A 130000-nucleotide genomic window follows, 5' to 3' on the forward strand; every position below is an offset into this window, starting at 1 on the left:
GTTACTCATGCTCTTTTTTCAACATGAGGTTTTTATCAGAGGTGGGAGGATTACTCAGATTACTTAAGAGAGAAGTAGCAATGCTGAATTGTAAAAAGACTCTGCACTCAAAATCTTACTTGAGGGAAAGTACAAAAGAATTGCCATAAAGTAAAACTACTGGTTTGTGTAAAGCGCTGAAATGTGAACATTGATGCATCCATTTATTCATTAAAGCTGGTAAAGGTGACGCTAATTTAATAACTTATTGCTGCTGGTTATCTTAACTTCTGATTATATATCAGTGTTTATTTATTATATGATTTATATTTTGTGTTAGCGGATGAATCATGAAGCTGTGAATGTAGTTCAGTAGCATAAAAACCAAAGAGGCTTTCCTTTAGGGTGTTTTGTGTGCATGTAAATGGTCTTCAAAGGCTACAATTCCTGTGTTTCTCCTGAACATAGGGACATCAATATGTAACACTCATACATACTTCCATAGCTTAAACTGACTGGCTTAGGGGCGGGACATCTCTAAGCGGTTGACCAATCACAACAGAGCCAGCCGGCTGACTGTATTTTATGACATTCCACAATGTTTTTGTGATCATATGTGAACTTTTAGTTGTTATGAAATATGCCACAGTTTGTTTTCCTTAAGTCGCTCTCTCTTGTCCTCCCCTTCCCCTCTCTTCATCTGGTCCAGCTCAAGTGGTTAGTTGACGGTCTGGTTGACCTTTGACCCCTTAGCTGAAATTTTGGATATTTCCCATCCATCCCGGAGTGGGAGAGAGTGGGAAATGTATTGATTTTTCCACCCACCCACCCACCCACGCATGCTTGCTCAATGTTTTCACTCCACGTACATGTGAGGACCAGCTGGTGAAAGTGTAGGACAACACGCAGACACATTCCTCTCATAGCGACACATAGAGGACGTAAATCACACGTCCGACAGAAAAGGGGATTTTCCTGTTTGTCAGTGGATTCCGGCCATTCCTGAGCCCCGGTTACATTTTGAAGTTTCTGGATATAAGAGGTGTCTTTGTGTTAGTGTCACCTGGGGAAACATCATCGTCATTTATCCCTGGAGCTCAGAGCAGCATCATCTGTTTCTTATTCCTGCATCACTGCTTAAGGGTAGAAGGGAAGACATAACATACGTGTTGAATCGGAGACTAAACATAAAGAGGTTAAGGGTGAAATAACCTTTACTATTCCTCTGAGTGAGTGCTTCTCTACTCTCTTTTTCCTGTCATGAACTCGCATTACCCTCTAGCAATATCAACGGTCATGTTTTCCATGTATCCATTCCTTAAGCTAACAATTTATAGCATTTGTTTATTACTTTAAGGTAATGCTAAGATGTATCCATTCCTTTAGCTAGCCTTTTAGCTAACTATGTATTACCTTTAGCTAACCATTTTAAACACGTGTCCATTACTTTTCAAGCTAGCTATATAAACCCTACATATGTTAGCCTATCTTGTCCATCTATCCAATCATTTTAGCTAAACAATTATTCACTTCTTTAGCCTACAACCCTTTGTGTTTTACTTTAGGCTAACTGCTAGCTCCTTTAATATAGCTAACCATTTCCACAGCTGTGTCCACTACCTTTATCTAACTATTTCAACCATGTATTCATTACTTTAGCTAACTATTTTAACCATTTATGAACAAAGTAAGCTAACAATTTCAACCATGTGTCTATTACTTTTTAAGCTAGCTATTTAAACCCTGCATCTGTTAGCCTATCTTGTCCATCTATCCAATCATTCCAATACAATTTCAACGATTAATTAGGGTAACTGCTAACATTAATCCATAGCTAAACATTTCCATAACTGTGTCCAATACTTTTAGCTAACTATTTCAACCACATTTCCATTCATTTAAGCCAACAATTATGCATTACCTGTAGCTAACTGTTTACACCTTTCTTGTTGCTTGCTAACGTTAATTCCCTTGCATTCTTGAACGCAACTCATGGTGTACAAGTTTAAAATCGAACTCAATATGGGGTAGGTGTTCTTTAATCAAATCTTAATTTGTTTGGACTCGTCAACAATCCTTCCAGCTACCGCCCGCCGACAGCTTTGACAACCCCTTTTGTGTACTGTACATATACCCATGGTTGCGCTTAATCCACTTTCCATGTGGTGCTAATCAACACCCATTATTATTTTCCATTAGGCCTTCCTTCTGGTTCTGGCCCTGAGCCTTCAGTTCCACTCTGCAAGCTGGGCTCAGATGATCCAGTCTGAATCCCAGCTGATTTATTCGAAGCAAACAGGTTCACATTGTACTTTTCCATTTTTCTGAGTTTGGCAGCAGCGCCGCAGAACTGTCACCTCAACATCTATCATTTCAACTCATCCCTTTTTTTATGCTTCTCCATCTGCGCATTTGTTTTCATTCTTTACTTTCTTCATCCAACTTTTTTCCCCCAGATATCTGTTGCTTCATCTCTGACAAATAAACAAGTCTCTCTCAGTATCGCTCCATCGCTCCAGCTTGTTGTATACAGTTCTCAAGAACAAGTCGGGCCTTCTCAAACAGCCAATAAAAACAAATGTCAGGAGTGAAGTGAGGCTGAATAAGTGTTTCCCTCCCTCACATCAGCTAGATCTACACCTGAAGCGGTTCCCATGCAGTGTCAACAGGTCTCGTCTTGAATCTTGGCTTACCAGTTTGAGTGATCTGAACCTGTGTGTGAAAAACCTTGTACTGACGTGATCTCCTGAGGTAATCTGACAGGTGCACAGGTGGATTGTAGGAGCATGCCAAAGATTAGCGCAATAGTTTGAGCACAGGTGCAATGCTTAAGCACAAGTTTTTAGAGTGAAATTGTAATAAAATGGTTTGTTTGCTGCTAGACTTTTCGGTTTATAGAGCAATACTTTCTATTTTCATACCTGATCTATAGTGTAATTTATATACTGCTGTTTATAATATGTATTCCACTCCACTATAAGTGTAAATACTTCAGTTTGTATCTGCCAGATGCATAAATGTATACTATACCATGAATAACTCTGCACTTTCTGCTTGTTTTGCACTTCTGGTTAGATGCCTACTGCATCTCCTTGCCTTAGTATTTACTCTGTGCAATGACAATAAAGTGGAATCTAATCTAATCTTTCTGAGTACAGGAGAAAGACTATGCCACATGTTTGTTGAATTACACAGCCTGTGGTGGGCAGTGCTCTGATCTGGGGTTGCTGCAGTTGGTCTGGTCTAGGTTCAGCAATGTGCCCAAAGAATGAGGTCAGCTGACTCCCTGAATATACTGAAGGACCAGGTTATTCCATCCATGGATTTCTTCTTCCCTGATGGCACGGGCATGTTCCAAGAGGACAATGCCAGGATCCATCGGGCTCAGATTGTGAAAGAGTGGTTCGGGGAGCACGAGACATCATTTTCACACATGGATCGACCCCCACAGAGTCCAGACCTGAACCCGATGGAGAATCTTTGGGATGTGCTGGAGGAGACTTTGCGCAGTGGTCTGAATCTCCCGTCATCAGTACGAGATCTTGGTGAAAAATGAATGCAAGACAGAAATAAATGCTGTGACGTTGCAGAAGCTCGTGGAAACGATGCCACAGCGAATGCGTGCCGTAATCAAAGCTAAAGGCGGTCTAACGAGTATTAGAGTGTGTGACCTTTTTTTTGGCCAGGTGGTGTATAATTACAACTGATTGTGTGTTTCGGTAAACAGAAACTGGAGGTTCTTCCACAAGAGTTTCGCAAAACTATTTTTCCAGAATGTAGAACTCCAACACGCATGAATTGTTTACATGAAGCAGTCAGACAAAATACTTAAATTCCCTTGGTGAAAACAGCGAGCCAGCAGGGTGACATTATTTATGTTTAACAGTGACACGAGCTCTTGAGATGTTCATCAGCATAAAGTTCAAGGCCCTGTAGGCTGATATCCACCCTGGATAGTTGTCCTTGTGCCAAAAAATACAAAACTCTTCACTACTTCTTACTGTACTGATAAGTTGCTGAATCATATCCTAACAAACCTCCCTGATCTGCTGCTGGCCTCGTTTTTGCGAGCGTTAAACTAAATCCAACACGGATAAATACCTATGATTTGATCACATTTCCAATATCAGATAAAGGGTACAGGTACAGTTCATTAAAAATACTGCCAGGAATTTCTTACAGTTGAAACAAAACTGTGGATTGATGCAACAACAACAAAAAAACACACAGTACTGATATGAGCCCAGACATGTCAGTATGTGAGGGGGTTTTCTGATATTTGGCGGCCTTACAGCAGAAACAGTACTCCCCTTATTTATTTAGCCTTCTGTCTTTAGTATATTGTACGTTTCACTGTTGTAGGAGCTCGGGGCTCTTTTTGTCAACAACTACTGTAGCTATATGTGCATATGACAAGAATCCTGACTTGTTTTTAAAGCAGACTTGTGGTCAGACTAGACCTTGTTGACACGCTAGGGAGGCCCTGAGTGATGCAGTCCACCCTGAGAGTCACTGGTACTTATATGGTCATAAAAATCCTTAGTATGCACATACCTCTCTCATTAAACACACTCCTTTATCTGTGCCCCTCTCTGCCCTCCCTCCTCTCTTCCACACTCTCTCAAGTTCAGCGTGAAGCCCCGCCCAGTTGCTATCACTCTGCCACGTCTGCGATTGGTCCAAAGTGTGTTGGATTATCACGGTGTGGTCAGCTATTGGTTAAAACGGGGCGGGTCATGCGCACTATGTCCCGCCTCCTCCTGGACCGCACCCATGGCTACTCAAATCCCAAGGAAGATCGCCACACTTTGAAGCAAATGTTCGTAGTGGCCAAACAGCCGTACTACAATTTTGGTGGCAGACCATGACGTCATTGGGCCCAACATACTTTTTCCCCTATTGACTTACATTGGGATAGAGACCTCTGTAAATCAGTGGATGATTTTTCTTTTAGCTAAATAAACCTCCCGGTGTGATCACTTGTATAGCCCTTATTTAGCTCATTAGGGACTTAAAGTTGAAAAATAAGCTAAAAGCTGAATCCAGATGTATTATCCCTCTCCATTCATTTGACTGACAGACGGCAGGAGCTGGGTTTAAGGGAAAACTCAACTGCGCATGCTCCATGGGCCCACATACAGAATTAGTTTTAATTCATGATGTTTTTATTAGAGCTCCTACATTGTTTTATTTCTTGGCAAAACAATGTAAGATTAGGTTTGTAGTAAGCCAATTTAATTTTATGAATATCTTTATTTCTTTATTTTGTTCAACTTTATTGAACAATTATTCCACTACATCAGAAAAAGACACACAAACATCAGTGTTCATTACATTATTTTAAAATTGAGGGAATTATGAACAGAAACCAAGTGGTGACTCTGGAATTAAAATGTGCAAAATGTTGCTCAATTTAATTTCTATAATTTCATGTTATTAAGGAAAGCAATACATACTTGGGACATTTTGAGAACGCGACATTTGTGTATGAAATATTTTGCTAATAGACTCTAATTATTAATTGCAAATTCTGTTTTCAAATAAAGCCCATTTTCTTTTTATGAATATATGTTCCTAAAAATCTGAATCAGCATGGGTTTTATTACCAAGTAGGTTTACACATACGAGGAACGTGCTTGTGGTGCATTCAAAGACCCAGAAAAAGAATACGTATCAAAAACCAAAAATACCAAACATTATAAAATCAATGAAAAAATCTATTATAACAAATTAAAAATAAATACATAAATAAAATATAATTATGTGAGGAACTGAAGACAGGAAAATATAATCAAATATGACAAAAACTATATTATATTTGATATAAATAAAATGAACAGTACAAAAAAATGTCTACAGGTACCAAGTTGATTTTGGGCTTCAGGCGTCACTGAGCACCTCTCATAGAAATGAACGGAGTCCCGCCTCCGAAGCCCGATCCAGTTCTCTTCAGACATCCATGCTGCTGCCTACGTACCGAGAGAAACGAACCAGTGAGCAGCCAGTAGAGGAGGGAGGGCAGAGGAAGAGGAAAAAAAAAAAGAGTGGAGTAGAGAAAGAGAGGAAGAAGAAGCAGCGTAGTTTAGCCTGAACCCGTCGACAGGAACAGAAGTTTTGACTCACGGCGACGCTGACTGAGCCTGTTGTTAGAAGCCCTCTGAAAGCAGGTACGGTTTTGCACACTTTTTAACCGCCATGTTGGCACTCTTTCCATAACTCATTCAATGGAAATGCCGTGAAGTAGGAAGCATGGGGCGGCTAGTTCACTGCTTCTTAATGACTGTTTTCAAATGCCATTTTAAACTGTGATTCCGTTGCACTATTTCTTAATTTTCTAGATTTTTCTAAAGCACTTGTAATTGCCTTGTGTTGGAAGGTGCTATACACACAAACTTGCCTTGCTTCAGATGGGTGGAAACCTCCTGAACAGATTTTTTAACCGAGGTTTAGTAAAGTTTTAAAGCACTTAATCAACATTATGTAGTTTATTGAACTTCAACAGACGGTACATTTGAGTAACGTCTGTAACGGTCGTTTTCTAATTCGAATTATAGCCGATAAGCTAAAAAGCCATAACGGTTGGTGGTGGCAGGAAGTGATTTGCGTGAATGAGTTGCAAAAAAAAAAAAGAAGATGGGTCGATTAAAGAGTTAAAGCTGCATGGAAATGAGAGTAAAGTGATTGCAAAATAAGTATAAACCGTATGAATGAATGTGTATTATTAATTTGTGGTTAAACTTTTTCGGTTGGTGGGAAACGGACGCTGTGTGTGGCCGGTAATATGTCTGGCTCGCGGGCATGACGTCACTAGTTTACCGGTGGACTTCAGAAAAAAAAAGAAAAAAAGGCGCTGTGCTTCTCCTCTTGTCATCTGCATGTCTGACTGCTTTCTGTACAAACCTGGTCCCCTATACGGGGGCCCTTGAGGGGTTTTCAATGGCCCCTCAAGCAAATACAGATGACAGTGTCACAGATTTAGTGTGACACAGCTTTGGGTTTCTTCAACATAGTCCATGGTTGAAAGTATGGGAAGCAACTTAGTACATTTACTCAAGTACTGTACTTGACTTGAGTATTTTCATTGTATGCTACTTTATACTTCTAGACTTTACTCCTACAGTTATATATTTACTTAATGAGTTACTCTGCATGTTCATATTATTAATTTTAAAAAGTAGAGCAACGAATGAATTATGATGTTCTTTAGTATGGATATACCTGGCAATAGAAAGAGTAATTCCACCTTTATTCGCTGCAAAACTAAAATGATTAACCCATTACGGGAGCAACAAGTATAACCCATTCATTAAATTTAATAAATATTGTGAAAATATAGCTTAGGTATAATACCTATTTGTTAAATATTACTTTAAGTACATTTAGATTCTAATACTTGTGTAATTTTGCATCTTTTGAGTACTTATTCCATCTATGATCATAGGGTTTGACCTTTTGTGCCCTCTTATTGGAGCAAAATTACAAGAGTTGGAGGATGTTTTTAAACATGCATTATTTATTTATTGAGCCAGGAAGACTTTGAGAAACATTATCTCTTAAGGAGCGATGTTGTCAAAGTGACTGATAAATAATACAGAGTCAAAATGTAAAACATTTGCATACAGCTCAATGTTTGACCTCAGAAATGACAAAGGGAAGAGCGTGACTCTTAAATACCCTTCATAAAACACGTTTTGGCCTTTGAATGCCTGACATTACGAAATGTTTACAAAAATAGTTTGGCATGAATTCTGCTCCTTGCCTAGGGTGCATCATGCATGGGCGCTGGTTGTGATATCAGCCAGATTTAAGAATGCCAGGCTGAAAATGACCAAGTTTGTCTTGTAATTACAGTGCGGCCAACTGTGATGAACAGCCAGCATGCATGCTTTTCCATTGAAGTTTTTATGGAATATATCAATATCAAGCCCAGTTGAGACATTTAGAAGTGGCCTTTAAAGGCTGTAAAGACTTTGAAACACAGGACACCATTGAATCCGAGACCCCTGATTCAGAAAAAGGATGGAGAACAAAGGTATCATTAAGAAACAACACAGATTAATACGTTTTAGACAAGCGTTAAAGTATTTTAAGTGAATAGTGTATATCAGGACAGCCTTCAAGCAGGTAGAAAAAACATCTTCTGTTTATTGCAATAGAACCCAGTTAGCAGCCAACACAACAACAGGAACCTTTAATTGACCCCAGCACAAATGCATCCAACCCACTTAATGTTTTCATTCCATATGCCAGACTTTCTCCCGTTCTATTAAGTGTCACATTTCTCATCGTGCTTTCTCATGTTGTGTCATTGTCCACACATGTTTGCTCTGTTTGATGGCACATCATTGTGTTTGCACTCTGGGAACAGTCTCTGGTATGCTAGCACGCCCTGCTGACATTGAGGCTAGCAAACGCTCCGACTGAGATTCAGCACAAAGAAAACATGCATTAACTCTACCTGAACTCCGACTGGGCACCCAAACCTGCTTTCATTGTGTGAAGTGTTAGTGGGAGTGTGTGAGCAGCAGCTATTTTTTGTAGTAATCATAACCATACAGTTACAATCAGCTGGTGCCAAGAAGCTATTAAAAACACAGTATGCGCTCACCACAATTAATAACGTTTTGTTTCTCAAGCGATTGTGCAGACGACTATTGATGCTGAAAGAATGATTGGAATAACTGAGGAGTCCGAAGCGCTCTGTTTGTGTTTAGAGTCTTGTGTTCCTTGTTGTGTGTATCAGTAAAGACGTAGCCTTAAAAGGACCCCATTGGGTGACATGTGTCATATCCTGTTGTTGTACCTTGAGTCATAAATCAACTTCTAGTAATGAATTGTGCAATGGCTTTCTCTGGAGGCCAGTTCTTCTCGCGCAGTGCCAGTTTCAGCGGCGTTTATAAAGCCCCCTGCGGAGATCGTTACATTCCTTCATCCGTGTGTCAGCAATGTCCAAACTCTGGGCCCCCCGGGAGAGATGTGTACTGTAGGCTAGACCAAATTAAACACAGACATCTTACAATGTGAACAAGGGGCCCGGGCTGCTCAATCTGCTCAATATGACAAAGTCTCGAGAGAACATGCCTGTGGATAGGTTTTATTGAAGGTAGAGAGTAAGATTATGTGTGTTTCAGGAAAGAGTGCATCACAGGGAGGGCAGTGACACACACACACACACACACACACACACACACACACACACACACACACACACACACACGGATGTTTATTGGTATGAACTCTCAAGGATGTGAAGAATTTCTAATCTTTGATCTGATGGGTTTGTGCCCTTCTTACTGCTGCATTTATAGGTCGAATCATGCGTTGAGTTCAGATAGTCAGGATAAGAGGAGAAAAACTCGTAGCTTTAAAAAACCTGCTTTACTTGAGCTAGAACTGAAACGATTTGTGGAAAGATAATTGGTTAATTGTTGGTCATTTTGTAACGCAAATATGCAGAAATTTCACTGGCTCCAGCTTTTCAATGTGAAGCTTTTCTGCTTAACTCAGTTGGTTGTTGATTGTAAAAAGAATATTGATGGCTTTGGTTCTATAATTGAAGTTATTTGAACAGTTCAGCAATGCGTTTTGTGGGCATATGCTTCTCCTTTCCGACAGTTAATGGACTTAAGATTTCAATTGAAGAAAATATTTGAAAAAACCAAAAACGAAAGCTGGTTGCAGCCCTGATCTGCCCCAACTACTTCTACAAGCAAACACAATGTCAGTAGCACCATACCAAGTTTCTTTTCTGAGTAAATAACTAAGACGTTTTCTTGTGGTACTTGGAGATACTTTCCAAATGTGAGTCTGTTTTGTCAAGCGGCCTAAAAGGGATTTCTCCTCAGGGTGGCTGGCAGTGAGGATGCCACCTGGGCGCCTCCCTAGGGAGGTGTTCCAGGCACGTCCAGCTGGGAAGAGACCGAGGGGTAGACCTAGACCAGGTGGAGGGATTATATCTCTCTGCTGGCCTGGGAGCGTCTTGGAATCCCCCAGTCAGAGCTGGTTGATGTGGCCAGGGAAAGAGAAGTTTGGGGCTCTCTGCTGGAGCTGTTACCTCCGCGACCCTGACGGAAAAGTGGGAGAAGATGGAGGGATGAATCTGTTTTGGTTTCTATAGTCTTTAAATGGAATATATTTGGGTTTTTCCACTACTGTTTGGACTAAAAGATCTACTTGCGATGTTAAGATATCAATGTAGAAAGTGTTTACACACAAATAAAAAATCAGTGTTGGTTGCGACCCTAGTCTCTGCCCACTTCTTCAGTGCACACATTATGTTGGACTTTCCCAGTTTCTTTTCTGAGGATATTACTGTGACCTCTTCTAGGCATACTTAACTCTTGTAATAAATGTGGTCGATGATTGCTGGGCAGTCAGGCGTCACGCTTATTCCGGTTTCCTACAGTCAGCTGAGATTCATTCATGCAGGGAAACATTCCAGTCAGAGCGGAGACTGCAAGGATTCTCCATTAACCATAGCAGAGCCGATCAGGACTTTTCTCGGTAAGTCTGGATCATGGTCCTGGTGCTGGGTCAAAATGCACTCGGGTATGCAGAGTAAATACTTCATATCATAATGTCGTTTTTTGTTATAAGTTTGTGATGCGAACAACAAAGGACTTCTAAGAAGTATAATTACAACAGTGTAGAAATACACATCCTGTGTTAAAGTAAAAGTAGTAGCCTCAAAATAAACTTGGAGTACTTATTATGCAGTTTGGGCCTTTTCAGAATCTTGTATATTAAATGATTGTATTATATTTTGGATTAATAATCTAAATCTGATAATGTAGTCAACTAAAAAGTACAATATTGTGAAGTGAAAATACTCAAATGAAGTACAAGTACCTCTCCCAGTTTTTGAATACCACACATTACAAGTAAAAACTCCAACAAAAAACCCAAATGAATAACAATAACTAGCAAATCAGTTTTATATCAACCTGCTTTCACCATAAATCACTAATGGTGGCGTTTAATTGATTTTATTTCAAATGCATTTCTCAGTTAAAGGTCTCGTTTATATCTCATTCTGCTCTTCTTGTGGTTGACATGAACAGCAGGATGAAGTGTCCTCAGTCAGAACGGTTGCGCTGACGTTGCCTGAGGATATATCTGCAGCAGTGTGTGTGTTTTGGGTTTCCCATTTCCTTTCACTGCTGTTTTATTTCTTACATTTCCTCGTTGTGTCTTGGCCTCCTCTTCTGTGCCCTTTACTCCCGTCTGTGTTCCTTCATTTCCTCGACTCAACCCCCCCTCCCTCCTCCCTCTTTCCCCTGTTTGTGTTTTTTTTGCTTTCCTCCATCCTCCTCCCCCCCCCCCCCCCCCCCCCCCCACAGCACCTGTAAGGTTACAATAGGGCCAAACAATACCAGGAAATGGTTGCACTCTGACTCGGATGAAAGCTAAACGTGGTTCTGATCTCTGATCTCGATTCACAGACTTTGACCGTACCTCTTGTGGCTCACCAGATAATTCTGCTTCCTCTTTTGTGGCATTTAAGAATGAGGTAATCCTCGATCAGTGATTTTTAACCTCTATGAGGTTAAATGAACCAACTTCCTGTTTGTTTAAGAAGAAGTCATAGTCAGCACCAAGCGGTGAATTTCCCCCACATTACTTCCTTGTAGAAACTAGCTTGTGGGTTGAGACTGGCAGTGTTTTCATACGGCTGCACAAGAAGATATGAGAAAAATATGCAACCAGGTAGAATATTACAAACACACTGACGATAAACAGATATTAAATGACTTCTGCACATTTTTTGTATATCCTTCTAAAATACACAATATTGCTTCTTGAATTAAAAACACTAAGGGAGATTATTTCCAATGTTCCTAATATTTTAATAGTTAAACCTAAAGAAATGACCTGATAACAGTTATTAAAAGGTATATTATTATTATCCTGCTAGAGTTTGAGTTGGTTACACTTCATAATGCATTGAATTCATTCATGTTCCAGTTGTGCAACTTAAAGTAAAGTCATGCATTTATTCAGAAGCTTGAGTTGTGTTACTGTACGGAAGTAGACTTTGTCTGTGGGGGTGTGTGTGTGAGCTGCACACCTGCCCTGTCATACCATAGAAAAGCAGTTGCACAACTCTTATTCTACACACTCATTTTTGCACTTTGAACTTTGAAACATGTAATGAGTCTTCAGTCTACCATTGGACGGGTTTCTCCCATGTCAGTCCAGAATTGCGTTGCTCACCAGATGTCCAGTATTGTGAGACTAGCATGTGGCTATCGTTAGTGAGTGTTTGATGAGAGAGGAGTGTCCTATAGGTAGAGATAACAAGTGATATAAAGTTCAAAAAAGGTCGCAGTATAATCCAAAAAGGCTGAAGTAGCATTGTCTGGTGATGGGATAAATAGTTTATGCACTTAGGAGCAGATGGGAAGACTTGACTTCAGATTTATTTCACAGCTTCTGTCAGAAATAAAAGACCTAGCCACGCCAGTTTAGCATTCCTCAGAAAAGAAGCGTCAAATTGAAATGTGTATCTTAACTCTCCTCTGCATTCTTTCACCGTCTGGCGGGAGAAAAAACCCGCTTACGTAACCACCTATCTATTTATCTCATAGTCAATACTGCAGAGTGTTCCAGTAAAAGGGCATTCTGGTGCAGTGCGGTATCTGCTCTGTTTTGGCAAATAACCAGTCAATTGTGCGTTTGATGGTGCAATTGAATCGCTGTTTGAATGATGGATGTGGAATTTGTTCTATGACCCTGGCCATAACGTGCTTATCAGACCAACACCCAAGTTCTTATTGGCCTCAATGACATTTACCTTGGAATAGGGAAACCAGGAAGTATGTAACTTATTCCCTTTGATAAAACTCTTGACAATTTAAGCTCGAAGGAATGGACAAAGGGTTCAAAAAAAGCCGTGCAGGAAAAAGTCCAAACATCTTGATGGCATACATCAAAGTGAAACTTGATCCCGGTTGGGGCAGGAATGTGAAATGTAATGTTTAAAGTGATGTAGATCATGCAGTGCAGTTATTTTCCAGCAAGGGCCTAATTTGCTTCTCCCAGCATGTGCTCCAGAGAGACGCCACCTTCCCTCCTCCTCCTCCTCCTCCTCCTCCTCCTCCTCCTCCTCCTCCTCCTCGAAAGACTCGACAAGTTCCACAAATGGCAAAATAGTTTTCTTACTTTGTCATTTCCTCTTCCCTCCCCTCTTGCCCCACCTTTCCCACTTTCAGAGGAGGAGGGCGAAGGGGAGAGAAAGGGAAAGTACTGACGTGTGAGACCTTAATGAATTTTGACTGACTCGGTACCTTGCCAGTCCGTGGCTGGCACCCACTCTCGCTTTCATGAGACTCGCAGTCCGTAAATCAGTGGACTGTGAGGAGGATAGCAGGGGTCAGGCCAAAAAACAAGAGGCCTGACACTTAAACTACAGATTGTTCATTACAAGTGTGAGGTATCTGCTGCAGGCATGCGAGTTGGACTGCAGAATGTCCAAATTGGAGCTGAAATTCATGGTTTGTTGTCAGAAAATGAACGGGCAAATACTGTGTGTTGATTATCCTTTCAGCTTTGGGTTTTGGTCCAAAAATAGCTGAAAGGTTAAGTTGATAGTCAAAAATGGCATGGGCAAATACTCTACATTAATAATCCTGTAAAAGCACCAAACATTACCTAGTTTCAAAAAAAGTTTACCGAATATCTTCCAGTTTTTTGGCGCGTTGGTCGGGACAAAAACACAATTTGAAGACGTCATCTCGAGGTTGACTTCACAAACATTTTTCTTGGTTTTGTAAAATGATTCATCCAGAAACTAGTTGGCAGATTCATTGAAAATGGGTTGCACTACATGACTACAGCTATAAATGGTGTCTGTATTTGTATTATCGATAATCCTGTAAAAAGTACCAAACATCCGCTAGCGTCAAATTGAATTGTTTAGCATTCTCAGTTTTCTAACTTTATGCACGATTAGTTCAGAAAATAATTAGCAGATTAATTGATAAACATAGAAAACCTTTAGTTGCAATACATGCTGAAACCGTTTCACTGCAGCAACAGATAGTTTCAGTTACCCTTTTAATGGCGACCGTCACCTGCACCTTCAGCATTATGGAAAAACAAAGCAAGCTAAAACAACCCCCAAGCTTTAGGCGTTTTTATCCCTGTTCATTTTCACTTCTTGTTTTCGCCAAACAACAAAGCGACTCTCACTCTCATGTGAAAGTAGACCAGCAGTCAGTAAATCATTGACCTGTGGGGAGTGGGGGGGTTATAGTGGTCAAGCCAAGACCCTGGAGTCCTGACACTGGAGCTAGACATTGGGAGTATTTGTTGGAAAGAGTAGGATAAACATTGGAAGCCAACAAGGGTGCAAAAAAAGCTCGAGGAGGATGGCGGACTAAGCCAGCTGCAATGTTGTGATGGGAGGCAGTCGGTGGGAATTATTGACTTTTAAGGCATTCTATTAATATTCCTGTCAATGGGGCCATCACCGCTGCACAGCTGCTTTATAGGTTCCCTTCGGAGGGTTTGACTTTACATGGTCATGCTGTGGTAGAGGTTGCCTCGACTCCTGGTTTTTACAGGAAGAGTCATTGAGGTGGAAAGGAATGAGAGCGAGAGTCGGACTGAAGGAAGCATGGCCTCAATTTTTATAAAGACCTAGGTCGACGCGCCTTCTCAACGGGACATCCAGGACTGAAAAGGACATCCAATTCTCGCTCTTTCCCTCCTTTCCCCCCTTCCTAGCCGGGTTCCTCCTACGCTTCTTTCTCAAAGTCCAGGCCACTGCATCACTTCCTCTGTTCAACCACATTCTGGCCTCTGGTGTGGTTTCTAAAACGGGCCTCAGTCCTCTTCCTTGTGATATTTATTTTATGGTTCTTCTTCGTCTTAAAAGAATGCTGTTGCTGCTTTTCCCCGAACACTGCTAACTCTGTATGAATACTCACAGTGTGGCAGCAATAAACGTCTGGAGAAAATACACTGCAGGACAAAAGTGGATAAAGTTCCTTTCTTAGTCCTACGGCGGAGAAATGTACAGTGTTAAAAAAGGAAAGCAATGGATCACAAAAATAAATATGAAAGGGTACTCAACCTCTAGTTAAGCTACAAGCCATCTAAACCTAAAAATAGGACACACGGCTACATCAAGGGGGTTGAAGTCATTGTTTTCCTCAATCACAATATACCAAATACAAGGAAACGTACCCCTCTTGTGAGGGATATGTTTCCCATTTGGACATTTTTGGAACCAAGCCTAATCATTTACTGGTGCCTTCGTCAGGTTTCATAAGCTCAAGCAGTTTTGCCAAAGGCGGTTGGTTTCGAGGTGACTCTCTTTACTCCCAATTAATGAGTAATCCTTGTTCTGATTATCTCGCCCAGCTAATCTCATTGTGAATGGGTCTCGACAGAATAGATAGTGGATGCCTTCACAGCCGAGCGTCTCGCACAGTGACAGAAACCTTGATTCCCTACAGGATTATGGAGAACTGGGCTGGAATCAGAGCCAAGAAAGCAGACTACACACTGTTTTATCTCAAAGTCAACATCCATGTCTTACTATAACCCTCCGCCTACACAAGGGAAGGCCTACGTCTAAAATTGCCTGATAGGAGTTCTTTATCCCTCCTTTTTTTCGATATAGAACAGCGCTAACGAGAATAGCTTCTGGTGTAATTTTAGTCCTCGTGCTACTCTCTGGAGAGGTGGTTAGAAGTGTGTCACTGAGTTATCTGTGGCAAGCATGTGAGCCGGACTGAGGCGGATATCAACAGACTTTACTACACATATTGCACCTGAAACTCTAATTGATTGGTAGAAAAGTATTGGGCAAACATTGAATATTGATCGTGTAAAAGTGACAAACATTTCCAAATCGAGTATACTGAATATCTTTTTGTTGTTCTGCGTTAAATGACGTTTTCTGGATTCATCACACTTGTAGCTTTTCCATTATTCACCTTTTTACTTGCTAAGTCAATAAATCCACATTACTGACCATTTATCAAAATTCTCATTGTGTAAATATTTTGAAAAGGGGAAATCCTACAATTTCAGCTATTTGGTCAAAAATATAGTTTAATCTCCATATTGTCCAGCCCTCGAAACATGACCCAATTAATGTGGTAAATAATTGGCTGGTTAGTCGATAATGAAAACAACCTTTAGCTGCAAAACACGCTTCATCCATTCGACTGCAGCAACAGATGGTGTCTGTTAAAGTGTTTCGTTTCTTTTATCCCCGATGTTTCCCTGCAGCCTGAATATAAAGACAAAATCAAACCAGCTTTAGCAGCACTCGTCTTTAGGCGTGTTCACCCTGTTTTTTGTTCCTGTTTTCGCCGAACAACAAAGCTTCAGGGATTATAAGCACGGCTCGGATTCAACCCTGCATGGGGCCAACTTATCCCGATGTACTAGAGCGAGTAATGCAGCGAATTTTAAAGGAGCATGGGAACGTACACAAAGGAAATGAGAGCACTTAGGTCTGTTCGATGTATGCAGCTCCACTGCCGGCTCCAGATGATGCTGATCTCCCATGAGTGAGGAAACTCTTAAGGCACACACACGACTGCCGATGTGAGGGGAGGGGGAAACGGGAAGGAAAGTCATAAAATAAGTCTGAGAGAGAGAGAGATGTAAAGGGGGGGGCAGGCATTGAGAAATGTGAGGAATGCTGCTGCTCCCTGATAAAGGGTGAGCATGGGAGGAATGCGACCCTGAAAAGACTGGATCAACAGAAAGGAGGGGGGGGGGGCGGTTGTGCCAGCTGAGAGGTAAAGCAGGACTAATTTGCCCCACGTTCTGTTCGGGATGGGGTCCACATTAGAGATGAGTTTGGAGGCGGGTGGACGGGTGATGGACGTCAGCTGTAGCGCGGGTTGAGGGAGGATGGAGGGAGGCATGAGGGAGGCAGGGGTCATGAGAAGAATGGCGCTCCCTCTGCTTTCTTTCTCACAGTTCGGGGTTAATCTGCCGGAACAGACGGGGCCGACATAACCCCGTTAAACGCAGCAACCTCTTCCTTTTGCTCTCAAGGGTCGGACGCTCTCAGTTCAGAGGAGGAATGCTGCGTTAGTTGGACTGCATTCTGTCAGGAGCATAGATGAAGACATTTTATCTTCTTGCATTGAATTAAAGTCTGCAAGGTTGTGTACAGGCAGGGTTTTGGATGTTGAGCAAGAGAATCTGGCATCAGAACTTCGCCCCACTGCCAAAAACGCGACGCAAAAACTCTCTCAGGGAGGTATGAAACACTGCCAGCTGATGTTTTATTCCAGAAGTGATGATAAATGTTACGCTGGGTTGAACCTGATCTCTGCGGTTTACACAAAAAAGCCCCTCAGCGATCACTCTCACTGGAGGTGAGAGAACTCCAAAGAGGCCTAGTGGTGCTGGGAAAACGTAGGAATGATTATTGGGATGGTCTCCTGTGTGTCAGTTAAAGCACGAAATGATCAGTTAATTGTCCGATATGTCTCTGTAGTTGGGCGTCAGCTCAGATCCTTTTCTTCCCCTTCCTCCAAACTGGTAGCACTGGTCTGAGCACTTTCTATTTTTGTTAACCCGCAGCAGCACTCCCTGTCAACAACATGTTTTGTGTTGGAGCTTTCAGAAGGTTATCATAGCAAGAGTGTTGTCTATACATGATGCAGTTGTATAAGAAATCAGCATTGTAGTTTTGCTTGATTATGCATTTAACATCAACCATTTGTTGTTGTTTACTTTAACTAGTTTGACAAGTAACCTCCCAATCAATCTGCTCCTCACTTATTGCAACACAAGGGGAAATTGTTTATGCTGAACAATTACTCTGTTTGTTGAAATTGCTGCGATTTGCAAGTTGAGGAGGGGAAATGATATGTCAACGACTAAGTATTTGTCCAAATCCGGCTTTAAATAAAGTATTTGAAGGTGCACGGATGTTCTGGCCTTCGAATAGTAATCTACAGACATAGGTGACAGACAATTCATCACAAATCACACCACAAAAACTTCATTCCCTCCAATAACCATTGACTTCTTCTTTTTTAAAACATTTTTTGGGGGCTTTTTGCCTTTAATCGGATAGGACAGTGGAGAGTGACAGGAAAGTGGGAGAGAGTGTCGGGGCGGGATCCGGAAAGGACCACGGGTCGGGAATCGAACCTGGGTTGCCGGCGTACGGTGCAGCTGCGCCACGGCCGGGGCGAACCATTGACTTCTGAACGGTTTTAGAGGCCTGTGGTAAAGTTTGCTACCTAGTGAATACACTACCTGTTGATTGTGGTCATCTAAATTTCTTTATTTTAACAACCAAAATCTTTCTTAAATAAGAGAAACGCAAGGAGGTAGACTACCACCAGAGAGAGAGATAACCAAGGAAAACAAATCTGGATCTCAATTAATATTTGAGTAAAGATTGTGAAGACAGCCGTGTTGTATACTTCACTTGTTCTCAATACAAATCTGCTTTTTACTGCTTTGATCCTTTATCTTTATGGCTTCTTTGAGGAAGAAATAAATGCAAACAGGGGTGAACAATAGGGACTCTTGTTGCCTTATTATCCTCCTGGGTTTAGTCCCTTTTAGTTAAGGGCCGTGCAGAGGTTTTCCTTATCTCTCCAAAATCACCCACAGCCCACTCCCTGCCTCGAAGCTCTTCTGAGCAGAAACCCAACCAACCGTAGCAATGACAACACAGACATGCTCCCTCTCTGGCTTTCCCACTGGCAGACAGTTATTGGATCACTCCGACAAACTGCTGCGAGATGATCCTAAATCTCTGCTCCGGCTCGGCTCCAGCCACTGGAATTTATATTTATTGCTCACAGCAGTTTGCAAAGAAGTAACGCGGAGCCCGGCTCGACATGGTTGTGTTTTATGTCGACCTGACCTAACTCCAGCAGCCTCTTCCTGCCGTACATCCCTTCACTGAAGCATTCCTCAGAGATTGCATGAGAAGATAAAAGGGTATCAAAGGTCTGGCCCTGCACACATCCCTTTGCCTTTTCTGCTGCCAGATTTGATTGAAGACGTGTCGCAATGCCAAGGCTTCCCACAGGGTGCTGGAGGAGCAAGCCAGTGGAAAAAAAGAAGCCACACATTTGGGATATTAAAACCCAAATTTGGTGGCCTCTGGCACGCTCCAAACCACTGTTGCACGCATTATAGGACTTTTCAAACGTCTCAAATATAATGTGAAGAAGAGGCACATTTCTTTTGCCTTTTACTTTCACATCAGTGTGTGTGTGTGTGTGTGTGTGTGTGTGTGTGTGTCTTTGAGATGAGTCTTTATGGTTCTGCTGTTTGAATCATGATCATTTGTTCTTTCACTCAGCCCATAAACGCCTGTGTGGCGTCTATTGGAAATGCGTTGAGTTCTCATACTGCTGGCTCCAGTGTTTCCCAAAGTATCTCCTGTCCGTGCAATCAGTGCAGTTCTTAATGTGTTTCCTCATCAATTATTTTGTTATGTATAAAGCACACTCTCTTTCTCATGCTGGGCAGTACACAACCATCTGACCCATACATTTCAAAATAAGGGTGTGATATCATGTCCGATACATATGGCACGTTACTGGTGTTACTCGCATTGTTTTGAAGCGGGTTGCATTGTCATTTGGATATTGAATTAGTCGAAGTTGTGCAGCCCTAATTTTATCTGCATTTCTAACCACGTGACTTAACAAGAAACTCTCTCTCTCTTCCTCTCTCTGTAAACAGCTACCATGTCGGCCGCAGACAAGTTCCTGTACGTGGACCGCAACCCGGTCAACAACCCGCTGGCACAGGCCGACTGGGCCACCAAGAAGCTGGTATGGGTTCCCTCGGAGCGCCTGGGCTTCGAGTGCGGCTCCGTGAAGGAGGAGCGCGGCGACGAGTGCGTGGTGGAGCTGGCCGACTCTGGGAAGAAGATCCGCGTCAACAAGGACGACATCCAGAAGATGAACCCGCCCAAGTTCAGCAAGGTGGAGGACATGGCCGAGCTCACCTGCCTGAACGAGGCGTCGGTGCTGCACAACCTGAAGGAGAGATACTACTCGGGTCTCATATACGTGAGTATGAAGCCCATCAAGGGTGCAAAATGCAAAGACGCGCATCGATTAAGGGGTTAATATCGAGGGATTGCTCAGAAGTATTGTGGTATTTGATATTCCCCGAAAAGCCCAGCCCTCGTCCCCACTGGTTAAAGAAAACAATGTGTCAGGGCCCGTCTCCAAACAAATTCATCTCCCTGCACAACCTCCTAATTATCTCATTAAGCCCCATTGTTTAAGACGAACCATTGTCACTGCGAAGGAACTCTGCCATCTGTAAAATATGCAAGCGTTTTCCCCCCTGCACCCCGTCTTGTTTGCTCTGTTTGTGTTTGGAGTTATTGTGTAAACAGGAAGCTGCAGGGAACAGTGCAACATGAGAGAGATGTGAGAAAAGGAATTGAAGAAGAGGAAGGGATAGGCGTCCATTTTTTTTTTTTGCAGTGATGGACATGGAATGTAAATCGTGTTGTAACTCCCCCCATATTTAATGTGTTTCATCCCCATGTGGTGGGGCTGGGAGTGATTTGGTCACTTTGACTGTGGTGTGTGACCCGGTCATATCAACACAGGCCTGTTGTCCCCCCCAGAGACCCAGGCTGCGCTTGGTTAGAGGGCCTCCGGGCTCTGGAGTCTTTTAGACTGAGCTTTCCTCTCAAGGGAGAGCGGGTGTACAACAGAGGGAGAGACGCCTGGTACAGAAATGTTGGGAGGGCAGCACAGGAATGCAGCAGAAAAAAAGTGATGGTAGGAGGAGACCAGATACACAAAAGCAAAGGAAAGGAGTTTATGGAAAGGAGGTTTTTTTGGAAAGGTTAATTTGTCTACCTGAGATACTAAGCTGTAGCTCGCTCGGTCCATCCTCAGTTCAAAGTTGCAGCAGGGTGGGGTTGAGATTACATAATAATATAGGAGGGCAGCAAATCATGAGAAGGAGTCTTGGTGGGGGGATGGGAGGCTTGTTATTGAATCAGTGCGGAGTACATGAGCACTTCCTATTTTTATAGAGAAGTACATGCACTGCATCTCAGAGCATGATTCAGACAAAGAGTAAATGAGGACAAATGTTCTTCATGGTGTTTTCACATGTCGACCCTCTTCCACTGGTTCCTTCACTTTTTATTCAGTGTTCTAAAGAGAGGTGCAGGAATGAGTTCTCAAACCAGTAAATTAGTTAGCAATTACAGCTTCCCATCTGAAAGTCGAGTTGTATTGAATGTGTTTTTGGTTGTAGGCCTGAACTAAGGTCCGTGGTTAAGACCTAAAATACGTCACTGGAGAATTTAGTGTCTAAATGAGACGACTAAACATCATCACGCCCAACGTTAGCTGCCTTTAGCTTAGCGGTGGTGCCGTGAAATCATGTGACCGTGCTGTAGTTCCTTTATAGCCCAACATTAGCCACCTTTAGCTTAGCGGTGGTGACGTGAAGTCATGTGACCGTGCTGTAGTTCCTTTATAGCCCAACATTAGCCACCTTTAGCTTAGTGGTGGTGCCGTGAAGTCATGTGACCGTGCTGTAGTTCCTTTATAGCCCAACATTAGCCGCCTTTAGCTTAGCGGTGGTGTCGTGAAGTCATGTGACCGTGCTGTAGTTCCTTTATAGCCCAACATTAGCCGCCTTTAGCTTAGCGGTGGTGTCGTGAAGTCATGTGACCGTGCTGTAGTTCCTTTATAGCCCAACATTAGCCAGCTTTAGCTTAGCGGTTGTGTAGTGAAGTCATGTGACCGTGCTGTAGTTCCTTTATAGCCCAACATTAGCCACCTTTAGCTTAGCGGTGGTGACGTGAAGTCATGTGACCGTGCTGTAGTTCCTTTATAGCCCAACATTAGCCACCTTTAGCTTAGCGGTGGTGACGTGAAGTCATGTGACCGTGCTGTAGTTCCTTTATAGCCCAACATTAGCCACCTTTAGCTTAGCGGTTGTGTAGTGAAGTCATGTGACCGTGCTGTAGTTCCTTTATAGCTTAACGTTAGCTCTTTACTTCATGCTTTAACAAATCTAAAGTGGTTTTAATATGTGGAGATTGTCCTCAAAAGTACTTCTTTACAGCACCACTCTATTGCATGTGTCTCTAACCTCCTCCTCTCTCCGTCCTACAGACATACTCCGGCCTCTTCTGTGTCGTGATTAACCCGTACAAGAACCTGCCCATCTACTCGGAGGAGATCGTCGACATGTACAAGGGCAAGAAGAGGCACGAAATGCCGCCTCACATCTATGCCATCACTGACACGTCTTACAGAAGCATGATGCAGGGTAAGGCACCACGAGAATATATGACGGACATAATGAAGTAGAATTTAAAGCCTACATGAAGACTTTCCCAGGTATTTAAGCAGCCCCTCGCTTGTAATACTGGTCCCTTTAAGACCTCATTGTCAATGAAGCTACTGTTCTGAGAGGAACTGCTAGGAGCTATAAACTATACGACCCCTGTGAGACTCATAAGTTCCTATACATACTGTGATATAGGCAGTGTATCTGCATCAGTACCTGCTCTAATAAATAAATGAGGTACACGGGAGTAGCTTGTATATTGGGTTCCAGCCTTTTAAAAGGGAGACAATGGGGCCGATGGCTCCAGAACATTGGATTTTAAAGGTAGCAGAGATCTTAATGTAATTTACTATGCCACGGTGCTCATTCAAAATCAGGTGCATCTGTCTCCTTATTCAGCTCTTTTGTTATATTTATTATAAACAGGGTGTAACCCAAAAAATATTGCATCTAAGAAACTGCATTTTGAGAACGATCTACAGTGATTTTGTTGGAAGTGTGTTTTGTGACGTGTTGCTTGGTTTCCTGCGTCTGCCTTATGTTATCTTGGGGTTGAAGCTTTCATCTGTGGCTTTAATCCACATTTACAACAAACCCTGCCCATTAAGAGCACCTAATTGGCATTTCCAATTAGGTAACGTGTTTCCTAAGCCCTGTATGCTTCCTTATTGGCGATTCAGTCCGATTTTATTTCTGATGTGTTGTCATGCACACACCCATAAAAAACCACTCCCCGTCTGTTCCATTGGAGCTCTTTCTCTCCATGTTTGGAGATTTCAGACCACATTTTGGGAGGCGGAGGGTAATTGGCTGGTTAGTTTGAAACCCGGTAGCGCCCTTTTACAGTCACAGGAAGCCGGATGTGGATTTCCTGTCTGTGGCCAATAGACTTCCTGTTGTACCGAGTCCAGAGCTGTTTGCATTGTGGTGATAACGTATGCTCACGTGGCTCATTTTTTCTGCAGAGGGTGACATGTTTAACATTTGCATCTTTTTCTGCAGATCGTGAGGACCAGTCCATTCTTTGCACGTGAGTAACTAATGTCCACATCACAAAATGCCTATTATAATTATTAAACCGCGTATTAAAGTCCTTATTTTTAAACCTTTTCATTTGTGATCATTTGTAGTAGTTACTTCTCAGAAAATAAATGAAACAGAACTGTTCAACTACTTTATAATGGCTGAAATAAGAAAGATAATAATATATATAATAATATAATAACAGTAGTTGGTTTTGAAGAAATGTAATTCATTCATGCTAATTAATTAAATAAATATAAACCAAGAGGAGTTCAACATAACTGGAAAAAAAATACATAATTGGGATTTTTGTCCCAAACGTATTTTAAAACATAGTCACTGTCCTGCGTTTTTAGATCCCCCTCTTCTTCCCGTAATTATCCTGACTCCCTTTGTCTCACAGAGGAGAATCCGGTGCCGGTAAGACGGAGAACACCAAGAAGGTGATCCAGTATCTGGCTCACGTTGCCTCCTCTCACAAGACCAAGAAAGATCAGGTCAGTCCTGCCTCTCTTCACACGCCTTTACCTCCAGTCACTCTCTATCATTCATTTACTCCCTCCGTCTCTCACTGATTTTCATTTTCAGGTGAGGAACGACATTTCCCCTCCCCTGTTGTTAGACATCCTCTTTCATTGTGACTGTGAAGTGTGTGATATCAATGTGTGTGTGTATGCGCACTAGATTGTGTGTACATGAGTTGTAATCCAGTAGGTAGACTCCTCTGTGGTCGAGCTGCCATCAAAGGAAAATGATTTAACAGCCAGATGAACAGTAGTGCAGCTTCTTACAGCTTTTGTTGATTTATTTCCATTTTAGGAAGTAATATCTTTACAGGGCATGCACAACATAATGAAATCCAGTTTAAACATAGAATACAATTCAACATTATCATTATTATTATTATTATTATTATTATTATTATTATTATTATTATTATTATTATTATTATTATTATTATCATTATTATTATTGATGTATTTAATTATTTCATCATATTCTGGATCTCATTTATTTATTTTTCCCCATTGCATATATTTCCATCCCACAACAACAATAGCTATTAAATCCTGAGTATTTAAATTATATATTTTTTTATATTATAATTTGTTTTTTAATTCATTTTTAATTTAATTATTTTTGCCCATTTTTCTCATCGTTCTTCCAAACATGACCTTTTGTTATTTGTATTTAATTATTATTAAATAGCCCGTTGTCCATCTCAAACATGACATATATAATTATTTGTATTATTTTTTTGTTTATATATATTATTATTTTTGCCCATTTTTCTCATCTTTCATCAAAAACATGAACTTTATTATTTTTAAATATTATTTTTATTTATCTTTTGCCCGTTTTTTCCATCGTTCATCAAAGACATGACTTTTATTATTATTTCTAAATATTATTTCATTTCCAAACTTCACAGTTTATCAAATTATAATCTCAGTACAGCTTTTAAAGTCTCCTGGCTCTCTCATATCTAATATTTACCACAGGCCTTACTTACCTCATGTGAGATGAGGTAAGGTGGATTTTACTGTCTTTTCATCAGGAGTCAAACTCAGCCTAACAGCCTGACATTACCTCAGAGTCTGGAAAGCTGCTCTACTGTTATCTGGCTCTGTGATAGATGAATCTCCAGAGTGGGGTTTGATGAAAACCACATCTATCATCCCTTTTTTTTGAGGTTGTATTTCTCTCTTCCCATCAACAGAACAGCTCGATCCTGTCACATGTGAGTTAACTCTCTCCCTCCATTCGCTCTCCCCCCCCACCCCCCCACCTGCTTCTGTCATCACCTTCCTCCTCCCCCGCCCTCACCCTCCTCCCTCTCCTTCCCCTTCGCTGGGAGTCACTTTGTATGAAGGGGCAGAGGTGAGATGTCTCGGCAGCCAATAGGAAGCAGGGAGGAAGTTTGTTTGCAGATCAGTGGCAGCCAAACGTGTTCCTGTGAAAAATTCAGCCAGACAATGGAAGGATAAGGGGGGGGGGGCTATGCTGAGAAAATACACAGCATTTTTGGTCTCAAAGATATTTATTTGTATATTTGTCTGGTTGAATTTTTCATCATTTTGTATCGCTACTCTGTGCGTCCAAAGTTTCATCGTGCTTTTTTCAGTGTGTTCAACATGCACCAGGATCAGATTAGATCAAACTAATTAAAACCACAATACAATAAATGTAACGTGCTTTAATGGCGTCAGATTAGAGATCATAATTATTGCATTTTTTGTAAATGAAAGAACATTTTCATCCATTTCTTTCTTTTACACATCTGGACCCTACCAACGACCCTACACAGGAATCTAAATCTACACATAAAATACTCCTTTTGTTCGCATTCAAAGGTTGATTTTACATTTAAAGTCCCTTAAGAATGACGCTGGTCATCCCTAAAATATATATATAATCCAGGGCCTTCAGTTGGTCAACTTGTACTAGAAAATTCTGAAAAGCTTAATGAAAGACACAGATATGACAGACTTTTGTGCCTAACATGTGAATCAGAGCAGCACTCCCTTTAGGATTTCTTGCTGATGTCATCCATGTTTTGCCAGATATGTTTGAGTGATCTGCAAACCTTTATTGTTGAGTAAAAAACAAAACCAGTATAGCCAGAAAGAAGAGGTTGAAGGTTATATTTCGGCAGGAAGGAGCGTGGGTTTGTGTGGCGTTCACTCCTCTGGGTCTCAGGTGATGGGTCTCTGGGTGTTTGCAGGTTTGCACTAACATGACGTTTTGTGTGTGGGGGATGAAATGCTTGGGTGTGTGTCTGTGTGTTGCTCGGGTGTGTTTATGGTTCCTTTTATCACTTTATGTTGACATGTTTTGTCCGCATTCTCCCTTCTCCTCAGACGTAAGTACATCGTGGGTAATTCCTACAGCATGTTAAATAATCTGTTAATTAAATGAAAAACAGATGTGAAGGAGATTCTCACAGTAAATCTGTCGCGAAGATCTGATGATCCATTGTTGAGAATAATACTGGTTTAGCAGAAGAGCATTAGGGCCAGGCATAAGGGGGAAATGAAGTGGATAGAGTTTGGATTTTGAGAATATAATCAAGATTTTAAGTATATTTGAAGTTGCAAAAATGGGGAAAGTAAATTGGAAAAAAGTCGAGAATAAATTGGAAAATTTACTTTCATTTGTATTTAATTTTTAACTATTTAATATTTGATATGTTATACATTTGAAAGGTGTAGAATAAAGAGTTAATGTTGAGAATAAAATCGTCATGTAAAGAATAAAGTCCAAATGTCCCACTAAAAATACATTTAGAGAATAAAGTCAGATTGTTTATTTTTTAAAGTGAGAAATGTCAAGAAAAAATAAATTAAATGAATGAAAAAAGAAAGTGTTGGGGAAGTCAAAACGTCTGAAATAAATTTGAAATGTCAAGAAAAAAATTGAACTATCGAAAAAAGAAATAAAAAATGGAGACTAAATTTTAACCCATTTTAAGAATAAAGTTTGTCTTTTCTCTTGACATTTCAACTTTATCCTCAAAATGCTAAATAATACTCAATAATACCATCTTAAAAACCTTCCTCCTCATTCTGTACTCCCTTATGCTTGGCCCTAATACTCTTCCCTATGATTCACTAAACAAATGGAACGTGTACTTTATATATTTTTTGCCTTGCTGTTCTGTTCCTCTCCACCAGGGGGAGCTGGAGAAGCAGCTGCTGCAGGCTAACCCCATCCTGGAAGCCTTCGGAAACGCCAAGACCGTCAAAAACGACAACTCTTCCCGATTCGTGAGTACTACGTCTTCTGATCCAGACTTTTTCTTTAACTTATCCAAACGCCATTCCTAAATATTAATCTGTCTCCTGCCTCCTGTAGGGAAAATTCATCAGGATCAACTTTGATGTCAACGGTTACATCGTTGGGGCCAATATTGAAACTTGTATCCTTCGTACGGTCATTGCTTCCCTTTTATGTTCAGTATATCCAAATATCTTTGAGATTTTGTAAAGGCTTTCTACTCTTTACTATTTTTAACCGACCTTGTGTGAGGCGTGCAGCATTCAAAGTGATTCTAACAATGTGTTTGTGTTCATAAAGAGTCTACTCCTAGAACCAAATTACATAAAAACTTAGAGGAACATGCATCCCAAATACTGACCCATCAAACGAGTTGGGTCTCTTATGATAGGAAGACATCAGAGTGGATGTTGGCTTGTGTTTAGGGCATTTTGGGGTAAAATTTCAGCCGGAGTTTGATATATTACAAACTGATTGCAGCCATGATAGTGTCGGAGAACTTGTCCTTGACGTAATGACTGCTAGACCTGTTGGAGAAATCCCGTGCCATTCGCCAGGCCAAAGACGAGAGGACCTTCCATATCTTCTACTACCTCCTCACGGGGGCAGGGGACAAACTGCGAAGTAAGGAACGCACGACTTTCTGAGAGCATTTGCAGCGTTATTCTGAAAAGACGGCCTTCTGTTAAGGGTTTTTGCCGTTTGACTCACTGCAACCATGCTTTTTCTCTCAGGTGAGCTCCTCCTGGAGAACTACAACAACTACCGCTTCCTCTCCAACGGGAACGTGACAATTCCCGGGCAGCAGGACAAGGACCTGTTCACAGAGACTCTGGAGGCCTTCAAGATCATGAGCATCCCCGAGGATGAGCAGATTGGTACGGCAGATTACCCCAAAATCAACCTTTATTCCTGGAGTGAGACTTTTATTGTGTTTACCTGCAACTTGAAACCTTGTTGACGCTCCTGTTTGTTGTTTGTGTGCAGGCTTGTTGAAGGTGGTGGCCTCTGTGCTGCAGCTCGGAAACATGAGCTTCAAGAAGGAGCGCCACACGGACCAGGCCTCCATGCCAGACAACACCGGTACGTCAGAATTTATTTTAAATCAAGACAAAAGCCTTTTCTATTTTCCTCTGCCTTTTTAATAAATGAGATAACTACTCGTCTCTTAAACTGAATATGTAATGTATTTTAGCTTGTTTTAAACTTCTATTCAGAGTAAATTCTTTACTCAAAAGGACAAGTATGGAAATTTGATCAATTTAAGGATAAAATACAGTAAATATCTTGATAAAAATAAAGACAAATGTGCATATAAAATAATCAGAAAATAAAGGAAAATCATGATTTAATCTTAAAAAATGTGCAATAAATGTTTTGAATACTTCACCATTTAAAAATAATGTATGTAATTAAATGGAAATAAAAATGTGCATGAAATATAAAATAACTGCTGATGGTCGGGTGAGTCCCGCTGTTCTTTGAATTGCTTTATATTAAAATGCACGCTTTAAATAAACATCGCCCTGCCTTCTCCACCTTTCCTGTGCCACAGCTGCCCAGAAAGTGAGCCACCTGATGGGCATGAACGTCACAGACTTCACCCGGGCCATCCTGTCCCCCAGGATCAAGGTGGGCCGAGACTACGTGCAGAAAGCTCAGACTCAGGAGCAGGCGGAGTTCGCCGTGGAGGCTTTAGCCAAGGCCACGTACGAGAGGATGTTCCGCTGGCTCGTCATGAGGATCAACAAAGCTCTGGACAAAACCAAGAGGCAGGGAGCCTCCTTCATCGGCATCCTGGACATCGCCGGGTTTGAGATCTTTGAGGTAAAGACGTTTGGTCAATCGGTATCAGTCCGTCTCTGTCGATCAGCAGTCTTCTTAAACACGTTGCTCCTGTGTCTTCCAGCTGAACTCCTTCGAGCAGCTGTGCATCAACTACACCAACGAGAAGCTGCAGCAGCTCTTCAACCACACCATGTTCATCCTGGAGCAGGAGGAGTACCAGAGGGAGGGCATCGAGTGGAGCTTCATCGACTTCGGCCTCGACCTGCAGCCCTGCATCGACCTCATCGAGAAACCCGTACGTCCTGCAGACATCACACACCTGTCCAGCCAGCTATAGCATGTCTATTTCGTGCCTGAATATCCACCTTTCCCCCTCCCCTGTGCAGGCCAGCCCCCCCGGTATCCTCGCCCTGCTGGATGAGGAGTGCTGGTTTCCCAAAGCCACCGACAAGAGCTTTGTGGAGAAGGTCCTCCAGGAGCAGGGCACTCACCCCAAGTTCTTCAAGCCGAAGAAACTGAAGGACGAAGCCGACTTCTGCGTCATCCATTACGCCGGCAAGGTAAACTGTCATAAACAAAGTTAGAAAGTCAATGAAGGAAGCCGTGACACATGCAAACACCTTCAGTCTTACTTAATACTTGACCTGACCGCTGCCTGATGTCTCTGGTCAGGTGGACTACAAGGCCGACGAGTGGCTGATGAAGAACATGGACCCTCTGAACGACAACGTGGCTTCACTGCTCAACCAGTCCACCGACAAGTTTGTGTCTGAGCTCTGGAAGGACGGTGAGTTAAAGCAGAGTTCACCCAGAAGTCCCTGTGTCTCTGGGGGCAGTTTTCAACGTGGGAATATATTTCATTTAGTTCCGCCTTTCATCATGCTTTCTTTCTCTGTCATTGTCTGGTGTTTGGACCTTTGTTTTCTCCTTCTCAAACCCCATTCATCCACTTCTTCCCCGTTTTGTCCGTCGTTCTTTCTTTCACGGGGTCTCAGAGGTACAGAGTTGTCAGAGAGCTTATTTTTATGAGCGTTTTCCTATTCTTCACTCAGACTCAGACTCAGGTGACGAGGTTTCTTTTCATTTATTTCCCCTTCTTCTCCTGCCGTGTGTTTTCTGACGATTCCTCCACTTCTCCTGAATCTTCAAAGATTTTGTTTGTTTGTTTTTATTGTCTTTAACCTTCTGTTTGTGCAGTCAGAAATATCCAGGTCATCCTAACCACTTGTTGCTCCATCGTTGAACTCTTCTTCTCTCCCTCTGTGTAATAGCGTGGTTTGGGGACTCCTGGTGGTGGTCATGGGTACTGCAGCGATGGGTATATACTGCATGGGTTTGGTGTGGTTTGGTTTTTTCATCAGCACAAAAAATACATGTCCACTGCAACCACTAAAGTACGACACCTATCTGACATGGCAAGAATCACACTATCATCCCGATACTAAAAAATAATACTAGGGCAGAATTAGATTTAGTTGAAGTTCACCATTTAGAAATGTTTTTAAAAAGTCAGATCTTTTAGGAAAAGAGTGATAATTTTGAAGAAATACTTTGAAAAAATCTAAAGTTTAAAGAGAAAATAAAAAAGGAAAAGAAATTGAGACAAAAAGTGTGAATTATTTTAAGAAGATGATTAGGGCCACATGAAGATGGAGGTAGAATAGTGAGAAAATAGGGGGACATTGTTTTAAAGTCAGACATTTGAAGAAAAAAAAAGGCAGAAGTTTTAGGAAAAAGTGATAATGTGGAAGAAATAATCGGAATTTCCAAAAACACACAGCGTCCCATCACAGTTCCCCACACACATTACCTTTAATTAAACACACAGTTTTCTCTTAGAGCTACAAACCAGCCCCTCCATTCACCACACTTTTCTTTGTTTTTGTCATGGTGTGTACTCTCTCTCCACCCTTCACTGTGACTCCTCTCCTGGTTCCCGTTTCCCTCTGCATTCACTCAGTGTTTGTGTGTGTGGTGTGTCACTGGTTTATAAAGCTCTATCTCTCCTGGTGTACCGAGAGGAAATGGAGACACAGTTGGTCATAAATTCATTCCTCCTTGTGACATGCATTTTGTCTTGCCTGGTTAAATATTTAAAATGATTGAATTAAGATCCACTGGGTTTCTCACACTTCTGTCTTCTTTCAGTGGACCGCATCGTGGGTCTGGATAAAGTCTCCATGGCCGACATGCCCGGTGCCTTCAAGACCCGTAAAGGCATGTTCCGCACCGTGGGCCAGCTGTACAAAGAGCAGCTGTCCAAACTCATGGCCACCCTGAGGAACACCAACCCCAACTTTGTCCGCTGCATCATCCCCAACCACGAGAAGAAGGTACCCGAGAAATACTGGAATATGTTTTCAAATCCTTAAAAAGTTCCTGATTTAAGGTCTGTCTGTTTTAGTTATTTTGGTTCCATACTTTTTGTTGTAAATCTCTTTGTTGAATCGAGATCCTAATCAGCTCTTCTCCCTTCTCTCAGGCCGGTAAACTGGACCCCCATCTGGTTCTGGACCAGCTGAGGTGCAACGGTGTGCTGGAGGGGATCCGTATCTGCAGACAGGGCTTCCCCAACCGCATCGTCTTCCAGGAGTTCAGACAGAGGTAAGAGAAGAAGAGATACCCACCGATCCTAGTATGTATTTCTATGTGTAAAAATAAACTCATCAACCCCCCTTTTTGTTTTCCAGGTATGAAATCCTCACCCCCAACTCCATCCCTAAGGGCTTCATGGATGGAAAGCAGGCCTGTGTGCTCATGGTAAGCAAGCTACAAATGAACTAGCTCAGCATTTTTAGTTGCAGCTTAACATCTGTTGCTATCACTTTATTAAAACCACTATTCCCATTACACCATCACTCAGTGCCTCCTCTGCCCCTGCAGATCAAAAGCCTGGAGCTGGACCCCAACCTGTACCGGATCGGGCAGAGCAAAGTGTTCTTCAGAGCCGGAGTCCTGGCTCACCTGGAGGAGGAGCGAGACATGAAGATCACCGACATCATCATCAGCTTCCAGGCCTGGTGCCGAGGATACGTGGCCCGCAAGTGAGAAGACTTTCCAGAATCAGAATACTTTATTTATCCCGGTGGGAAAAATGTGAAAGCTGCTCCTTTTTTAGAATAATACAAATAAAGATACTTAACACTTGAATAAAAACAGGTATTATTAGAAGTTAAAGTGAGAATAAAGTAAAGATTGTGGATAAAATGAAAAGTAAATAGAATAAAATATTATATCAAAGGAAGTTGAAGTAAGAATTAGTGATAGAACATAAAATATTGTTATCAACATAAATTAGAGTTAAAATGTGGTCTTTTCTACATATTTGCCTTTTATTTTGTCCTTTGCATTGAACTGCATGTAAGTCTGAAGTGTCTTAATGTGTACATTTGTTTTGCAGGGCTTTTGCCAAGAGGCAGCAGCAGCTGACGGCCATGAAGGTGATCCAGAGGAACTGCGCCGCGTATCTGAAGCTCAGGAACTGGCAGTGGTGGAGACTCTTCACCAAGGTGATCCTCGGGCTCCTTCATCACCTCATACTTAATTAATTGTGCAGCATATTGTCTTCTAAAGTATGTTTCTTAACTCTCGTCATGTCTTCCATTCTGTCCCCAGGTGAAGCCTCTGCTGCAGGTGAGCCGGCAGGAGGAGGAGATGCAGGCCAAGGACGACGAGCTGTCGAAGGTGAAGGAGAAGCATCTGTACGCTGAGACGCAGCTCCGTGAGATGGAGGAGAAACAGCACCAGGTACAGTTGGTTTGACTATTCCAAACCAATGCATCCTTATGGTTTATGGCGCTCATCGTAAGTCGAGTCTTTGGAGATGAAATGTAATCATGTCTTTGCGTACCTGCAGCTGAGTGCGGAGAAGATGGCTCTGCAGGAGCAGCTGCAGGCGGAGACGGAGCTCTGCGCCGAGGCCGAGGAGATGAGAGCCCGTCTGGCGGCCAGGAAGCAGGAGCTGGAGGAGATCCTGCATGACCTGGAGGCCCGGGTGGAGGAGGAGGAGGAGCGCGCCGCCCAGCTGTCTGGCGAGAGGAAGAAGATGCAGCAAAACATCGGGGTAAGTTCCCATTTCAAACATGGAATTAGATGCTATGCTAAAGGGAAAGTAGAAATTCTATGATTTGAATATGGGATGAGAAGTAAACATCCTTTTGGATTATCTCTTCAGCACAGACGGTCATGACCGTGTCAGAAGAGAAGAGCCTCATTTATCCCCTTTCTTATTGGAGGTTGAGTTGTAGAGCTGTTGGGTTTTCCTTGCTAACCTTCCTCCCATGCTTCTCCTCCCAGGACTTGGAGCAGCAGCTGGACGAGGAGGAAGCAGCCAGGCAGAAGCTCCAGCTGGAGAAGGTCACTCTGGAGGCCAAGATGAAGAAGGTGGAGGAGGACGTGATGGTGCTGGACGACCAGAACAGCAAGTTAAACAAGGTCAGAACAAGAGCTGAACATCTTGTGAAATCAGAAGAGCTTAAACAAAATCATTTCTGAGGATATGAATCATGATGCTTATTGTGTGAACACAGGAGAAGAAGCTGCTGGAGGAGAGGATCTCTGAGTTCACCACCAACCTGACGGAGGAGGAGGAGAAATCCAAGAGTCTGCAGAAACTCAAGACCAAACACGAGGCCATGATCACAGACCTGGAGGGTAGGAGGAGGAACAAACACTTGCATGATAGACATTCTGCATCTTCCTTTTCCCTCCCTTTTTAAATCCCTGTTCTTTTTTCATCCCTCAGACCGCCTGCGCAGGGAGGAGAAGCAGCGCCAGGAGCTTGAGAAGAACCGACGCAAGCTGGACGGCGACTTCAACGAGATCCACGACCAGATCGCCGAGCTGCAGGCTCAGATCGCCGAGCTCCGCGCTCAACTCGCCAAGAAGGAGGAGGAGCTACAGGCTGCTTTGGCCAGGTTTGTGTGACCCCTTTATTTTGTTGAGTAATTGTCAGTATTGCAAAGTTCTCTGACCTTCTCTTCCTCCCCTCAGGATCGAGGAGGAGGCGGCTCAGAAGAACCTTGCCCAGAAGAAGATCCGAGAGATGGAGGCTCAGCTGTCGGAGCTGCAGGAGGATCTGGAGCTGGAGAGGCAGGCTCGCACCAAGGCGGAGAAACACCGCCGAGACCTGGGGGAGGAGCTGGAGGCCCTGAAGACGGAGCTGGAGGACACGCTGGACTCCACCGCTGCCCAGCAGGAACTCAGGTACAGCAGACCGATGATGCACTATATTAATAAGCCATGCGAAGTGGGCATTTGGTTATAGCTTTCATCTTTTTCGAAGAGAAGAGGACTTGAAAATGGATCTCTATCCCTATGTGAAATTACAGATGTATAAACTACACATCCCTCTACTTATTGCTCATGAAATGGTCTGCTTTTGCTGACTCAAACTTAACGAACTAGGCAATTTAAACAAGTGAGCACAATGTTAAATATGCCGTTAAAACTGGTAATTTCCTACAAAGTCTGAGTCATTATTTTATCTTTGAGCCTTGAGATGAACCTTTTGTTCCGCCTCTCAGGACTAAGCGTGAGACCGAGGTGGCTCATCTGAAGAAGACTCTGGACGACGAGGCCAAAATTCACGAGCAGCAGCTGGGGGAGATGAGGCAGAAGCACAGCCAGGCCTTCGACGAGCTCAACGAGCAGCTGGAGCAGGCCAAGAGGGTAAAGGAACATTCAAAACCCTTCATCTATCCACTCTGATCTCTCCCTAAAGATGGCATTAACACTGCTCCCTGTTCCCCACAGAACAAAGTGTCCATGGAAAAGGCGAAGCAGGCTCTGGAGTCGGAAAGGAACGAGCTGGCCATCGAGGCCCAGACGCTGATGCAGGGGAAGGGAGACTCCGAGCACCGCAGGAAGAAGGCAGAGAGTCTGGTGCAGGAGCTGCAGCTCAAGTTCTCCGAGAGCGAGCGCCAGAGGCTGGAGCAGGCCGAGAAGTTGGCCAAATCCCAGGTACGACCTTCCATACGTCTTAAAACAGAAAGTGAGTTTATATGTTGGCACCTCTGGGTTCGTGCTGACGCTCTCTCTCGTGTCTCCAGGCTGAACTGGAGAGCGTGAGCGCTGTGCTGTGTGATGTGGAGGGAAAATCCGTCAAGGCCACTAAAGACTGCTCTGCTGTGGAGTCCCAGCTGCAGGACATTCAGGTACACGCACACACACACACACGTTACAAGTTATACTCTCCTGCGTGTCCTTATTATACACACTGAAGCTCACACATAAGACTTTTGAGTCAAATCCTTGCTGCTACATATAATTCATCTTTCCATGTCCCTGTGTCTCCAATAGGAGCTGCTCCAGGAGGAGACCCGTCAGAAGCTGTCCAACAGCACCCGTCTGCGTCAGCTGGAGGACGAGCAGAACAACCTGAGGGAGCAGCTGGAGGAGGAGGAGGAGGCCAAGAAGAACGTGGAGAAGCAGCTGATGACCGTCCAGGCTCAGGTGAGAGGAAACACAACACCTGAAGACACTCGGACTGTCATCTAGCGACTTGTTTCCTTCAGATAATAACTCCTTTTTTTTCTTTCATGCAAAAACGGATTAAAGTCGTACAATAAGGCATGTTTTTTGCTTTATCTATAGTGTCTGTAGAACATGTTTTTATTTAGAACAAAGCACATACTATTTGAAATAATAATCAGTGAAATAATGTGAATAAAATGTGTTTCGTTCTGGAAACACAGAAAGACAAACACCTCGCTGCATCCTGGTTGCAAACAGATTGAATGGTCTAATAAATAATGCATGTACAAACATTGATGTAACTTCTTTAACTTGTATAAAGTTTAATTATCCAGCATATTTAGAAAACGCAAAGTATAAATACCTGCAAAAAAACACTTTGTCACATTTAAAAACATCCAAAGACAGTCCTTAAAAAGCCAAGAGAAGCTGAAATAATACCCAGAATGACTGTTTCTACATCCCAGCATTGACTCCTCCTCCTCCTCTTCTCTCCCTGCAGCTCCTGGAGATGAAGAAGAAGGTGGAGCAGGACGCAGGGTCTCTGGAGACGGCCGAGGAGGCGAAGAAGAGATACCAGCGAGACCTGGAGGCTTCCAACCAGCGCCTGGAGGAGAAATGTGCCGCCTTCGAGAAGCTGGACAAAACCAAGACGCGTGTGCAGCAGGAGCTGGACGACTTGCTGGTGGACCAGGACCACCTCCGCCAGATCGTCTCCAACCTGGAGAAGAAGCAGAAGAAGTTTGACCAGGTAGGAAGACGTTTTCATCTTTGAATTATTTTATTTTATCCATAAAAACTCTGCGGTGAGATTTGGACATTTCTATGTAAAAAAATAAACTGCTTTTTTTATTAAAGACTTAAAAAAGGCACGTTTGACCTTTTTAGAATAACCTCTGACCCTGTCCTGTTCCTGTAGATGCTGGCTGAGGAGAAGAACATCTCGGCCCGTTATGCAGAGGAGCGAGACAAAGCTGAGGCCGAGGCCCGAGAGAAGGAGACCCGGGCTCTGGCTCTGACCCGCGAGCTGGACTCTCTGATGGACCTCAAGGAGGAAACGGACCGCAACAACAAGCTGCTGCGCGCCGAGATGGAGGACCTGGTCTCCTCCACGGACGACGTCGGCAAGAGCGTAAGTATCGGCGTAGTGACGGGGGCAGGGGGAGCGCGTGCTGACCGGAGATCAGTTTCTAATCCCACAAATCTATTTCTCCGCTCCGTCCTGCAGGTGCACGAGCTGGAGAAGGCCAAGCGTGCGATGGAGCAGCAGCTGGAGGAGATGAAGACGCAGCTGGAGGAGCTGGAGGACGAGCTGCAGGGGACCGAGGACGCCAAGCTGCGTCTGGAGGTTAACATGCAGGCCATGAAGGCTCAGTACGAGAGGGACCTGTCCGGGAGAGACGAGATGGGGGAGGAGAAGAAGAGAGCGCTGGTCAAACAGGTACGCATAGAGAATGAATTATTATTTAAATTCTGATTTGTTTTGTATTTTTATTCATTTATTAAGTTTAATATTTTTGGACCACCAGTGCCTTTTTATGGGACTTTCTTTTTCAAAATATTACTATATTTCTTTACAACAAGCATAAGTCACACACATAATGACAACAAGAGGAGAGAGGAAAGGATATCCTTATAATTAAACTACATTTAATTGAAATAATTAAAGTTAATTTTCTTGCTCCTTCAGGTGCGGGAGATGGAGATGGAGCTGGAGGACGAGAGGAAGCAGCGCTCTGCAGCCGTGGCCTCCAGGAAGAAGCTGGAGCTGGACCTGAAGGAGCTGGAGGTCGGCATCGACATGGCTAACAAGAACAGGGACGAGGCCCTGAAGCAGCTGAAGAAACTCCAGGTGAGACACTGGGATTACCTCTCATAATCATCACATTAATAATTAAGAAACTAGAGTGAAATGGTTAAAATGATTCCCCCATGTAACTGACTCCTCTTGTGTCCTCAGGCCCAGATGAAGGACCTGATCCGAGAGCTGGAGGACACTCGCATGTCCCGAGAGGAGATCCTGGCTCAGAGCAAGGAGACGGAGAAGAAGCTGAAGGGCATGGAGGCGGAGATGCTGCAGATGCAGGAGGTCAGCATGCTCGCCTCCCCCCTCCAGCAGCCTCCTCTGTAACCTCCCTGTCTCTGATGCAAACTGAAACTCTTTTCCTCCCTCCTCCCCTGCAGGAGCTGGCAGCTGCAGAGCGAGTGAAGAGGCAGGCGCAGCAGGAGAGAGACGAGCTGCAGGATGAGATCAACAGCCAGGCCACCAAGAAGTAAGACCTCCTAAAACCCTTCTTAAACAGCAAAACTGTCCTTTTAGTGCATGGCCTGATGTTGACAGCCAACCCCCCCCCCCCCCCCAGTGCTCAGGTGGTGGAGGAGAGGCGGCGTCTGGAGGCTCGTATCGCTCAGCTGGAGGAGGAGTTGGAGGAGGAGCAGTGCAACACGGAGCTGACCAACGACCGGCTGAAGAAGGCCATGCTGCAGGTCTGTGGACGAACAGCAGACACGTCTCCTTTAGATTTGAATCATATAAGTTCTGTCCCTCTCTGTCACCAGGACAACAGACGCTTAATGTTCAACATGTCCATCAAACAGCAGTCTGACTTCTCTATCTTTCCCAGTCTGACCAGATGAACGTGGAGCTGGCCGGGGAGCGCAGCACCTGTCAGCGGGTGGAGGGCGCTCGCTGTCAACTGGAGCGTCAGAACAAGGAGCTGAAGCTGAAGCTACAGGAGCTGGAGGGAACCGTCAAGTCCAAGTACAAGGCCAACATGGCCGCCCTGGAGGCCAAGTTGGCTCAGCTGGAGGAGCAGCTGGACATGGAGACCAGGTAACGGCTTTATCTGAAATCATATATTAAAGGTGCTGTTTCCTCAGAAGTAACATCTCAAACTTTCATTGAGGTAGACGGTATAACCATCACATTACTCGGTGCGTGACGTTGTGTTTCTGCTCTCAGAGAGAGGCAGGGAGCCACTAAGCTGGTGAGACGCACCGAGAAGAAACTGAAGGAGGTGATCCTGCAGGTGGACGACGAGAGGCGCAACACGGAGCAGTACAAGGACCAGGTCAGAGGATGCTTCACCGTCACAGCGTTCCTCTGGGTGAATGATATCAGTTCCAAGTCTAACCTTTTCTCCCTGCAGGTGGACAAGCTGAACTCCCGCATGAAGCAGCTGAAGCGTCAGCTGGAGGAGGCGGAGGAGGAGGCGCAGCGGGCCAACGCCAACCGGAGGAAACTGCAGCGAGAGCTGGAGGACGCCACGGAGTCAGCGGACTCCATGACCCGAGAGGTCAGCACCCTGAAGAACAAACTCAGGTGAGAAACGACAGAGTGACTCTCAGGAAACGGTTGCTGTTAAAGCAGATTGGTGTTTGAGGTTTAATCTGTCGTCTTCTTTCCGCTCCAGGCGCGGCGACCTCCCGTTCACCGTGCGCCGCACCGTCCCTCGCACCGGCATCGAGAGCGACGAGGAGAGCGAGACCAAGAGCGAGACCCCCGAGTCCCCCAAGCCTTAAAGACCCGAGTCATCATAAAAACACCCGCGTCATAAAATACAAAAACACACACACACACACACACACACGCACGCACACACATCTAGAGAAACAGATTTCCTCCTGGTTTAGTCCTGTGACAATCTATGCATTCTGAACACACACAGTTAACTCGGGACATTACCATGCTGACACACACACACACACACACACGTTATTTTTGGGCCAAATTTTTACGTTCGCTTCATTTTTCGTTCTCTGGGAAACAAAAACAAAAGGATATTTTTGTAAGGAAACATTCCAATGATGGTAGTCCTGATTCAGGATCTATTTTTCTAATTGAAGAAAGAAAGAAGTGTTCGTTAATGAAGAGCGATCTACTGGAAGGGGACCAAAGTAATATCTCAGTCTATAGAAATGTATTTTATGCAGAAGTTTTTATAATGGTTAAGAATGGAAGTGCTTTATTATGCTCTCGCTTCAGTTTATAATGAAGGTCTATACGCAGAAATGTATCCTATCGATTTAGCGTGGAGGTAGATTTCTCTATTTGTGTGAAAAATGAAAGTGTAAATGTGTAACGCCTTCTACAAGTGCACCAAAAAACAAACAGAATTAGATAAAAAATGGATCGGCTTGTATACAAACAAAATCCACATTTAAAAAAGGAATAAAATGGATTCAGAAATCATGAAAAATATTTTAGTGGAATAAATAAAGTGTATTTGCTTTTTTTTTTCCGCCTTTTTCGAATATTTTTAACATTTCTTGGAAGGTTTGTCACTTTGACAAATTCCACATTTACACATCCGTTCACACGAACAAGACGAGATAAATCTACCTCCCTGATTTAGCTGCAGTTAGTACTCGTGACTACGCTTTTGGGCTTAAAAATGTAACACACATTTCTTGCGGAAACTTAAAAATCCGAGGCAGATTTCAAGTTAGAAAAAAGAAATACGGAAGGCGTTTGATTGTGCTGAAATTTTCTTAATTTTGCACTGAGAAAAAAAGCCTTGACATTAAAAAACCACTGCATTCAGTTTTAAAAAGACTTGTGGTAATGAGTACACACACACACACACACACACACACACACACACACAAAGGCCTTAATGCAGCAGCTGAATTCTGGGTAGGGGGTTTCTCATTTTCTGGACATGCATTGATTTTTACATTTCTCTCTATCAGTGTTTTGTTTATGTTGAAGGTAAAAGGGGGGGGGGGGGGTGTTGAGGGAAGTCTTATTACTCGCACTGTTTTCACAGAGCACGGTTGCTGGGTAGATTTCGGAAGTAGGGGACGTTCTTGTCGCGACGCCGTTACCCCCCACCCCGCAGGCTGTGCTTTCGGCTCACACTGCTGGGAAGTGAGAGGAATGTGTTGTTGGGAATAACGGCTGATAAAATATAAAATAATGATCGCACTTAAAAAAAAAAACACAGCAAAGGAAATCCAAAAAAAAATCTCAATTCTTTTGTAATGTCTGTCTCTCTGCTCCTCTGGAATCATTGTTGTGAAATGTTGGTATTATTGCAATTAAAGAGGCTTTCTAAACTGCTACTCACTGTCTTTGTTATTATTTCACACTGACGTAGTGAAAGAGCTGCATTTATACTCAGACTTAAGCCGAAGGACACAAATATTAGCATTAAAGTATATTTGAAGAACCAAAATGAACATTATTATTAAGAGTAACGGCTCATTTCTCCTATATAAGAAATGACTTCATTAGGATTATTGCTGCATTGATGTGTTCATCACGGCTCATTTAAGGACGTTATACACTGCTGCTGGATATCTGAAACTACATGTACCTGTTTATTATCTGAATCTGTAAATCGCTGTTAAATGTAGTGGAGTTAAAAGTAATAGCAGTGGAGCAGAAGTATAAAGTAGCATGACATGGAAATATTTAAAGTACCTCGTAATTGTAGCGTACTTCGTTAGTGTTGGTCGCCCTCATGAGTCTTATAAGGAAGCAGAATGTAAACCCTTTCATTGTGCAAACGTTGGTTACCACATAACAACAAAAGCACTGTTTGGAAATGTAAACACATTCCCTGAAACTGCAGAGCGCACATTTCAATACTTCCTTTATGATTTATGATTGACCTTCACACTTCAGAATGAAACAACAACTTAATAAACCTTGCTTCAAGCAAAGGAACACTACACAATATTCAACAAGTAAAACCAGTCCAGTCTCCTTCCTCTACCGCAATGCATAGGATGGCAGAGGCCTGTAAAAACTGCGATCAAAATGAAAGCGCTTACTCTTACTTGTCAATGACAAATACAATATTCATGTATACTGGAGTTTAAATCAAGAAATGTGTACCAAATAATGAAATCAATCATAATTTACTTCCACATTATAACTGAGAGAACATCAGGACATGCTGATGTACACTTTCAAAATAAAAGACCTTTGAAATCTCTTCTATGAGCTCATTGTGAAATAACAGCTCATATATGAGATGTCAAAGGTCGTTCAACACTTGAATTCCCAGGAACACGTTGTTAAATATAATCATGGTTTAAGTCTGGTCTGGTTGAGGCTGGAGTTGTTGCTTATGACATGATGTGTTTCCTCCAGCAGAGGGCAGTCAGAGTTTGAGACAAAACACAATCGAGTCAGAACCGGTTTCTCCTCAAAGTGAGGACACCACAGAAAACAAGGATGGAGACCTTTAGGTGAGGACTCTTATTTAACAATATCAAACGTTTATTTTAAAGGACAGCCTTCTGTTGCACACCTGTATTCATGACATTAGGAACCACAATGACTGAATGTAGTTTGTGTGTTCCTATAAACTACATTTGTTTTAAATATGGACAGAAATGTGTAGTCTCAGGAAGTCAGTGGTGGAAAGTAGTTCACTTATAATTAAAAGAGTTTTGGAGTGATTACTTTCACTTCTACTTTTCTGGAATTCAGAGGAAACTTTTTCTACCTTTTTCTCTTCTATTTATACAGAAATGAATAATGTTTAAATGCAACACCACGAGGAGACAGCCTATACACTGAGTATAATGCTCTCATTCTGAATTGGGATACGTTTGATTTTTTAAAGTACATTTAGCAGATAATGCTTCTTTACTTTCCAGTTAATGGAATTGTAGACTTTTACACGTAATGGAATAAGTCCTGGTGTATGTTTCCCTCAAGTACAGAATTGAAAATCCTCATTAAATAATAAAATATGCATTATTTTATTATTTAAAGATTTAGTTTTGTTTGTAGTTTGTAATGTCTTCATTTTTTAGAAGGTGTAATCAATTTAGATTGATTTGATAGAAATAAGGTTGCTCCTCGTCTACCTTAAGTGTGGTTGTTAAGAGTGAAACGTTTTGTGTTTGAGTTATTGATCCGTCAATATGTTTCAAAATAAAGCTAATGGATGGAAAGCCCTCTGTAACGCTAGTCTTATCAGTGTGGTCTCTGGGAGGGCATTAAAGCCCGTCTCTGTGGCCTCTCTCTTGCAATTTCAACGTCAAGTGTCGTTTGTTTTCTTTACACATCCATGCGTTTACCGAACGAGGGCTTTTATTTTGAAATTACTCCCGGGAATTCCTCCTCGTGCCAAACATCCTCTCGTGATTGAGTTAGTTAAACCACAAAAAAACAAAAAAACATTGCAGTTGCTTTTCCGTTTCACTGGTTCTAGCAGGATAATTGAAACGAATGTACACCGACTTCTATATCTAATATCTAAGGTACTTTATAAAATTCTGCGCTTTTAATACTGACATAGCTGTTTAGCCAATCAGAAACCAGGAGCTCCTGGGTGGGCGGGGCTTACGTCACAGCGTCAACAATCCGGAACCGGCTGGTTTTAAATTTCCAGTTCACTTTTCATTTTCAATGTGACAAGTGAAGCTCAGTTTTGCCCGTGCTCCTAGTTTTACCTTTCTAGACCTTTTTAACACACGAGAGGCATTTCAAACAAGCTTTTTGTGTTTTAATCAGGGTGTTATTTTGTGTTTTCTTCAACTTTTTTTGGTACATTTTGAAGGATTAAGCTGTTAAATAACCTAATGGCGTCTAACTTGTGACACCAGTCTCTGCAACAGAGTCCTGAATCTGCAGAGTATTTGAGCAGGTAAGCTGCAGAAAACCCTGAGATGGGAACATGTCCTTTAGTCGAGTAAAAATAGTTTTAAAAAGTTGTATTTAAGAGTTAAAAAGTCCAAAATGTTACTGAAGTCAAAGTAGAAAACCACTATGATGCTCACTTGTTGTCTTGATATTACCTGTGCCCTACAGATCCACAATCCGTGTTTAAATGTGTAATATTAAAATGTAAAACTCCTTCTACAAATGCAAAAGAAAGGATTGTAAACTCACAAATATTCCACCAATGCATGCTTTTATTTACAAGATACTTGTGTCGATCTACAAAATTCTTACCCAAGGATACATCGACAACTTGACTCCACGGGCTGGGATCGAACCCACAACCTTCTGGTTCTAAGACGACCGCACTCCCCACAGTCACTCCAGTAGATTAGCAGTATTTCATTAGTCCATCATGTGTTCAGATGCACGTGAAATATAAGTCAGAGTAGCCTGCAGCAGATCCACTCTAAATAGGTTGCACCATGATCTCCGGTTAGTTAATGAGTAGCTGTGTGTGTTGGGTGGTGGTGGTGGGGGGGAATAAGAAGCACACGCTCCTTGATCCATTGCAGGACACACTCTGCATGTCACAGATGAGCTGATAACAGTAGGAACTTTTCACTGAAGGACCGCTATCTATTTGACTTTTCTTTAAGGTGTTTCAGCAGCAGAGCATAAAACAGAAGACTTGGGGTTTCTTCCTCATCCTGAAGAGCTATGGAACTTTCTCTGGTGAGTTATTTACACTTTATGTAACTTTAGGTTTAATTAATGAGGAATTTGTTTATACTTTTGTAGTTTAAAGGCAAGGCACGTTTATTTCAATAGCACCTTTCAACACAAGGTCATTCAAAGTGCTTACAAAAATGAAGACATTATAATAGTGCAGCAGAAACCCATTTTATTTCAAAGAGGTCATGAGAGAATTAAATGCATAAATATAAGTTACAGTGCAGTGAGAGATATGAGTAGTTCATTAAAAGCAGCAGCAAAAAGAGAAGTCTTCACTGTGGATTTGAAAGGACCTGCAGGATTTGTTCCAGATGTTCGGAGCATAATAACTGAACTCCTCCAGGTTTAGTTCTGACTTTGGAAAGCAGACCCGTCCCAGAAGACCTGAGGGTCCTGGGTGGTTCATAATGTGGCAGGAGATCAGAATAAATCAGAGCTTTAAAAACCAGCTGGTGGTTCTGAAGTAAAGCAGAAGGCTCATTGTTGTTGTCGCTCATTTTCGGGGCATCCTCTCCGGAGGGTTACTGTCAGTCTGAGCAAACAGGAAGTCTAGAGGAGGTTTAAGAGCTGCACTAAAAGGCATTGTCTGTATCCTTCCCTCTCTCCCCTTTCTTTAACTTCCTCCCCCCCCCCTTGTCTCTCCCCCTCCCCACTCAGGCTCACCCGGCCCTCAAAGCCTTCATGTGTGGTTCCGTCAGCGGGACCTGCTCCACCCTCCTCTTCCAGCCGCTGGACCTGGTGAAGACCCGCCTGCAGACCCTGCAGAGTGGCATGCAGCCAGGGTCAGTCACACACACACACACACACACACACACACACACACACACACACACACACACACACACACACACACACACACACACACACACACACACACACACACACACACACACACACACACACACACACACACACACACACACACGCTTAGTTATCAGTATCACAGGCTTGCATCACATGTTCTCTTGCCTTTTGACCCCCAAAGACGTGTATATGGCCGCGGCAGTAGCTCAATAAGTATAGCTGGGAAGCAGAGGGTCGCTGGTTCAAGTCCCAGATCGGACAAAAGGGAAGGCTGATTTTTGAAAGGTGCTAGTTTGCTTCCTGGGCATTAACGAGGGGCCTTACAGCAAGGCACGGGACCCTCACACTGCTCCCAGGACACACATGAAGAATCTAAACCTCTCTGTGTCTGAAGTTCTTTGTTGTGTGTCACTCCAAATCCTCCATGATGGGAAATGTGAGGGCTGAATTGAGATTCAAGCAGACAAATCAGTGGAAATAGGGGGGTATTTGCTCACAGTCCTGACTCCTAATCCTCATTCCACCGTATTAATCGTATCACAAACACAGCATGTGGAGGGTACTCATGACGTCCCATTATTAATCCCACCTGCTGCTCCTCTCTCAGGTCCAGCAGGGTGGGGATGATGACAGTGTTCCTGAGCGTGGTGCGAACAGAGCGGCTGCTGGGACTGTGGAAAGGAGTTTCCCCGGTTAGTTCACCGCCCCCACCCCCCTTCTGTCTTACTTAAATGTCCAATGATGTTGATTTGCCGTGCTTTGAGCGTCCCCTCTCCTCTCCTCCTCCCGCAGTCCTTCGCCCGCACCATCCCCGGGGTCGGGCTCTACTTCAGCACCTACTACTCCGTGAAGCAGCACTTCTTCCAGGACCGAAACCCGGGGCCCCTGCAGGCGGTGCTGCTGGGCGGGGGGGCCCGGGCTGTGGCGGGGGTCGTCATGCTGCCGGTCACCGTCATCAAGACCCGCTTTGAGGTGAGCATCTGTGATTTATCAAAGGGAGCGTTTACTTGTATTTACTCCTGCCAGTGTGCATGCATCATAGCTAGCCCTATTTTACTATTGGTGTGTGTGTGTGTGTGTGTGTGTGTGTGTGTGTGTGTTTCAGTGCGGCAGGTTCAGCTACAGGAGTGTGTTGGGGGCTCTGCGCAGTGTGTGTGTGACGGAGGGTCCAGCGGCTCTGTTCTCCGGCCTCATGGCGACGCTGCTCCGAGACGTTCCCTTCTCCGGGATCTACGTCATGTTCTACAGCCAGGCCAAGGCGGCGCTGCCTCAGGGTGTGTGTGTGTGTGTGTGTGTGTGTGTGTGTGTGTGTGTGTGTGTGTGTGTGTGTGTGTGTGTGTGTGTGTGTGTGTGTGTGTGTGTGTGTGTGTGTGTGTGTGTGTGTGTGTGTGTGTGTGTGTGTGTGTGTGTGTGTGTGTGTGTGTGTGTGTGTGTGTGTGTGTGTGTGTGTGTGTGTGTGTGTGTGTGTGTGTGTGTGTGTGTGTGTGTGTGTGTGTGTGTGTGTGTGTGTGTGTGTGTGTGTGTGTGTGTGTGTGTGTATTACAGTGGGGCAAAAAAGTATTTAGTCAGCCATCAATTGTGCAAGTTCTCCCATTTAAAAAGATGAGAGAGGCCTGTAATTTTTATCATAGGTACACTCAACTATGAGAGACAGAATGGGGGAAACAGTCCAGGAAATCACATTGTAGGATTTTTAATAAATTAATTGGTAAATTCCTCGGTAAAATAAGTATTTGGTCACCTACAAACAAGCAAGATTTCTGGCTCTCACAGACCTGTAACTTCTTCTTTAAGAGGCTCCTCTGTCCTCCACTCGTCCCCTGTATTAATGGCACCTTTTTGAACTCGTTATCAGTATAAAAGACACCTGTCCACAACCTCAAACAGTCATACTCCAAACTCCACTATGGCCAAGACCAAAGAGCTGTCAAAGGAGACCCGAGACAAAATTGTAGACCTGCACCAGGCTGGGAAAACTGAATCTGCAATAGGTAAGCAGCTTGGTGTGAAGAAATCAACTGTGGGAGCAATTATTAGAAAATGGAAGACATACAAGACCACTGCTAATCTCCCTCGATCTGGGGCTCCACGCAAGATCTCACCCCGTGGGGTCAAAATGATCACAAGAACGGTGAGCAAAAATCCCAGAACCACACGGGGGGACCTAGTGAATGACCTGCAGAGCTGGGACCAAAGTAACAGAGGCTACCATCAGTAACACACTACGCCGCCAGGGACTTAAATCCTGCAGTTCCAGACGTGTCCCCCTGCTTAAGCCAGTACATGTCCAGGCCCGTCTGAAGTTTGCTAGAGGGCATTTGGATGATCCAGAAGAGGATTGGGAGAATGTCATATGGTCAGATGAAACCAAAATAGAACTTTTTGGTAAAAACTCAAGTCGTCGTGTTTGGAGGAGAAAGAATGCAGAGTTGCATCCAAAGAACACCATACCTACTGTGAAGCATGGGGGTGGAAACATCATGCTTTGGGGCTGTTTTTCTGCAAAGGGACCAGGACGACTGATCCGTGTAAAGGAAAGAATGAATGGGGCCATGTATCGTGAGATTTTGAGTGAAAACCTCCTTCCATCAGCAAGGGCACTGAAGATGAAGCGTGGCTGGGTCTTTCAGCATGACAATGATCCCAAACACACCGCCAGGGCAACGAAGGAGTGGCTTCGTAAGAAGCATTTCAAGGTCCTGGAGTGGCCTAGCCAGTCTCCAGATCTCAACCCCATAGAAAATCTTTGGAGGGAGTTGAAAGTCCGCGTTGCCCAGCGACAGCCCCATAACATCACTGCTTTAGAGGAGATCTGCATGGAGGAATGGGCCAAAATACCAGCAACAGTGTGTGAAAACCTTGTGAAGACTTGCAGAAAACGTTTGACCTCTGTCATTGCCAACAAAGGGTATATAACAAAGTATTGAGATGAACTTTTGTTATTGACCAAATACTTATTTTCCACAATCATTTGAAAATAAATTCATTAAAAATCCTACAATGTGATTTTCTTTTTTTTTCTCATTCTGTCTCTCATAGTTGAGGTATACCTATGATACAAATTACAGGCCTCTCTCATCTTTTTAAATGGGAGAACTTGCACAATTGGTGGCTGACTAAATACTTTTTTGCCCCACTGTATATATGTATTGTAATATACTCATTTATTATGTTTATATAAAGTATGTTTCTTAATGTATTTCTACTTTAAAAATAACTTATTCTTTATGTTAATAAACATTGTTATATCATATTTTACATTATTTATTTTTTATGGCACATTTTCACTTTTTGAGTTTAATATAAATATTTAAAAAGTGTTTTGTTCTAAAATGAAGACTGAACTAAATTAAATTTCCCCTCGGGTTAAAAAATATTCACATTCTTTGAAGCGTAACTTACGATAACATGTATTCCTGTTTTCTGTTTTACTGTAATTACTTTTATTAAACCCCCTCTGTCCTCTCCACCTTCAGAGATCCGCTCCTCCTCCTCCGCCCCCCTCGCTAACTTCTCCTGTGGGCTGGCGTCGGGCGTGTTGGCCTCTCTGATCACGCAGCCCGCTGACGTGGTGAAGACTCAGGTCCAGGTGAACACACAGCTGAGGACGGCCGAGGCCATCAGACACATCTACAGGGTAACGGTCACTTCTACATCACTCTGTAACACTCGAGGTCATTGTACGTGATAGGCTAAGGGGCGGGACATCTCTAAGCGGTTGACCAATCACAACAGAGCCGGCCAGTTAACCAATCAGAGCAGACTGGGCTCTGGTTTCAGACAGAGGGTGAAAAGAGGAGCTGCAGCACAGGCAGTATGAGGAACATAAAGAGCTTTCTGAACATTAAAGCAGGGAGACATGTCCCAGTAGAGGCACAGAGTACTGATATACACCTGAACATCAGTAGAATTTACAACCATGTTAAAAATATCATGTAATTTACCATCATGGCTTCCTCTCTCTCTCTCAGGAGCAAAAACTGCAGGGCTTCTTCAGAGGAGCTGTACCTCGAGCCCTGAGGAGGACCATGATGGCCGCCATGGCCTGGACCGTGTACGAGCAGATGATGGCAAAATTCGGACTGAAATCCTGAAAACAAGCCTGAAAAACTAAGAGCCTAAAGTCAGATCACTGAGAACAGAGTGTCAGAAGTCACTGTCAAACTTTCTGTTAGAACACTGTGAAATGGATTCATTCCTAAATGCACTTCGGGTGAATTAGCCAATCAGAGTGCAGGATGTCGGGGGCGTTTGGACAAGATGGAAAACGCAGACCAGTGTCCAAAAACATGCTGAGGATATTTTTTATCTCCTGCAGCGCTCAGACGACTTCAAGACCTTTTGAATGTCTTTTTTTTTCACCAGACAAGAGAATCTTCAATAGTTCATCACAACACGAGATGAAAATGGTGTCCTCTTTTTAAAACGTAACGGTGTTCTTTTGTTTCTCTTTCTTTTTTTTATCCGTGGTTTATTGTTTAAAACACTTGTAAAACTTTCCTTTGTAACTGAGTTTTTTTAAATGTACTACTGCTACTCTCAATTAGGTTTAAAATGTGAGTGCTCCCCCCCCCCCCTCCAGGAGACTGCAGGGATCATTATTTAATCCCATCATGCACTTTGACCCCTGCTGTTATGTCGTGCACTACTTAATGCTTTTCTAATAACGGTGTTATTTATATTCTGACATAAACTGCCTTCAAACATCTGGGTTTCAAGTGTTCTTCCATGCGTTATCCACAGGTGCTCTATCTGTTCAGGGTGTTTCAGAAAGTGCAGCCCTGCAGGTCTTGATGTTCCTCATTATCAGGAACAGGCTGACATGGAGCCCGGCTCTGACCTCTGAGTTTCTGCAGATATGGAGCTGAGTGTCATGACACGCTGGCTCACTGTGACACGGCAGACTAAACTTCAGCTCATTTGAAACCAGCGTTTAGTCTGTGTGCACTTCTGCAATACCAGGAAACACCTACCATCACACTTTAAAGGCTTCAGTGGTCACATGCACAATAACTATAGCATAGTTTTAGCAATGCCAATCTAAAGACCCAGGCTCCTTCCCACAGTGCAGGAAGATTGATATACTTTATTAATCTCACATTTGGAAATGTTTTCGTTGCAGCAGCATGTCAAACAAAGTATTGCACATAATCAGAAATAAAATAAGTACATCTCCAAATAGAAGAACAGAACTAAAAGAGTGGAAGTCTGTAGACTATCTGACAAATAAAACACAATCGAAGGGCTAACACAATATAGAAGGATTGGATATGAGTTACATTCTGTGTGCAAGAATGGCGTTTTAAATTAGATAGAAATGTAAAATGTACAGTAAACGAAAGAGAAACTATGGGGCAATGAGTTCTGTGCTAGCCGAGGTGCAATAAATGCAAGCAATACAATTAGAAAAGCACAATGGTGCCGGCACGATGCAGAAATAAGTCTAATAGAGCGAGACAAAAATAAGACAGAAGCTAAACAGAAATACAGAACAGTGGAGTAAACATTCTGTACTAGCTCAAGCTTTATATGTGAAAAATACATACCATAATTTAGAGAAGTGAATCTAAAATAAAATACTCTACCGTAGAATAAATACTGTGAATGTAATCTTTCTTTTGTAGGTTATTATAATAATTTGGTGACTGAATGAAAATAACTAATGCTGCCAAAAGGGATACTCAGAAACTCAGGTGTGATTTTTCTAACTTAGGATATAAAACCAGATGTAACCCGTTCAGCTGTGGTGTCAATCTCACCAGGGAGAGATTAGAAAAGTCCGATTGATTATCATGTTGAACATGAAGGTCAAATACTGATCATAGACTGAGAGACGGATAAGCAGCGGAGGGGGAGCGGTGACATACAGAGAGAAAGTAAAGTTAGACTTGAAGTTATTGAGGTCACCATCTACCCTGCAGTGAATCCAGCAGCTACCCTGCAGTACATCCAGCAGCTACCCTGCAGTACATCCAGCAGCTACCCTGCAGTGAATCCAGCAGCTACCCTGCAGTACATCCAGCAGCTACCCTGCAGTGAATCCAGCAGCTACCCTGCAGTACATCCAGCAGCTACCCTGCAGTAAATCCAGCAGCTACCCTGCAGTATACAAAGCCATTCAAATAGCTGCACCTTTACCAGCTCTGAGAACACTTTAATGATCAATCATTATAAAACATATCAGAGATATTATTCTGAAATGGACCAATCAGACAATGACTACTTTTACTGTCGCTACTTTAAGTACATTTAGAGGAGAGTACTTTCTACTTTCACTGGAGGAACATTTAGAATACTTTCACTGTGACAGAGTATTCCTACACTCTGGTACTTCTACTTTACTCAAGTACAAGATCTGAGTACTTCTACTTTACTCAAGTACAAGATCTGAGTACTTCTACTTTACTCAAGTACAAGATCTGAGTACTTCTACTTTACTCAAGTACAAGATCTGAGTACTTCTACTTTACTCAAGTACAAGATCTGAGTACTTCTACTTTACTCAAGAACAAGACCTGAGTACTTCTACTTTACTCAAGTGCAAGACCTGAGTACTTCTACTTTACTCAAGTACAAGACCTGAGTACTTCTACTTTACTCAAGAACAAGACCTGAGTACTTCTACTTTACTCAAGAACAAGATCTGAGTACTTCTACTTTACTCAAGTACAAGATCTGAGTACTTCTACTTTACTCAAGAACAAGACCTGAGTACTTCTACTTTACTCAAGTACAAGATCTGAGTACTTCTACTTTTACTCAAGTACAAGACCTGAGTACTTCTACTTTACTCAAGTACAAGATCTGAGTACTTCTACTTTTACTCAAGTACAAGATCTGAGTACTTATACTTTACTCAAGTACAAGATCTGAGTACTTCTACTTTACTCAAGTACAAGACCTGAGTACTTCTACTTTACTCAAGTACAAGATCTGAGTACTTCTACTTTTACTCAAGTACAAGATCTGAGTACTTCTACTTTACGCAAGTACAAGATCTGAGTACTTCTACTTTACTCAAGAACAAGATCTGAGTACTTCTACTTTACTCAAGTACAAGACCTGAGTACTTCTACTTTTACTCAAGTACAAGATCCGAGTACTTCTACTTTTACTCAAGTACAAGATCTGAGTACTTCTACTTTTACGCAAGTACAAGATCTGAGTACTTCTACTTTACTCAAGAACAAGATCTGAGTACTTCTACTTTACTCAAGTACAAGATCTGAGTACTTCTACTTTACTCAAGTACAAGACCTGAGTACTTCTACTTTTACTCAAGTACAAGATCTGAGTACTTCTACTTTACTCAAGTACAAGATCTGAGTACTTCTACTTTACTCAAGTACAAGACCTGAGTACTTCTACTTTTACTCAAGTACAAGATCTGAGTACTTCTACTTTTACTCAAGTACAAGATCTGAGTACTTCTACTTTACTCAAGTACAAGATCTGAGTACTTCTACTTTACTCAAGTACAAGATCTGAGTACTTCTACTTTACTCAAGTACAAGACCTGAGTACTTCTACTTTACTCAAGTAAAAGACCTGAGTACTTATACTTTACTCAAGTAAAAGACCTGAGTACCTCTATATGAGTATAGTATAAGTACATATCTTTGACATAGTGACTTCACTGGATCAGCTTTCTGTATCGGGGGTTACCAAATGACTCTATATGTTTCAAAAACCCCAGATTCTTTTCCCAGAATTCACTCCAATAACATGTTTTTTTACCGTGTGACACACACACACACACTCACACACTCCACTCCTTCTTGTTTAGCCTTATTTGTCGGATCCATCGCCTCTGATGGCCTTGACTCTCACCCAAACCAAATGTTTGAATCAACACAATATTACCAATAGTTGACCTACCCATCTGCCTGTTGTCTGTTCAGTCTCCCGCTAAATAATCACATGAGTTGTGCTAAAAATATAAACTTAACTACCTATATAACCTAAACATAGGCTATATTATGTTCCTTTATTAGCTAATATAGTTCCAGGACTAGAATAGATGTGCTTATTGATTCCCTATTGGGACATTTGGTTACAGCAGAATGTAAAAACAGTGAATGTATACATATAAACTGTATAAAGATATATATCTGTAGAGTGTTTATAGAGTAGTTTTTCACTGAAATATGTACTAATTTAATTAACTGTCTTGCTGTCCAACCAGTTAAGGCTTTTGAATTGATTGCTCTCTGCATGGTGTCCTTTCAGTATGTCACTAAAATACAAATGGCACATTAGACACGTTGTAATGGAATTATTTCTCAACTCGTTGTGACATTGTGTACATATAATGTTCCCTTTTGCCTGGAACTCTTTATCTCGAGTAAATACAGTTGCACCACAGGTCAGTCTTTCACCGAGGAGTCAGCGTCTCAGCATTGTCTTAATATGGTCTTTCCATCGCCATTGTCTTAATATGGGATAGCCATCCGACCACCGACTGACCTGTGGTTACCTCATGGGCCTCATGGACGAAGTGTTAAAACAGCACCACCTTTTGGCCAGCTCCATTATCCCTTCAGTCTGAGCCCCACATAAATACTCACGCCTCCATTCACAAAAAACAACCAATCACAGGCTTGTAAATCCGGTATTTATAGACGTCACTTCCTCCCGGTGCCCTCTTTTTCACTGTAGTGAGTTTTTTTTAACTCTGGTATTTTGCTATAAAACCTTTAAAAAGGTATAATATATAATGTGGAAGCGCCATAGAGACGGGGAAACAAACGGTGAATTCGTCAACTCACAGATTTAAGAATTAGTAATTTCATTATTTTAGCAAAAATATTTTAACCACAAATCTCCCTTCCTGAACATTTCTGCAATATGTATTAGTTTTATTAATGACATGGAAGTATACACACAAATTATAGTACATGTTGCAACTGTAAATGAAAGCCAAACTATTTTACAAAGAAGTTAAATAAATAAGATATTTACTCCCGCCCCGTTCACAACAAACAACCAATCACAGGCTTGGAAATCTGGTATTTATACGACGTCACTTCCTCCGGGCGCCCTCTTTTCACCGTGTGGTTAGATCTCCATACGGCGTTGTTTCGTGGTGAGTTTTAAACGCTAATATTTTGCCAATAAACATTTCAAATGACGCCAAAAAAAGACAAAGCAACGAACGGTAGCTTATAAAGCACCAAATAGAGCTGAAAAACCCAGCGTATCTCCTCTTTTTCAGCGTAAATTATTCCTCGGTAGAAAATGCTATATCATAGCTAACGTGCTAGCCGTTGACACGCGGAGGGTTTCCCGTAGCGCCTGAATAAAAATAACTAGTGAACAAGAGTAGCAGCTTACTGATATAATAATCCTATACACATACTTTACCATTACGTTGTTGTTTGATTATTAGTGCTTGCAGCATGACTAAACACATGGCCCGCTGTACCCCGGATGTCAAAAGTGAATCCTTTAGCTATAGTGCCCTGTTAGCACGAAGCTAATATTTACACCGTAACTCACTGAGTAATACATGTGGAGGTGGAATGTAACTAAGTGAATATACTCAAGTACTGTACTTCAGTACACTTTTGAGGTACTTGTAGTTTATTATTTTCGATTGATGCTACTAAGACTTTTACTCGACTGCATTTGAGCAGCAAATATTGTACTTTTTTACGAATAGAAAATGTATTCTTGAATGTACTGTTATGGACGGAGATATCTGATGGTTCCTCTTCATAACAGCTGCAAAATTAAGGTCATAGACGCAAGAATGGATCACTCATTAACCTCCAGTGACACAATTAATTGTATTCAAAACATTTGATTGCTATATCAGTCAAAATTAAGCAAATCATCTGACGAAGCTCTTCATCCTTTCCGCAGCTCTCCCATAAATCGTTACGCAGGGAAAGTGGTCACGATGTCCGGAGGTCTAGATGTCCTTCAAATGAAGGAGGAGGATGTGCTGAAATTCCTCGCAGCATCAACCCACCTTGGAGGTACCAACTTGGACTTCCAGATGGACCAGTATGTCTACAAAAGAAAAAGTGACGGTGAGTGTTGGAAGATGTAAAACAGATGAAGCTAAATCAATGCTCTCTGCACCATAATGATCCTCTTACTTATTATAAATGTCAACAAAGCTCTTAATGTCCTTTGATCTTCTTTAAATCTCAGGTGTGTACATTGTCAACCTGAAGAAGACCTGGGAGAAGCTGCTGCTCGCTGCCAGGGCCATCGTTGCCATTGAAAACCCAGCCGATGTGTGCGTCATCTCTTCCAGGAACACTGGACAGGTACAGTAGAACGGTCTAAATGATTGTCCTGTTATACTGAAGTGAGAGAACTATATGAACTATGTTGAGCACTCTATTAAAACCGGGCACTGATGTCGGTGTTCTGGTGTCGGAAGTGTGCAAAAGTGACCTGGCCGGGTTTTCGCTAACACCATGAGGACGATGTCCCATGACTGGCGTTTGATAGTGACCTGAGCCACATTTAATAATTGTAAAATAAAACGATGATTTTTCTTTGAGTTCTTGGGTGTAACTTGTTTTTTTCCTGGCTGTTTTTAGAGAGCCGTGCTGAAGTTCGCCTCTGCCACCGGAGCCACCACCTTCCACGGGCGCTTCACCCCCGGTACCTTCACCAATCAGATCCAGGCTGCTTTCAGGGAGCCCCGCCTCCTGCTCGTCACAGACCCTCGTGCCGATCATCAGCCACTGACTGAGGCTTCTTACGTCAACATCCCCACCATCGCTCTGTGCAACACAGACTCCCCACTGAGATACGTGGACATCGCCATCCCCTGTAACAACAAGGTGAGGAGAACCCTGATAAAAGTACCAAACATACACTGTCAATTCTGTGTCGTGCATACCGTTAGAGCCCGGCCTGTCCTGTCTATGATGTGCTGGGTGTAAGACGTGTGCTAAATAAAATCGCTCGGCCTTTAACCTCCTTTCTCTACACCACACTGGGTTTGGGGGTAGAGGTCTGCCACAAAATGTTATGTAGTTCTTCATGTCTCTAGATATTTAACATGGAAAGGAAAGATATGCTTTTCCTTGAGTGACTTATAACCAATCTGTTCCTATCTGTGTTTCAGGGTCACCACTCTGTGGGTCTGATGTGGTGGATGCTGGCCAGGGAGGTGCTCAGGATGAGGGGAACCATCTCCAGGGAGCACCCATGGGAGGTCATGCCCGATCTGTACTTCTACAGAGATCCCGAGGAGGTAAGATGAACGCAGGACACCTTAAATAAGTGCAGCTTTCAGAAATCCGTTGTGCAAATTTAGAGTTACAGTGAAAGTTGTTTAACCGTTAAAAAAAAGCCAATCAATTATATAGAGTAAGCTCACTCTTTGGATCAAGAAGTTAATCTAATCTAGTCCTATAACATTATAAAGTTATCTAAATTATAGCTGAGTTAAAAAATATAGCTTATATTTCAGTTATGATTTCCCAAAACTGCATGTACAAGTTTATATTCTATAGAAAAGTATAATATATGCTGTTAAAAATAGTAAACGCACATGGCTCAAGTTGAGGTTGTTGTTTAAAATCACATGAGCTCTAATGCATATTTCTCCCACAGATTGAGAAGGAGGAGCAGGCTGCGGCGGAGAAGGCTGTTGGAAAGGAGGAGTTCCAGGGCGAATGGAGCGCTCCTGCAGCCGAGTTCACCCAGCCCGAGGTGGCCGACTGGTCCGAGGGAGTCGCTGTTCCATCTGTGCCCATCCAGCAGTTCCCTGCAGGTTAGAGCAGTGGTTCATTTTGAATCAAACTTTATTAATTATTTGAGCCACTTTTCTCAAATACTTAGTGGCACTAATTTGTCTTTTTGTTTTCTGTGTTTCAGCGGCCCCCGCTGTCAAGACAGGTGAGAAACGTACGATCGACTTTTTATTTTGAACTTCACAATTACAGAATATGTTAAATGTTTTACGACTCGATGCTAAATTATTGCTTTGTTTTTTCCCCTGCAGAGGACTGGAGCACTCAGCCCGCCACAGAGGACTGGTCCACTGCTCCCACCGCCCAGGCTTCGGAGTGGGGTGGTGCCACTGCTGACTGGTCTTAAACAGAATGAGGCAACAATAAAATGGTGTTTTCACACTTTGACTTGTTTTCTATTGATTTATTTGACACTTACTGAAGGTCATTGTTGGCTGTAAGGTTCCCCTCCCTCGACAACTCTTCGATAATGAAGACGGGTGTTGTGAATACTCAATGTGTTACTTCAGCGTGGTACAAAGCCTTATCAATACCACTGGAGGAAGGGAATATATATTTACATATCTTTTGGTGTTCTAAGCATACAATTCAACGAAGTTTGAGGTGAAGCTCTGAATTGAACAAGCTTTTACTGTAAAATAATCAGGCGGGTAAACTATAAAGGGTAGCAAACTGTTCAGGGAGCCTATATTATAATCTCGACAAGGAATGAACGGATAGATATAGGTGACAGAAAATATCCATATTTAAATTATCTTGGCTGCTGATGCAAATGTCATAAAACTATGACTAGAAATAATTGGGTAATGAGGAAGAGAGGCTTTTACATTTTGTATTTATAGCTGTGACCTAGTGTCATGGTTTCTTTTTTCATACTGATTGGCTAATTAGGTATGACTAATGTGTCTGGTTACCCATAACAGACTTATAGTTTACACAGAATAAAAGTAGGTCAAACTTAACTATAGCGTGAAGAAATGATGCTAAAATTGGAAATGAATCCGTATTTTCTGGGCTTTTACAAACTACTTACTATTGCGTTTATCATACAGGTTCCATATATCAATGATCCTAAGCTATATGGGGAGGGGTTTACAACCAACTTTATTCCAGAACATTTTTGGGACTTTCATACCACTCGTATCTTAGAGTTTGTATTTAAAGATCATTGCATTTTTGGAAACTTAATCCTCTATACACTACAATAATTCAACTGATAACAGCTAAATGTTTCTTAAAAGGCATTTCACAAGTTACAATGGCAGAGAAATACCAAACATATAGTGTAAGACTTTTCTGTAGAAAACGTAATTTTATCCTAAATATATAATGAAAGAAAATAGTGATGAAAAGAAAAGGTAACATTTCAAATAAACATTTGGTGTTGATTGCATTATATTTTTAGTAATGTTGACATATTGTTGTCCATTTCTACTTCTTAATTTAAAATATTTGTACGAAATCTTCACCTTTAAAGTGTATTAAAAAGTTGTATTGTTAGTCTATTTTATGGATTAACACGAGCTAATAAAGGGAGACGTTCGCGCGTATGTCAGGTGGGCGTGTTCTGGCTCTCCTATTCGTCCAACGGTATTCCCGCTCTCCTATTGGTCAATCACTGTTACGCACCGCCGAGTAAAGATAATACAGATCAAGATGGCTACTACAGAATACCTCAATTTCCAGCTGCTTTTTCTCACAGTTTAATCCCTTTTAGAGGACGGGGGCTCTGCCGGGGACAGTACTTTATGGATTTGTTTTTTCCTTTATTTTATAAACACACAAACCATTGACATCAGGGGTGAATAGGTCCATATAGTCAAATTTGTTTGACCTTTTTTAATAGTGGTGCCATATTGTTGTGAGTAAAAATAATTTAAAAAGTATATTTATTTATGTGAATGTAACATTTTCCGAAAAATAAATTCAGTTGTATAAACAGTACAATATTTGTCTCAAATCTTCACCTTTAAAGTTTATTAAAAAGTTGTATCGTTTGTCGACTTTATGAATAAATACGGGCTAAAAGCAAAAGGAGACGTTGGCGCGTATCTGTCAGGTGGGCGTGTTCTGGCTCTCCTATTGGTCAAACGCTATTCCCGCTCTCCTATTGGTCAATCCCTTTCGCGCACCGCCCAGCCGCTGAATAATGATAATAATGATCAAGATGGCTACTACAGAATCCTCCTTGCGGTAGCCTACTTCCAGTTTCATGGAAGCGTTAAAAACTGCTTTTTCTCACAGTTTAAGTCCGTCCTAGGTGACGGGGGCTCTGCCGGGGACACTACTTTATGGATTAACACGGGCTAAAAGGAGATAAAAGTAACTGTGTTGCTTCAAGCACTCATTCTAAAGGGAAGCTAGCATAGCAACTAGCTTTCTTCTTCTTGACGACCGTCTCCAGGTTTCCCGGTATACGCGACTTGACGTGACCCGGTTCCGGTAAAGAGAGTCAAATGGCAGAACCGAGGAAAGTACCGTTCGTCACCATCTCGTCCTTCAACACCACGCCGGTGGTTCCGACCCCCCAGCAGGAGTCCAGCAAAAAGCGCCGCCGAGAAGATGAGGCCGTCGAGGTGACTTGTGGGAAAGATGGAGGTGGAGGTGTTTCGGTTGTCGGGTCAGGAGGTGGAAGTGGAGGAGCTGCGTTCGGGAATGTGACACCGACAGGAGGGGATGGAGACACCGTGGAGGTGAAGCCGTCTGTGCGGCTGCTCCTCCCGCTGGCTGAGCCCAGTGACCGGGCTTCTTCAGAGTTCAACTATGGAGAGCTGGTCAACTCTTCTCAGCCTCAGTCCCAGCCTCAGCCTCAGGTCAGTGGAGGCTCCATTGTGGCATCAAGGGGGGCTAAACCCGGCGTCACTTGCCCAGGGATACTGTCAGCAGGGCTGGAAAGAAGAACTCGGGTCTTGTACTGAAGTAAAAGTAGAAAGTTCAAAAGATTCAAATGGTTTATTGTCATGTAGCTACAATGTAGATCTGGCAGTGAAAGCTTAACTCCCAGGCTCCTCCAACAATGGAACATGAAACATAAATAGATATAAGACATAAAACAAATAAAAACAATAGAAATAGAGCAAGAGAGAAGTGACATATACACATGTAAAATACACTGAGACATAGCTAAGAACAGAATGCATAATAAATACTCCAGTAAAAGTAGAAGTACTCAGATGTTGTACTTGAGTAAAAGTAGAAGTACTCAGGTCTTGTACTTGAGTAAAGTAGAAGTATTCAGATCTTGTACTTGAGTAAAAGTAGAAGTACTCAGGTCTTGTACTTGAGTAAAGTAGAAGTACTCAGGTCTTGTACTTGAGTAAAGTAGAAGTACTCAGATGTTGTACTTGAGTAAAAGTAGAAGTACTCAGGTCTTGTACTTGAGTAAAGTAGAAGTATTCAGATCTTGTACTTGAGTAAAAGTAGAAGTACTCAGGTCTTGTACTTGAGTAAAGTAGAAGTACTCAGGTCTTGTTCTTGAGTAAAGTAGAAGTACCAGAGTGTAGGAATACTCTGTCACAGTGAAAGTATTCTAAATGTTCCTCCAGTGAAAGTAGAAAGTACTCTCCTCTAAATGTACTTAAAGTAGCGACAGTAAAAGTAGTCATTGTCTGATTGGTCCATTTCAGAATAATATCTCTGATATGTTTTATAATGATTGATCATTAAAGTGTTCTCAGAGCTGGTAAAGGTGCAGCTAGTTTGAATGGCTTTGTATACTGCAGGGTAGCTGCTGGATTTACTGCAGGTGAACTACAGTCTGATTTAAGGGCTGATTATATTTACCATCATTAATCCAAATCTGTAAAGTAACTTAAAGTACCTGATAGATGTAATGGAGTAAAAGTACCAGAGTGTATCTGTTTCAGCAAAGGGACAGTGCAGAAATCAGGAAAATGTATTTATTTCACAGCAGTGGTGTTACACTATAAAGTACTAGACAGTAGTAGAGTATCAATAATACATATAATGTATATTGCACGCTGATGTGCGGTGACCCTGTGAAAAACTGTTATTACTATATTCTATATGTTTTAATTGTGATGTTTGGACATGTTTATTTGAGAATAGGCACCTAAAATGTCCTTTTGCCCCCTTTTCATCCCTTTACCAATATCGTGTTCCTCCTCAGGTAAAGCCTCCGAGTTCAAAAGTCCCTAAAGGCCTCACCCCCCCACTGGACCCCAGCGACCCATTTGCTGACGACGACCGGGAGAGACGGGAGGTGGAGGCGATGGCCAAGAAATTTGAGAACAAATACGTGAGTGATGTCGCCTCAGTGGTGCAGGACTGAGTCCTGAAACCCCTGAAACGAGTTAGCCCAGTTCTGAGTGTGTGGACGAAGTGCAAGCCAAAGAATGTCTAATATTTTTAAACACTTTCTCGCTGTTGGCAGGGTGGTGTCCCAAAGAAGAAGAAGAAAGACCGGATGCAGGATCTCATCGACATCGGATACGGCTACGATGACACCGACCCCTTCATCGACAACTCGGAGGCTGTGAGTCCCCTCTGACGCTTTAGTAAACCAAACCAAGTTGTCAGGGAAGCTTTATATCTTTATTGTCTTGGTGGTAAACGTTATTGTGAATGATTGTTTTACTCATTGGTGAAATCGCTGTAAAAAGACGTTAGAAAACCAAGAAAAAACTTCCAGAAAACCTATTTTTTCCGAAGTTAAGTTAAAATGTAGAAACAGTGTTCTTAAAAAGCAGTTTGTGTGTTTGATTTCTTGGTTTTGAAGTGAAAACAGTTCAGTGTAATGTTGAATAAACCTTGTTGTTCTTCTAAGCAGTGGTGAAATGTTAGCGCAGTAGAATAATAATCAGTAACCATGGTTTCCTCCGTCCTCAGTACGATGAGCTGGTGCCGGCCTCTCTCACCACCAAACACGGAGGTTTCTACATCAACACCGGCACGTTGCAGTTCAGAGCGGCTTCAGACTCGGAGGGAGAAAACGCCGGCACGGAGGATAACCGCTTCAAGGTACGAGCACTGAGTGAAGTGTAAACATGTGACAGCTTCCTGATGGTTTTTCTCACTGCACCCAGAGAGACTGTTATACCATAAAACCACACTGTTTGCACCTGTTTGCAGAAGATGAAAGACGGCGAGGAGCGGGTGATAAAGAAGCGCCGGAAAAAGCAAGATGGTGGAATTCTGGAGGAAAAGAAACCCAGGAAGAACAAAGTACCAAAGGCCGGGTGAGGTTTCCTTCAGTGTTTCACATTACTCTCAATATCTAATCACTTCACCGGGTTATGCAGTTTCAAGTGACAACTGTTGTGCAGGCGTATGGATTCAAACATGAAGAGGTGATGTGAGGTGGATGTTTAATCATGAGTCACAGATGAAGAAGTGCACTGTGGTTTTATCTGCGAGCTTATTTGGCATTTAACATCTTATGAATGACTTTTTGTAATAGAACAGTTTGACGAAAGAAGGCAAGTAAAAGATCAGACACAAAAACACACCCAACCGTTTGACCCATTTTGGGATTTCTACGGTACGTTTTAACCTTCGATTTCCTCATGTTTTTGTCTTTGGTCCAATATTTATTAGAATCAGAATACTTTGTGTTGCTCAATTTGATCAAATAAAAGATAAATACACAAATATAATTAAAAATATATATTTATAAAAGTTTAACTCAGAATTTGTAATAAAAATATACGTTTTAATTACAACGTTTATATAAACATAACAAAATTGGTAAAACTCCCCAGTGAAAAAACAATGTATATCAAAAGTTTCCATTGTTGTCTTGTCAGTCACATGATATAGAAACAGGTCGGATGACTAAAAGGAAATCTATCAATACATTTACAGTCACTTAGACTTAAATACCAAATACACATCCAGAAAACCCTTGATTCTAGACAAGGGGACAGGAAGTACTACTCATTTCCAGATATAGGACTCATTCCTGCACCACCAGCCTATAAATGGTCGACTCAACGTCTCTCTTTATGTCTTCCCCCCCGGCAGAGTCTCCCTGAACGTCCACCGCCCAGAGAAGAAGAAGAGGAAGAAGCTGATGAAGGACTCCATCCACCTGGCCAACATGCTGCGCCGCTTCACCCGGGAGAAGGAGGAGATGCGCAAGAAGAACTTCAACGCTGCCACGCTGGCTCGAGCCGCCGCCAAAGCTCCCGCTGCCGCCGCCGCCGCCAACAGCAACACGCTACTCAACGCCCAGGCTAAGGTCGCCGGAGGCAACGAGTGCAACATGACCGACCTGGCCGCCGACCCCGCCGTGATGTCACTGCTCGGCTCGGCCAACAACGACATCCTGCAGGACATGATGGGCGACCTGGACTTCGGGATGCTGGACTCGCCGCAGCACAGTCCTCTGCAGGGGGAGAACGGAGCCTTCGGGCACAAAGCCGGGGGGGTCAGGGGGAGTCAGGGGGTGATGGCCCCGCCTCCTCTGCCCAGCGGACTCCCGGCGCCGCTCACTAAACGCATCGAGGACTTGAGAGCGGTACGGGATTCAATATCACACTGTGTAGAATCAGGGCGGGAGTTTAGAATTATTCTAGTTTGACTATCCTGCAGATTATTTAGACTTCTCATTTTGTCTATGAAAGAATAAGAATATTAATAAATAAATCAACAAATATTATTTTATAAATTATAGATAGTTATAGTTTTTTGAAGATGAAGGATATACTTTGTTACTTTACATTATATCATTATTTTAAATTAATCAAAATCTAAATAATTTATCCTAAGCAAAATTGGGGTTTAGGACTGATGTTTGTTATTTAAGGGGAAAAAAAGAAATACAATAAAAAAATATATAGAAAAACAGGAAATCAAAGTAAAAATGTCCCAAATAATATTTAAAAAAGAAAAGAATATTCAGAAAAACGTAATCAGACTTTTAAGTAAAAGAAAAGTGATAATATTGATGAAACGGGAGATAATTATATAAAACACATATAGCCTTTACCAAATACTGTATGGTGCTTCCTGCGATTTTAATATTGCACTATTCCATGTTGAAAATTTGATATCATTTGAATGAATTGTGGAGTCTTAGTCTGTGATGTTCTTTAACTAAATATAGACAGGACCGCAGACATGATGCTTCAGTCTCTGTAATGCTTCTCTCTCCACTCAGGCGTCCCGTCTGTTTGACGCCGAGGGCAGGAAGAAGTTCTTCACACTGGACATGAACAACATCCTGCTGGAGTGAGTTCCCTCAGAGCATATTTATATCAGCAGCTCCTGTCTACATCAGTTCCTCTCTGACCTCTCTCTGTCTGTCTCTCTCTGTGTCACTCTCTGTGTCCTCAGTATTGAGCTGCAGGTGCAGGAGCAGCCGGCTGAGGTGCGCTCGGTGGTCTACTCTCACCTGGAGGCCTTCGTGCCCTGCAACAAAGAGGCTCTGCTCAAACGCCTCAAGAAGCTCAGCCTCAACATACAGGTGAGACACGGACTTTACTCTGGATTTAAAAGGGAGGGAGAGTTTGTTCCAGATCTTTGGAGCAACAAACGTAAATCAGAAATGTGTTGAGTCTTTTAGAGGCTTAAATTCCATTTTAGAGAAGCAGCAGTAAGAGCTGCTGGGCTGGCAGGTGTGTCTGAATGTAACCAGGTGAACGCTGAGTCGTTGTTTCTGTGACGGCGGGCTGTGTCCCCATTACCTGATTCTATATTTAGCGTGCAAGTGTGCCGTGCATGGATGTGTAAGGAGGACTGGGTCCAGCGGGGCCTGTTCCTTCCTGTAAAAGCATTTTTATGGAGCACTTCCTCTGGGGTGCCTTGCTGCATGTGTGTGTGTGTGATTTCTGACCCTCTACGTTTTTCCCTCGTCTCCCAGGACGACCGTCTCCGGACGCCGCTGCTGAAGCTGAAGCTGGCGGTGTGCAGTGTGATGCCGGAGCAGATCGCTCGCTACAACATGGACTGTATCGCCAAAGTGGCAAAGTAAGACCCGTGATGTAGGGTCTCAAACATCAGAGGCTTCATGTCTGTTTGCTCTGCACCCCCCCCACACACACACACATATCCTCTGTGAAGAAGTTGTGATGTCCCTCTGTGTGTCGACAGGCAGCAGTCGGGCGAGGCGGAGAAGAACGGCTCTGAAGACGATGACGAGGAGAAGCCGGGGAAGAGGGTGATGGGCCCCCGCAAGAAGTTTGTCTGGGACGACAAACTCCGGTCAGTGTCGTTTGATGAACCCGCTGTTTCCCCTATATATCTATCACTTTATTCCCAGACAATAACTTCATTAAAACCTTTGTTTTTAGCTTCTTATGTTTATTAAAATATATTTGTTTGGTTTTTTTCATTTGTCATTTGATTCTGATCCAAACTTTCTCTCTAGTAAACGTACAGCTTGATCTCTGACTCAGTGTGTGTGAATGTGTGTGTCCTCAGGTTGTTGCTGTGTACCCTGGTGCGGGTGAAGCTAGGCTGCTACGAGCTGGAGGGGAAGAACTCCCTCTCTCTGGAGGATTACCTCAAAGCCTTCATGGAGACGGAGGTGAAGCCGCTCTGGCCCAAAGGCTGGATGCAGGCCAGGTGAGATCCTTCAGTCTGAGAGCTGAGCGCTGGACTGACGGCTGATCCGCGGCTCTAACCATCTTTCTGTTTCAGGATGCTGTTCAAGGAGAGCATCATGGCTCACGGCCACATCACAGGCTACACGTGAGTCATGTGACCTTTTAATAACTGTAACTAACTCTGACTCGTGAAGCGTGTTCTCACTCGGGGTGTTTTCTCGCTGCAGGGCGAAGAAAAAGATGGTCTCCACTCCCAAAGCCAAACCAAAGGTCAGACTGAGTTTCTCTATCACCCCCCCTTTCAACTCTGCATCAACAAATACCCTTAACTCCCTTGTCTCCCCCCCCCCCCCCCCCCAGGAGGCGGTGTGGATGCAGCGCTCGGCTCCTTCAGCGGTCCAGTGTCCTGCAGCTCAGGTTGCTAAGCGACCGCCCCCCTCTCCGTCTGAGCCCATCTGTGTGGACTCTCTGGACGATCAGCTGACGGCTCCGTCCCTCGACTCCATCTCTCAGGCTCTGGCCATCCTTGGGAACGCCGCCAAGGGCCTCGCTCAGGGAGATAATCCCCCCTCCCCCGACAGACCCAAACCCACCCTCACCCAGACCCTCACCCCCACCTCTAAACCCTCCCAGCACAGCGCCTCGTCGCTCCTCCTGCAGCAGAAGAAGAACTCCCTCAGTTCACCCATCTACATCTCTACCTCCGCCTCCCCCTCCACCCCCCTGTCCCGGCCTCTCCTCTCCTCCCCCTCGACCCCCTTGACCCGGCCCCTCTCCGTCACCTCCGCCCCCCTCCCCTCGGTGAGGGTGGATGGGATGGGGGTGGCGCACAGACTCTCGGTGCTGAACACTCCCAGGACGTTACCTTTGGGGGGGTCTAAAGCCAGCATGGTCGCCTCGGCGTCTCCCCCCAAACCGCGTCCCCCTCCCACCTCGTCGCCCCTCGTGGCCCCCGGGTCGAAGCCCTCCCCCTCCCCCCCTCCTCAAAGGCAGCAATAACAAACCGGGGGAGACCATCATCATCACCTCCCCTCGTCCTCACCTCATTTCCTCCCCCCACATGATCCCCAAAACCTTCCTGTCTCCCCGCCTCCCCCTGTCTAAACCCTCCACCCCCCTCCCTCAGCCCCAATCTAACTTTATCACCCCCATGCACGCCACCCTCACCAAGTCCACCCACAGTAGCATCGTGAAGCTCACCCCCCGCACCCTCGTCACCACGGCCTCCCCCTCACCCGTCGTCTCCCAAACCCCCCAAAGGTCTCAGGCCAACCCCCCCATGCACCAGTACTCTGCCAAAAGCCCCGCTGGTTTCCGCCCGCAGTTCTCAGGTGCCCAGGGGGGGTTGTTGAAGACGGGTATCTACACTCCCCCGGGGGGGCAGAAGACCCCCAGCAGCAGCACCAACACCAGCCTTATTAACGCCTCACCCATCAGCAAGCATTCAGGATCCAGTGCCTCCCCCATCATAGTCTCGGCCAATCAGGGCCAGCGTCAGAGGCTGGGGGGCGGCACATCTCAGGGGGCCAAACAGGTCGTGTCCGTCACTTCGTCGTCCGTCTCCTCTCAGTTACCACAGGTGTGTGTGAGGGTGTGTGTACAGCAGGAACATCAGTGTGAGCTTCTGATCATTTATACTGACGTCCTATTGGTCCGTTCAACGGGGTTTGAACGGACCAATAGGATGTCAGCAGGATCCCACGTAGGTCCCTCTTATGTTTTAGGAAGGCTTCAGACGCACTGTGAGGGTTCAGACTGAACTCAGAGCACTTTGTTAATATTAATATTTGTTAGAATTATTCATTTAATGTGTTGAGTATTTGCAGCTAATGAATATTCATCCTAAAATCACTATTTTGACTTCCACGTATCCAATTATGATTCAACATCAAGGCTCCTAACATCTGCCGTAGTCCCACAGCTCGGTGCATTCATCCCTCTGATGTGAGGAGATCCTCCACGCCCACTCAGCCTGTTTTAACTTGTGTTCTGCTTTGAATGTCAGTGTGCGAGTAAATATTGTCTTCTGTAAGGTGAAGTTCTGCCAGCTTCCATTTGTGTTAATCCTGGTTGTTATGGACGGTAGTTTGCTTTTTAAAAACACCAGTATTGTGCAGCATGTCTGGGCTCAGCTCTGATAAGGTGGTACCAAAATGACTGCCAGATGAAAATAGGGAGGGAAGAGAAGTTGAGATGTTTGAATGTATTTCAGATAGAAATTCCTAATCCCCCCCCCTCCCCGGGTCCCTCAGGTCTCCACAGCAGGAGGCAGTCTGCTGGGCTCCGGCTCGCCCCTCGGTCTGGGCTTTGGGATGCTGGGGGGTCTGGTTCCCGTCTCACTGCCCTTCCAGTTTCCCCAGCTGCTCAACCTGCCCCCTCTGGGCAGCGGCTCCAGCGCAGCCAACAGCAGCAGCGCAGCCAGCAGCAACGCAGCCTTCAACACCCTGACGCAGAGTGAGTGGGGGGGGGGGGGTGCAGGAGCTTGGGCGGAACATTTCAATTAAGCACCTCACATACGATATAACATAGTCGAATAAGTGTATTTCCATTCGATGCTACTGTGTACTTTTACTCCACTACATTTATTTACTCCTTTAGTTGCTAGGCAGATTAGGATTAATGATGGTAAATATAATCTCCCTTAAATCAGACTGTAGTTCACCTGCAGTAAATCCAGCAGCTACCCTGCAGTATACAAAGCCATTCAAACTAGCTGCACCTTTACCAGCTCTGAGAACACTTTAATGATCAATCATTATAAAACATATCAGAGATATTATTCTGAAATGGACCAATCAGACAATGACTACTTTTACTGTCGCTACTTTAAGTACATTTAGAGGAGAGTACTTTCTACTTTCACTGGAGGAACATTTAGAATACTTTTACTGTGACAGAGTATTCCTACACTCTGGTACTTCTACTTTACTCAAGTACAAGATCTGAGTACTTCTACTTTACTCAAGTACAAGACCTGAGTACTTCTACTTTACTCAAGAACAAGACCTGAGTACTTCTACTTTACTCAAGTACAAGACCTGAGTACTTCTACTTTACTGTCACTACTTTAAGTACATTTAGAGGAGAGTACTTTCTACTTTTACTGGGATATTAGGGAGGGTAGGTTTAGAAACTCTTCTTGTTGCAGGTTCATATGTATCCAAGTGAAGTATTTGTTTACACATCAGGCAGGCGCTGTGTTGTTGTTGTTGTTGTTGTTGTTGTTGTTGTTCCTGTTTGTGCGTTCTGTTGATCACTGTGCGTCAGATGTGATTTTTCTCCTGTCTGACATTATTCCATTTTGTTTGCTTCATTTCCCCCCAAAACTCCTCCCTCTTTTCCACATATATTTCCCCAACACACCTCATTCTTCTTCTTCTTATACCTTAACCCCCACCTCCTCTTCTTCCTCCTCCTCCTCCTCCTCTGTCTGGCTGTCATGACCTCCTTCACCTCCTTCCCTTCCCTCCTTGTTCCCTTGTCCTGTCTCCTCAGATCTGTATAAGAGTCTCCAGTCAGGGTCTCAGGTTGCTCTGCCTCCTCACTTGCAGCTCGCTTTCTCAGGTAAATCTCCCCCTCCCTCCCCCCTCAAAGCCTGCTCCATTTAACTCCCCCCCCCTCCCCCCGCAATCCTCCTCCTCCTCTCGAGTGTCTGGTGTTCTTGTCTGTTGCTCGTTTGTTGGTGGCAGCATGTCTTCATGTCTATCTGTCGTCCTCCATGATGTCTCTCCAGTATTGAGATGCTTTTTACTGACGTGTTTTATTCCCCTTCCAGATGTCACTCAGAGCCAGGGGGGGGACGCTAAGAGGAAGCTATGATACCTGCGGGATCATGAGACGACCGGGTGTTGCATCAGGACGGAGCTTCAGGGGACGGAGGACCGGGTTACACTTCCTGAATCTGAGAGGATCGGCTCAACTTTTCATAAAATCAGTGAAATATAACTTTTTTAAGATGATTTGATAACTTTTTAAATCCTATGGAGGGGTGCAGGGATGAGGTATTTTTGTAGGTTGACCCGGAGGTTGGCTTCTCCTTGGTTCCCTCCTCAGAGAGCCAATGGGATCCCTCCATATCGCTGAAAATAATCTGTGTATTTATGACTATGCTATAAAGGAACGACAGCACATGGCTTCACGTCTCCACCGACGTTTAGTCGTCTCAGTTAGAGTCTTGTTTGCAACCACCGTTTAAATCCACCAGAGGGGTATTAAATGTCCCTTCAGCTGCTTTGAGACGCAGGGTATGGAGATAAAGGACAAACACATGTTCGGTGCTGATGTGAGACACCTGTGGTTTAATAAAAGACAATAAACTGCTCCGGACGTTCTTCAGCGAGATTCATCAGTGAGCAAAGCGACAGGAAAATGAAGCGTGAGTTGGATGTTTCATCAGGAAGTAAAGAAAGGTTTTGTTGGCCATTTATTCAACCCTGTAGTGTGGCCTTATAGTGAAACAGGGCCCAAGTAACAACATCCTCCGCTTGATTCCAGATGTGAAGCAAAAATGACCCCACAGAATGAGGCACTAGCTAATGCTATAAATATCCACAACAGGAGTGATCGTGTGTTCCATCCAGGCAGTTCTGGTGACATTGAACTCCCCATTTGGATCGAAACAACTCTTAAAGCTGACGTGAAGAAAAAACAAGTGTTAGTCCCAAACATATTCAAAACACTCATTGGCTTCCAGACGAGGGAACAGGAAGTGCTAAAAATGCTGACTCATCTCCAGGTTTTAGGACTCATCCCTGCACCACTCTGTTCCTCGTAAAGAAATGACAAACACAGTTGTCAATGTTTACAAGATAGACCTATATCACTGTGGACAGGGAGAAGGATGAATGGGATTTATAGGTGTGTGTGTGTGAATGTGTGTGAGAGTGTGTGTGTGAATGGTTTTGGTAGCTGGGATTGGACGTGTGCCTTCTGTGTGTCTCCCTCTCTGATGCATGGTCAGTTTGTGTATTTGGTGCTGTTTTTATCATCGTGTAATTATCACTTGATACCTGTGAGAAATGTAAACTGCAAATAGAATTTGAGCTTTTTGTTTTTTTTCAATGAGCTGTTCGCTTTTTTAAAATTGTACTTGAACTCTTTAATGAATTTCTGTATAGAACTCGAACCTGCTTTTAATTAAATAAGTTCCCTCACAATGGAGTCACTGGAAGTCTGAAATACTTTAACCGAGTCTTCCACTGGAGTCGAATGAGAGGGGAGATCTGGAGGTTGAAACCAGGTTTTTTTCTGCACACTTAAAGGAGTATTTCACCCAAAAAAGGTCATTTGTAAATCAGTATTTCCTGCTGTGATACGTTGAATTCTCAGACCACACATTGCTCCTCCACAGTGGACAATAAATCGGAGTAAATAAGGACTGTGTTTATCTGCAAATCTATATCAGACATGTTGACACACCCACAACTTGTGCAGAGACGTCCTGTTGTATACTAGAGTCATGATTTATTAACTTGAACCTCACTTTTTAACACCTGGAAGCCTGTGAAGGTGGGACTGCTCATGGAGAAGTGTTTATAAGGTACATTTTTATTAAAAATGCATGTTTGGGAAGCGACTTGCATTGGATTTTAATGCTATTTTGTAAACTGGCTCATTTACTTCAATTCCTCAAGCTATTAAGTTTCTATTCACCGCAGACATGTCTCCATGCTTTAATATTCAGAAAGCTCTTTATGTTCCTCATACTGCCTGTGCTGCAGCACCTCTTTTCCCCCTCTGTCTGAAACCAGAGCCCAGTCTGCTCTGATCGGTTAGCTGGCCGGCTCTGTTGTGATTGGTCAACCGCTTAGAGATGGCCCGCCCCCTTAGCCTATCGCGTACAATGTGTGAGTATTATGTTGTGATGTCACGATGTTCCTGAGGTAAACAAAGGACTCTGATGGAGGCGTTTCAGGCAGGGGAACACAGGGATTTTAGCCTCTGCAGACCATTTACATGCACTATAGAACACGCTACAGGACAGGGGTAACCATAAAAAGTAGAGAAAGGCCTCTTTAAAGCAACAGGGTGAGAAACCAATATAAAAATACTACTCTTCGTGGGGAAATATTGCTTTAAAGTAATGTCTGTAAGAGGATATAACAAAACTGAAGCACAACACCACGCATCATTGGGCAGTGTAGATTTAATTGACACCTTGATTTGGCCATTAAATCAAATCCAAACTAATTAAAGATGCCCAAACTCAACCGAGACATGACAAAAAATGAAAACATTTAACAATAGTGATCGAGAATACACGGCAAGATTCTGAAACACCTTCGGACATCAGATCTCCAGAGTCCCAACGAGACCAAAAAAACAAAAAAAAGTTGACATAAAATTCAAAAAGGAAGGAGAGAAAAAGGTCTGAGTGGAAGCAGTTTATGAAAGACTTCATGAGAATGGATTCTGGAACAGGAAGTATGAGGAGGGCAGGATGAGCGTCTCCAGGTGTTTTTTTCCCCCCTCAAAAAATTGTCGCTTGACGTTCCGCCTGACGGACTCTACTTGACCAGAGGCCGGGTTTTATCGTCGTCGCCACACTGGTGGGCTTTGTACTTTTTTACCTCGGCCATGTAGCTCGACCAGGCATCGCTCTTGCCCGGCTCTCGCTGCAGGAGGGAGAAACACGAGAGGATTAACGAAGAGTCACAGATGGAAAAGTACTATTAGTTTTACAAACAGTAAGTCTATTCATCATCATGGTTCACTACTGCAGTACACACAAGTCACACTGACCCCCCCCCCCCACCCCCACCCCAAGAATGAATCTAGACTCACTTCTGTTTCGTCTTTCTGCTTCTTCGCAACCATGCCGGTCTTTAGGAACACGCCGCCTCTGCGCTTCCCCACCTGGGTTAGGGGATAGAAGACTGAAACCGTTACAGGAGCCCCTGAAGCTGACTGTCAATGAAGGAGAAGACTAAACCAGAAGGTCTACATTCAGCCGCATCACCAGCGCCACGGCCATCAGTGAGGGGCGCCCCTACCCTTCACTGCTCTACCAAATATCACCATCCATGTGGTCTCTATGTGTCTTGTGTTGCGGGAGCTTTGTACATAACGATGTTCTGCAGCTCTTGTGCACATGACAATAAACGCGGCTAAATGCAACAAAAATGACTGAAATATTTGCCATTATTTCAGGGTGTAATGACACTTGTAAGTAGCGTGTGTCGCTTAGAGTAATGGAGGATTATATGTGGATGGTTTTGCTATGTTTATCTCCCACTGATGAACAAAAATGACAAATATCTGCCATTATTTCAGGATTTAATGTCAGTGTTTTTGTATTTCTATCTCATCTTACAACTGCCAAACCCCTTACAAAGCTCGTCACTGGAGGGGGCTTCTTTTCCACTGATGTCTGTCCTCCCTCCTCCTGCTGATCTTCTCCTCCTCCCGTCGTTTGCTGGGTCTCCTTTTTCCTCTTCTTCTCCTCCGCTTCCTCCATCTTCTTCTTGAACATCTCCATGAAGCTGCCGTCGTTTGCGAACGCGTTTGACCCAGGCAGAGAGGCTCTGTTTGCGGGAAGGTGAGGCGGAGAGGCCGGGGATCCGCAGCTGGAATCACTGCTACTGTTCCCACCTCCTCCAATACTAATATGGTGTTTACCGTGATGGCGTTTTGGGTCCATGTTAGCAGGAGAAATTACCACACACTAGGGAAGTCCAGAGGGTCAAAGTAATCTCTGTTTATGGAAAAAGTATGATTTTGTTTGGGAGCTGGTTCTTAATGGAGAACACCAGCGGTACAATACAAAAAAACTCCCGGGAAAATCCACCTAAAATCCAGTTTTGCCGGAGTTATGATCACAAAATACTCCAGTGGGTCAAAAACACGTCTGTTTTACGAAGATATATGGCTTTGTTTGGGAGCTGGTTCCAAATGGCGAAAACGTTACACCCCACCAGCAATAGAAAACAAAAATACCCCGGGATAAATCCACCTAAAGCCGTTAGATCCAGTTAGAAAAACGCCAGTCCTGTGCCATTAAATCACAAAAACAAAAGCATGCAGGATGCTAACGTGGCTAACACAAAATGCTAATGTCCGGTTTTAGAAAAGCCTTTTACGGACCGACAGACTCAATAAAACCTCCAAATCATGTGTGAGGTGGATCAGAGTGTAGTTTCACAGCTAACAGGTGCAGTAAAGTTCAATTACCTGCAGTAAATACTGAGCGTTTCCTAGAAATGACCACTGCTTGTCGCTAACTTTAGCCATCTACAACTCACTGTCGGCCATGTTTATTCTCTATTGGTGACGTCAGAATAAGGCTTTGGCGCCACCTGCTGTGCCGGAAGTGGAACGGATCGTTCTCCCCCAAACACGTCATCAATAACATTTTATTTATATTGTTTTGACAAACTTTGAAATGATTGTTTTTAGATACTTTTCGACAAACTAACCTCTGACTTCTTTTTATCCATTTTTTTTTCAACTCAACTAATTTTCTTGTAAATTCTGACATTTGTAAAGATATTTCTGACATTTATATTGTGGCTTTTTTTTTTACAACATACTATGACTTTGTTCCAGTGGTATAAAGTAACTAAGTATCATCATCAAGTACTCTACAAGTACAATGTTGAGGTACTTCATGTTACTGTGTACTTTTACTCCATTACATTATTCAATCCCTTTAGTTGCTAGGCAGATTAGGATTAATGATGGTAAATATAATCTCCCTTAAATCAGACTTTAGTTCACCTGCAGTAAATCCAGCAGCTACCCTGCAGTATACAAAGCCATTCAAACTAGCTGCACCTTTACCAGCTCTGAGAACACTTTAATGATCAATCATTATAAAACATATCAGAGATATTATTCTGAAATGGACCAATCAGACAATGAATACTTTTACTGTCGCTACTTTAAGTACATTTAGAGGAGAGTACTTTCTACTTTCACTGGAGGAACATTTAGAATACTTTCACTGTGACAGAGTATTCCTACACTCTGGTACTTCTACTTTACTCAAGTACAAGATCTGAGTACTTCTACTTTACTCAAGTACAAGACCTGAGTACTTCTACTTTACTCAAGTACAAGACCTGAGTACTTCTACTTTACTCAAGTACAAGACCTGAGTACTTCTACTTTACTCAAGTACAAGACCTGAGTACTTCTACTTTACTCAAGTACAAGACCTGAGTACTTCTACTTTACTCAAGTACAAGATCTGAGTACTTCTACTTTACTCAAGTACAATACCTGAGTACTTCTACTTTACTCAAGTACAAGATCTGAGTACTTCTACTTTACTCAAGTACAAGGTCTGAGTACTTCTACTTTACTCAAGTACAAGACCTGAGTACTTCAACTTTACTCAAGTACAAGATCTGAGTACTTCTACTTTACTCAAGTACAAGACCTGCGTACTTCTACTTTTACTCAAGTACAAGGTCTGAGTACTTCTACTTTACTCAAGTACAAGACCTGAGTACTTCAACTTTACTCAAGTACAAGATCTGAGTACTTCTACTTTACTCAAGTACAAGACCTGCGTACTTCTACTTTTACTCAAGTACAAGACCTGAGTACTTCTACTTTACTCAAGTACAAGACCTGAGTACTTCTACTTTACTCAAGTACAGGATCTATAGGGTACTATCCTATTTTTTAAATCCCATTTCTATACCTACTATAATATGACATGCCAGATTATGGGATTGATTTTGCTTTGAAGTTTGCTGGTTTGATTCAAGTTTTGGTGGAAAGTTGTGCGACAGATATTCAATGCTTTCACCATTTCTCTCCACTGTTCAGTCTAATGCACAAAGGACGTGAGAAGTCTGACTAACGAGTCTGGCCTTTAGATCATGACACAATTAAAGTGCATCCACAAGAAGAAGCAAGGTGATAAAACCTGGGTCAGCCTTCTGTCTCACGCCCTTCTGGACAAGTGTTCAGAAATGAGTCATCACTCCCAAAAGAAAAACAACCAGACCACATTTCTTCATCGTACGATCCCATTTATTTGTAGTGCAAAAGTAGAACAGACAGGACTACAGATCTTCTTCTCAGATCCCCGCGTGAAGTATGCTTTAATCTACGAGACCTTTATAGGATTCAAACAAAACACACAACCAAAACCCCTTCAAATGTGCAGCAAAACAGTGACATAACACCATAAATATGAACTGAAACAGCAGGAGAAACATTTCAAAACACAGCAGGACTCTGGTCTACGTAGTCCATCGCACACACACTCACAGGGATGTAGATCGAGTAAAACCGTAGCTCTGATCTGGGACTCCAACGACTACATGAGTTGAAAACGTCAAAATTAAATGGTAGTAAATAAAAGGCGGACGTAGTGTTTAAGACCCGCCTCTGACTTCCTGTCGACACACTTTGAAAGATTTCCAGCGCATTTATGACGACATTTCTCCAGTTCTTACTGTAAATGAGGTAAACAGCTGTTAGCTTAATCATTATTATCATTAGTGTTTCATCATAATGGACTCCAGTGTATCCCAGTAACAGAGTAGGGCTTATTTCTCTAAATAACAGGGCTTAATTGCAGACAAAGGCTAAAGTGGTGAGTGCATTAAAGGTCCAAACCCACAAAAACCCTGTTTCATCTTTGGGACGAGGGGAAGCGAATCAAAAAAAAATATTCAGAGAACATTAGCAGGAAAAATGATTAGTGTGAACATTTTAAAGTCTCCTTTTACAGTCTTAGCCATAGAGGGAGTTCTCTTTTCTGCGAGGCACTTCACAAATATATGAAAGTGCTTTGGTGTTTCTGTGTGAACATTTTAACCAATTCTTATTATGAATTTAGGAGGGAAAATGGATCCAAAAAGGGGTAAAAAAAAAAAGACTAAAGCCGTTAACACAACCTCGTGGTCTTTACAGCTTATCAAGCACCTTCAAAATAAAACAAAAGAACTCTAAACACGACAAAGTAAAAGCACTGAAGGAAATAAAACCACGGAGACGTACCGGTGTGTGTGGCTTAATATCTCTTTAAGCACGCATCATAGTCATTGTAAAAGCCCCCTAACAACTCCTCTCTACCCTAACATACTTCGACTGTAACCTTCACAAAACTAGTTCACATTTCATCCTATTTTAAAGCATAAAAGACAAAAAAAAGATTTAAAACAGACCATAAAGAAACAGGATAGAGTCCACGAGGCTAAAGGGGAAATAAAAGTCACCCTAAAAGGTGAGTCAGCCTCTTTTTCAGGCCTTTAAACTCCATTTTTTTCTGTGTTTCTAGGAGTCGGTGTCCTCCGGGGCTCCACAGAGAACTCCTCCTCGTACCATGGAGAGCCAGCAGGGGGCAGCAGCAGCAGCAGCGTTGAGAACCTGCTCTGAGGTGCAGAGATCCAGAGGAAATTAAGGCAAAGTTACAGGGAGTTCAGGGGAAGTCTCCTCCCGGCTTCCTGTCAGTCTTTTAGTTTTATCTCGGGTGGTGTCGGATGAGGCCTCTCTTGGCGTTGGTGGACTGTCTCTGCTGGGCGAGGAAGGACATCGCCTGGTTAGACGGACCCAAGTGCTCCCCCGACACCGCCTGATGCAACACCATGCCCTGAGGAAGAAGATAAGTAAGGACGAGTTAAGAATCAGCTGTGGATGTGATAAAAACTCTTGAAGACAAAAGGAAAAAAGTAAAGTCTGGCTGCAAAGATCAATTAAAAAGGAGCCAGACTCAGCTTTTTGAGGTGTTCCCTCATGTAGTAAGCTCTATAGGTTTCTGGTGAATGGTCTACAAAGGCTAAAATCTCTCCCACATAAATCTCCAAACCAGAACAAATACTCAATCAAACATTTTATTAAAAAGAAATCTCAATTAGAATTTCTTTCGGCCCTATAAGCAACATTTTCAAAGCAGAAAAACAGCCATTAAAGCCTCTAGGTCCTCCTCCCGTTTGTGCTGTATCCGTGCACTCACCATGTTGTACCAGGCGGTGATGATGAGCTTCTCCTCCTGGTCGTGTCGGACTCGGCTCTTCTCGTAGTCGTGCTGCAACAGATCATCGTTCATTAGTCAGATTATAAAAAAACAAAAAGCCGTTACAGGGATCATCTCTTGATGTCAGAGACGTTGTACCTCCAGGTGCTGGATCTTCCTCTCCTTCTCCGTCAGCTGGTTCTTCAGAGCCTGGATATCCGGAGCCCCCGGGACCGGCTGCTGCTTCGGGTCCAGGGTTTTGATTACCTGCGCACACAAGTGGTCTGATGAAGAATCGCACTATTTAACAGAGTCATGGTGGATAGCTAAAAAACAAAGGATTAAGATCAATCCAGCGTCAGGACATCTGGCGCCTACATTACCCAGAATGCAACTGTTGGACCGTTACCAACTTATTAAGCGATGCTTTAAAAAGGGAACTAAATAAGACCAGTGCTAGTCTTCAGCGGCACTGACCGTCCTCGCCTTATCCATGTAGCGCTTGTATCGATCCTCCATCTGCTTCATGTCCTCGTCCTTCTTCCGCAGACTCTCCTGGAGCTCGTCGATCTTCTTCGCCACTGAGGGGGAGACGAATAAACATGTTAACGTAATCTCAGAGAGGCGGCCATGGTAGAAATCCAAGAGCGTGAAGCAGCGACTCACTGCTGCCGTCCACTTTGGGCTCCAGATCGTCGATGACCTCTTTTTTCTTCTGCAGATCAGAGTGAGCTTCATGGAGCTTCTCCCTGAAACACATCAGGAGAGGGAGTTCACTTTAGTGCGGGACCATTTCATTTGGTCATGTGTTATTTTTAAGCTTCCTTGAGCACTGGGAAAAGAACTACATAGATATGATATATTACAGATAAAATGTAAGGTGGTTTTAGACTAGGACTTATGCATGATATAAATGACTTTACCTCTGAAGTAGAAGTGTGTTACTCATCGAAACATTGATTGTTAATTGGCTTAAAGACCGTTGAAAGGACGCTCATTTCCGTTGCACTTCTTTTAAAATGAGATATGTTGTTTATGTTTGTTGTCTTTATTTGGCTATAGTCTATTTATTACCTAAGAAGAGGGGGGGGGGGGTAGTATTGTATTGTTGTTCGTGAAGCTCTTTGTGATACCTTTGTGTATGAAAAAGAGCTATAAAATATGTGTGGACACCAGGAAGTAAAGCAAGCTAATGCTAATGCTAATGCTAACGGGGATATATTAATACAAATGATATGGAAGCAGCAGTGGGGAACTTACAGATGCTCCTCCAGCTTTTTCTTCAGTAAAGACGACTTCAAAGAAGAAGAGAAACACACATTAACCTCAAACAAACACACACGTTATAATGAACACACACTGAAAGCTGGTGAAGAGTTGAATCATGGGCCAGCTGTTGGGAGGGCCGTACTTACGATGGCCTGATTTTGGCGGTGATCGGTGGGGGCGACGCAGAGAGACAGACAGAGAGGGGCGTTAGAGTCACTCACCACGGCACACATGGGTTAAATAAATCCCACACAACATGAATCAAACCCTACAGCGTGCCGTGCATCTGGAGCTGAAACTACATCCTCTTGAATCCTCATTTCATCTACTTTCTAAGTTCTATGAGTCTAAAATAAAGGCAGAAAATAGTGAAAAATATCAGTTTCTCTAAGTCCAAGGTGGGGTTTCAGTTAAACATGAAAAAAACCTGAGAAAATCAGCTGATCTGAGGATAAAAAAGCAGTTATGCATGAAGAATTACTTCAGCAATTAATCAATTACCACAAAAGGATGTGGATAATTAAAAAATAGAACATATCTTTGCATTTTCAGACTTTTTAATTACAAATTAAGGCAAATTTAGATTAATTAAATACATTTCTGTCTTTTTAAGGGTCTGCAGGATCTCCTGGTTGCGGCTCTGCATGCACCAGTTATTAAAAAAGGAAAACAAAAGTGTTGTGCACGCTGTGTGTCAACAGGACTACAGACAACAGAGGAGAAAGCAGATCAGACGCTCTCACTCACGTCCTCAGTTTTGCTGTCCTGCTCGTGCAGAGCTTTCTGAAGCTCCTCGATCTGAGAGCGCAGCTCTGAGATCTGCTGCTGGTTCAACCTGAGAGACAAACACAAGGAGGGACGAGAGCAGAGGTTAGGGACAGGAAGAACATGTTTAAAGTAAATAAAAAGGATGAGGGTTATTGTGGAGAGAGCAGCAGCGAATAGGAGCTGGATGATCAACATGAAAGGTCTTTAAGTTGATGCGAGTGAGAGAGGGTTTCAATACTTAAATATAAAATATGCATAGTATCATGTGGGTCTCTGTACATGTGCCCCCCCCCCCCCCTCCCACAACTCTACTGGGCATGCGCAGGCTTCCCACACCCTGGTGTTGCAAAGGACACGCACACAAACACAAGCACCCCACCCACATGTCCACATGCCCACACACACACACACAAACACACACAGTCGTGGACAATCTGGCTCTCTGCTGCCGGTCCTGCAGTCCCGCCCACGCAGCACACAGTCCAGAGGGTGAGTTGACATTTAGGCAGATCTCACTCCCACTGTCAGCCAAACAAGCAGCTTAATGAACACACACGGCGCTGTTGATGAACACACACTGCGGTGCCTCGCAGGGAAAAGATTACTCAACACGACGAGAACTCGCACTGCATGTCCAGAACACACACAGGGCTCGTGTGCTTTGAGGAAAGACGGCCGGGACATTTGGTTTAAAGAAATAAACAAAAACAACAAATAACTGTTGAGAAAAAACACAGAAAGTAGCTTAAAAGATCCTGAGCCAGCAGTAGCTCTTATGTGTTGTTTCTTAGAGTTAGTAATCAACGTTAGCCACCTTTAGCTTAGCGCTGGCGACCTGAAGTCATGTGACCGTGCTGTAGTTCCTTTATAGCCCAACATTAGCCACCTTTAGCTTAGCGGTGGAGACGTGGAGTCATGTGACCGTGCTGTAGTTCCTTTATAGCCCAACATTAGCCACCTTTAGCTTAGCGGTGGAGACGTGGAGTCATGTGACCGTGCTGTAGTTCCTTTATAGCCCAACATTAGCCGCCTTTAGCTTAGCGGTGGTGACGTGAAGTCATGTGACCGTGCTGTAGTTCCTTTATAGCCCAACATTAGCCACCTTTAGCTTAGTGGTGGAGACCTGAAGTCATGTGACCGTGCTGTAGTTCCTTTATAGCCCAACATTAGCCTCCTTTAGCTTAGCGGTGGTGACGTGGAGTCATGTGACCGTGCTGTAGTTCCTTTATAGCCCAACATTAGCCACCTTTAGCTTAGCGGTGGTGAGGTGAAGTCATGTGACCCTGCTGTAGTTCCTTTATAGCCCAACATTAGCCGCCTTTAGCTTAGCGGTGGTGACGTGGAGTCATGTGACCGTGCTGTAGTTCCTTTATAGCCCAACATTAGCCACCTTTAGCTTAGCGGTGGTGAGGTGAAGTCATGTGACCGTGCTGTAGTTCCTTTATAGCCCAACATTAGCCACCTTTAGCTTAGCGGTGGTGAGGTGAAGTCATGTGACCGTGCTGTAGTTCCTTTATAGCCCAACATTAGCCGCTTTTAGCTTAGCGGTGGAGACGTGGAGTCATGTGACCGTGCTGTAGTTCCTTTATATCTTTTTAGTCCTGGAGATTTTGCTTTTGTTGAGTCAAGTAGGTAACATACAGTGGGGCAAAAAAGTATTTAGTCAGCCACCAATTGTGCAAGTTCTCCCATTTAAAAAGATGAGAGAGGCCTGTATTTTTTATCATAGGTATACCTCAACTATGAGAGAGAATATGAGAAAATAAAATCCAGGAAATCACATTGTAGGATTTTTAATGAATTTATTTCAAATTATTGTGGAAAATAAGTATTTGGTCAATAACAAAAGTTCATCTCAATACTTTGTTATATACCCTTTGTTGGCAATGACAGAGGTCAAACGTTTTCTGTAAGTCTTCACAAGGTTTCCACACACTGTTGCTGGTATTTTGGCCCATTCCTCCATGCAGATCTCCTCTAAAGCACTGATGTTTTGGGGCTGTCGCTGGGCAACACGGACTTTCAACTCCCTCCAAAGATTTTCTATGGGGTTGAGATCTGGAGACTGGCTAGGCCACTCCAGGACCTTGAAATGCTTCTTACGAAGCCACTCCTTCGTTGCCCTGGCGGTGTGTTTGGGATCATTGTCATGCTGAAAGACCCAGCCACGCTTCATCTTCAGTGCCCTTGCTGATGGAAGGAGGTTTTCACTCAAAATCTCACGATACATGGCCCCATTCATTCTTTCCTTTACACGGATCAGTCGTCCTGGTCCCTTTGCAGAAAAACAGCCCCAAAGCATGATGTTTCCACCCCCATGCTTCACAGTAGGTATGGTGTTCTTTGGATGCAACTCTGCATTCTTTCTCCTCCAAACACGACGAGTTGAGTTTTTACCAAAAAGTTCTATTTTGGTTTCATCTGACCATATGACATTCTCCCAATCCTCTTCTGGATCATCCAAATGCCCTCTAGCAAACTTCAGACAGGCCTGGACATGTACTGGCTTAAGCAGGGGGACACGTCTGGAACTGCAGGATTTAAGTCCCTGGCGGCGTAGTGTGTTACTGATGGTAGCCTCTGTTACTTTGGTCCCAGCTCTCTGCAGGTCATTCACTAGGTCCCCCCGTGTGGTTCTGGGATTTTTGCTCACCGTTCTTGTGATCATTTTGACCCCACGGGGTGAGATCTTGCGTGGAGCCCCAGATCGAGGGAGATTAGCAGTGGTCTTGTATGTCTTCCATTTTCTAATAATTGCTCCCACAGTTGATTTCTTCACACCAAGCTGCTTACCTATTGCAGATTCAGTTTTCCCAGCCTGGTGCAGGTCTACAATTGTGTCTCTGGTCTCCTTTGACAGCTCTTTGGTCTTGGCCATAGTGGAGTTTGGAGTATGACTGTTTGAGGTGGTGGACAGGTGTCTTTTATACTGATAACGAGTTCAAAAAGGTGCCATTAATACAGGTAACGAGTGGAGGACAGAGGAGCCTCTTAAAGAAGAAGTTACAGGTCTGTGAGAGCCAGAAATCTTGCTTGTTTGTAGGTGACCCAATACTTATTTTACCGAGGAATTTACCAATTAATTCATTAAAAATCCTACAATGTGATTTTCTGGATTTTTTTTTCTCATTCTGTCTCTCATAGTTGAAGTATACCTATGATGAAAATTACAGGCATCTCTCATCTTTTTAAATGGGAGAACTTGCACAATTGGTGGCTGACTAAATACTTTTTTGCCCCACTGTACATTTTAGCTGGCCAACATTTCCAGAAAACTGTCGGACAGGTTGACCAGCTTGTACAGAATCGCAGTCACACACACGCTCTCTCCCTCCCTCCCTACCTGTTCTGAGTCTCCAGGGCGTTTTTGCTGCGCTGAGCCTCCTCCAGCTCCGCCTGAACCTCCACCACTCTCTGCCGGTACGTCTCCTCCTGAACACAAAGCATCTTGTTCTCGCTCTGCAGACGCACCACCGTCTCCCTGCAGGAGAGAGCGAACAGGGAGAAGAGAGGAGGTCAGTGAAAGGGGAAGATAGGAAAGTGGAGGATGTATGAAATGGGAATGTGGAGCATTTATCCGACAACGCCCCGGCCAAATATACACGACATCTGTTGGTAAAGCACAGTTGGAGATAAAAATAGAGCTGCATGAAGGTCGTCTGATACCAAGTCTTATAAAAATCTATATCGCTTTCTATTTCATTTAATGCCCGTAATACGTAAACACGTTATTCAATAGGTCGCTACAGTACACATGAACCCCCCCCCCCCACACACACACACGCAGCATGACAGACGTACTTTAGCTCAGTGGGGAGGATCTCCGCAGCGAGGTTTCCCACGGTGACGTCGTTGTCACGCAGCCCCCCTGCAGAGAGATGAGATGTCAGCGTGTAATTCAATTAAGTTCATTAAAGAGCAGATTTAGATTTCTCTCCCACGGCTCTGACGATTTAACCCATTGATGTATATAATACAACTTTTACTTGACCCTCTTGTTAGTATATCTTGACTGCACATGGGTACATTTCTGATGTTTATAACAATCGTACTATTTGTTTTATTTAGAATTCTTTTTCTTCTCGTGTTTATTTAAATATTTTTAATTTATTTTGTTTGCAATTATTTATTACTTTAAATTATGTTCTATATATTTATGTATTCTATTTGATCCTTTTTGTAAAACATTTTGACTTAAACGTCCTCTGTTTATATGAATATTTAGAATTGTTTTACTTTAAGCTGATTTTATTTATAATTTATATTCATTTGAATTGTTTTAAATGCACATTTTTACTTTAACTTCTAATCTTAATATTTATGGTAATTTAATTGTAAATAAAGCCACGGTCACAAACCAAATTTCCCTCCAGGATAAATTATAAAGTATTATGATTCAGAAATGTGTGAAACGTCACATAAATTAAACTGTTTTCTACAACAGCTGTGTTTTTGTCTGTTACCAATGAACCACCGAGTCGTTTGTCTCTAAAGCAAGTAAAAAGACAACTCACCTGATCCACTGAGACCTCTCTGCTGGACCTGAGCACACCTGAGATCATCATTCGTCTCTCGCAGTGTGTCTCTCTCCGAGATCAGACGCTGAGGAGGAACAACACACACACACTTCAGCTTCAACACATGCCATATGCAAGACATCTCTTAGCCTTATCATAGAAATTGATTAATGTCAATTTTGGATTCAAACGTAGGGCACATCTGATTTACCTAACAGCACAAAACCCCATGGGGCATCAAGTTTCCACACACACACACACACACACACACACACACACACACACACACACACACACACACACACACACACACACACACACACACACACACACACACACACACACACACACACACACACACACACACACACACACACACACACACACACACACACACACACACACACACACACACACACACACACACACACACACACACACACACACACACACACACACACACACACACACACACACACACACACACACACACACACACACACACACACACACACACACACACACACACACACACACACACACACACACACACACACACACACACACACACACACACACACACACACACACACACACAGTGTGTATTTATTAATTACTCCCACATGTGACTGAGGACATTAATCACTCCTGTCAGTTTGCAGAAGGTGCTACAGGACGTGGGAGTCCACTGAAGAATAGTACGAGATCTGCCCGGCAACAATTCCTCCGGCAGGCATGTGTGTCCTGCTGTAGAATAACTAAAACTGTTCACACACACAGGACTGCCTACCTGAAATCTTTAAGACTGGGGAACCCTGAAGTGCTGAAATGCTAACTAATTTCTAGGTTTGAGGACTCATTCCTGCACCACTGTGTAATGATTGAGTGAACAGTGAAGGCCTTCTCACGAGCTAACCCAAGTTGGTTATAGAAGCTAGTGCTAACCGAAGACCTTATTTCAGGCATCCAAACACATTCAGAAAACCTTTCACTTTGAGACGATGGAACGTGAAGTGCTACACCAATTTCTGGGTTTTAGGACTCATTCCTGCACCACACTACAGAACTTGTATCTCCTCCGCCCCACTCACTTCCTTCTCCTTCAGCAGTGCGTCGTACTTGTCGTGGAGGTTCTTGTACTCGAACTGCCACTTCTCAGCCTTTATGGCCTCTGCGGAGTGCTTGGTGTGAAGCTCGTGGGCCTGAGAGTCACAGAGCATAGCAACAGAGTTTATCTCCGAGCACGTGCACGGAGCAGACGGTGTTTAACATCCACACAGGAAGCATCACCCTCTCTTCCTCCCCACCTCCCGACGCTTGCCTGTCTCTTGTAGGTGTCCAGCTGATTGCGGACGGCGTTGGCGCGGCGCAGCTCCTCCTCCAGCTCGCAGGTGCGCTGCATGTAGACGTTGTTCCTCTCCTCCAGGAGGCGCACCTGTCTGCGCAGATCGCCCAGGTCCTCCAGCTTCCTCTTGTACGTCTCCACCAGAGACTCCAGCTGGTTCACCCGGTCCGACGAGTGCCTGAGAAGGGGAGGGAGGGAGGACAGTGTGGGAGGCATTAAGCATCAGAATCAGAAATCATGTATTCATCCCACAGCGGGGGGGGGGGTTTCATCTTATTTCCTCTTATGTTTTTGGACATAGCGTCAGATGACTGTTTATTGAAATACTACACTTTCTTTTTTTCGACATTTCTGACTTTTTGGGGTACTTTACTATTCACTTTTTGCTTATATTTTCAACACACTTTGACTTTTCCTAAAATGTTCCTACTTAGTATACTTTGAGTTTTTTCGATAACTTTTGATACGCGATCCGGTAATTTTTATTATATTTTTAACACTTTTTTACAACTTTTTCAAAATATTATAATACCACTTTTTGGGGATATGTTCAACAAAGTCTAGATTGAATTTTTCTGAAGTCATTCGACACCAAATACTAGAACTATTTGAACAATTGACTGTGACTTTTTAGAAAAGTATATAATGACTTTTCAGATTCAGATATTAGAAATATTACACCATGACTTATATCTCTAGAAACACTATTACACAACTTTAAAATAAATATATATTACAAAGAAAAACGTGAACATTGTGACAGCAAAGGGACAGTGCTAATAGATAATAGGAGTAAACGTACATAAACAAACAAACCCACGATAACAAATAAGTAGCAGCTTTATAAAAGTGAGCTAACATTGTGGAGAAGCAGCCAGTTATAACATCGTCCAAAATAAAAGTGTATATTGCATATTTTAAAGAAACCAAATGTTGAATTAGCAGCCAATAATAACATGAAACAGGTTTTAAACAGTAGGTAGTCTTCACACTAATTAAGTGTAATTAAAGCTTATATTGCACTTTTTAAACCAGAGTCAACACTAAAAGTATTGCTCTGAAAAACTACTTTTGGTCAAACACAACGGCTCCGTGTGGATTTGTTCTTAACTGCTGAAATAAATAAAATAAAAAACACCAACTCTGACGCAGGCCGGTGTCAATGCATGAAATTCATATTATCAACACAGATGTCGGAGAGGAGCGAGCGGCGTCTGTGTGTGGGCAGAGTGGGAGTTGTTTCTGAGAGTGTAAACTGATAATAGATGAACTACTGCTTCAGAGGGGAAGGCTGCATTGTTGAAACACTCTGAAGAGATCAAATCTGACTAAGTTTACCAACAGTTTTTAACTTCTTTCCTCCGGCTAGTGAGGTTTTAGGACTGGAAATGACCTGCGGTTCATAGTTAATGGGAATACCTCGAAACAGTGAAGCTCAATGGTGTGTTTGCACAACGAATGAGCTCTTTTGCATGGATAACTCAGTGTTTCTTTTACTCTTTTAGCTTGATTTGATGAACGAAGAGTGTTTTCGTTATCGATCTATCTGACAAGTGTTTCCTAGAAAAGTCGGTTATCCTTGAAGTAAGAAAATAGTTTGAAGTGTCGGAAAATCCAAATTATGTCATTAAATGTTGAGTTTTGCCCGTCAAACACCAAAGATTTTGAGTTTAATTTAATGGAACACAAAGAAAAGCTGTTTTTTTTGGAGGGAAATCCCTATATTTTAGGCTGAAAAGCAGCATTTGTTCCATTTTTGCCTCAAAATATTTTGAAAAATTATATTTCGGACCATTTCATCCCAGAGTTTAACTACTACTGGCTCAACAATCCAGACAGTATTTACAGAAAGGGTTCCCACACCTACATTAACATCAATTAAAGGGCCAAATCCTCTCAGTTTCAACACAGTTTGAGGCGCAGGTCAATCTGTTATTGTAGAACAAGCTACTTTTACAGACTTTAAAATAAATGACAATTTCTGTTCTTGAACAAAATATGAACAATAAATTAAGCACTTTTAAAAAGGTTCAGGTTCACAGAAATTGACTTCTAATATATTCCTTCAATCCCATTGCTTTTAGTGGAGGGATGTGATGCTAACTTCAGGGCCTTCCTACACATATACTTCATCGGTCTGCTCTCACCTGAGGATGTCCATCTCGTCTTTGAGCGACTGGGCTTCCTGCGCCAGGCTGGTCAGCTCCTCGTTGCGTTGCTGCAGGTCGGTCACCTCGCGCTCCAGGATGTCTGAACGCACTCTGACATCATCTCTGCTGTTCTCCAGTCTGACAAACAAAAAGACACCAGAGAGGTTAATACTGAGGAAACTGAAGGGCCTTTTAAGGTAGAGAGCATCGACGGAGAATTGTAGCTTCCCCTCTGCAGGGTAACATCTCCCCTCTCCAGTCAGTGCAGTCTCTCTTTTTTAACCAGGATCTCTTTGAGCTTAAAAAGGTCCCGGCCCAAGATACACAGCAGCACAGTTACAGACAACTTAAAAACTGTGACAATCATAACAAGATCAGCCAAAGCATGTACAGACACAGCGGCCTGCTGCTTCAGAGTCATTCAAAGTCGCTTTGAGACCGTTAAAAGAAACCAGCTCTCTGAGTTTCAGCTCATTTTGCAGCTGGTTCCAAACCACAGGAGCAGCGTTCCTTAAAGCCCTCTTCCCCAGTTCACTACGGACATATGCCGATAAGATCCTGTGCATTAGCGGTTGATGTAGCTCCTAAGATAGGGAGGAAGAGCTCAGAGAAAGCCTTTTTATATACATAAGGATGAGCAAGTGTTTCAGTCTAAGCATGGCGAGGGAAGACCGTCCAACCGTCCATGAATCTCAGTGCAGTCTCTCCCTTACTTCCTTCCTTCACCCCATTACGTTTTGACTGAGGTTAAGTAATGTTTCAACGTACTACTATGTCTGTGTGTGTGTACTGCTTCCTGTACCTGTAGTTCTCCTCCTGCAGCTGCTCCATCTGACTCTGCAGCAGCAGCAGCTTCTTGCCGGTGATGGCGGTGGTCGAGTCGTCCACGGTGTCGCAGAGAAGCAGCCTCTCCTTCAGGGAGCGCGTCTCCGCCTGGAGGGATGACTTCTCCTCCAGAGCCACCGACAACTTCAGTAGAGAAAAGGTATAAAGAAAGACAGCGGAAGAGTCAGAAAGTAAAGTCAGATAAAAACATGAGTAATCCAGCGCAATAAGATAAACATCGCACCACTCGTCATGCTAAGAGGAGCTCAATGGAAAACATGCTTTGTTCTTATTTCACATGCTCAGTCATCAGAGGCTAGCGAGTCAGCTGGTGTGCAGAGGGGCTTTCTCAATAGTGAACGTTGTTAGCGTTAGCCTCAGGGTCAGAAAGCAGACGCTCAGTATATAAAAAGATAAAGATGCATGGCTCATTAAGCTTCAGTGAAGTTGTTTACAGGGTTTGGCAATTTGATCCATATCTCTGGCTGGTTGCACTATTATATTTCAGGGGGAAACATGATCCTTCTTCAGTGTCTCTGATCTTTTCCTAACAAAACGGTAGAAATAGAAGATTTAAAGGCCATTTTTTAAGGTTAAGGAAGACATCCTGCACATGTTCAGGTGTGTATCAGTATGTAGTGTCTCTACTTTAAAGAGTCCTCTCCTGCTGATGTTCAGGTGTGTATCAGTATGTAGTGTCTCTACTTTAAAGAGTCCTCTCCTGCTGATGTTCAGGTGTATATCAGTATGTAGTGTCTCTACTTTAAAGAGTCCTCTCCTGCTGATGTTCAGGTGTATATCAGTATGTAGAGTCTCTACTTTAAAGAGTCCTCTCCTGCTGATGTTCAGGTGTATATCAGTATGTAGTGTCTCTACTTTAAAGAGTCCTCTCCTGCTGATGTTCAGGTGTATATCAGTATGTAGAGTCTCTACTTTAAAGAGTCCTCTCCTGCTGATGTTCAGGTGTATATCAGTATGTAGCGTCTCTACTTTAAAGAGTCCTCTCCTGCTGATGTTCAGGTGTATATCAGTATGTAGTGTCTCTACTTTAAAGAGTCCTCTCCTGCTGATGTTCAGGTGTATATCAGTATGTAGCGTCTCTACTTTAAAGAGTCCTCTCCTGCTGATGTTCAGGTGTATATCAGTATGTAGAGTCTCTCCTGGGCTCTTTATGTTTCTCATACTGCCTGTGCTGCAGCTCCTCTTTTCACCCTCTGTCTGAAACCAGAGCCCAGTCTGCTCTGATTGGTTAGCTGGTCGGCTCTGTTGTGATTGGTCAACCGCTTAGAGAAGTCTCGCCCCTTAGCCTATCACGTACAATGTGTTGGAGTGCAAGCTAATGGAAGCACGAGTGGATTTTAGCCTTTGCAGACCATTTACATGCACAGAAACCTGCAGGAAAGGAACATCCTGTATGAGGGCCTCTTCAACATGTTAGGCAAGCTGGCATTCCAGTATTAAAAAAAGGGGAATGTAGCTACTTACCTGCTGCACATCGTTCCAGTTTGAAACCCTTCACTGAACTTTAAAGACAGATTGCATGCTTTAGCAGCGGACCGGGGACAGTAAATAGCCTTCAAAGCAACAGGCATGACTAATCCCTGACGCGTGGGCTCAGTAAGTAAACAAACAGGTGGGCAGAGAGCAGGAGAAATTATTGTTGGCTCCTGCTCCGTCCCGAGGCAATGTGGCAGTTTCATCTCGATGTTACGCAACTATTGACTGGAACGCATCTTTAAAATACACACACACACAATTAGTCCCTGTTCAGTCAGCGGTGCAACAACAAGGCAGGGGAACACAAACAAAGACTCAGGAGGGAAATCAATAAGAGCCCGAGCACACAGTCAACAACATGCTGCAGAGAAGCAACGCTGGGCTGTAAAAAGCATCAGAAGTACGTTAAATCAACTGGGAAACTGTGGTGTTGTAAAAAAGCACAAAAAAGATTGGCTTTTGAGGTATACCAAAAGATTAGGAAAACAGATTATAAAACAAAACCAAAATGCCTTCTTTAAGTTAGAATCCTGAGATTTAAAAGGACGCAAACCCTGTTTCTGGAGAGCAGTGTTTCAGCAAACTGCATTTGTTTTCATTAATAACTTTAAAGGAGTTTTGTTCTGGATGTGTGTGGGGATTGAAATGGCCTATTATGACTCAAGGGTTTCACAGGAAATGATGCAGCATGTAGTCCAGCAGTTAGCAACCCATTAACAGAAAAATACAAATGTCAAAACGTGCAGCGCTTTTTCTCTAAGCGGCTTCGTTGGCTCTCCAAAGTATAATGAAAAAAGGCCAATTATTAACTGATTTATTCATTAAAACCATCAAGTTTGTTTAGCTACCCGTAGAACTCTGGGTGCTGAAGTGTTAAAGGGAAAACGTTATAAAAAACTCACTTTTTCTCTCACATTTTGCTATCTGGAGTGTCGATTAAACCCCAATATCTCAAATAAACGCACACCATTAGTATTGTTTGGAGGTTTGTTAGAGAGACAGGCCAGATAACTGAGTGGGTATGAATGCAGGTATATTAAGAGAGACAGTACAAGAAAACTAAAGCGTTTTTTTACATTTAAGAATGTACAAATGTTCAAGTAGAAGTACAAAAAAGAACCTGAAAATAAGCTTGATTTGTCCCCTTTAATCCATTTGAAACCACTATCAATAACCGCATGCGTCTCCAAATCAGACCGGTTTAAAGTCTTAAGGATTCTATCTCAAGAAGGAGTAAGGAAATCTTGTCTAGTAATACTTTGACTCAAACCAACCTGATGTTGCAGGTCCCGACAGCGCTGGCTCATATCCTGCTTCTCGTCCGCCTCCTCACTGAGAAAATAATACTTCCTGGACTGCAAAGATACAAAGGACATGTTGTAGTCGTCACAATAGGAAGTAAACAGGTGAGACACAACACAACAGCAGGATGTAACAGATCCGCTGTGACTAAAAAAGGTGGCAGAATGAAAGTGTTTCACCTGGTAGTCAAAGTCCCCATAGGTCTCCGGACTTCCTGGTACTGATGAAGGGTCCTTTGCTAACAGCTAGAACAAAACAGACATTGAAAAAAGATAAACGTAGGTTTGAAAGTCCCTTGATTTTCCTCTCAGGAGGGTTCCTAACAGAGTGAAATGACCTGGAAGTGTCAGCCATGAAAGGCTGTTTTGGATTCTCTAGGAAAGGAGCTTCAATGCTTCCTTTGTTATCTCCTTTTATTAAACACCGGACCATCCTTTAGGAAAGGAAAGGACATAATGCCATCCCACAATACCTTGCAGCTGCAACATCTAAATAGAACGCACCTGAGAAAATCTCTCTGTAGGATGCACAGGAACTTTAGCCTTTGCAGACCATTTACATGCACTAAAACCCACTACAGGAAAGGAGAGCATCACAGGGCCTCTTTAACCCCACATGTTTATCACTGACTTTAAGGAAAGGACATAGATCTGTTTGAGTACTGCAGCTCTGGCTCAGAAAGCTCTATTTATTATTTATTTATTTGGCAGAATCTGGAACATATTCCTCCTTGTTGTTGCCAACGAAACATATTCTTGAAATATCTCAGAGCAGGTTTCCAAGGTCTGTGTTTAGCTTCATGCTAATCCGGATTTGAATGTGCATTAACCGTGACTAAGAGCCGGGATCAATGCAGAGTGGAGCGAATGGAGAGGATAACGGGGACGCTCACTCACCTCCTGAATGGCAGTCATCACGACGTGTTGGACGGATTCCTCCAGAGTCATTATCTGCTGGATTTGTTCTGTGTTTACGGGGAGACAGAAAGACGTGAGGGAGCAGCCAAATGTGGATCAACACATTGGCACCATTTCACAGACAATCAGGCACATTTTAAATAGGGACATTTGACTCTTTGGTATTTAATATGCATGACTGTGGCTGTGAGGGGAGTGGGTTCGATGTGTCCTTGGGCGAGATACTGAACCCTGAGCTGCTCCCGATGGGCAACGGTGTGCGAGTGTGTGTGTGAGTGTTAGCTTCCCTAGAGCGAGTGGTGCTGCTCTGCATGAATGAGGGGTGAATGGATGAATGCCTCGCAGTATGTGAAGCGCTTTGAGGGGTTGAAGGCACCTGTGGAAGAGCCATATAAACGCAGTCCATTTACCTTTGATAGGGTTTTTAATCCCCTAATTTCTTTAAATGCATAAAGTCTGAATGCAGAGGATAATCCCACGTAATTCAGGCTCATTTTTAAATACGACACACCATTTCTTTCTTTTTTATGCGTCTTTTTTTCTTATTTTCTCGGAATTTAATACGTCTGAAAACACAGGAGGAATATGCATCATTTTAATAACCATTTAAGGTCATTATTTAACGTATTTTGGTTATGAATTACTGGATTATTAAATGTTCAGAAATGGTTAAATTGTTCTTTTTGCTAATAGGGATCTGTACTGTATTGTAACATGGTCTTTAGTGGGGGTAAAGATCATGTGACCAGGTTGAAATCTTGTGATGATCAGACCTTGAATGTGATCTAAAGCGAGAACCACGTGACGGAGTTAATCCTGTGTGTTATTTTCACAGACGGCTGCACCTGCTTTCTCTGTCTCAGCGAACCCTTTACCTTCTTTCTTCTCACAGCTGACCGCGCACCCCAACACGAGCTGCACCAGCTTCCCCAGCTCCGTGACGTCTCCCATCTCCCCGATCAGGTTCACGTCTGGCATGTGCACCTCGGACACCTGGTGGCCGAGCACCTGTCGAAGGTAGAGGAGAGGTTAGGGTTGAGTGGATTCAAAAAGTGTATTTAATTAGTAATAAATGATTGGGGAAGCACCGATGCAAATCTCTCAGTGGATGCCGATGTTTATCCCATGGCAGGAAAACCAACACATCTTTACTGTAAAACTGGCCTTTATCACACCAACTTCAATGAGCATAAATTCCCAAAAATAACTTTACAAAAGCCTCTTCAGCTGCTCAAAAATGACCAAGTCAAGAGAAGATTTTGAGTAGCAACATCAGTCTGTGGTTATTCACTCGTCGTCCATCATAATCCACTGTTTTTATGATAAAAAGACACACTTACCAGCAAAAACACAAGCTGTTATCGGAGTAAAACACGGCCGTCATCGTCCCTGAACAGTCACATATAAGCAATACAATTATAATAGGTAAGGTTTAGTGTCTGTGCCTCGGAGAGACGACTTCTCAGGGCCAATATAGTTTTGCTCTGCCGCCACTCTGTCCCTCTCACTGTGGGCATCCCCCTCAAACCAAAGATTCAAGATTCAAGAAGCTTTATTTATCCCGAGAGAAATTGAAAAGGCAGATTCTCCCTGTAAAATGTCAAAGTGACGCCAGGAAACAATATCTCTGTTGGTCAGAAAGGGTTTAATGAGTCCAGGAATATGAACATGGGGTCAGATGTCTGGTCGGACGGCAGAGACAGCTAATGGGGAGTATAAATAGGGGATGGATGTCCGGTGGGTCTGCCGGGGGACGAGTGGCAGGCAGCAGGCTGACACTGAAACTGAGATTTCTGATCCTTTCTTTTACTCTCCTTTTTTCTGGAGAGGAAGTAGATAAACCGGAGCTCTGGATTTATTTGTTGTTGGAGGTGCAATATATGACTCAGCAGCTTTAAGACACTATTATTTTAATGCAGGATTTTCACCTGAAAGTGGGCGGGGCTTAATTTTGACTGGAAGTGATGTTAGCTAGAAAAACCCCTGGGATTTCATTTATCGACCATGAAAGAACTTGGAGAACGGGGCAGATCCTGCAGAGAACTGGGTCGTGAATAAAGTAAAGTAACAGTACATTGCATCAGTCAGCATCCTTTAAAAATGACAGATGATTTTGTCCTTGAAAAAAGTTAAAAAGTTCACAAAAACAGATAAACTTCCGCTACTGCCATCGGCGCGTGGAACCTAATTTGCCAGCGTGCCAATCAGAGAGAATAGAGCCAACATCGGTGCACCCCTAAAGATAGAACCATCCTCTTACATCGTGATAATACTCCATCATGCTCTTGAGAATCTTCTTCAAGTTGCTGACCTGAAAGCACAGAGCACATCAGAGTTAAAACAATCCTGATCCTCATTTAAATAATTTAGAGAAAAGGCCCGGACGTCTCGTAGTTTCACCGTCGGCCATCCTGTCATATCGTGCCGTTTCACAGATTACCTTCAGGCGCCAGTTGGCCCCGCTCTCCTCTTTGATCCTGCCGAGCCACGTCTCATTAAACCAGGAGGGGTCTCTGGTAATGAGAGCACAAGAGAGAGGAGTTCAGTGACGGCAAGGACGACACATCTCAGACTCACAGGGGCCACGGGGCTGCCGTTCCGCTGAGCACGGTGACATTTAGAGAGCAGTCACATGTCACTCATGGGAGGAAACGCTCCGTTGTTGAATAACTCAAACAGCAGCGGCGGAGTTGACCCCCAAAACAGTAATAACCTCTCCCTTACTATTTCACCTCAGCGCAGCAGAATCTGTCAGCTCTTTTAAATCATTCTCTTTAAAGTAATCTTTTATTTTGCATTTATTCTTAAATCTATGTATTTTTCATTTATTTTCTTCCATGTGTTTTTATGTTTAGATGTTGTTGTTGTTGTTGTTGTTGTTTAGTTCTCTGGCTATTATTACATGTCGTGCCTTATAATCAAATCAGAATGTTTTAATGCGAGGTGCAGATTGTTGAAAATATCTGGAGTTAGATTTTTGCTTCACAATTTTCGGTAAAACGAAAAAAATTGTGATGAATTTTGATTTGAAACACGAGGGAATAAAACATTATCATTAACATGATGATAACGGGATTTTTTAAGAGGATCTGTAGCAAACAAGGATTTTTTTTTTGTCTGTAGATTATTCTCTACAATACTTCGTTAAGATTTTTTCACGTATTTTTCCTTTAACAAATACGCATGTTCTCCAAAATAATACAAGTACATGGCACTCTATAAGCTCCACAAAAATATATTCAATATGTTGTACATAAAACTAACCTGGTTAAAACAGTACTCACTAGATTCATTCAAGGAAAGCTGACCTCACAAATCCAGACTCCTCTCTTGCCACGGTTTAAGCTTTGCATAGATAACGTCCTTGTGCAATTCAAAGGGCAATTTGTCGCAAATCCCACAGATAAGCAAATCTCAGTGAGTAGACTCTGAATGAATTTGTAGCAGCCGTTGCCCCAGAGGTCATGCTGCCAACCTGGATACACAAAAGTATAAAACCACCTCTCAAACACACGTCAGGACTTACATATGGTGCAGCACGTGTGCAATGGCTGTTCCACTCATCAGGTCCTGCTTGCTGCTGCATGATGGAACCTGGAATGTCTGCAACTGGAAAGAAAACATGTAAATATTTCATTTGGCTGACTTACAATCAGTGCAATACACCCTTTTAGATAATGCACACTCTGTCAAAACCTATTAGTATTATTTTACACTGCTTAAATGACAAATGCTAAGCAGTCATGGGGGATTACATTACCTACTTAGCCTAATATTAGTTTGCCTCTCACACCTGCCTCTGTGTGTAAAGGTGTTTAAGAGGTGGATTTTCTCAGGTTTTAAGCAGTTACTTTGTCTAATATACTAGTGTATACATAAGTCTCCGAGCTTACACTAAACTATTGTGGGTTTGTGTGCAGATCTTGTACTTGAGTAAAAGTAGAAGTACTCAGGTCTTGTACTTGAGTAAAGTAGAAGTACTCAGGTCTTGTACTTGAGTAAAGTAGAAGTACTCAGGTCTTGTACTTGAGTAAAGTAGAAGTACCAGAGTGTAGGAATACTCTGTCACAGTAAAAGTATTCTAAATGTTCCTCCAGTGAAAGTAGAAAGTACTCTCATCTAAATGTACTTAAAGTAGCGACAGTAAAAGTAGTCATTGTCTGATTGGTCCATTTCAGAATAATATCTCTGATATGTTTTATAATGATTGATCATTAAAGTGTTCTCAGAGCTGGTAAAGGTGCAGCTAGTTTGAATGGCTTTGTATACTGCAGGGTAGCTGCTGGATTTACTGCAGGTGAACTACAGTCTGATTTAAGGGCTGATTATATTTACCATCATTAATCCTAATCTGCCTAGCAACTAAATAAATGTAGAGGAGTCAAAGTAAGGAGAGGAGGGAGAAGTGGATTGGAGCGATTAAAAGAGCCAGGAGCCTTCAGAAAAAGACTGAAAGATGGGACCCCCCGGCCGTTGGCTTTCGCTTATGCAGTGATCACTTCATATCAGGTGGGTGAAGGAATACAGTACAATGCTCAAAAAGTTTCTGGTCAGTTTAATTAAATTTAATTCGTTTAATTTAAGAATAGCACCCAGTTATTATAGCTAACGGACACTGTGATGTCCCTTTTAACTCAACAAGTGTGGCTCTGGCGCAGCCTAGCCAGTTAGCAAGTAGCTTGTAGCAAGCTAGTGGAAAACAAACCCGGTTGAAAATATCCTTCTTATTTTGTAGGGAGAAAGAGTGAAACGTGACACTTCCGTAGCTAGCCAAGCTAATAAACAAACAATGCTAACGTGACACTGCCTATCAAACTGGAATAATTTTAATACTTACCCTTGCAGTGATGATGCCGAAGTTTTTGGATGTACGACTCACACATTGAATGTCTATACACCTCTGATTTGTAGTTAAGTAGACGGACAAAGAAGCAAAACATTGAAATACCAATACCTCAAAATTGTGCTTTTGTACAATCCTTGAGTTAATGCACTTACTTACTTTACACCAATGTTTTTGTGTCTTAAATGTTGCTGACACAGCAGTCCCTTTGGTCCAGATAAGGAGCCAACAACTTCCAATGTGTTTACCTAGCTAGTTAGCTTAGCTGGCTAACGAAAGCTAGCATCAAAACACACAGGTGTTATCTGCTTATATTCTCTAGTTAGTCAACAAATGAGTTAATATTGATGCACCGAGGCCTCCTTGAGAAAAGGTAACAAGTCATTCCTCCTACATTGCTAACACCTGCTGTCACCTGTTAGCAGCAGGTTAGCAATGCTAATATAAACTCACTATTATTAAACTTACCCAGGTTAGCAGAGAGTCACACAGCTCGGCTTTGTCCAGACTCATGGTGCCGAGGACCGGGAAGAGAGGCAGTGGACTCGGCTTTTTAAGACTTATTTCTCCCCGAAGTTTCTGTTACTCACTCTTTACACTTTCCACGTCAGTCCTGTCCAGCCATGGCCTCCTCCTCCTGCTGCTGCTCCTACCTGCTTCGCGTTTCACCTCCTGTTACTGTCCAAGCGAGCCGCCGTATTAAGCGTTTCCACGGAGACGGATCCTGATCTTATGATTTATTTACGACTTACTTTATAAATTCAGATTTTGAAACACAATCCTCAGGGAAAACGGTTAAATCATGATTATTTGGTGTACATAAAACCACCCAACATCTTATTTAGGTACCAAAAGCCACGAGTGATTTTAGTCAATGGTCAATTAGCAGCAGAGAAAATGTGTTCAAATATTTGTACTTCATTATCAATCTCGATGCAGTATACTTCTCCCACCTCTGTTAAGTTCCATAAGTAAAAGTACTCGTTGTGTGTAAACCAATGTGTACACCGAGTTGTAGGCTATACAATTGCATGGTTGTTGTTATCTATATACTGTACATAGAAAAAGGGTAGAGTTTATCGTGAAAATACGAACAGGAAAATAGTGATTTTGCTCCTAAAAATAATTCCAAACGATATATAGACTATTCTAATGAGACAAATAAATTGAACATGTCCCAATAACCTCACCAGCCAGAAGGGAGAGCACTAAGCATCCTCTTGCTGTTCAGTTCGTTATTTGTATGAAAGGAGAAATGCAGGTGAATATAGAGAATGGAAACACCTGTACATATCACCATGCGACCTTATCCTTTGAGTGCTAAGATCAATTCATTTAGTTTTTTGAGTTTTCTAGAAATTATGTATGCAAATCAAATACTACTACATAAATCTGAAGCAAATATACAAAATAACCCCCAAAAACGAGTGATTTTTCTCGCTAGTCTGGAGAAATGTTACTGGTTGCATGTGCATCAAAACAAGTGGGTTTTTTCCTGCATGTGGTGTCTCTGGAAAAAATCCCAACTATGAAAGATATCCAGCACTGTGTCTGTATTCATTACCTTATTCAAAGTTCCTTAAAGCACCACTGGATGGCTCTAGTTGACAAATAGCTACAGCTTCTTGCACAACTGGATTCCCCACAGCTCATGACAGGTGTTTTTTTCCAAATATAAAAGAAGTAGAAATACTTATTATGTTTTACGGCCCATTTCATAGGTGAATCATATGACTGGGTTATGATTATTGATGTGTTGATGTGTTCAGCACAGCTGGTAAAGGTAGAGCTCATTTGTATGACCTATACACTGCTGCTGAATACCATAACCTATAATGAACTAGTCAATGTTTATTCATCACCTGATTTAAATATATTGTGTATACTAATAAAATGTGTCTGTAAAAAGCTGTCAGATAAAGCAAAACAAATTGGCTTCCAAATTGAAGTGGAGTAGAAGTAAAAAGTAGCATAAAATAAACCCTTCAAAATGGCCCTAGAGTATTGAGTAAATACACTCCATACATTTCACCACTGCTGCTGGACTTCCTTTTTCATTATCAAAAGGCCTCCAGAGTTAGGAAACCCTGACCAGTTCGCACTGGTTTGTGATTTATAGACAGAACTTTAGCAGGTGTTTGTCAGAAGCCTCGCTCTCTTATTATCAACATGCTGCCACACACGTACTCATTTTTCTTCTTCACACCTCGCCTTACTTCATTCCTTATCGCAAATCAAACTACCGATGACCAATCACAGTTAAACACTGCTTCCTGTTTACTCGGGCAACCACCTGCACAAATAAAATATCTCTGCACTTCCGTTTTTTTATAAAACCTTGAACCAGTTTGGTCACATCTGGCTTTACCATACTTGTGTGGACTTCCTGTTTGTCAGGATGGTTTCCTAGACGGAGGAATGTTCATCCATTCCTTTCCTCTCATACCTCAGTAACACAAACCCTCAGACGATTATATACTCTGTTCATATTGTTATAATTTTGATTCCCCTTGAAGATAGCTCATTTAAGAGGTGTATTGAGACAATCCGGACTTTCTTTTGTGTGTTTCTTTTTTTATGTCTTATTGAGTGGAGAGAATTCTTTAAAGGGACCATATTCTGGTCATTTTCAGTCTCAGTATGTAGAGTCTCTCCTGGGACATGTCTCCATGCTCTAATGTTCAGAAAGCTCTTATTTCTCTCATACTGCGTGTGTTGCAGCTCCTCTTTTCACCCTCTGTCTGAGATGTCCCACCCCTTAGCCTGTCACGTACAATGTGTCGGAGCGCTGGCCAATAGAAGCGTGAGTGTTACATATTGATGTCATTATGTTCCTGAAGTAAACAAAGGAGTCCAATGGAGGCGTTTGAGGTAAGAGAACACAAAGATTTTAGTCTTTGCAAACCATTTACATGCACACAAATCTATATAACACACTACAGGAAAGGGACAACCATAAAAGGCATAATAAACCTCTTTAAGTAGCTTCCTTTGTCCCTATGTTTTTATGTTCATGTTATTGTTCAGCCATGAGAGTCACGAACACATTCTGTAGACTTAATGCCCAGAGAGCTCCCCACATGTTTACATACATCTGGTTTCACCATATTTGTCTGGATTTCCTGTTTGTCAGGATGGTTTTCGTGCCAGAGGAATGCACATGTTTATAGTTTCCCCTCCACTGGCTGCCATAACTATCTCATTATAACCTCAAACTCTTGATTGGTTATATAAACTTTGATTATGTGGTTTTTATCATTCCCCCTAAATTAGCATCTATGTGAATGAGTAAATCTACTTAACCAGGTTCTGATTGTTTGTTATGAAATCTTGTCTTCAGGACAGGGGTCTGGAGTTGAGTAAACCAGGACTAGATTATAGGAAAAACTGAGGTTCATGCTTTGTAGGGGGCTCAGTGGAGGGGTTAGTCACTCACTGAGGGCTTTAGTAGGTAAAAGAAGGTCGGGTCTGACTAACGCCTGAGTGACAGGAAGTTTGTTGTAGGGGCTCGAGCAAAGGCTGACTATTTTGGGCCAGCTCCTCTTCCTCAGAGCTAATTCCTCTTTTCACCCGTTCTCTCTTTCCTTATTCCCCAGATGTGTTTCCTTCCTGAAAGTCAAAAAGGCTTTACTTCTCCTCTTTTCCAACCCCTCACTGACGCACTTCTGCATCCCTCTGGGGGGAACTGGATGGGTGGAGGAGGGAGGGCCAGCGGCTAGCATTGAGTAATTATTGCTTTTTTTTACGCTTGCGGTTTTTCTTGTTCGGAAAAAGAAATGGGCATAGTTCCTGTTTTTATATTTCTTTGAGTGCAAAGAACAAAGTATTTGCGTGCTTGAACCTACAAGGTCACATGAGATTCTTCTAAATAGTACACACCAAACATACCTCACATATTTGCTTTATTGAAGTTAGAAATATGTGTTGTTTATGGTTTCTGTCAGAGCTTGACATAATAAACAGCGGTGGTAGGAACCTTTCTGCGTGCCCCCTTTAGATCCCAGTTTAACATATTTATGATTGAAATACAGCATTTCTCGTTTTAGGCCTAATATACTACGACTTTACTCAATTGGTCAATTAATTAGTATTGTGTGGCTTGATTATATCAACACCAACCCCATGTTGTATAAGAGAAAAACTGAAAATAAACGTAAATAAACTTCCAACTTTGGCATTCATGAGTTGGAACTCATCAATTAAAGCCATAGATTGTATGTAAGAAATCCTAGTCTTTACCCATTTGTTTGAAGCCTGGGTTTTGGAATTTTGACTTGTGCCATTTTGTTTTTATGGAACAGGAAGTGACATGAGGGAATGGATCTAAGTAGGCTACAACAAAACTCTGAATAAGGATATTAAGGAGACCAAAAAGGTAACATTCAAACCGAAAATGGGACAAAACCCAAACAGGACAACACTGGGAAAGCGACCTGTCAATCACAAGGTAGCCCCACCCTAAAGTATACCCTGCTTTATTGTATATAAATGGGACCATAACTTCCAAAATAAACATCATTCTTTATTGAAAAGTACTCGAAACTATAGATTGAGACCAATGTTCACTAATAAATCAACTGAATAGTGAAGCGATTTTCTCATAGACTTCTATACAATCAGACATCATTTTGCCCCCATTAGAGTCAACCAAGCCATTGATAACAATTTAGGTTTGAGAAACTTCCCCATTGGCTTATTTGTCATGTAAGGCATTTCTGTGGTATTGAGGTCTTACTGAGTCTGAGTAATGTAATAAATCACTGGGGAAGTGATGCCATTTTCTCATAGACTTCTATACAATCTTCTTTTTGCCACCATTGGAGTCGCCTTTGTTGGCCATTGAAAACAACGCAGGTTTAAGACACTTCCTTATCGGCTTCCTTGTCTGACTAAGGTCTTAAATCACCTGAGAAGTGATGCCATTTTCTCATAGACTTCTATAAAATCAGCCTTCTTCCTATTACTATTGGAGTCAACTAAGCCATTGATAACAAGTTAGGTTCAAGACACTTCCCCATTGGCTTCTTTTTCATGTAAGGCTCTTTAAATAAGTATGTTTCTGTGGTATTGAGGTCTGTCTGACTAATGTAATAAATCACTGGGGAAGCGATAACACTTTGTCATAGACTTCTATACAATCTTCTTTTTGCCACAGTTAGAGTCAACCTTTATTTTGGTCATTGGAAACAACGCAGGTTCAAGACGCTTCCTTCCTGGCTACACTTTTGAAATCCTTTCTGTTTGCTTAAGATGTTACTGAGATAATGAATTTCAAGGACCTTGAACCTTGTTTGTGGAAACCCCATATTTCCTCTTTTTGAATCAAACATTAGTGGAAGGAGATCTTTAATAACTGCAATCTTATCCCTTATGTTTTCAATCTTAGGTTACAGTTCAGCCATGAAAGTCACCTTAAAATCCAAACCCAAATGCCTGAAAAGCTCCCCGCATGTTTACACAAGACTAATTGACATGGTGTTGAGAGACAAAGAAATGCTGCACCTTTAAATGAAAGAATGCCAACAATGTGCGACTGTGCCCAGGCATCGGGATCAGGAATGTGTTGGAAAGCTGGCAGCGGTTTGTTTTCCCCTGCAGCTTTCCCAGGTGTTACAGGGAAAGGAAAACAACAAAACCACAGAACAGAAATGGACAGGCCGAGGATTAAAAAAAGAAGAGGGTGTGGGACTGGAAAACAGCCTGGAGTAAGTTCAGAAAGCCCCTTTAGGTCACATTTACACACTGTCAGGATATGTGAAATACAGATTTATGGTCATTTTCTGCCTTATCAGCTGTCTTTCCTTCTCACACGAACACAGATTTATGTCTTCTGTACAGGTAGTCAAAAATAATCACCTCTGGAACCTGGCAGGGAGTGTTCATTTTGACTCACTCACGTGATTAAAGACAGCTTGTTGACCTGAAGGAAAAAAAAGGGTGTCTGCGTTTTCAAACCAGGTCAGAAACCAACAGGACTGAATTTGCAGCCAGTTAGCTCAGCATCCTCTCCGGTGACTCAGTGATTGTTGTGTCTGTGCCACTTAAACACAGCTATGTTTTAGTCATGTTTTGAAACAGTCACTAAATAACACCTCATTTTTATTGATCTAAAACATTACTGTGACTCATGGAGACAGAAACTCTACGAGAAACCCTGCACGTTTTATTTTCAGGCTCAACCCTGAATGAGGACGGTTTGAAATGAGGTTAAAGAGGCCATATTCTGCTTTTTGGGGTTGTCCCTTTTCTGTAGTGTGTTAGATAGGGAAGTAAATGCAAACTACAAACCATAGAACTGCATTGAATGTACTGGAAATGGTATTCAATCTTGAAATGTATGTATGATAAATCTTCGTACGAGGGGTTGTGTTTTGGTTTAGTATTTCTTTTGTAGCATGTTAATAAAAACATTGTTAAAAAAGAAAGAATTGTACCAAATGGAATCCTTTGCTTAGTTCAATAACACAGTGACACCACCATGTAACACTCACGCTTCTGTTGGTTAGCATCTCTAACAAGTTAACCAATCACAACAGAGCCGGCCAGCTAACCAATCAGAGCAGACTGGGCTCTGGTTTCAGACAGAGGGAGAGAAGAGGTGCTGCAGCACAGGCAGTATGAGAAACATAAAGAGCTTTTTGAATATTGGAGCATGGAGACATGTCCCAGGAGAGACACTACATGCTGATATACACCTGAACATCAGCAGGAGAGGACTCTTTAAAGTAGAGACACTACATACTGATATACACCTGAACATCAGCAGGAGAAGACTCTTTAAAGTAGAGACTCTACATACTGATACACACCTGAACATCAGCAGGAGAGGACTCTTTAAAGTAGAGACACTACATACTGATATACACCTGAACATCAGCAGGAGAGGACTCTTTAAAGTAGAGACTCTACATACTGATACACCTGAACATCAGCAGGAGAGGACTCTTTAAAGTAGAGACTGCTACATACTGATATACACCTGAACATCAGCAGGAGAGGACTCTTTAAAGTAGAGACTCTACATACTGATATACACCTGAACATCAGCAGGAGAGGACTCTTTAAAGTAGAGACACTACATACTGATACACACCTGAACATCAGCAGGAGAGGACTCTTTAAAGTAGAGACACTACATACTGATATACACCTGAACATCAGCAGGAGAGGACTCTTTAAAGTAGAGACTCTACATACTGATATACACCTGAACATCAGCAGGAGAGGACTCTTTAAAGTAGAGACACTACATACTGATATACACCTGAACATCAGCAGGAGAGGACTCTTTAAAGTAGAGACTCTACATACTGATATACACCTGAACATCAGCAGGAGAGGACTCTTTAAAGTAGAGACACTACATACTGATACACACCTGAACATCAGCAGGAGAGGACTCTTTAAAGTAGAGACTCTACATACTGATATACACCTGAACATCAGCAGGAGAGGACTCTTTAAAGTAGAGACGCTACATACTGATATACACCTGAACATCAGCAGGAGAGGACTCTTTAAAGTAGAGACACTACATACTGATATACACCTGAACATCAGCAGGAGAGGACTCTTTAAAGTAGAGACTCTACATACTGATACACACCTGAACATCAGCAGGAGAGGACTCTTTAAAGTAGAGACACTACATACTGATATACACCTGAACATCAGCAGGAGAGGACTCTTTAAAGTAGAGACTCTACATACTGATACACACCTGAACATCAGCAGGAGAGGACTCTTTAAAGTAGAGACACTACATACTGATATACACCTGAACATCAGCAGGAGAGGACTCTTTAAAGTAGAGACACTACATACTGATATACACCTGAACATCAGCAGGAGAGGAGCTTATTTGGGTTCTCCTTTAACACATGTCTCTTTTGTCTGAAGATCATACTTTCTGAATAAGATGGATTCAATTGAGCTGTGACAATAAGGCCCCCAACTCTAGAAATTGTTGAGTGTGTTTTCTGCTTGCTTTTACTATCGCTGCACATTTACGTTGTGCTTTACTTTGCTCTCTTATTTCTCGCTTTCTGTTTCAATGCCTCACCCTCCTCTCTCACACACACACACACACACAAACACGCAGCACATGGCCAGCAGGAGTGAGTCACTAGTCTGATTACAAGGGCCTCTTCTCAGGGAGAGTCCCTCCATGTGTCCTTGGGATTAGAGCCAATCCCCTCGGGTGTATCAGGTGCACTATACTCCGACTGGCCACGTGAGACTCGCTGGTTTCATTGTTGTTCTTTTGCTTTTTAATGAAAGCTAACAGAAAGCCATAGCAGTTTCACTCCCTTTTGATGTTTTCGGCACAGTGTTGACATGACTTGTGAGTCTAAAAATAGAAATATTGAAGTGTATTGTATGAGACGTTGGTGAGTTTGGAGGATGATATTTGGATCTTAGCTGACACTGGCTCACAAACAGTATGCAGAGAAGGTCGACCTGCCCCGGAGCAACCAGCTCTGCCGCTACACACAGAGGGACAGACTGGCACACATATTAATGGTTTGCACAGTACTTCCTTTTTACAAATGATCAACAAAAGGCAAGGTTGAGTCGTACAGAGATAGGGGATGTTTTCATGACCTTTTTAATGCATCAAACACAGTATCTTTTTACAACACGGCTAAGGGTCTACGGCTATAGTCTTGCGAGGCTAACGTACGCACAGCAGAGCTTAAAGATAAATGCTGAAATGCTCACAATGCTCACACAGTGATGAGCTTCTGAGAGCCCTTCCACACATGCAGTCCATCCTCCAAATGTCCTGCATGGGGTAATGTGGTATAAGCAGCAGGTGATTGATATTCAGGGATATCTGTACCACCAATTTCCCACCTAAAGGCCAATTAAAGCCTATTCAAATGCATCCTCTGGCAACCACGGAATGTCAGTAAAAATGTTAACCTGCTTTAAGAACGTCTGTATAAATGTGTCAAGCTTTTCCACTTAATCCACTTAGTCAAGGTGCCCTAAAAGTAAGTGGGATGCATCCTCTTGGAACCATGAACGTCTGTGCTAATCCTTGTAATAGTTTGCAAAGTATTTCACTAAGCCATTTCCAACTGCTGTAAAAGTACTTCAACTGAAGTCTAGGGGTCGTTTCAGTCAGTGGGATGTATCCTCTGGGGGTCATGAATGCCTGTAATATGGTTTTGCAAATCCATGTAATAGTTGGCAAGGTGTTTCAATAAAAGCCAAAAATATGAACCTGATGTTGGCGCTAGTAGAGCCAAGGTGTCATAAAAAGACCGTGGGATTCATCCTCTGGGGATCATGAATGTCCGCAACTCATCCAGCAGGCATTGAAAGGAAGTATCACATTTGCTAATGGCGGTGAATCCACCTCCTCACCAGGATTAACAAATACAAGTTTATTTTTTTAAAGCCAAATCCTTTAATTCGCATATTAAATCGGGTTTATTCGTAAATAAAACAGACTTAAATGCCTTCTGGACTTCAGAGTAACTGCTGTTTTGCCTTCTTTTATTTCTACAGGCCTGTTAATGCATGTTTATTGGTGGCACTGCTTTATAACAGGAGCAGATTATGCTGTCATCACATGCAAGCACCACATATATCTGCAAGTATCACCTCTTGTACTGCGGCTTAAAGGTGCATGAATACAGTGCTATTTAGTGGTCTCGCATGCAGTAATTATCGTGCAGGACTAATAACAGGTTGCAGGCTCGGTCCTTAAGCCTGCTCCTCCCAGCACATGTTCACAAACCAGCAAACACAGGTCATACACCCACGGCCTGCTGGAACAATAATGGAGCATGCAGTGCTGCCCCGCCTCGGCCTCACAAACCAGGTGTATCCACCTCCACCCTGTTTGCTTTCTCAGATACACTCCACACACCCTGTGCGAGTGCATTGTGTTTTTAAGAGGTTCTGCACGTGGAACAGGACCTGGTGGTGTTGGCTGGCAGGATTGACTGGGTCAGGGAGGGTTAGGGTTAGGGTTAACAAGACTGGGCCTGTGAGATGCCAGCTAACCAGTAGAGTGAGCTTTCAATGTGAATCCTGCGGGGGATGAGTTCAGTCAAGGAGAAAACTGTCAGTGTCTTTGTGCTTGTCTGTGAATAATGTAAATAAAAGTCAGCAATTATTCTTACCATTATCAAGGACATAGAGTACAGTACATGGATTAAGAGATAATGGGCCGTCTGCTACACACACTCTGTACTTACATGTGCACAAGTGTGTATTAGTATGGCTGAATGCACCATCAGTACCCAGATGATGCTCTCGTAACGATCAAAAAGTTGAGTATGAATCGCTGGAAACTTCTGACACCCAACGACCGCCAGTTTGTTCACGTAGCGCAAGTTGTGAGACCCTCAGGCGGTGCAGTTGCTCCAGTAAACACAGCACTACACAAATACAAATTATACAGGTGGGTTTTTTCCTGTATTCAAATAATGTAGCACTATCTTGGTGTCGAAAAGAAGCCACTGTTCTTTTTTGGGGGCAATGATTTGGTACAGCTAGCTAAGAGCGGGTCGAAAGCCTCCTTGCATCTCTTTGTAGATGTTAGGGGTCTGTTTGGTCTGTTGGGGTTTTGCCCGTTTTTGCCGTCTGGTTGCATCTCTTTGTAGATGTTTTTTGTGTGTTTGAGATCATCTTGCATCTTCTTTTGCTTGTTTGAGTCTCTTTGTAGACACGTGGAGCCGCTTTGTGTCCCTTTTCAGTCTGTATGTCTTTGTGGTGGTTTGGCACCTTTTTGAAGTTGCGAGTGGCTCTATTTTGTTTGACAATGCAACTGTTTTAGCCTCTATTTACAGGTTGGCATGCATCTCTTTGAGTCACATTTTGTAGGTAAAAATCCTCACAATAGGCCCATTCATTAATCCATCCGCTTATACTTGCATTCTGATATGTATGATACATGCAAACCCTTTTCTATCTACATACCACGGATCTCAGAAGACACCCTTCTTGACCGTTTGCTGGGTGTGAGACTAGATTCATACAAGAAAAAAAACAACCGCACCTTAAACCCTTGCACAACTTCCCTTTTCTTTTTCCCTCCGCACACTCCTCAGCAAACACACCCAAACAAGCTTCCCTGCAGCCAGCAGTCCTTGCTTAATTGATGCCCTTCCCTAACAGCAGTAAATTACACAGCCGGGCTTTGAGGGCAGAGAGCGGTCTGTCAACAAGTGTGGCCTGAGTGAAGCCACGGCCTTTTACCCGGGCTGACACCTCACCTGACTCAGCACACACAGGCTCTGTTTACTGGACCTGTCCACCGCAATCAACACACTGCATCTGGCCCGACTGTAATTCCTCCGTTAACCCCTTCACTGCTGAGAGGCGGGGGAGGAGGGGGAGTCTCCTCTTTGTCCTTCCTCATTTATATCATCACAGCGCGTCCAGTCAGGCAACAAATACGGCTCTCACGCACTCTGCACAAATACTCATTTGGTTTGATCCTGTTGGACTGCAGCATATCATATTTTACATGCACATATTTTACTTATGTCTACATTGTGCTGGCGTTGCCGTACTTTACCTGAGTGTTCTCTGTTATGCTACCTATTACTTCTACTCCACTACTTTAAAAAGTCAGTTTTGTACTTTTTTTAAATCCAGCTTCTCACAGATTCAGTTTATTAGCTAACACAACATTTAAATCAGCCAATAAGGTAAAGGTAGGTAAAGATGTACAGCAGCAGTAAATAAAGTCTAATGTCAGTAATATTAGCTCCAATGAACACATTGATGCATCATTAATCACAATCCAGTCATTTCATATCGGACAGTAAGCCCATTTATTACTATTGGTATTTTAACTATATTTGACTCTTATTTATTTGTACTTTTTATTTTGAAAGCAGGAGTTTTACATATAAAAGGGTTTTTCTATATATTCTGAGTGCTATTTTACTCAATAATAAAGTATTTTAGAACAACAGAAGCGTAGGTATGAAGAGAAAAGGTCACCCTCTTGCAGAAATCCCCTTCAGCGTGCATGACTCAGGTTAAAAGGTTAAAGTTGCTTGATTATATTTCCGGTCTTCTTTAGAATCAGAATTAGATTCGGAGGATGAAACCCTCTTTAATGATCACACACGGTGAAGTTTGTCCTCTGCATTTAACCCATCCTAGTACTCGGAGCAGTGAGCAGCTATTGTGCAGCACCCGGGGAGCAATGGGGAGGGGGGGATTGGACGGTGTCCAGTGCCTTGCTCAAGGGGCACCACAGCAGGGCCCAGGAGGTGAACTGGGACCTCTCCAAGTAGCAGTGTTTGCATTAAAGTACTTTGAAGGAGTATTGTATGGATATTGTTTTTGCTGCATTTATTGCCGCCCTCATCACTTTCTGAACAGCCACTGATGTGAAGCAGAAACGACAGTCCAGATCAGTCACTATCGGAGGCTGTCTCAACGCTTCAGCCTCAGAGGGACAGGCAGCGCTGGCTTTGTGCTGACGCTGCTGAAGACAGATGGGTGAGCAACAAGTGGACGCTGTGCATGAGGACTCGCAGCCGTGGAGGAAATCGAGAGACCACTTCAGCATTATCATTTCCTCTTGTTTTAGTATTTATAGGCATTTTTTTTATTGTATTCTATTAAATACTGACCATGTTTCTCTGTGTTGGAATTCTACACACTGGACTGGCTGCCGTACATGTAGAGATAAAGGTTTAAGAAAAATGGGGAGTGCAGATTCTCCGGATCTGTATATTATATACTGATATAAAACAAATCAGCAAGAAAGGACTTTTGTTCTAAATCATTTTAAAATAAGGGGACACTTATAATGCTGTATTTTTGATTGAGTTTGGTGACAGTTGTTCCGTTTAATTATTAATAAAAACAAAGATGTTGATTCACATAAGAAGGTGAAATAAGAAAGTATAATAATAAAATAAAATTAAGAATAATAAAACATGTCTTCAAACAAAATCAATTAAAGTCATAATATGTCATAAAAAATGTAAAATATAAATAAATACTAAAGGGTTAAAGTAAAAATATGCACATTCTACTACAACATGTACATGTGCGGCCATCTTTCAACCAGAAGGTTGCTGGTTCGATCCCAGCCCGTGCAGTCAACATGTGGATGTATCCCCCGGGAAGATACTGAACCCTTAGATGCTCCCGATGGCCAACAGTGTGTGAGTGTGTGAGTGTGTGTGTGTGTGTGTGTGTGTGTGTGAGTATTAGCTTCCCTACAGTAAGTGGTACTGCTCCACATGAATGAGGTGTGAATGGGTGAATGACTCGTAGTAGGGGAAGCGCTTTGAGGGGTCCAGAAGACCTGATAAAAAGCTGTATCGGTGCAGCCCATTTACCATATTACAATATGTACAGTGGTGTATCAGTATGGATGAGATAATAATGTGAATTGCACAGTTTAAAAGGGTTTGGCTGCTGACTAATGCATTATTATCTTAATTACAGTTATAAACACTCATAAATATCCTTAATTCTCCATGACAACTCAATAAAACAGGTTGTTCTGACTATAATTGCGCAGTGCTTTAAGCAGATTAAGTGTATTTGAAATTAGAAACATGGAAACAGTAACCCAATTATAAGATACTACAACTCATCCATGGGCACGGGATTCACATTTGTGTCCTAAATCATGTGACGGAAATACAAATGCAAATGTAAGCGCTCCACTTTTCTGCAGGCTGATGCTTCACAATGCAGGGAAATATGTGCAGGCCTAAATACATCTTTCATTTTCTACGCCGTCTATTGTTGGAATATTGAATTGGATCTTCTGGGCAATTCATTTAAGCAGCACAACTTATTTATGAATGCTTCCACCGTGTGTGCGCCTGAGTGTTTCCGTGAATAAATACAAATTCTGATTCCGCATAATAGCTAACCCAGTTGTTCTTGGCAGTGCACATTTAAAATCTCCGGCTCCTCCAACCGAGCAACAAACGTTCAACTTGACCTTTGTGTTGTCTTCCCGTCAACTTCCACTTTTGTCCTCCCAGTTTAAATGTTTATAAAGCATAACTTTAATGTGTGTGACACGTAAAACTCTCGATTAAAACTGACTTTAAACCACAATTCTAACTATTTTGGGGGGAATTTATGGTCAATAGAACTAATTTATACAAAAATAAACAACATTTTCTAGTTAATAAAAGGCAGAAATGTTGAATTTTAATCAGAAAGTGACTCCGTAAAACCACAGATGTGCCATAATTATTTTTAAGTCTGGAATTCCTGTTCGACCTGTGCTCTGTAAGGTGTCCTTGAGAGCTTTGAAAGGCGCCCATAAATAAAACGTATTATTATTGTTATTATAAAACACCAAAAATTCAAAGTAGTGAAGAAAAAATCCTCTATTCAGATAAAACATGATTAAGGAACGGGTCAGATCTGACCTGAGATCAACAGGAAGGTTATGACATTAAAATAAATACAAATAGTGCAGATAAGAGTGCAGTCAGAGCTGGAAATACCACATCTTTCCATCACAGGACACAAATGAACCAACGCCGCTCCGCTGAAGGACTTGTAGTGAAAGCTGCTGACCTGACATGATGGCTCATTTCTGGAGCATCCATCAGTCGGTGTAATCTTGTCCGGTCTCTGATCTCTGTGTAGAAACAACCTGTTGTTGACTGAGAAGCTGAGCGTGACTCAAATCCAAAGCCCTTTGAGGGTTGATGGTTATCGCGAGGTCAACCCGAGTAAAAGCAGAATGGAATCTATTGAAGTGTGCAGTTAAGAGTACCGCAATTAGCATTTTGTATATTTTGGAAGTAATCTCTGTTATGTGATTGTTCTCTTTCTTATGTATTGTATTTAAAAAGAAAGGAACATGTTGTGCTTCTGATTGTACATGTTGTGTATTCACAACAAAAACCCATTTTGAGTATTTTCATTTCATGCTACTTGAATCTTCTTCTCCACTACATTTTAGAAACCAATATTACACTTATTACTCCACCACTTTTTTCTGACAGCTTAACAGAGTCAGATTATAAACTAATACAAAATCTAAATCAAGAATGAATAAATCTGGACATATAAAAACATAATGCATCAATAATCATTCATTTAATTTATGTAAACTATTCCGAAACGGGCCGTTACGCATAAAAGGTACATTTACTTTTAGTGCTTTGAGTGTCTTTTGATACCTTTAATTGGTCCTTCACTTTTGAATTATGTTTATTCATATACTGATCCATTTCAATGTGAGGATTTTCCCATTTTAAGCTACTTTATGCTTTACTACAGGGGTGTCCAAACTACGGCCCGGGGGCCAAATGCAGCCCGCAGGAGATTGTGAATCGGCCCTCAGCAAATTCTAAAAGTATAATGCAATATGGCCCACCAGTTACACTTCTGCTTGTCTTATGTTGTACTTCTCAGATATATTAATGAGCCCATTTTAAAATAAATTCAGTCATTTTGAATTTAAAACATGTTCTATTAAATCTTAGTTTATAAAAAAGCCCAATAACTTATTTCTGTAACCAGCTTGAGATGGACCCTTCATATTTACTCTGATTATCAGCACTCTGAGGCTCCTGTTTTAAGGAACGAGCTGCCAACAGAAGAAATGAGCCCCTAAAGACAGACGGGATGTAGTTTTCCTTAAAGCATTTTTAAGTATCGTGCATTATTCACCTACATTTGATTTGCTTTCGCTAACTTATAACTTAGCTTATGAGGCAGTACTCACCTCTAGAAGAGGCCCAGCTCTCCGTATATTTGTCTGTATGTGGCCCTCGGTGAACAAAATGTGGACACCCCTGTTTTACTAGAATGAACAAATACATACACAGCATACTCCACTCCATTCTTTGATAACTTAAGTTACTTTCAGATTAATCATATGAGAAAAACTTTAGAAATCAAACACAAACTATTTTTATTTTTGCTTCTACTTAACCATTACTTTTACTTCAGTATGAATAAAACAGAGCACTGCTTCCACCACTCAAGGTGTGTAGTTGCTACAAAGACATGTACACACACACTAAAGCAGTGATAGCACCTGTGGTCTGGAGATAATTACAGACTGAATACAGGTTCAGGTTGAAAGGTGTTTGAGCAGGGAGTTGTCAGGCAGGATTAGAGCCTTGTCGGTGGAGCGATGAATCGTACGACCTCTCAACTCCTGATAGGGTCAACGTGAATTCCTCTCTTACCACAGAGCGCTGATGATCTCACTCACAGCTAAAACATACGTGGGATACATTCTCCGTTTAATCACTCTGGATTTCTATTATTTTTACCGATGACACTTTCAAATGATCATCACATGGGAAAGTTGGGGAAGTTCAAAGGTTCAATAAAAGAGACAAAGATCTTTGTTGAGGTGATAGTAAAACTAACTTTATGAGCCATCATCTGAGTTATTACGCTACATGGTAGATCAGAGTGGAGCATATTGTACTGTAATGGCATTTGAATCATTTTAGAATAAAGTAAATATAAAATCAATAAAATATAAATAGAATAATAATAACAATAATAATAATAATAATAACAACAACAACAATAATAACAATAATAATAATAATAATAATAATAATAATAATAATAATAATAATAATAATAATAGCCACATGTTGTTTTTTCTGCATCTTCAAAAGTACATACATTTGAAATATTATCCAAATGTTATTATTATTATTATTATTATTATTATTATTATTATTATCATTATTATTATTATTATTATTATTATTATTATTATTATTATTATTATTATTATTATTATTATTATTATTATTGTTATTATTATTATTATTATTATTATTATTATTATTATTATCATTATTATTATTATTATATTATTATTATTATTATTATTATTATTATTATTATTATTATTATTATATCAGGGTAATTAGTTTTTAAATGAGCCCCAAAATGTTCAATATTTAATAATTCAACATTTCATCAAACCTGAGAAAGAATCAGAATTCTATGTAATTAATACTTATATAAGTTTCATTTCAGACAAATATACTTTATTAAGCTATATACTGAAAGTTACTCAACACAGAAATTGGTTTGTTTTACCATCTTTCCTTTCCAAAAACATTGCTCTATACTAAATCCTTAGCAACAGAAGCTAACAGGACTCAGGATTGCTAGCATCGTGAGCGAGCTGTTTTTTTTCCGAAGAACATTTCTACATTGAAAATGATGCCGAAGTAACTCAAATGAGCCAGCTAGTGTTAGCCTCTCCCATCACAACTGTCCTTTTCAATTTCTATGATTTCCACACACCCTAAAGGCAGGACCCAGCCTGAGTATGACGTCATCATGGCATCACATGAAACAGCTGTGGGAAACTAAACATCTGTTAAACATCACTGACTCCAGACAGGAGACTGAATGACTTCATTAGCTTTCTGTGCAGGTCTCAGGTCACCAGGAGTCCCAAAACCAAGAAATGAGTCAGCATGGTAGCACTTTTGTGTAGATGTGTTTTTGGAAGGATGCCTGAAATAGGGTCTGTGGTTCACTTCCGACTCATTTCACTATTGACTGTACTACCGTGTAGGTTTCATCAAAGCGTAATATGAACACAACCTGGATCTATGCAGGTTAGCTGAAATAACATAACCATTTAACTAGTTTGTTAATGACTTGTTGGAGCACTAAGAAGGTATTTACCGCTCAAAAGCCAAAGAAAACAGTTGATGGATTTGTAAGAATGGCTTAACACAGTGTGGACTATATCAAACCCTGTTTAGGAAACACAAAACTTAAGCGGCTCATTTCAGTAGATCTGTAATCCGTTTTTGATTGACAGTTTGTAAGTCCCGACCTCAGAAGTATAAAGAGCTTGGTTATGATGCAGAACAAAGGCTTATCTGTTTCCACAAGCGACATCCATTCATGTCTGCTAACACACTTTCACATAATTAGACACCGAGGAGATGAAACAATGCCACAGACAAACATTAACACAGGCTTTGACCCGGTTCGCCTGTCAAGAAGATGAACGTCTGAGACTGGAGCAAAAAAAAAAAACAGCATTCCAGTTCCCGTAAACCAGGAAAGGGGGAGGGAGGGCGGGGAATTTTGGGAAATTTGGTGAGTCATCACTTTTTCTTTTCTACATCACCCAACGCAACGGCAAGCTGGAATACCTCCACGGCAGATTGCACCGTCATGCTTTCAATGAACCCTCTTGAATTTTGACAGGCGCTTCACATTGAAGGCTATGCTGCCAGCTGTCTGCACAACTGTCACCATCACAAGCTCTCTTTGTTGGCTTTGAAACCCGAGGAGTTAACAAGTCAAGACTTAACAGCGTTAACCCTCCTGTTGAGGAGCAAACCTCTGTACTGAATAAATACAAATGAAGCACTGGCTGAACATTCCTGTTCACAGTTTAACTATCGTGTACATTTGACCGCTCGAGGCCTCATGATATCCTTCACAGTAGGAATTTGAACATATAAAACAACTGACTCGTTGAATTTTCTGTGGTTTTGTTTAACTTTCTAACACCTATGATGTTCCCAAATAAATTGGTGACCCTAGATTATGTTCATCCATCAGAAAGTACACCATTTAAAATCAACAACCATCATTTTGAAATACTTTTTCAGTGTCGATTATTCTGGAAACCAGTCGCCTGAGACTTAAGGTACATTATGAACACTGAAGAAAGGAGGCAGAGGAGGGAGGAGTACTCCGATCTTGCACTTGAGTAAAGTAGAAGTACTCAGATCTGGTACTTGAGTAAAAGTAGAAGTACTCAGATCTTGTACTTGAGTAAAAGTAGAAGTACTCAGATCTTGTACTTGAGTAAAGTAGAAGTACTCAGATCTTGTACTTGAGTAAAGTAGAAGTACTCAGATCTTGTACTTGAGTAAAGTAGAAGTACTCAGATCTTGTACTTGAGTAAAGTAAGAGTACTCAGATCTTGTACTTGAGTAAAAGTAGAAGTACTCAGATCTTGTACTTGAGTAAAGTAGAAGTACTCAGATCTTGTACTTGAGTAAAAGTAGAAGTACTCAGGTCTTGTACTTGAGTAAAGTAGAAGTACTCAGATCTAGTTTGAATGGCTTTGTATACTGCAGGGTAGCTGCTGGATTTACTGCAGGTGAACTAAAGTCTGATTTAAGGGCTGATTATATTTACCATCATTAATCCTAATCTGCCTAGCAACTAAAAGTAAAAGTAGTGGAGTAAAAGTATAAAGAAGCATAAAATAGTACCTCAAAATTGTACGTAAATACAGTGTATGAGTTACATTGCGTAGTCAACACTGCTGGAGGAGGCTTAAAACAACAACAGCGCGTGCAATGACTTGATCTCTGGCTCAGATCCTCAGGTTTGTTCTTGTGAGTGTGTTTCTGCGATCAGGTCGAATACAGTGTGTGAGATGAGTCAGTGGTTATCTGCTACCATGCTGAGAATTTATTACTCGCTAACTTCATCTCTTGTGACAAAAACATGCTGACAAATCACTCGCAAAGTGATGACCGAGCTCAAATATAGGAGCTTTTTTGAGGTGCACGGCACACCATAATGGAAAGTGCTTAAATGCTCATAGAGAGAAACCACAGATGTTCTCTGCCCCACTTTCTTCTTCTGTTTTGATGTCAGCTCTTTTGTGTGACCGCTCGCTCGTCTTTAAAGCACTTTGTTCCACTAACTGATCTCCAACATCAATTTGTGGTTAGGGACTTTTCCCCAGCGGGCCCCCTGCACACCGCACAATAACACCCTCAAAGCCTCTATTAGGAGCCATTTAGCTCTGGGGTGCAAGCCTCAAAAACACAAAAACACACACAGTGGTGGAAAGGAACTAAATACATTAACTCTAATATACTTAAGGTACTTCTACCTGGGTATTTTCCATATATATACTCACTCAATACTCCACTTTAAAGGAAATTGAGGTATTTTTAATATTTTTATAACTTTTGTGAGTGTTTTGCATTCTGATCAACCAAATTTGTTGATCATTTGCTATGACATTTAAAAGCTTAATCAATCAAACCCCATTATATTAATTAATTCATATATTCTGTTTTGTTTATCGTGCAAAAGAAACTCAATATAAAATGACATTAAAATACATTTTAAATCACCAAAAGAGAGAGAATAGAAATAAAAACCTAAATAAAATCAAGAAGAAATTATCATAAAGGTATCAAATAAAACTCTGGCACAACTTTTATTCAAGTATAACAAAGTGTACTATTTATCACCCTTTAATGACAGACTTCACAAAGGGTGATGTCACAGGCCGCAGCGCGACGACTTGCAACAAAAGGCCGGTCGCTTCGGTCTGACCACAGTGACCTCACTTGATTGATCAGCATCAATCTTACTGGTTTCTTTGTGCCGGCCTGGTGGTATGTGGCACATAAAGCCTCGGTGCTGCTGCTGCTGCTGCTGCTGCTGGTGACTAAGAGTGAGTAATCAAAACAGTCGCAGAGGCACTCGCCTGTTTCACAAAGACGGTTGTTACCATTAAAATGTCATCGAGCACTTGATAGAAGGCTGTGTTTGCTCTTGCGGACGAGCTTCTATTGCTCTCTCCGGCTGTGGTGGATGGTCAGCCTGTTTGTGTTGTGTCTGTGAACAGTTCATTAAAAGCAGTACATGCACACAGACATAATGTGTGGCTGGGAATATGTATGGGAAGACTGGAGAATACACACCCCTCAAAGAAGAAAAGTGAACTTACTGGAAGATTAAAACATATTTGGATAAGAGCTTTTCTTGTTCAGGATGATGATGATGATGCATACAGCTGCTGTTTGAGTATTGCCAATGTTGTTGTGATAGCACACACGTGTAAAGGTTGAAACAAACTAAAATCCCAACTCTAAACCTAGGTTAAAATCTACAGATGTTAAGCCTTGAAGTCTCTCCTTCAGGCGAGTAAACAGCTTTTATTCCCCGATCTCTTCTTTCAGCGAACATGAAAAGTTGGCTATAGGCTAATGATTGCCTGCCTATGAGCTTATGGATTTAAATAAACGAATAATCATTGGGTTGTTATCGGTACTAAGGCACAACAAGCCTTAACTTAATGACTGAAAGCTAACTAAATAATGTTTTGAGACAAGACACTTGATGGTGACTAACAGTGAGTAATCAAAACAGGTGCAGGAGCACTCGCCACATCCAATGTTGTGATAGCACAAAAGTGTAAAGACTTAAAAAAACTAAAATCCCAAACTTAAACTTAGATTAATATCTAGAAATGTGAAACCTTGTAGCCCTCTCATTCAAGCGTGTAAAAAAGCTGTTATTTCCGAATGTCTTCTTCCATCGAGCATGCTAAAAATGTTGGATATTTCTAGCTAGCTATATGCTAATGATTGCCTGTCCATTAGTGTTTGGCTATTTTGCTAAATGTACTAAAGCACAAAACCTAAAAGGAGAAGCTCTTAAGCCTTATAGCTTTTCATTCAGGCTAATGAAAACGTTTTTATTTCAGGATGTCCTTCTACAGCAAGCATGCTAAAGATGTTGGCTATTTGTAGCTAGCTAGGTATGCTAACGATTGCTAGCTGGTTTGTTAGCAAACAACTCTACAAGATTATTTCTATATATCAATGCTATCATGTTGTTTTATTTGTACCAAGGCACAAACATAATTATACTTAATGAGTCTAAATACATAATATTTTGATGCAAGATACTAGAGGGGGCTTTTTTGCCTACTTTCTGACAAAATGTATGCCCCTAGGGTCAGAATCTAATACATTTTCCTTTAAACGAAAGAAGTAATGAATGATTTCCCGTAGGAATTCCCCATACTAGTCGACTGTATAGGTTTGATCAAATCTTTTAATATTTAACATCATATAAATACATATATCCTGCTCTATGTGAGCTGGTTGGATGTGACATAGAGGCCTGATTCGCTCTGTGTCACCCGTCAGGCTCCATTTGTCAAGGTGCCAGAAGTTGTCAGGAGGCTTTTGTCCATCATCAATCATAAACACACACTGTGTTCATAACAACAGCAGCGGTGTCCCTAATTAACCTCACCTCTCTTCTTCCAGAGTAAATGTTTCATTGACTTTACAGTAAACGCACACACACAAATCCCTGTTCAACAACAAATCTCACATTGAAAGTGAACAAATAAACATGTTTGAGTGGGAATTACTTTCTTAACTTTCCCTCTGCCTCTGCCTCAAAAGTTGTCAACAGCACAATTACAGACAGACAGACACACACACACACACACACACACACACACACACACACACACACACACACACACACACACACACACACACACACACACACACACACACACACACATTTATAAGCCTGTATTAAGTTAAAAGCATGAATCCTGTCCAACAGCAATTAAACGCAGGCTTCTTTCAGTTTCCAGTAAAGGTAAACAACTTTTCTCTGAATCTGTTCCCTCGTGCATAAACACACATATTTAACTAATGCACTCATCAAAGACCTTCCGTTTGAAATTAAAAAAACAACCTCAACAAGCTCTACTGTGATTTATGAAAAACAGAATCCATTACCACTTCTCTCAACCCCCTGCTTGTGGTTTTTTTTTCCTTCAAACGGGTGCTTTGCTAGCTGACTCACTGGCTGAAGTACAGCGGATTTCCACTTCCACTTTGGCCCGTTCATCTGAAATGCTAAAGAAAAAACAAAGCGGCGGAGGATGGGGAACGGAGCGAGGGAAGAGATGTGGATCTGGAAGCCATTAAAGCTGGCAGCTGGAGTGGCTGATTCAGACAGAGGGAGGGTACAGCACATGATTGCCATAATGAATTTAATATCTGTGCATATGCAGGTCATTAATGCGCAGCCTTGTGATTTAGCAGCAGGGAAGATGGAGGGAAGAATGTGAAAAGTAATTTCTGAAAGCTGTCGCCGCTCTTTACAACTCCCCAAGCTGTGCCGGCATTTCCCCCAGAGAGTCATAAAGTCTTATCAGGCTGTTTATCCATCCTTTCTAATCTGTTATCTATTTCTTTCATACTTCCTTCCTCTGGTGGGTAAGTGTGCGGATACCACACATACTAAGACACACACACTCTCACACACACACACACACACACACACACACACACACACACACACACACACACACACACACACACACACACACACACACACACACACACACTCTCTCTCTCTCTCTCTGTGTCACCCACCTCCATATCCTGAATGCATTTATCAAAGAGAGGGCAAATTGAGACGTTCAAGGTCCAAAAAAAAGGAACTTTACAGATTAATTTGTACGGTTAGAATCTTCCATGGAAGAGCAGGATGGAGCCATGACCGAGTTGTCTCGTGGGGATAATAAAGAATAATGTACTGTATACATTAAAATAGGGTGTTAGCTAAACTCAACCACCAAATAGTGAGCGTCCAATCAAAACAAATCAGCTGGAAATATTAACAAGTCAGTTGTTAGTCATGGAGCTTCAGCATAAGCATCTGCTGCTAATAAAATCTGATGCGACACTGTTAGTTGGCACAGTGACATCTACACAACGCCGTATTTGGGCCATTTAAAGTAAAATACATGTTACTGAGCAGAGGGTCAATATTCTGATTAAAAAACTTGGACATTCACTGAGATTTGTGGTAAAATGACAAGAAAAAAGCTTCTCTGAATGGACCTTTTCTTTTGTTGCACATTCTGATTATAAACATACAATGCCATAGTAGGCCGTATTTAAAGTAAATATATATTACTCAGCAGAGGGCCAATAATATGAGAAAATAAACCTGGAAAGTGATAAATTAGTAAAAGCATCAGCTAGGTAAAAAGGTCTCTAGGTTATAATATAAATTTCAATCCGCTAAAAAAAAACTCAAGCAAAAAGTATTTGAAAATCGGAAGAACTGATTCTTTTTGGCAAGGAACCACCTTGCCTTTAAATTACATTAGCTAGGTTTGATTAGCTTTATAACACCAAAGATACGACCCTAAAAAGCAGTCGTACCATAAGACCATTTTCAATTCAGTCAGCCAGATGCCATAAAAAGGGAGTTTTTAACCAACTCATGGAGCTAGCTTTAGCTTCTACCTATAAAACCTGCTTTGACAGCCTAATAAGTGACATTTCCTGATTAAAAACACCTATATTTAACACAGAGACCGGTCAGTGGGAACAGGGATCTTCCTGTGTGTCCGTGGAAACCAAGTTTGAGGTTGAGGCCTGGCACAGGAAGTGAGACATGTTCACCAAACACAGAAAGCAGTCAGATTCCACAGGAGCGACTCCAACTCCACATCCTGTCTGAAGAGACCTCGTATAGGCCCCTGTTTTGACTCTGGGACAACGGTGGGTTTTTTACCTGTGACTCATCCACGCGACTCACAAAGAAGCACCTCGTACGACTCATAAGCCTTAGACACACACTCTCACATATGCAAATGTGTGTAAGGTGCTGATGCGTGTGGTGTGCAAACAGGGCGATACGAACACCCAAAATATGGAGGTAAATATCTTGAGTGACGGCAGGATTTGGCATGGAGGCCCGTGATTGACGACCATGTAACGGAGGAAATATGAATTCCTCTGAGAGGATTTATCCATCTGTCATATGCCTGCCTGAGCAAATCCACACAAGCCAGACATAATCATATTTATGCTGCCTTTATTATTACCTCGACACTGCAGCTCTACAGTGAACCACAAGCACTGTATGTGTAGAGAATATGATTGATTACTAGCTGATTGCTCAATTATGAGAGGAAAATGTGGACAATTAGCTATTTATTTCTATAGCAAACTGTTGCTAAGGACTCTGATCAAGGGACTATTTGCAGTCATATCAATCCACAGAAAGAAGTCCAGTCAATTTACAAATTCAGCTGTGACCATAAAAATTCTGTCAATCAGAAACACCACTACATCATTTTTGGATATTTATATTCATCTGTGGAGAGCATGAAACATTGGATACATGATGGCAGAACTGTCCCCGGTAAACAGAAGGAAAAGAGAACTAGAAAATAGTGCAAGAGAAGGAAAGAGGTTTGCATACGACAGAGAATTCAACACAAGGAGACAGACTGGAAGTAATGAGCAACAGACCTTGACGGTTGCCAGGCAGAAAACCTTGATCAGTGCAACCTACGTTACAAGTTACATCACTTTTGCATTAGAACTGCCTTTGTTATGTCTTGGTGGAGGCTAAACAAACACTTTTCAATCAATAAAATCATGTTTTGTGTCAAATTATGGATTGAATTATTAATACTCAGCAAACCGGGCATCAATAAGGTTGATTCATGACACTTCCACTTTGCATCGGAGGTCCTGTTGTTCTTCCCTTTTGCAGTAATGACTAGCCCGCTGCATATTATCCTTTTCATACCTGCTGTGAAGGGCTCAGGAAATCATCTCTTTTATCTTGTGGTTAACAGGGCCAGGAAGCAGGCCTGCTCAGTGTTGCGCAACATGAAAATGTGGGTCTGTCCCTGCGCATGTATCTAGATTTCATATGCTCCCACCAGAATAACTGAAACCCTTTCTGCATGGGCAGAGTTTCTCCCTCATCACTTCCCTGGTTTTGGTTTGATGGTTCAACACAATTAATAACATACACAAAGGTAACAGATACTCAACTTTATTCCTCCTCTTTGTATTTCATGTTGTCGCTCTTCTTCCTCTTCTTTTAACATCTCTGGTGGTCTAAGCAGACATGATCACTGCGGTGGTCTGACATCCGTGTGGTCCTCCAGGTCAACAAGGGAGAACGAAGACACTAACCGGGTGATTGAACACACACAGAGACAGAAAGAGACGGGGGGATTTCACCTAGTATGAGTAACTCACCCTAATGGGTAAGACACGGTCCTGCTTGTCAGACCCCTCACAGATCATTCGAAGACCTCACTGCTACTGGAACTCATTTTAGAACAGATACAAGCATGTGTGTGTGTGTGTGTGTGTGTGTGTGTGTGTGTGTGTGTGTGTGTGTGTGTGTGTGTGTGTGTGTGTGTGTGTGTGTGTGTGTGTGTGTGTGTGTGTGTGTGTGTTATACGCTTACTGGTTTCACAGCGTACCAGAAGTTTCTAGTTAAATCAAGGCTGTATTTTAACTGCAAGGCGTTTTCTGGAAGTGAAAACAGGAAATATTGTTTTAGGCAGGGGGCCAGAAGAGAATACATCAATAAAGTTTGAGGCATGTTTCGATCAGTCACATACTTCAATATTTGAAGACATTATTTAAAAGAACAGCTAATAAAAACTGATCCAAATCAACAACCACGATCAAACAACAGCAAGGCGGTCGCTTCTTGCAGTCCTTCTGCAGAAGAACTGAGGATAAAGTATGAATCATTTGGTGTGCAATATAAAAACTCACAGTGAGGAGAGGGACGTGACGATCTGTTTGTGGCTGTCAGCATTCGAACCAATGGTTACTGCAGATGTTGCAAAAAGAGCTTCGGTTCGGACCGTCTGACTTTTCCAAAACACAGGTGTTAACCCTCCCTACATTTTCAAGACGACATTTGAAGAGCTGGCCTGTCACTGGATAAAACTTAACCATGGTGTGGTTTGTGTCTAGTCTTAATGCGTCAGACTTTCGGACCAATTACAGGAAGTTACGGGAGTCCAGCGTCCTGTTATAGGAGTAGTGGAGCTCCTTAAGGAACAGAGGGTATGGTGCTACAGCTGGAAAAAGGTGTCCAGTTGTAGTAAATGTACAGGGTAGGTTTCGGTTAGTCTCTAAATGACCCCGCATCCAAGTAAAGTACCAGCTTTATGTAGATTATGTACAAGTGTATAGATGTATGGTGGACTCCCATAAATTCAGTGTGAAACCAAAAATCAATCGCATTTATACAATATAACAAAACACAAACCTTTGAGGCGACCAATTGTTACCTTGACCAAACAGAAAACATATCCCATTTTGATTTGTATGTCAGCAGGGCAATGGAAAAACAACAGGCCCTATTTTTATAAAGCTTGGTAAAAGGGGGTGGCGTTGGCAAAGGGAAAACCCAGTAAAGTCTCAAGCTGAATCCCATGTGTTGGCATAGCCAGATCGGACATTAGTCCTTTGAGGAGGTCTTCGCCTCCCGGGCACCCGTCAGCTTTTCTGCTAAGTTGTTTTACATGGACTGGTTGTATTTCTAAAGATTATCTGGTCGAAAAATATACACAAAAAGGGTTTTTCCTAGAGAGTTTTGCACATAATTAGAGGAAGTCCAGGAAGAACAGAAGTTTGATTACATGCGACATACATTGTGGTTTTCTTCTAAGGTTGAGGTCATTCTTGGAGGAGGTCCAGAAGAAAAAGTAGGTTTTCAGTATCCACAATAAAAGAAGTTCCACTTTTGTCACTGGGTGAAGAGTTTCTTCATCGCGTGTGTGTGTGACATCTTCACAGCTGACCTTCTGTTCAAATTGACGTTGGCGCCTATAAAAAGAAAGATGTCACTTCCTTTTGGTATTATTTTTAGCTTGCTTAGTCATGTTTTTGACCAAAATACCAATGTTATGTTCAGATTGACCCATGATCTCTACGTGTTGAGGGTGTTTGAGACACCGTGTTGAAAAGAGGCGGTGCTCTAAATATCTGTTTTGTCATCATTGGACGTCATCACTTACTGTATGTCTCTCTCAATCGAGATTTGTTTGAGAAATTACAACTGGTTGAATATATTTGATCAATGTCTGGACCGAATAATGGGGCACAAAACCTACTCGATCAACACCGATGGAAAAACCCATTAGTGGCAGCTCAGTAATGACTCACTTAAGGACTCTTTTAGAAGGAAAAATATCATGTTGTTCTTAATGTTGTCTCTTCCAGCTCTCTGAATCTGCCGGTGGAGTCACAGCTTCCTCGATTTGTGGTTTATGACATGATTGAGTAACACCTTTCATTGACGTATGTACAGCGCTGAACTTGATGAGTCGACTTCTGAAAAAATCCTGGTGTGTGTTATTCTTCCAGGTAATCATAAACCGCCTCAGGCTCTGTTACATCCATTCAACACCACAGACAAATAAACAGTATAATGATGTACGGTAATTATGCTGCCTTTGTGAAGGGTGTTGAGACACAGCTGTTGGTACATTTTACATGGGATGTTAATTTGAGGTTGGTTTGGATTGAAATATCCCCAAAACTATTACATGGATTGCCATTCAATTTGGTATAGACATGCATGATCCCCCAATGATGAATCCTACTGACTCTGGTGATCACCTGAATGTACCTTTTAAGCACCCCCATGACCTGGACTTTTGTGAATCAATTAATTAGGAAGAAATTTGGTATAAAATGTTTTCCTTGACCATCATGACCTGCAAACCCAAATGAGCCTTTCCTGTATTGTTTAATGCTAATTAGAAAATATCAGAATGCCAACACGGTAAAATAAGATGGTAAATAAAACACCTGCTAAACATCAGCATTGTCATTTGAGCATTTTGACATGCTAGCGTTAGCATTTAGCTCAAAACACCATTGCTCCCACACAGCATGGGTGTACTCCAGATTTAAATATCCCAACAACTTTTGGATAGATTGAAATTAGATTGAGATATGAAATTTGGTACAGACATTCATGATCCCCATAAGAAACATCCTACCTACTCTGGTGATCACCTGGGTGTTTCTTCCAAAGCCATCATGAGTTTTTAATGACATATATTGCCATGAAATTTGGTCCAAATATTTATGTCCCCCTGAGTTTGAAATGTAAGAACCATCACTACCCTTTCAAGCTTTAATTCAGCCAAACACTTTGGTTTATAAACAAATAACTTCAAACCCAACGACCCAATCAGCCTCACTTGAACTAATTAGCATAAACAGGATGATAAACATGGTAAATATTCCTCCACTAGCGTTAGCATTAAACTCAGAGCCACATGTCTCCCGCGGCATGACTGTAGACTCGTAGTGTTCGGGGTGTTAGCGGCAAAGGAGTATTTCACATCTTGAAGGTGTTCATGTACCACTTAGTTGTTGACATGGAAAGGGACAGAAACGGTTGTGTTCCAAATGGAAAAAAACCACAGCAGCTGACTTTCTCACCTTTGCAAAGCTGTCCAAAAACATTGCGTTGTTGGTGTGAATCCAACAACAGAACGCTGTGGGAGGAAGGGGGGTTTCCGAAGCTGTTTGGCTGTCCAACTATCACTCCTCCTATACTGGCATCTTTATTATAGTGGCTGTAACTTGTGGTGGAATTGCACTATATTGTCAAGCTTCATATGTACAACCCCTGCACAAACGGCTTGTACCTTGGAGCTGCAGTGTAACTACCTTTAGCTGAAGGCAGCGTGAGAGTGTATTGCACCTGGCACCCTGCCACAAGGGCCGTTGCTCTCAGGGCCTTTCTCCTAAATCTATTGTGAAAGCATCGGGGCACTGACCAGGACAAGCAGAGCCAAAATGAGAGTATGGTCCGCTGCCTTTTGAAGGGAAAGATGGAAAAATACACACACACAAAAAAAAGAGGTTATTGGCCAGGAAGAGAAGGAAAAATCCAGGAGCTGTGTGCCAGCTATTTCTGGAAACTCTGCTTTGTGTTTAAAGAGAACAGACGCACCCGATTGAAATGAAACAGCCTTTTGTTAAACGATATTTCAAGCCGTTAAATGCCACACATGACACAGAGATATCACATGAAAAATGAAGTATTGTGTTGGACATTCCATACTGTGCTATCTGATTACACACAAGTACTGTTTGTTCTCCTTAAGAGTGTGTGTGTGTGTGTGTGTGTGTGTGTGTGTGTGTGTGTGTGTGTGTGTGTGTGTGTGTGTGTGTGTGTGTGTGTGTGTGTGTGTGTGTGTGTGTGTGTGTGTGTGTGTGTGTGTGTGTGCGTGCGTACATGTGTGTACACTCAACCATGCATGAAAGACTTCAGAGTGGGTACGGCTCTTGGTAGATTCCTGTTTGTTTTTTCTCGGCACAAGATCAAAGACAGGTGGCCTTAAAATGAGCTGGTAGCGCTCTGTATTGCATGACACCGCCGAGTTAAAGCCCAGAGCGGTCAGGGAGTTCTTTAATGTCGATCCAGAAAACCAGACGATCCACTTGGTAACGCCGTGTCAGCCTCCGTGACACGAATTCCCACGCCAGCCTTTGCAGGAGCACGGTGAATGTCTAGCAGGGGTGGAAGAAGTACTGAGATCCCTTACTTGGGTAAAAGTAGAAATACCTCTGTCTGGAAATACTTCATTACAATGAAAGCACTGTATTCAAAATGTTACTTAAGGAGAAGCATAGAAGGATTGTGGTACTCAAATGTGTACTTGAGTAAATTCAAGATATTTTAATGTCATATATACAGTATAACAGGCAGCTGTACTGTACTATGAACATGTCTCTACACCTCAACATAAGAGACTATACAAACAAACAAACACATGAAACTGACATACTTTAAAAAGATTAAAACCAGGGAGGAGTATGAAGTATAATTAAAGGAACATGCATAAGAATAGGGACAGATAGATCACACATCACAATTTAAAACAGCAAAAAAATAAGAACATAAACATGATTAACAGTTTAAGAGACACAGCAGTAAAGGTGTGGTAATAAGAAATAAAACACAATGAAGTAGAGATCCCACTCAGTAAAACAAACAGACAACATTAATAAATAGGATAAAATATAAATATGAATTAATAGAAATCCAAATAAAATAAAACATAAATCATTTAAATGTAATAATTAATATACTTAATGAAAGTCAAATGATTTAAACACCAACTTAAAAAGGAATAAAATAAAATGTAAAATAGATAATACGACTGAAATCCACTGGGAGCTAATGCAATGCAGCTAAAACAGAAGCCCTGTGCTCTCTGTTTCTGGTTTTTGACACAGCAGGATGAATATGGACGTAACAGGATGGGTAAATGTACTTAGTTACTTTCACCGCTGGTTTCTAACGTACGATGTCTAGCTCCACTTACAGGGATGAGACCAGAGAGACGAAGCTCTTCTCAGAGACAGAATCGGATTATGTGACGATCCGTATGCAGCCACTTTATGCCAGCAGAAGACAGACGTGGAGGAGACGTGGGGATTATGAGTGTGTGGGAGTGTGTGAGGAGGAGGATGGAAGAGAGAGAGAGAGAGAGAGAGAGAGAGAGAGAGAGAGAGAGAGAGAGAGAGAGAGAGAGAGAGAGAGATATCCCAGTTGCCAGGACTCGAAAGCGTGTCTGTCATTCTGTGCGTCAGTCAGTCTATTCCCAGACTCAGACGCAGGTACAGTATTTGTGCGCAAATGAGAGTAGGCCTAAATATACACCCAGGCGCGCGCGCACACACACACACACACACACACACACACACACACACACACACACACACACACACACACACACACACACACACACACACACATTTTAATCAGGCAGGCTTAGAAATATCCATTTTTATCCCCTGTCACAAGCCTAATTAGATTCCAGCAGCACAGCCATCCCTTTCCCCGACACATTTTCTCCCTTCAGTTTTCTTTACCTCTCTCACACTCGCTGCCACACTTTAGCACTCCAGACCCTCTGGCTGTTTCCCTGGCAACAGCTGCTTCCTGTTTGTCTGTCTGCTTTGCCAAGGAGGAAGACGAAGGATGTTGATGCCGGTGGTGTCAGCAGAGGGTCACTGATGATAGTAAAAGAAGCCTTGAAGTGGTCGTGCTGTGTCTCAAACCCTTTCCCCTGTCGTACATCATTTGCACCGTTTGTAAATTTCAACCGCATAGTATTATCTCAGATCATATGCAATGCTGTTGTTTGAGGTACCAAATCATTACAGTCTTCCTAATTAGCCCAGTAAAAAAAAATGGTGGCTTCGGTCCAACAGAAGTGTGGTTGTATTTCGCTAAGTGTTTAACGGTGACACCTTACAGCATACGTGTTGCATACATGTCGCTACGGCTCATTCAGAGACACACATGGGTTTATGTTGTTCTTTTAAACGTGGTTATTTCCACTTTTGTGATATGAGAAAGATATGAGGTCTTGAGTTGCAGCTTATGAATTTGTTTTCTATATATTCAGATGATAATACTACGTGTGTAAAGTTTGTGAAGGCAGGAGGAAAACTTCAGCCATCACCGTCTCCTCTCTGTTCCTCCTCCTCACCGCCCCTCCCCATCCCTGACAACAATGAGTGACAGGTGATACACACCAGGGTCTGGACCATGGTTTCAAAGTCTTGACTTTCAGTCTATTCAAATATTGCAAAATTCTAATTCTAAATACTTAAATAGTGATTGATCTAAAATATATATAATAAGGCTAATTAATCTCATGGGATTTATTTAACAGACAGAGAAATGTCTGCACCCACATACAGTATGTCTGTGTCTACGTGCACCATACTGTATGTCAGTGCACAACTATGTGTTAATGCTACCAAACTCATTGTTTAAATAAATTGTACAAGTGTTGTAAGCGTTACATATTTCCCTTGCAATTATTTCCCCTAGACTTCTGCTTTCAGATGTAGTTTTTACCAAAACCAATCATTATCCAATGCAGAGGCAATAATGCAATATAATACATTATTTTATACATATTATATATTTATATTTATATTGCCTTAAAGTGAAAACCGGCCCTTTGAGTGCAACCATAACGCTAATGTGGCCTGCAATGAAATTGAGTTTGACACCCTGCCTTACAGATTCATTACTTTTAATCATACAACCGGAGCAACCAGTCACACAACCTTACCCGCTACGTAGACAACATGTTGCTCGTTTATTTGGAGAAATGTCCACTCTCACCAAGGTAGAGTCTTTTTACAAATGACTGGGACACACATATGAACTTTAAAAGTAGAGAAGTAGGAGAAATAAGACAACAAAAGGGGTGTGTTTGTCGTTAGCAGATCGAACGCACGTAGAGCTGCATTGAGGTGTGTTCAATTAGGTACACCCCCAGGTAAGTAGCATGGTAAACAAAAGGATAAGTTAGGCAACTCCATTCACGCCCCATCAACCTGCTCCTGGCAAGGCAGGGCAAGTTTATTTATAGCACCTTTCAGCACACGGCAATTCAAAGTGCTTTACAAAGTAAAATAAAAAACAATTAGAAACAAAGGCAGCAGAAACACATCATACAAATGGCATTTAAAAACAGGCATTAAAAAGCAAAGATAACAAGACACAACAGGTATAAAATACATGAATTAAGGAACCATGTTTGTCAGCCAAGTGAAACGACAGTTAGCATTAGCGTAGCTTCCACTGCTAGAGATAGCTCTCGGCGGGCTAGAGATGTTTGACGCTGAACTCAAATATTTCGAGTAAGCAACATGTAACGTTAACTATTTAGTGAAATTAAGCTTCAGTACAAGTTATGAAACACAAACCACGTTGATATATGGATTTCATGTGGCTGTTTTTCTTGCTACCATGGATTTGCTAACACTAAGCTAAGCTAGCTAGCCACACGTGAAGATTATGAGATGGCATTCTTTGCCTGCAGCTTCGGCAGTTTGATGTAATCGTGTGTATTCTTGCCTTGCTTTTATTTAGTAGTTGTTTTTAATTGTTGTTTGATAACTATATTAAGATTGAAGGGACACAGCTATAGACTTAAGATACTGCCTGGTTTTATAACCATTATATTGAGGATGCAACACTACACAGGTATGGCAGTGTATCAACATAACTAGAAAACAGCCAAGAGGGGCAGGTTCAACATCTGTGAACCCTTTCATTCAGGTACGGTGTCTGCAGAAGGACAATAACCACTAAATACAATTACAGAAGATACTCTACACTGCTCCTTCGTTGTTTGGAGCATGTGACTGGGCATTACATAATGCCATGCATCACTGAAGCCCCATTCTCATCTTGGAGAAAACCATAGCTTGCCGGGCTAATGTGCATAGTTATGGTTGTCAAACTATGAATGATGATCACTAATAGGGGTTTAGGGAACTGACATTTAAAACCCTGAATGCCTAGAGTCGAGCAAAGCATGCTATTTTTTATCCCTTGCCATGTTT

The 130000-nt window shown here is 42.2% G+C and overlaps 6 protein-coding genes across 8 annotated transcripts; 4 read left to right on the forward strand and 2 right to left on the reverse strand.

Moving 5' to 3' along the window:
* The first annotated feature begins 5969 nt into the window (after nt 1-5969).
* On the forward strand, nt 5970-40389 carry LOC134878206 (myosin-9-like). 2 transcript variants are annotated; one of them, XM_063904094.1, is made up of 41 exons: nt 5970-6146; nt 19669-20000; nt 22086-22242; nt 23266-23293; nt 23690-23783; nt 25007-25027; nt 26961-27053; nt 27142-27205; nt 27589-27687; nt 27798-27941; nt 28051-28146; nt 28619-28890; nt 28973-29146; nt 29238-29411; nt 29524-29638; nt 31000-31184; nt 31334-31455; nt 31542-31611; nt 31735-31895; nt 32252-32360; nt 32467-32598; nt 32708-32914; nt 33148-33285; nt 33381-33504; nt 33596-33767; nt 33844-34056; nt 34377-34521; nt 34606-34812; nt 34902-35006; nt 35152-35304; nt 35828-36076; nt 36245-36457; nt 36554-36766; nt 37016-37177; nt 37286-37414; nt 37510-37598; nt 37689-37812; nt 37950-38158; nt 38288-38396; nt 38475-38647; nt 38739-40389. In XM_063904094.1, the coding sequence occupies exons 2-41, from the start codon at nt 19674-19676 to the stop codon at nt 38845-38847; spliced, it is 5880 nt and encodes a 1959-aa protein (XP_063760164.1). In that variant the 5' UTR covers nt 5970-6146; nt 19669-19673; the 3' UTR covers nt 38848-40389. The 2 variants fall into 2 exon arrangements, with proteins under 2 accessions (XP_063760164.1, XP_063760165.1); XM_063904095.1 differs by lacking the exon at nt 25007-25027.
* A 2305-nt stretch (nt 40390-42694) lies between these two features.
* LOC134877699 (mitochondrial glycine transporter A-like) lies at nt 42695-49193 on the forward strand. The gene is made up of 8 exons (XM_063903294.1): nt 42695-42932; nt 43606-43681; nt 44339-44463; nt 45093-45177; nt 45278-45457; nt 45591-45759; nt 47962-48122; nt 48457-49193. The coding sequence occupies exons 2-8, from the start codon at nt 43667-43669 to the stop codon at nt 48577-48579; spliced, it is 858 nt and encodes a 285-aa protein (XP_063759364.1). The 5' UTR covers nt 42695-42932; nt 43606-43666; the 3' UTR covers nt 48580-49193.
* A 4287-nt stretch (nt 49194-53480) lies between these two features.
* On the forward strand, nt 53481-56592 carry rpsa (ribosomal protein SA). 2 transcript variants are annotated; one of them, XM_063904461.1, is made up of 8 exons: nt 53481-53570; nt 54350-54519; nt 54644-54762; nt 55042-55287; nt 55575-55703; nt 56066-56225; nt 56330-56359; nt 56457-56592. In XM_063904461.1, exons 2-8 carry the CDS (start codon nt 54387-54389, stop codon nt 56549-56551), a joined length of 912 nt encoding a protein of 303 aa, XP_063760531.1. In that variant the 5' UTR covers nt 53481-53570; nt 54350-54386; the 3' UTR covers nt 56552-56592. The 2 variants fall into 2 exon arrangements, with proteins under 2 accessions (XP_063760531.1, XP_063760532.1); XM_063904462.1 differs by having other exon boundaries at nt 56330-56350.
* A 1782-nt stretch (nt 56593-58374) lies between these two features.
* On the forward strand, nt 58375-69872 carry ubn2b (ubinuclein 2b). Its single transcript, XM_063903938.1, is given in 18 exon segments — nt 58375-59018; nt 60335-60463; nt 60599-60700; nt 61054-61185; nt 61297-61403; nt 62188-62683; nt 63326-63396; nt 63502-63631; nt 64028-64134; nt 64258-64368; nt 64588-64731; nt 64807-64857; nt 64940-64982; nt 65073-65689; nt 65691-66291; nt 66965-67166; nt 68208-68276; nt 68488-69872. Coding segments are annotated over 18 exon segments (3513 nt in total). The 5' UTR covers nt 58375-58661; the 3' UTR covers nt 68532-69872.
* Nucleotides 69873-70839: 967 nt separating this feature from the next.
* On the reverse strand, nt 70840-72984 carry trir (telomerase RNA component interacting RNase). The gene is made up of 3 exons (XM_063903939.1): nt 72043-72984; nt 71496-71567; nt 70840-71326 (listed from the first exon to the last, which is right to left on the reverse strand). The coding sequence occupies exons 1-3, from the start codon at nt 72349-72351 to the stop codon at nt 71219-71221; spliced, it is 489 nt and encodes a 162-aa protein (XP_063760009.1). The 5' UTR covers nt 72352-72984; the 3' UTR covers nt 70840-71218.
* Nucleotides 72985-74671: 1687 nt separating this feature from the next.
* Nucleotides 74672-96719, reverse strand: hook2 (hook microtubule-tethering protein 2). The gene is made up of 22 exons (XM_063904034.1): nt 96525-96719; nt 94740-94822; nt 93654-93726; nt 93474-93524; nt 92089-92221; nt 91193-91260; nt 90476-90541; nt 90269-90349; nt 87475-87641; nt 86670-86810; nt 84499-84700; nt 84269-84379; nt 83175-83262; nt 82462-82528; nt 82004-82141; nt 78640-78727; nt 77884-77918; nt 77290-77372; nt 77101-77204; nt 76783-76890; nt 76624-76695; nt 74672-76260 (listed from the first exon to the last, which is right to left on the reverse strand). Exons 1-22 carry the CDS (start codon nt 96567-96569, stop codon nt 76132-76134), a joined length of 2133 nt encoding a protein of 710 aa, XP_063760104.1. The 5' UTR covers nt 96570-96719; the 3' UTR covers nt 74672-76131.
* Nucleotides 96720-130000: the final 33281 nt, after the last annotated feature.

This window comes from Eleginops maclovinus, chromosome 16 (assembly GCF_036324505.1).
Source record: "Eleginops maclovinus isolate JMC-PN-2008 ecotype Puerto Natales chromosome 16, JC_Emac_rtc_rv5, whole genome shotgun sequence".
NCBI lineage: Eukaryota > Metazoa > Chordata > Actinopteri > Perciformes > Eleginopidae > Eleginops > Eleginops maclovinus.

Coding starts and splice junctions, on each gene's coding strand:
- LOC134878206 (XM_063904094.1), top strand. CDS start 19,674: ATGTCGGCCGCAGACAAGTTCCTGTACGTGGACCGCAACCCGGTCAAC. Junction 32,599..32,707: donor TGGAGGAGAAACAGCACCAG/GTACAGTTGGTT, acceptor GCGTACCTGCAG/CTGAGTGCGGAGAAGATGGC. Junction 34,813..34,901: donor AGAAGTTGGCCAAATCCCAG/GTACGACCTTCC, acceptor TCGTGTCTCCAG/GCTGAACTGGAGAGCGTGAG.
- rpsa (XM_063904461.1), top strand. CDS start 54,387: ATGTCCGGAGGTCTAGATGTCCTTCAAATGAAGGAGGAGGATGTGCTG. Junction 54,763..55,041: donor CTTCCAGGAACACTGGACAG/GTACAGTAGAAC, acceptor GGCTGTTTTTAG/AGAGCCGTGCTGAAGTTCGC. Junction 55,288..55,574: donor CCATCCCCTGTAACAACAAG/GTGAGGAGAACC, acceptor TCTGTGTTTCAG/GGTCACCACTCTGTGGGTCT.
- hook2 (XM_063904034.1), bottom strand. CDS start 96,569: ATGAGTCTGGACAAAGCCGAGCTGTGTGACTCTCTGCTAACCTGG. Junction 92,222..93,473: donor TGATGGAGTATTATCACGAT/GTAAGAGGATGG, acceptor TACCTTCGACAG/GTGCTCGGCCACCAGGTGTC. Junction 76,696..76,782: donor GGAAGATCCAGCACCTGGAG/GTACAACGTCTC, acceptor GATCTGTTGCAG/CACGACTACGAGAAGAGCCG.
- trir (XM_063903939.1), bottom strand. CDS start 72,351: ATGGACCCAAAACGCCATCACGGTAAACACCATATTAGTATTGGAGGA. Junction 71,568..72,042: donor CCCCTCCAGTGACGAGCTTT/GTAAGGGGTTTG, acceptor CCCCTAACCCAG/GTGGGGAAGCGCAGAGGCGG. Junction 71,327..71,495: donor AGCAGAAAGACGAAACAGAA/GTGAGTCTAGAT, acceptor TCCCTCCTGCAG/CGAGAGCCGGGCAAGAGCGA.
- LOC134877699 (XM_063903294.1), top strand. Junction 45,458..45,590: donor TCATCAAGACCCGCTTTGAG/GTGAGCATCTGT, acceptor TGTGTGTTTCAG/TGCGGCAGGTTCAGCTACAG. Junction 48,123..48,456: donor CCATCAGACACATCTACAGG/GTAACGGTCACT, acceptor TCTCTCTCTCAG/GAGCAAAAACTGCAGGGCTT.